This window comes from Dermacentor andersoni, chromosome 7 (assembly GCF_023375885.2).
Source record: "Dermacentor andersoni chromosome 7, qqDerAnde1_hic_scaffold, whole genome shotgun sequence".
Lineage (NCBI taxonomy): Eukaryota > Metazoa > Arthropoda > Arachnida > Ixodida > Ixodidae > Dermacentor > Dermacentor andersoni.
The window spans coordinates 100,626,781-100,770,959 of NC_092820.1; the positions used below are offsets into that span (position 1 = coordinate 100,626,781).

Consider the following 144,179-nt stretch of genomic DNA (forward strand, 5'->3'; position numbering starts at 1 on the left):
ACGGGCGAGCGCACAGAACCATAACAAAGCCGCCATTGTGGCCTGAAAGGCGTGGCCGCTACAGCAAAGAAATAAAAAACAGCAAGAAAAAGGAGAACCTACTACGTCATTTCCTCCACACTTTTCTCCTAGCGCGCGAAGGGGGTAGGGCCTTTCCTCAGTTTCCTTCCTCCGTGCTTACAGCGGAGGAAGGAAACCCACAAAATTACGCGAAAACGGGAATGAAAACGCACAAAATTACGCGCTTTTAATTTTATTTTTCTGGTTACAGCCCTGTTTAGGTAACAGGGAAAGTTTGACGTACGAACTATTTGCAGCCTCGCGGATGAGCAGTGGCTGGTGGTTATGAGGGCGGGGGCGGGGCTTCACTGCAGACTTGAGGTGTATCCGACTATAGACCGTTTCATCGGGCGAGGAGGATAGGGCGCGCCGAGAGCCTTTCCTCCTCTCTGGCTTGGGCGATCCGGCGCGGCGCTGCTTGAAAGTATTGCTGTCGCGTGCTGCGGAATGATTTCGAGATGTTTTAGATCTTACTTTGTGAAATTTACGCCATGTTAGTTCATATAACGTCGTCAGGGAAGCCTTTCGGTGCATCGTAACTACAGTATAGGCAGAAATATGTCTTGGGGGCGCAAAAATGTGACCCGCATAAGCATAAGGTGTACGCGCATTATCAGTCGCGGTGCGTGTATGTGTTGTTTACTATATTGCTTATATCGATTTTAATTCAACAAAGACAACCGGCGTCTCTGTATTACCAGCATTAAATAGTAAATCAGCTCACTGTCTGATCGATTGGCGTAAGGAGTAAAACATAAGAGCGCATGCTCGTGCGCGGCCAACCTAAGGCAACCACGAAACATCTGAGCGGCAGGCGCTATCAAATATTTGTGATACACTGGCACCGTTCTCACGCATTTCAAGTCTAGCATGCTTGAAATTACCATATGTCTACGCTAGTCTACGCTAGCGCTGCTCAACACAGTGATCACTGCGGTTGGTGAGCCAGCACGATACATATATAAGCTGTGTGCTTCGGCATTGCCTTTTTGGCCTGTATACAGCCATAATATATGAGAGAGTTCGCATAAAAAGAATGCGATGGCCATTTTTGAGCGCAAAATTTCCGTAATACGTGTCAGTGCGTCGTAGAGAACTGAATGAACACAACGGGAAAAAAATTCGGTTATCATCCTCCTTCTCTAAAAAGCAAGAGAAAACGGGCTAACGCTGCACAACGTTTATAAATATATAACCGCTGATGCCGTATGCTTGGACCATGCGCTATATAGAACAAAGATATCTGTAATCCAGCACCTATTACTGCTTAAGATCGACGCTCGCGCAGTTCGTATACGGTCGCTTTGCTGGACAAGCTTAATTCAGACTGTAAGGTATGCTGCTATTACTAGCCAAAACTATTTTATTCATGGGCGGAAACCTCATCCATCCAACCAAGTAGTCACGCAATGTAACCTGCAGCGAACAGTTTGAACGCTTGTCAAAGTATAACAGCACAGCTCCTATCGTAGCAGAACGGTACCCACGCTGTTACGATCATCGCGTATGTTTCATGGCTCCTAAACCACAGCTTAGAAATAGAGGATAATACTGCAATAAGGTCACATTAGTGATTGGAACATTCAGAAATACACAGTTGATCTCCGAGGCTGATTGTAGGCTCAAATATGCGCGCACACCATCGCGCTGCGTGTTCCGTTCACCTCAACGCCAGCAGAAATTCCGGCCATGACGCCTTAAACCACTTCAGCACGTCTCACAGAACCGTTTACCACGTAGAAGACGGACGTCATACTAAACAGACCGCACGACCGCGAAAACAAACGCCAGAACCTACCGCCGAGCGTATACCTGCCATGCAAAAGACCGCTTTCACCCAAGCCAGTATGGCGCTGCTCATAGGCGGCGCCACTGCGTTCACAATATGGCGGCGCCTACGAAAAAACGGTCTATAGTTCGCAAAGTACGGGGTGCAATGTGAATAGAATGTTCTCTCTCTCCGTGTTGTTGTTCCCTCTCTGTCTGGACAAGCAACCATATCGCAGTGAGCCAGAAGCATGACCTACAAGATGACAAAATGCCAGAATCTCGGAGGCAATCTTACACCTCTTTCTCACCCGTTTTAGCGCCTTGGGCACGCCAGGGCGACAACTAGGAGACATTCCTACATTTACTTTACTTTCGGTGCTAAGAAATAGTATAGTAGTCCTAAGAATTAGTTTTTTATGCGAAGCATATTACTAGAGCTTAACCCAGATCCTCAGGCGCAGCAATACCACGTGACACCATGACGTCACGACAGAGGAGAAACGGGGCTCCAACTGGCGCCGTCGCTCGCGGCGTCGCCTTCAAGGCTGACCACGTGACACCGTGACGTCACGACAGAGGAGAAACGGGGCTCCAACTCGCGCCGTCGCTCGCGGCGTCGCGGCGGTATGTGAGCAGCTGCGCTTGTTTCTAGGTGGCTTTGGCTCAACTCTTGCAAGATGGGCTGGGTGGGAATCGAACCAGGGTCTCCACGAGTACGATGCTTCAAAGCGGTACAAAAGCGCCTCTAGTGAATGCGGTGTTGCCTTAGAAACGAGCTGTTTCTAAGGCTCAGGCGTGCGTCGCTTGCTCAGGCGCACATTTCGTTGCCGCGCCGAACGCTGCGTTGTTCGACGCTCACCGCGTCCAATGCGGGGCGCGTAGTCGCTGCGCCGTAGCCTATTGTCGTACACCCCTTGGCGGGTCGACGGGAACGCTGTCGCGTTCCACTCTTGAAGGCGAACGCATGAGTTGTTTCTTCGTCTAGCCGAACCAAATATAGCCAAGCAACAGCAGTTCACCAGGCTAAACAGTGGTTCAACAACTAAAATAAAGGCTAGTATGCTTCGCATCCTGTGGGCTTAACCTTAGCTAAGCCACAGCCATTTTTTATATAGTAGTTTTCTTCACTTAAGTCGTAACTGGGACCCGCCGTGGTTGCTCAGTGGCTATGGTGTTGGACTGCTGAGCACGAGGTCGCGGGATCAAATCCCGGCCACGGCGGCTGCATTTCGATGGGGGTGAAATGCGAAATCACCCGTGTACTTAGATTTAGGTGCACGTTAAAGAACCCCAGGTGGTCGAAATTTCCGGAGTCCTCCACTATGGCGTGCCTCATATTCAGAAAGTGGTTTTGGCACGTAAAACCCCATAATTTAATTTCTTTAAGTCGTAACTGGGGCATATAAGCAAGTTCATCAGCAGCAGCAGCAGCAGCCTGTTTTAAGTCCACTGCAGGACGAAGGCCTCTCCCTGCGATCTCCAATTAACCTTGTGCTGCGCCAACCGATTCCAACTAGCACCCGCGAATTTCCTCATTTCATCGCTCCACCTAGTCTTCTGTCGTGCTCGATTGCGTTTCCCTTTCTTGGTACCCATTCTGTAACCCTAATCGTCCAACGCAACGTTCTTAGGCATACTTCAGTCTCACAGCTCCCTACGCGAGCCCACTGGCCGACGTGGCCGCAGCGGCTGTCACTGGAACTACCGGCACTGCAGTCGCGTCTTTCGTCACGCGCCGCGCGTCGTCTGCTGCTGCCGCGATGCGTCGTTTGCCCCACCTAACCTATACCGCTTGCTCGTTAGTGAACGTGGTTTAGCTGCCCGCTCAAATTTTTATGCCTAGGTAAATGCAAAAAACTATATATTTCCCTGTGCGGACCTCGAAATGCACGTGTGGCTGGCGTATCGAGGCTGTAGCTGTACGGCGCAAATGAGCGGCCGGGTGCGACGATTCGGCTTTCCAACCAACTTGTCCTAGTCAGAAGCATCACACTGCTCAGTGCTTTTTTCTCGCAGCGTATTCATACCGTGTGTAATGAAGACGAGTGTCTGTATATAATCCGCGGCGGTAATAAAAACGTACCGCACGCAGCTGGGGATTGTAGGGTGCACCAAATGCTACTTCACTGCTGGTAAGCTAACTCTCGTTATTTTAGTGCATAAACGTTCTTTGGCGAGTGCTCTTGCAAAATCTGTCACAGGAAAAGTGTAATGCCTTGTGTCGGCACAAAAATACGTAATTTTCGAAGTTAAGACGTACATATTTCATCGTTAAAGCAGTGCAAATGTAGATGATTGGTATCTGTATAAGCTATAAACGATAAACAAATGAAATTCCTATCTGGAAACTGAATGTTCTCGGTGAATTTCTCCACACGCTATCTTTTCCGTGTCTAATAAACATAATTTGTGCATGCCTTTTTACATCTCCTTCACGCATATAATGATATGTACGTTCAGTGTGATCGGCAGGAAGTGGCAAGAACCGATTCGACAAATGAACATTCATAAGTCAAAGATTATTTTCTTTTATTTCTTTTATTTACTTGAGCAACCCTTTTTCAAAGTAATCTTGCATTTTGTATTGGTGGGTCACGTGCACGTCCTCTGCAAACGGTCGTTTTATATCGTTCTTTTTTTTTTGTCAAGAGAATACGCATGATCACATAAAACTTTATTAGTCGATGTCAATGATTACAAACCTTCACGTCCAAATGCACGGCCAGATGGTTTCTCCAGCCTCACTGGGGTGTTCCAGAATAAATCGCCGAAAGCAGGATTCACTATAGTGTGAAGAATTAATGTTTCATTCTGTACGCGTTCAATAACGGTGAATATGTCAGGATTGTCTTGAACGACCTCGTATCACTGAGAATAAAGATACTTGTAGGGGTGCAGAATCACGTACATTTGAAGCTACATGCATTTTCCTTCATCATATTGCCCATACTTATGTTTCTGTAATCGCTTAAGGGTTGTGCTCGGAGGCTTGTTCGAACAAAGTTGCCTCTACAGCAAGACAATGTTCAGAAGCTTCTGCAAGTACTGCACTACACTGTTTGTGCTGTACATATGATCTTGTATGTCGCTGTTCTACTTTGGCTTGATGTTATGCACACCCAGCTGGCGTGCTTAACTGTCAAGCCGTCTGCTTCTGAGGATGATTTCAATTATGCTTTTGAAGGTAGTATAGCCACTCGAAATAGCATTTTGTGGATTTTGTTGTAGCTTTTCATGCAGTAAATTAGGTGCGATACTCTTCTCGGACAACACTTTCCATAACTCAAAAAGATTCCAAATACGAGTATGCTTCATGTAAAACGATTCACATATCGCTGCTGCATGGCGTTATCTTCAATAAATTAAAGCTTTCAGAGTAAAGAAGGCAAAATCACGGTCGTGAGCTTGTTGATCACAGTCAATAGCGCATATTTCTAAGGCAAGCACTACAACATCCAAGTACAATTGTTTTGCCACCTGCATGAAGTGCATCCCTGCAAGCTTCCACCGAAGTGCTTGCCAACACTCGAGCTACTTCTGTTGGTGATTTTTGCTTTTGCCTCACATTTATTGGCTTCTAGATGTGTTCGCGAAGACCGGGAATAATTAAGTCGTGGAATCGCGCCGTGAACAAGCCTCCATGTTTCCAACGTTGGAGTCAATTATATATTTGTTCTCAACAATTAAAATTATGATCGCCGTCCAAAACATGACATTTACACTCGTCGGACTTATCTGTGGGGCATTCTTTCTTTCGGCGCAGCATGTGTTTCCATATAAAAAACTCTCTGCCGTGGTACGTAGCGGTACGATAAAAATAGTGACCACCAGCATCACGTTGCATCTGGCCGCTGGAGCAGCCGTGGGAAAAGCAGAACTGCATAGGAAACTTCTTCCTATGGTGAGACGCCGAAACGCTTCAGCGCAAAATTTTTCACCGGAAGAAACTGCCGGCACATCACACGTCGCGAACAACATGACCACAGTAGCGACAGACAAAGCAGCACCACCGAAATGAAAACGGTAATAAAAGCAGAAGCGAAACCAGAAAAAGTAGAAGTGGCGAAAGACGCGATCGCAGCGCCACTAGTTCGTGTGACCACCACTTCGGTCACCTACCGAGCGGAGTTCTTTATTCTATGGCGGAGCTGTGAAAATGAAGTATGTCTAAGAAAGGTGTGTCGACAATGGGTCGAACGCTTACCTAACCGGCGCATTACATGACCTGCCCAGCTCCATTTTTTTTCTCTTGATGTCAATTGTAAAATCCTTTATACCCGTTTGCTCTCCGATCCAAACCGCTCTCTTTCTGGGCCAGTAATATTTGTCTCAGCCAACTGACGCTTCCACCGGGAGGAGGGTGCAACCTGTCACAGATCATGATCTTTCATCAGAGTGAACGTGAACATAAAAGACAAAGCGTGCACGGAGTATCAAAAACAGATCTCACAGGCTATGATTTTGCTTCTTTCATGCGGCGGAAGCTGTGGGGATACCATAAAAATGTTATAGTCAGTACGTTTTGGGCGCATCCTTTGTAAGGTAAAAAAAAAAAAGAAAAAAAGTAGAACAAGCTCATAAAGATTTTTATGGGCGTATCAAATAGGTGGTATCAGCAGTCTCTAAATAAATGACCCGGCTACAATACCCTTTGTTAAGAAATACTGGTCTCAGAGGTTATGCTTTTGCTGACTGCATGCAGCAGTAGCGCTTGCAAAGATTCAGATAAACGCCATGGACGTCATGTTTTGAACACCACCTATAAAAATTCAATAAACATTCAAAAGTAAACTTAATGTCCAAGCAAATCCAATACATCACGGTCATAAAAATATTATGGTTTTCAAATTTTGTTTGAGCATGCATAACAATTGAGTTCCAATTTTGTTACTCAAAGGTAGTCATATTACGGCGCCCTCTGGACCGTCTGCAGTTTTCTGTGATCGATGCAAAAAGCCAGGCTTCGAACTGCACAAGAACCCAAGCAAGCGGCCAAGCCAATGGCCAAGCGGTGTATTTAAACGAACATAACGACCCACTCGCGCAGGCTCGCGCTAGAACACGGGCTGCACGAGCGCATTTTGTCTTGTGGTAACATCCCAGCGCCCAAAGCCGCCGGCGAAATGAGCGAGCCTCTGCGAACAGCAGCCTCGGACATCCGGAGCTTCACCTCGCATCACAAGACCATGTCGACGACAGGTGAGCGCCTGCGCTATCCCAGACGTTGACTCTGCATTTGCGAGTTAATTTAAGCGCAGAATGCGCTGTGGGGAGAAGTACAGCGTGCTGCACTCCCACAACAGTGTTAATGACCGCTCCAAAGTTGCGTCACGCCAGCCTAATTAAAGTGTTGTCGTTCTACGAAATGTGCCAGTTCGGCCTTAATATGTGCGAAGTCTGTAGTCTTTTGGTGCGTGCACGCCTGATTTCGAGCGGAATTCAAGCGCTTGCACTAAACCCACTTCTGCGTGCTCTCATAAAAAAAAATGTTTGACGCGACAGTGTGTTGTGCCTGTTGCGCTTGAACGTTAAATGTTTCATGAACGGAATTAGTAGCGCGGTAGCATGGAATCAGTAACAATCACATGACTTCTGCACACATTAAATGCCGCGACTAAGGGTAAGCGACTACCCATCTGGGGCGTGTAATACGTATGAAGGCGGAGCAGCCTGTAGTTTCAACCGCTCTCTCGACCGTGGCAAACAACTGTGTTCTACTTAGAACGACATAAAATTTGAGAAGGCAAATTTCGCGTGATGTACGACAACCGCTGTCGCATCGCTGGAGTTTCGTCTCTCGAGATTCGTTGCGACGTTTGTGTGCCATGAGCTTCATCGAGCCAGCGATAAAGTAGCTCACCCAAGCATCCGTGCGTGCCCAAAACCCCACGGCCTGTTTGCCTTCTTTTGTTCTCCTTTTGCGTGTTGTATACCTTTTTGTTCTATTGTACGCCCGGTGGAGTGCGTCCCCTAACTTCTGGGTGCGCTATTTCTAAAACTGCCCAGTGTTCCATTGGCGGAGTGAGATATACATTGAATTGTTGCCGCTTGAGTGTGAGCAAGAGCTCTTTGAAGTTGAGTACAGTGGCAGCGGTACAGCTTGGACAGCATTGTTTTCCTGTCCTGGCTGTATTTGTCTTGTTCTTAAGGTCTGCGGTTTCTTTCAAGTGTCACTTGCAAGTGCAGTGCCTACAAATGCTGCACACCTTTTGAGACGCCATGCTGACTACAGGCTGTTTAACACCTTCTGTGTGCTGCCATCTACAAAATCATGACTAAGCACCGGTGTAAGATTAGGCTCGTCTGTGGCATCGCTGCAAAATGCAAAGTACTGCTAAAAAGCTGAGCTCCTCACTGGGCCTGCAGCGGCCTCAGCTGAGGCCTGCAGCAAGAAATTTATTAAAAAACGCTCCTCTGTTCAATGGCTCTTGAGTAGACCCAGGGGGCACCCTGGTTAACAAGTGTTGGCTCTGGAATCGCTTGGTAGTAGTGCTGTCATTTAAATTCCGTAGTCCAGCAAAGCAATGCTTGCGAATAAAGCATCTTTACTCCATTTTGCATGTAGCAGGCGATGCTATGGATGCTATAGGGTCAGTTTTTAGATTGCTCGCTTTTGTGACTAAAAATATTTTCTACATGTGCAGACGTAGGCAAATTCACTCGGCTTTAGTTTTTCTTGCTCACCCTCGGGATGCTATTCATGTCCTCACCACAAAAAATTTGGGCACCCTTCCTGCCTTCGCGTTGAAAAGGCTACCATCCTTCTCTTACCTTAGGTTTGCTACAGTTTCAAATTAACCGCTTGCCCGTACCGTGAGCTGGAATTACAAATATGATTGCATGCCGTGATGTTCCAATTATCAAAACATGCCGCATTGCTTTGCTTATAGAATGGCATTGACTAAACCTAAAGATTAAGCTATCCACATTGCTTGTTAAGCTGACCACCGCAGCTGCCGACTTTTTTCGTCTTGTTACTAGCAGAAAATGCATTTTTTGTCATGGGAGTCGGAGTAAAACAAGACGCAGCCTGATATTTCTGAAATGGATATGGCGAGTTGCCTATTTTAATTCTTGACTGCATGCATGCGCCTTCCATGAAGTCCTTGTGGCACCTTTGGATAGTCGTGTTTCATCACCAGGTGCACTGGCGAACAAATGTGTAGCAAAGCAAGGATTGCGCAGAGATTCCTAGTAGTGTGGATATATTCTGCAAGGACACTCTTGAAAACGTAGTGCATCTAAACACACTTGTCGCCTGTGATGCGACCATGCTGTTCAGCATTGATAAGAATATGCTAACTACGGGGGACGTCCCGAAGGTATGTTTTGTGATTTTTTTTTTTTTGAAAGAAAAGATGGTGCACTAGGTGAAGCAATCGCCATAAGAATCCACACTTGTTGCTGGTTCGACAGAAGCGTCAGCGGTGGAAGAATGACTCATGTACAGAGAGCCAAAAAAGGAGTAGTAGCAGACCAGTGTGCCTGCGGTTATTCCAGTACAAATCGTGATGGCAGACATGTACTGACAACGTGGTCACCAATGGAAGTGCGTGTGGTTATCCGGCATGGTGTTCCCTGCATTGAAAGCCGCGCTCTCGGGACGTCGCTTCCAAAGCAATGCTGAGGTGGAGCAGGTTGTGCGACAGTTCCTTGCATCGCTGGGCACAGTTCTACCACAGTGGTCTTTTCAGACTGATTGCATGCTACGACAAATGTCTCGGTGTTAGTGGCGACTATGTGCAAAAATAGTGCAAGGTGTATAGTTCATGATGCCATGGTGTATTTTTTTTTTGGCAATAAAGCTTATGTGGAAAATAAATGACGACACTTCTTTTAATAACATCCCTCATACTAGATATATACAGTAGTACTTGCTGTCTAAGGTGTGATAGATTATTAAAGCACTGTTTTCTCTGACACGACTGACGGAAGAGGAATAGTGTCGAGGCTTCAATGCCAAGTGCAGTCAATGCCAGAAAAGCCTCAAACCAAGTATTTTTCCTTCTCTAACCAGAACAAGAAAAGGTGAATTCCAAGGTTTTTATTTCGGATAGGATAAAAGAGTGCCAAACTCTGGTAATCGGTAAAAAAAAACATATGTCGGAGTGACTCTAAAGCCGCTGCCACTGTTCCCACTTTCATTTCTGCTTGCAGCTATCGATCACCAGCTAACATCAACATCCATTTATGACTGAGGTCAGTTACAAGTGGGCTTTGACGTGCATCTGAGCTCGAGAGGCTTCTTGCCAGTGCAGTTCAAAACTTCAGACCCCTCACGTGTGCAATGTAAACGACTTCTCTGCAGTTCAGCAACATGAATTGCTTCTTCCTCATTTAGCCTCACATCGTCATCCTCCCTCACCCTCCCCAATTTTCCGAAGCTAATTCTTGAGTCTCCAATCAAGCGTGGAGACTCCCTCATGAGCCTGTGAATTATAAAATTGATTATAGAATGGCTGCTTCCCCATAGGCCTACATGCTAGTGATTGACCAGTCTAATAGCACTCCCTGCCGTTGTCTAATTGCAGAGGTCGACACGGTGCATCCACTTACGAAGTCTCTGCTGAGCCAAGGAAGGCGTCACGTGCTGTCTGACCTAGTGAACAGTTGCTCCGGTGGCGTGAGTATTGTTCTTGCACGCAGCAATGAAACTATTATAGGCACTTGCTTGTGCAGTTACGGCACTCCAGTCTCGCCTGCAGTCGTATCCGTGATGCAGCTTTCGGCCGAATTTTTGCAGAAAACTGACGTGATGGAATGTGCAACAAGATTGCAGTGCAAAGTGATAGGTTGCGCATGAAATTGATAATATATAATCTTTATCTCCTAAACCAGTGGTTACGTGTAAATTCACTTGTCACCACTCGCCGAGCTCATGCACTGTGTAGCTGTATCTCATTGTGCACCTTGCTTCCTATTGACTTTTTTATCACTGAACAGTCTTTTTTTTTTGTGTGTGTTGAGGTTTCTGCACCTGTAAATGCAATATTCTTTTTTTTTGTTGCAAGCGCAGTAGATGCCCTCTAAGGTGAACATTAGGGGCCTTGGAAATCTGTTTTGTCAGGTCATCTTAATAGCCATCTGCATTGTTTACAAGTGGGCAACAAATATTTGTGAGCACAAATGCATGTCCTTTATTTATTCATACAGTTCTAAAGAGTTGGAAGATAGTGTGACTTATAAATTTAGACTTTCACTTATTTCACTCTCCCAATGAAGTTTTATCATGTAGTACATCATAGCATTACACTGCATGTATATTGGATTTTTTTTACAACTGCTGGGCATCTAACTTTGGCAATATTCACTTTCACTTAGCCATAAATCACCATCATCATCATCAATTTGCACTTGTATTTTTGTATGAAGCAGTTTTGAGCATTGTCCGTATGTGAAGTTTGAGACAAGCATGTAGGATTTTTTATGACCACTGACAGCGATTCTAGTGAATACACTAGCACAGTTTGGGGCCATTCCATGCTCATGGCTGTACGGTCGACACCCTTTTTGCAGGCTCCCAGCGAAAAGACGAGCAGTGTGGACCAAAAGGCATTGGCAGCAGACTGCTCCAGCGGTGAGCTCATTGTCTGAGCATTTGTGAATCATGTTTAATACTGTAACAAGAGACTCTTAATCTGTTTAGACTGATAAGGTACCTTTCTTTTTCGATACTCTATTTTGACTAATCTTGCTTGTTGGCGACTATACTTTGTTTCTTAAATAACAAACAATGTTAAAGGGCCCCTCACCAGATGTGGTAATCTAGAGTTGACAAGTGCAGTGCATACAATGCATCCCAGTGATCGGGCCTGCTATGTATTGCTTCCCTATACGCCACGGTTAGAGCTTAAATTTTAAACCAAATGCTGTTTGCTCTTTCCTCGGGAGTGTCGCGCTGCTAGCCCGAGAGTCGACGTATATCGCACCAGTGTGCAGTGCTGTGAACGTCGCTCATGATGACAAGTGACTTCAAAAATTATTCAAGGCAACATCACTTATTTGTTTAATCTGTTGCCTCAATAGACAAATTGAAGTAACGAAACCTGCAAACCGAATGTCTGTTTTCGTTTTACTTCGTACCATAGCAGAGATGTACTTCCATTTCGTCTGTGCTCAGTGGCTATGGTGTTAGGCTGCTGAGCACGAGGTCGCGGGATCGAATCCCGGCCACGGCGGCCGCATTTCGATGGGGGCGAAATGCGAAAACACCCGTGTACTTAGATTTAGGTGCACGTTAAAGAACCCCAGGTGGTCGAAATTTCCGGAGTCCTCCACTACGGCGTGCCTCAATCGGAAAGTGGTTTTGGCACGTAAAACCCCATAATTTAATTTTTTTTTTTTTTTTCCATTTCGTCTGCTTCGTGTCACGTTACGCTATCGCACGCGCAGAGAATGAAACCATTTTCTACCATATTCCAACATCGCGGTTATGCTCCTTCATCCTCTGATGCCTGCCTCATTGCTCATGATTGTGGCACTGATCAGGTGTTAGGTAGAGCGCGCAAAATCGTCCGCTGCACGAAACGAGACAAACGCAACAGCTTGCGTGCTAGACCATTGTCGGAAGTGCGCCACTCGCCAAAAACACGTGCGAGAGAGAGAAGAAATGACGGTGGTGCTCGTGACATATTCGTCACGCAGTCTTCCGACTCCATATGGGAGAACTCGGGGAAGGAATTTCGCTTGCGGAGGCTAGATGGGGAAAATGAAGACAGTGCCTATGTTGGCAGTGATGCTCGCCTTTTGAAATTTTGATCTCTGCCTTTAATTCAAAAATTCTTTCTGTAGAACACTCTTTGAAGGTAGGTAAGAACATCCAGCGTATAACCAAAATTCGAAATCCCATTAAGAAAGCTAAAGAGCCTTCTCTCACTACTCATATTTACGACCGAAAAATTCCATGTCGTATATGAAAGAAGATATCTCTGTCATGTAATTCACTGTTTGTCACCACGTAGCCAGTTCTCTTTGTCCTCTATAGCTTTTCACCGAGCCAAAACAATACTGTTTGTCGTAACCGCAGCGGCTATTGACGCGGTAATGGATGGCGACCTTACGACCCTCTAGGCATGTGTGCAATGCATGCATTGAGACAAAACGAAACTCGTGTTTGTTGCAAACGCCTTGCATGAAACCGTGCTGGCTATCGACATGATCATTTCACGGTCACTACACACTTACGAAGGCACATGGCCAGTGCAGTGTTATAGGCTTGAAGTGTTCTAGCGTGGCCATTTACGATCCAACAGTTGGCACCACACTTGATTCTCGCAGCACTGCAGCCTGATGCCCTGCCCATATTATTTACACTATGCGCTTTGTGATTCTAAGGCAGCCCTTCACAGCATCAAGTCTGCATTACATCACAGAACTTACGAGCAGATGATATTTGACATCGGGGAAGTGCACCACCACGCTCTGGAAAAAGGGCACAACATATTTCAATGGATTCCTGCTCACTGTGGCATCGTCGGCAACAACCTAGCTGACAAGGCTGGCCGGTCTGCTCAGGAAGATACAGACGTGTCCAACACCTTTGGCGAGGTTGGACGCTGCCAGGAAACTTCGCCTACTTGCACGTAAAAAGTCTCAAGCTCCCTGGACTTCAAGTGCCTTCACTTGCCGATTACATAAACTGGACCCCACGCTGTGGCTACAGCTGCCATCTAGCCTTCCCCGCGGTGGAACAACCTTGCTGTGCTGCTTGTGGCTGGGAATGGCTTTCACGAACGCATACTCATATCGTTTGGGAATGGCCGAAAGCCTGATGTGTGACTCCTGTGGGTGCGAGGAAACCATCGAGCACCTATTGTGTACCTGCCCTCGCTACGATGTACAACACGTCTCTCTGCGGGCAACCTTACACCGACTGGGCTCGAGCCCGTTCACAGAGTCAAAGATACTCGGACCGTGGCCGCACCCGTCACTGGCACAAAAAGCGATTCGTGCACTAGTGCAATACTTAAGTGCACCTGCTTGAGAGACTGTTTGTAGTGTCCCTGGGTACAGTGTCCCTCCCACACGCACTCAGTACTTACTCTCTCCATTTTTTTCCTCTTTCTGTTCCCCTTCCCCCATCCCCAGTGTAGGGTAGCCAACCGGGTGCCCTTCTGGTTAACATCCCTGCATTTCCTGTCCTTGCTTTCTCTATGCGCTACCCAGTGACCCGAGTTGGCGGAAACAGTGAGACAATGCGACAAGTTTTCAAAGAATACCGATTGCATTAAAGCGATGCAAACGCGTTGACTGCACCTATCGGGCAACAATTTATGAAATCTGTGTTGAATTTTGTTGTCTTTCTGCAGATGGGACCAAGCTACGTCCTGTAGAAGTTCGCAGCGCCACTGCACGGACATGCCTGAACATCCCAAGTCCCGAGCCGGTTGTGCCCATTCCAGCGGACATTTCTCAGGTGAGGCACCTTGGGGTGTCGTCACCATAGGTCTGTTCAATTTGCCTGTGCCGCGAACTGGTTCTGGCTATGCTGGACTTCAGCATTTGTTTTAGCGGTGCAAGCGTGACACCCTCTGCATGGTGTCGTTCATTCCAAAAACTGCAGGTAAAATTCGAGCCCAGTTCGTGACCTTTCTGTGCAATTGTAAGTGCCAGCGTTGTGCAGCAACGAAGCAGCATACGATTTCTCAGACACCATGACGGCACACACTACAAGAAGTGACTGAGCTGCTAAATGGTACGCTGACAGAGAGAGAGAGAGAGAGAAAGCACTTTATTTGCACCCGTCGGAGCGAATGGGTGATTGGGATGAGACTCGGCTCCCCCTTTCACCGTCTACCTCCCCCTAGACATCAGCCAGAATCGGTTGGCTTCCGGCGGTGGCCTGTGCTTGAAATTCTGCAGTTAATTGGCAGTGACTGCACCCACGTCGACGAGAGAACCCGATATTTGTACTTTGCCCTTGGAACGTATCCTGAGATAAGTGGAAAGAGTGCGTGAACTCGAATTTGGAGCAGTTTCTTACCACCTCTTCACAATATCGAGGTACTGTCCAGTATTCTGCTGCAACTAGACCATTGGTGGTACTGCTCATTTTCGCTGTGGGAGTGCTAACCAAAGCTGCATGGCAGCCGCAAATTTGGTAAAAGTGGGCATTTGCAATACAATCTTGGCACACGCTGGTCAGTGGCAGCAACGAAAGGTGGTACTGTGCAGTGAAGTCGTGAAAAAAAGTGCAGATGAATCATACCAAATACTTGCTGCTTGGCGTGCAGGTCCTTTCTTTTTTTTTTGAGTGCTGGACTAGTCTTTTCTTAATCCTTCCAATAACCCTTCAACTGCCAATCATGAGCTAACTCATCATGACAAAGGTTGCACTACCTTGCAATTCTTGCAACCTAAATAGGTCTTTCCATTTTTTTCAATGAGAGCAGTAAAAGCACTACAGTTGAACTCTCTTACAGTACCAATTTTAACGATGTATTGGATGCATATGACAATGAGCATGCCTGACACTAAGAACTTGTGTGTCTGTGTACTCTATGGCGAACTACAATGCTTCCTTGCTGCATTATTGGCTGTAACAATTTAATCTGGCCAATGGGTGTCTGCACTAAAAAGGAATGCAAACGTCATGGGGCAAAAAACAAAACTCCAACCGTTGTCCTCGTTTTTTTGTCGCGCACCCCACCTGGCACACTCATCGCAACGCCTACGCATTGCCAGCCTCGCGTACCTCTCTCCAGTCTCCCTTCCACCTCTCCAACATTGGTGCAGTCGACTGGTGTATTGGGGGGGTGGAAGGGAGACTGTAGAGGGGCATGCAATCCTGCAATGCCTCTTCTGGGATGTCTTCTTTGGTTGTCTCGGAATAGAGCACATGTACGGCTCGCACAATCACTTGCTGACTGGTGAGCCTCCTATTCGGGGCAGATCTGGTAACAGGCTGACTGTCCTCCCTTTTCTGTTGGAGTGTAGGGAAGCTGAGAGAAAAAAAGCATTCTTTTTTTAGCATACTGACACCATATCCCAATACGCCGGGCAATGTTTCTTAGAGAACAGTTGTTCTGAACAATATCCAGATTTTCTAAATGATATCCATACGCTACACATTATCGGCACAAGAGACTCGTAAAACAGCTTCTCATCGGACTGCTGCTGGGACAGTTGCATATAGTATGGCATGTTCCTCCAGCCCCTTGCATTCAGGGGCTCTGGTGAGGTAGTAGAACCACTAATCTTTCTTTTTATCCCTCCTAATCTCAGCATCACATGGTAGCATACCTTTAATGTTGGTAGCACATCTCATTAGTCATTGTCATCCTTTTGCTACATGTATATGTATTTTGTGCACTTCAGTGACTCATTTTTAGTAGTGGTGTGCGAATATTCGAAACTTCAAATATTCAAATTGAAATACACTTTCACTATTGGAAAAATTCGAACCCCAAAAATTGCTGTTCTTGGTTCTTTAAGTCAGCTTCGCTGCAATTCATTGCTGTAGTACGGCGAAGCGCGCAGAATGTATTGCAGTGAAGCATATCAGAAGCAAGGGGCACTATCACAGTGCCCTGCTGGTGCTTACGGCTACCTGACACTATCGGCTGAAGTACCCACACTATGCTGCCACATAATGCACCTGGACAACGTCAGCCGCCAAGTGGAAAGCTCTGTCTGTTCCTAGTGTGGATAAATCTTTAAAAAATACAGTTCGCAAACTACAAATTTCAAGACCAAGGAACCCAGATATGTCTTCAACAAAGAAAGATTTTGAAGAGGTTCCTTCTATGTTAGCACTGTGGAACGACTTTGATAAGCTCATAAACCAGCAGCTATTTTCACTGCCAGACACAGGTTGGAAGACATGTGCATGATGAAATTTTAAGCCAAAAAGAGGATCCATGTGAGTGGTGGTATGAGCATGGTGCCCACTGTTGGCTCGAATTGCGAAGAGATACCTGCTGCTACCAGAAACTATTGTGTCCAGTGAGCCACTCTTTTTGGCATCTAAAGGAATTAACATGCAGGAAGGTGTCTCCGTTCCCTGAACATGTCGAGCAGCCATCCTTCACAACATTATATAACTACTGTTATGATACTGTCAAGCAAAAGTGTTTCACTAGGGAATTTTGTTAACCAGAAAGCAGAATTTTTCTGTTTGTTATTTGCTGTGCAATAAGCTTTTTTTCTTTCTTGTACATCCGGTCTATGAAAAAAATTGCATTTTTGCAAAACCAATAGTATCTTTATTCAAGAAAATATTCGATTCTATTTCCACTTGGTTTTGATTATTCAAATTCGCTTCGAAATTGAAAAATTTGATACTGGCACACCCCTAACTTTTAGCCCTTTCTATAGCCAGGTTACATCTATGTACCATTTCCAATTCATTTTTATATTGACAACTCATCACCATTCACTTGGCACTATTTGGTAACATCTGGCCCTTGTGCTGATAAATTCCATAACTGTCATCATTTTTGTACTTCCACGAAAAAATTTTGGCCAGTAGCCGTGATGCTTCATGCACTAGCATAACAGGCATGGGTGGTGGTGGAGTTTCAAAACATTGCAAAAAAAAAAAAGCAAGGCAATGAGCTGAGTGCAATCCTATTCATTTAGCAGCATGTGCTCTGCTCGCGGAATGTAATCATGATATAAGTGTGAGGAATATAAGCATAAAAAATAAGCGTGATTACTTGAAAGCGTAAAGCTCATGTCTCTATGCATCTGATCGCTCAAGGTTATTTAAGCATAGAAGCCAAAATTAGGCCTTTGTTACATGGCCTTGAGAAGACTGTATGTGCTAAATAGAAGCTTTTATTACGGTATACATAGTGCAGAAATGTCGGTGTGGATGTTTCCAACAGCCCTGTTTACTGACTGGGCAGACTTTGGACCCATTATGTTGCAGTAACCATTGCAGCCTTGCAATTTTTTTTTACGCCGTGCAATTTGCCAGCATTCATATTTCGGCACACAGAGCAGGTGAAATCATATTTTTAATAGGAAGCTGCATATGTGATAAGTGTATAATGCAAGCAGATCTTGAAGTTTGGTCTTCACAATTAGTTATACTACTGTTTTCTGCCGTGTTATTCACACATTGCAAAAACTGAACTTTAGTGCACTATAATGACACTGGCCTTATTTTCCAATCTATAAGTCCCACCTTTGTATAAGTTGCACACTCCTCAAAATGGCAGTTTTTCCGAAAAATAATGCAAGTCGAACCGGTGTATAAGACTCGCCTGTTCATTTGGTGAGCAATTAAAAAAAAAATGGTGAAGTTTCACTTCGTGAACGCAGGTCACGCGCAATCGTATTGGTGCCATTCCTATAGAATTATGATAGCAATAATATGGACACCCCAGGCGCATTTCTACCGTTGTGGTAGCTGCAATGTTTCATATAAAGTCCAAGGGCGATTGCATTGTCCCTGAATCATTGGGGACAATTACATTGTCAGCGGAATCGAGCACAAGGGAGGAAGGCAGTACGGGAGGGCTGTAGGGGGAGGGAGGGGTGGCAGCTTGTACTCTGGCAGTAACTGCATAGTTTGCGCAGCGGCGCCCTCCGTTTCTTTAAAGTGATCTGCAGATGGGACGGCTACGGAGCCGGTCGACTTGTGGTCGGCCTGCCGCCGCTTGCGTTGCTGCTGTGTCCTTCTCGCACAATGCTCGGCAACTCTATCGCGAGAAGAACCCGGTACCTCCATAGCACGCACACAACCCGTAGTAACTGCCAGAGGAGGTCAACCAAGCACGCTTTGCGTGGCCATAGCATGCAATCTGATTTTGACGGTTGTTTATTCCGAAAAAAAAAAAATAAATAAGAAGAAATAACATACACTGGAAAATATGCTATATTACTCACTTTTTAAAACACCTGGAATATTATTCTTAACCTTTTGGAGCTATTGACCCATGCATTAAAATAAATTTGTATTTTGCCATTTTCTACAATAGAAGCCTGAAGCAGTAGTAGGGGATATTTTATTTTAATTGCCTCCTGAAAAAAAAAAGAAACTGACATGCACAAGAAACAAAATATGTGAAATCAGCATGAGTAATTCAACAAGTCTGCATAATTTCATCAAGATCGGCTGAAAAACATGTAGGTTTCAGAACAAGGCTGCGCCCTTAAATCTCCTATTCCAGTTTTGGCATTTAGAGACAAGTTTGATATCAAGTTACTGCCTTGTGTTTCCTAACCTTACTTGCCAAGTGTCATCCTTTACGTGCAAGAGATGGGGGCGAAATGCGAAAACACCCGTGTACTTGGATTTAGGTGCACATTAAAGAACCCCAGGTGGTCAAAATTTCCGTAGTCCCCCACTACGGCGTGCCTCATAATCAGAAAGTGGTTTTGGCACGTAAAACCCCATAATTTAATTGTTTTTTTTTTACGTGCAAGAGACATGTAGAGTATATACAAGTTTGAGGAGGCATGTTGGCAACCTGGAGTTATTTGTTTCGAATGCCTTAATTGAATAGTGGCTCATTTAAAGATTGTCTCCTTCAGTGCACAGTTGACAGTTGGCCTTACTTGAGGGTGGGGCGAGTATACAGGGGTTACCCTAAAGAGAAGCCAGGAAGTTGCCACACATACTACAGTCAACTTCCGTTATCACCATGACGAGACCGATGAAATTGATAGAATTATTCGGTGGGTCAAATTGAACAACACTCCGCAAGAAATTTAGAGGACGCTTAAGCTTCGCCTTTAAGAGCGGAAAGCGATAACATTAAAAGATCCCCGACCGCTTCTGCAGTGCATGTAACTGCAGCGCATGTAACTAATTTACTGGGAAATGTTGGCAGTAAACGCACGAAGACAAGCTTTCTGGTAGAAACACGGCCTCTTGCACGAGCCGTGATGCAGCCGAGGCGAGCGCCATCTGGAGGTGTTGCAAGGAACCAGGCGCGCTGCTCCGCTGCAAATGGCGGACGCTGGGCCGGTCTATGTGGTAGAAACACTGGAAAAGGGGTGTGTTTGATTTTTCGCTTAACAGAATTATGTTTTCTTGCATATTCAAATTACAATCACACGCTATCATCTTTGTAGGTTGTGTGTAAGTCGTACTTTACGATTTTTCTACGTATTTTAGCTTGGGAATTGCATTAGTTCAGTAACTTCCATGCGCCACATGGAGTGCCTGGATATGCGTGGTTCGAAATTTTTTCTTGCCGAAAGCTTTTTGCCGAAACGACGCTGGACGCCGACGAGATTTTCTGCGACATGAGGCCCTTAATGCTATCGCGTCAATGCTTAAACACACCGCAGGTTCATGGCAGTATTTGCCAGAGTTTAACATGCCCCCATTCAAATGTGTACCCACTTTCTATCTGTACAAAATAGGAAACTAACGTCGTAGAAAATGGCATTAGGGCTCCTAAACAGAGTAGAAATCTAACGCGCACCCGATTTTTTTTTTAGCGCGAGAAAGTGGCAATGGTCTAAATGTTTACAAAGACGGCGCCGAATAAAACAACACACGAAGAAGGGGGACACGAGACGGCATGTAGGCCTACATGTAGACAGCATGGAGACATGCAGACATGGAGACAGCATGTCGACAGCCTACATGCTGTCTCGTGTCCCCCTTCTTCGTGTGTTGTTTTATTCGGGGCCGTCTTTGTAATCATGCTTAACCAACTAGCCCACCAACACATGCTTGGTCTAAATGTGTTGCACGATAGCGGTCACTTTCCTAAAGTCAGCTTCGCCGCAGTACATCGAAGTTGTACGGTAAAGCACACAAACTTCGCGAAGGTGGTTTTGATTTCAGAGTCGATTGCACCGCTCCGGCAATTCTCAGCCCATCTCTTTTCTTGAAAAAAAAAATCAAATGTGCACATTAGCTAAATGCCATGATCATTGTGAGATACTTATCATTTGAAAATCTAATCAACCGGGTTTGAATTACCAGAAGTCTACTGTATTCATATAAAGTTGGTTGGTTATGGCAAATGCTCTTTTCCTGACAGTGTTTTCTGCTGTTTGCAGAGTCCCGAAGAGAAGGCTGGTAACCTCTCCATGGAAGTGATGCACACCAAGCTCGACTGCTCGGGTGAGCCGCAACCTTGTGAATTCTGCATTGGAGCCTCGCCTCTGTTTCAGTTTATTACGTAAAAGCAAGAAGTTAATTGAACGCAGCTTTTCTCACTTGTCCTGGCAGTGACAATGTCCAGTTCACACCTCGACTCGTCGCACGGTCTTGGTGGCTGTGCCATTCTGTCGATCAGCACGAGTCTCTGCTGAATTTTTGGCCATGGGTCTGAATCCCATTGGGGGTGGAATGCTCAAGTACAAAGTTTTGCGTGCCCGTTACAGAACTTGTCGTGGAGTCTTGCTGGCGTTGCACTAACGCCAGCGCATGGTCGCGGCGCCGATTCCCAGTTGCTGGGGCCGCATTTCAATGGGTGCAAGGTTCAAAAACGCTTGTGTACTTAAATTTAGTTGCATGTCAAAGCTTGCATGTCAAAGCTTTATTGACGAGTGTTGCCTACAGGCAACATACCAGAAAATGTTTTTCTTGCTGTGTTTTGGTGTCAAGTCTGATGCTTCTGGCTAAACGTTTTCAGATGGCACTGTACGACAGGCAGCTGGAGTCATTTGCTGGTTTAGAACAGGAGCAAAGGACTAGGGAGACGTTGAGCATGCAACTCACTTTCTTTTCAAAGCACGGTCAAAGGAGACACCGATGCAATGTACTGGCTGCAGTGGTGGTCGCGCATGTGAAGTAATCTAAATGGAAATGAGCTGTCTGTACTCATTTCAAATGAACCGATAGGTGGCTTGGTGTGAGGCCCACTTCCAGTTTCCTGCCTGTTGTTTCCCCTCTATATATATAATATATTTGTTTTCTTTTAGTTGATTTTGCTTATTCTCAATAGGTTTGGCACATTTGAGATGGAAAAAACTCTTGTTTTTGGGGTATGTATGTCTGCCATCATTAAAAGGTGAAAGAAACCCACGTAGTAGACGTTAATCCAGAGTCCCTCACTACGGTGTGCCTTATAATCAGATTGTGGTTTTGGCATGTAGAACTCCAGAATTAAGTTTCTCTTTTGCATTTTGTTCCATGAGCACTGTGCGTGCATGGATGGAAATTATGGTGATGGATTGCTTGATCGCACTTTCCTAGTTTTCCTGTTCAAAGCCTACAAATGTATATGTATTGCACATTGGTGGCTCATGTTGTAATGCTAACATTGCTTTCTTTTGCAGCAAAGCTGTTAGTGCAACTAGGAAAGCTTGAAAGTGTTGAGTGCATGTTGCCCTGTGTCCTGGCAGAAGCGAATTCTGTGCAGAGTTGAAATTTGAAGGAAACAGAGGGCGTGCTCTAGGCGATGTGTGGGCACAGTTTAAAACTTGTGGGTTACTTAGGGGCTGTGGGCATAATGTTTAGATAGTTGCTTTCTCACTTTTTTCTAGCAATATACAAAGCACATTGAATGCCTTTCTGGTGTTCCGAAAGAACCAACTGTGGGATAGTTAAATTTACAAGATCTGGCTTTTGTTTGAGGAAAGTCTTAAGGGCGTGGTTTTATTACAGACTTTCGGGGAAAAAATCGGTCATACAAGTAGAATTCACTTTGAAAGGAACAGCATCTCTTGAAATTGGGTGCAGTCCTGAAGGCCACAGAAGTCTGTGTTTTTCTGCCATTCGTCAAGCACCTCTACATTGCTTTGTCTTTGTGCAAATACTAGCATGATGTCATTCTGCTGCCAAAGTTGCATTCATAGGTTTGGTTCTTGGCCTCAGCGGCAGTGCTGTAGTTGAAGCACAACGCAGGGAGGCCTGTGTTCTTGCTTTTCAGTGCATGTCAAGCAACTCCTTACTTTGCAAGAAATATTTAATTGCGGGGACTTACTGTCCTGAAACTTCAGTGAGCTTACAAGGGAGTCTGGATTAAGTTCTACCATTTGGGGTTGCTTAATGTGCATCCAATGCACAGTACACGAGTGTTCCCGCTTTCTGCCCCTACGGGAATGCTACTCCTCCAGCCGGGATCGAATCCGCAACCTTTTGTTCAGCAGTGCTACCTGATAGCCATTTAGTTGCCATGACGGGCCTCCACTTTAATAGAGCTTTCACTAAGCATTTAAGCGTAGAGAGAACTGATGGCACAAAAATTAAGACGTGGCAGTACTGACAACCAGTCCTAAATGCATATCGACAGTGCCATCTATGTACGGGGTGATCATTTCGAAGTTTTCTGGAATTAAAAAAAAAAATGATTCTCCAGTTGGAGATGATTCTTGTCCTTGAGCTGGATTATTCAGAGGCAAACATTACTTTCACAAATCGAAAAACATATTCAACTAATATGAGAAAAATACCTTATTTGAGAATAATACCTTATTTACTTTATGGCACATATTGATTATTACGAATCGTGGTCGGCAAGCTTGCAAGGAGCATCCACTTGGAATGAATTTCCATTGTGACACCAGTTTGGAGATACATGCCATCACTCTCCATAAAAATGCACTGTTGTTCCACTTACATTTCTTTTTAACAAAACTCTTTTATGCATTGAAGCACAATGTAACTCACTGATACGTTCCAGTTACATACGTTTTCCTGGCGCCAACATTCGCAATTGAGAACACAAAAATGACCCAAGAGAGCTCGGCTCATTTTTTACCGGTTCATACGTTCGCAGAAAACACGATTCTTTGGCACCAATGTTCAGTACGTCACCAAACTTCAGTTGTGTGAATTTTTCCAGCTGCTGCGTCCCATGTAAACAAGAAAATGCGCGAGGCACGTGCAATCGACAACAGTATATAGCTGCCCGCCATGGCGCCTTCACCGCAACACTCGCCTGCCTGTCTCCCGTGAAAATGCCATTGCACACTCTGTTTTTAATTTTGGTACTTGCAAATCTTCTCTGGGGTTGTCGTACACTGCATTCACAGCTACCGCCACCAAACTTGTTGGCGATAAGCATCTTCACCCATCTGTTTTACAGCGCGTGGGGCGTAATGCGATTGGTAGCGTACTGGACGCTTTCAGTAGGCAATAATCCAAACGTGCCGCCATTCCCTGCTGCAGGCGGCGTGATGTGGGTATCGCATTTCGTTTCGGTGGCATTTGGCGTCGCCCACCAGCTCGGGTCTTGGGCTGCCAGAGCACTACCAACTCGAAGCATGTCTGCCACTAAGATCTGCCCGACGCTTCGCATCACGTAAATGTCAATGATAGCTGAGTCTGTTAAATTTGTTTAGTTACTTTGAATGGTACATTTTCCCTGTTAGTATGTTTTTCTCTCGCAGTTTTTTTCCAAAACGTATGAAGGAGGTTATACTGCTTTTGTCCGACACTTTGAGATGTGTCTCGAAACTAGTGGCATCCTGGAGATTCCCTTGACGTGGTAAACTTACCTGCTACCATCTGTAAGTTGGCAAATGTTTCATAATTAATTAGGAAGGTCATTAGTGAATTGTAATTAGTTGAATGCGTGTTTCAATTTATCATTCTAGAAATGTACGCCTCTTCGAATAATCAAGCTTGGGGACAAGAATTGCACTATCTGCCGGAGGCGATCTTTAAAAATTGCAGAAGACTTAAAATATGATCACCCCGCATAGCAGCAATGCACATTAGAAAAAAAAAATCGACAATGTAATTTCCATAGAGTAACCTGTCGGATATGTGGCAGTGAATATCACTGTGGTGGAGCAGTACAGAAGGCACACACTTGCTTGTGAAGCTTTCACATTATCCGTCATGGTGACTCAGTAGCAAATTCTGGTGGCAGGTGGACTGGTGTACCGTGCATTGGGCGCACGTTACAGAACCCCAGGTGGCCAAATTTGATCCAGAGCCCTCCACTATTGCTTCCCTCGTAGCCTTCTGTGCAGTTTCAGGACAATATGCCCCGCAATCTAATTTAAACTTTCACGTCCACTAAAAGTGGATTCATAACAGGTGCCACTGTTCTCTGCAACCTCTCAATGTTATTCACTTATCGGACAACTCTTCACAGCGGCATCTTTCACAATGTTCTGCAGTTCCCTGGTCTTTCAGATCCTGTGTTAAGGTCCTAATTTGCTTCAGAACCTAATATCTGCTTTCCACTAAAGAGGTAACGGAGCAGCAAAGACGAACAGTATATGGATTGCTTAATTTCTAAGCATTTAAGTTTGTTTTTCCTTTTTTTTTTCAATGCAAGTCTGCTATGCATTTTACCTGATCAATAGACAGCATCTCTGCACATTCATGCAGGTTCCGACACGTCAACCGTGTCGCTTCTTTACAACCTATTGGATTCATACTTGCCCCAAGTCTTGTCAAAACTGTGCACAGGCAAACCTCGATATAATGAAGCCGGTAAAATCTGCATTTTTGCTTCATTATATCGACATTCCGTTATATTGAAATTCGATCTTTTACGCAAATAACCAGTCTCGCCGGCGGATTTTTCTTGCTAAGAAGGTGCCGCGAATTTCTCCCAATTACCGAGCAGCTCGAAAAAGCAAATTTCTGTGAATAAGACAAACTAATTTGGTTCAATTTGAAGGTCAGCAACGTAAGATATGTCTTCGTGCAGTGTCCACAATGTCTTCACATCGGCATCGCGCATAGAGAAGCGAGCCACGCTTTCGCATCCACTCCTCCCCCACAGGTAATAGTGGTGCTTGCAGTGGAAAGACGTTATCGTGAAGAGCACCGGCAGCAGGGAGCAAAATCTTCATATGCCTCTTGCTTCAACATGTCTCCAAAGCTTGAGCTTACGCAACCTCCAGCACTAAACGTGCAGGAAGACAGCACGCGTGGTGCCTTGTGATGTTGACACACACACACACACACACACACACACACACTCTTGGCATGCATGGCAGGTTGCCTCTAAAACAGGGCACGCAATGGCATATGTGTCAACCACACTGACAGCCATGCACAGGTAAAGCCATTCTTTTAAGAGACATGTACCAACCTGCCTCCGACTTTTATTCCCCCTCTCCTTTATCCTTGCTTGTGCAAGAAGGGCGGCGCTTGTCAAGCTAACTTCCTTCTCGGCTCTTCTCGCGCGCTTACAGTTGCCAGCCGATTTTCCGGACCTCTCAGGGACCGAAAGATAGTCCATAAAATCGAACAGTCCAAAAAACTTGTTTACCCCCTTCCGAAAAACAAGTTAAAACAAGTGAAATTTATTAGGCTTAGAGTGGCTTAAAAATATCTCTACTAATTCTCTGCCACGTACTATGCTTGAAGGCGATCAGTTGCTTGGATTTGTGCAAGAGTGATGTCATCTTCGTATACAGTTGAGAATAGCGTCGCCGCATTGGCGATCTCAGTTGGCAGAGATTGCCATGAAAATCGAGGAAATGATCCACGTTACTTCACACCACTTGGCTCTTGGGCAAGCACAGGGGGTGGCGCCGAGCACACAAATGCAAAGCCGTGCAAACATGCACAAAGATGCGACGTCATCTCCGAGACACACCTGCTCTGTGGACATAGTGTAGCAACTGAAACATAAAAAAAAGAAGAAAAAACTGATCCCGCATTAAGTGATTATGACAACAGTGCTGACCGAAAAAAGAAGTGCAAAAGAAAAAGTGCCCTCCTCTGGAGCATTCTATCAGCTAAGGAAGAGCAACCATGGCCTCAGAGAGCAGAGGCGGCCGCACATGCTCTATTGAGTGCACGCCTTGCAATCTCTGAGGCTGTAGAGCGGGCCACTGGAAGCCAAGCCAGCGGAAAATCCACCGTGGTGGCCTCCGAATCGGGTTGCGTCGCTCGGAAGGAGCAATTTGGTCCGGAAAATCTAACTCTTGGGCCTAAATTCGTCCCAAGAAAGATTGGTCTCGAAAAGGCATTAGCTCTGTGGGAACGCTGACCGTGCATTTATGAAGTCCGGAATATCCATAAAGCCTGAATTTTTGGCGTCCGAAAAATCTGTCTGCAACTGTAAAGCGTACGTCGCACAAGGTACGATAGGATTTTATCACACTTGCACTTTATACAGAACGTGATGTTGCTTTGCTTTGGCGGTTGTTCTTGGTGATGCGCAATTTGAGAGGTGTGTTTGGAAGCAGCTGCATGCAGTTCTACCATTTGACCATCTGTGCCTGTGGAAGTTTGCATTTGTCTTGGTATTCTTTCGCTGCCGCAGCGAAATTTTGTTATATTGAAATTGGGTATAAACGCACTTCATTCAGTTGACTTTCAAGATTTATGGTGTCTATGGACAAGTTCTAAAAACTTCAATGATTCGTTATATTGAAGTTCATTATATCAAGGTATAAGCATCCCATGATTGCTTATATACACACGTGATATGGAAGCCTTGGATAATTTCCACAAATCTCTTAAAATTTATTTAAATAAGAAGACCCACTTCAGAAAGTTTCACACGCACTCTTGCATCTGTTGTCGTTTATACCTTGATACATCCTCGCGAGCTAATGCACGTGGCATTAATTTTTGCCATGTAGCACCGTTGGAACCTAATACCATTTGATGCATGAAGTGTCATTACCTGTGGCAAGAGTGTTAGTACTGTTCTGTCTTTGCAAAGTCCTGTTGCAGCAATGTCCCGACTCTTTCCTGCAGATGAGCTGTATGTGCTATCGGACGAATCGTCTCTGGCTGTGACAGATGATGCTCAGGAGGACAGCTTGCTGTCATCCCTCGCTGCGCCTGGCATGGATCATCTCGTCGAAGGTGCGACTTTACATTCTTGGCCTCGGCTCGGTTTTGTGCTTGGTTTCGCATCATTCATTGACCTGACATTATGCTCCTGTTGCCAAGCACAGTTAGTCAAAAGAGTAGCTTCCTGTACAAAGCGACCTGTGTTCTTGTATGAGGGTTATAGTAACTTTTGTTCCGTTCAAATTGAGATTTTTTTTTTGTTCAATGCTTAAGACATAGTTGCTGTGGACTCTCGACAAGGTGCATGTCATGCTTGCCTACCTTGCGCACGGCCAAGACTGGCATGGAGACAGACAGCTCATTGCAGAGATGTGCATACAACTTTTGTGTAGTCTGTCTGTTGGCAAACATGTGCGTGCAGAGCAAGCATTCCAGTGCAAGGATGGGTGGGCATGTAGACTTCAGAAGGAATTGAGCTCGGCCTAGTTGGTATTTAGGGCGTGACATCTTATCGCACAGAAATACGGAGACAGTGAAAGGGACACAAATGGCACGGGTGTTAACTTCCAACCAGTTTATTCGGGGCAAGTACACAGGTGTATACAGTCAAACGCTTTTGTAGTGAAGTTCTTGGGGCCCACGAAACGATTCGTTACACAGGTCACTTTGCTGTAAAGGTTGAACACCGCGCAGCTGACAATACAACAGAGACAATTATTCCTTCGTTATACAGGTCATTTCGTTATAGAGGTGTTCGTTGTAGAGGTGCTCAACTGTATACTACAGTCAACTCCCATTAATTCAACCCTTTAGGAACCGCAAATTTGGGTGGAATTATCCGTAAGATCAAATGAAGGGGGGGGACAGGAATTGGATAGCAAAAATCTCTTAAAAGATCCGGTTATGGAAGCCACGCGTTTCATGTACCTGCAGCACCTAATGTTTGCTGTATCAAAATGGTTTGGCTGAAAACTTTCTAAAAGTGCCTAAAAAATATAATTTATCAGTTCGCAGGACAAAAAAAAAAAAAAATTATTTATGTCGCTTGGAGCAAAAAAAAATTCGATGTTCAAAAGGTGGAACGTCGCTGCGAACTGTTATGAACAATCGGCAACGTGTCAACTAAGCGTTACCGATCCTTCGGAACATTGCGTGGCAGCAGCACGTGGTACAGCATTCTCGCCGATTCAGGCTGCGTGAATAACAACAGCAATGTTTGAGTGGCCATTGCTTCCATAATGGAAGGGCATACTAGACAATCGTTCCAAACCATTGAAATAGGCATAATGCACATCATACGCCACGGACACTTGTGGAAGAATGAGTGCCGCCACCCTGCATCCAATGTTACAGTGGCGCATGCACCATTGGATGTCCCGTGCCGTGCTGTTTACGCTGTAGGCCTGCTTTCTCCCTCTGCCTTGAGTGCAACTGACCTTCGTTGTGGCTTCCGAAATCTGCGTGTGGCGGTCGCTCGCTCGTCGCGAAGGCCCTGTCGTCGTTGCGGTTGGACTGGAGCAGGGTGCATGCTGCAATGTGCCTAAATTGGTGGTGCTTCCATGGTTTATTACTCCATGTGAACCCTCTTCTTACCGTGATTAGGTTCGAAGCTTTCGTTGTAACAGTACAGCAATTTAAAAAATGTTCCTCGTATCTGGAACTAGATTTATTGGGCAGTGTTGGAAGATAGTAAATGTACTGAATTGTAGTTATTAGTCCATCGACAGTTGAATCTGGGATCATTACTAGTGGGTTCGACTGTAGTATATATTAACGCGGTCCCACTGTATTTGACCTGCCGTGGTATCGTAGTGGCTATGGGTCTGGACTGCTGAGCTCAAGGTCGCAGGTTTGGTCCCGGCTGCAGCAGCTGCATTTCTATGCGGGCGCAATACAAAAGCGCCTATTTACTTAAATTTAGGGGCATGCTAAAGAACCTCGGGTGGATAAAATTAATCCATTGTCCTCCAATATGGTGTGCCTCATAACCATATTGTGCTTTTTGTTACATAAAATACCAGAATTTAAGTTTTTGGATCGTAATGTTCGTAACAGCACAACACAAGATGCAGACAAAAAGGAAGATAAAAAAACAATGTGGCGCAGGCTCTGAACTGATATTTTATTGAAGAGATGTCTAACAAATATAAAGGTACCAGTTTAAAAACCATGACATGCGTGGGACATGGATACATCAAGGCAATTGTGATGAACTGATGCATTGTCAAAAGTGACAAAGGTAACCCAGTTCTTTGTCATGAGCAGCAATTGACTGTTCGCTGATACATGCCTTGTCCCTAATCTTTACATTGTAAGCCTCGGCGATTTCTCTTGTCAATTGGCTTGCATGCTTATAAATGACCTTAACGTTTTTTTTAAAATAGGGGCTGCAACTGCACGACTTGCATTGATCTGGGAGACGAAGTGGTGCAACCAGTTCAAGAGATAGCTCATGCTCCCTAAGTTGAACATTCGCACAGTGCTTCGTTTGTCCCACATACTCTCTACCACAAGATAATGGAATGGCATACACAACCTACTTAACATAGGTGATGTGCCCGTTCATGAGGTTAACGGTGCACTTTCTCTTCGCTTGCTTATCCTTCAGCATGTTGGCAACTGTCGGGCATATGCGACCTATGTTTCACAGAAAAACAAACATTGATGCCCTCTGAGGGGTGTCAAGGAGAACTTCACTCAATTTGTTAGACTAATTAATTACGTCCAGTTTTGCTATGACGACGTTTCACTGGTTTTCTTTTTATCTCATAGCCCTAATGTACAAGTTCATGCTCTTACGACGGCTTATTGCTAAACTAACATGTCGTTATATGTGATATCGTAAACTGCATAGCACACACTAACTCGCACGTACAAATTTGCGTCTTTCTGCATGTGCTGCTGATGTAGGTGCGCCACGGTAAATGTTACCTAAAATGTGCACTACGAGGTTTCTATTTTCCTTTTAATGCAGTGTAAAGTAATTCTGGCTCTAGCATCACCAATGATCACGTGATAGAGCACAGGCAATACCAAGCTGGCAACATCCTTGTTGGCAGTACTGCAGAGTGCCAGCAGCAGAGTAGTATCCTTGTCCAGCCTCCAACCAAGCCATTCTAATGCGAGCAAGGCAAGCCTTTACGCATTAGGCTTAACAGTTGACCAATCTGCCACACAGACCGTTAAGGGAGCTACCTTCCGGCATGTCACTTGCAGACCAGACGTCGGACATACTTGCACATCAGTTTTGTCCATTGCCATTAGAGTTGCTAGCAAATATATTTACTGCGCACTCAAGCTTTGCAGCCACTTGCATAGCCAGCTTGTAGACTTTCAAGAGAGGGGTGCTCATTCTTACAATTCAGCCGCCTGCCGCTGTTGATTTTACTGGCAATGGCAACATGCCATTAATAGGAAGAGAACGTCAGTCATCATGTTTAACATTCTGCAATTGATTGCCATTTGTGAAGACTGCCTTCTCATGTTATGTGCAAGAGTAACTGGCCAGCTATTCAAATTGGTGGTGTTTAGCTGAGGCAGCCAAGCAAGCTAACGAGGAAGGTGCCTGGATGTGAAGAAAATTGCGTGCCGGGGATAGTGCGAAGGAGCGCATTCAGCTTGTGGCAAAGTATTGCCACCTGGAGGAATGTATAGGTAACATTGAGCGAAGTGGAGACTGAGAAATGAAGCCAAGCGTCACGGAGGAGGAAGGCAGGCGGATGCGTGCTGGGTTGACCTCCTCTGGCAGTTGCTACTGATTTTCTTTGCAATGCATACGGGGTGGGTTTGTCTCGTAACGTCTTCCTGGGGTGCTGTACACTGTGTGTGTGAGTGAAAGCATGTGAGGGTGAGCCAACAATGGTGGCTTAATCTCGCATGTGCAAGGGGAGGGAGCGCACCGTATTCAGTCGCTCGCATTGCACCAGGGGAAGTGATAGAGTGGGGCTGTTGTACTGCAGTCGCGCGAGCTTTATCGTGGAAGCGATCTGGTGTGGGGGCGCAGTCTAGGTGGGCTGATGGCTCGTAGCTTTGTGTGAGCTGTGTTCTCGTCGCTGAGTTCGCATTGAAGCGAGCGACAGCATGAACATCACTTCGCTGACTGCTGCTGCCGCCGCGATTCCTCACGCCAACGTTTTGACAGAGAGCTCATCGAGTGCAGATACTTTCTAGTTACCTGTGCATGCTGACACCATGCCAGGTAATTTAAATAGTAAGCAAATTTTTCAACCGGGGGCATTCTACTCTGCCTGTTGCGACCTACGGCTGCTGCGTGTGGCACGACCGTGCAAGCCTAGTCTTGAATACGATCTATAATGCGGACGGTGTAGGCGTCAAGGTGCACCGAGGGCCAATAGCATCGTGTGCACTATAGCACCCATATGCTTGCGCGTCACCCGCGTTCATGAAGTGAAACGTCGCTCACTTTTTTTCTTGATACAACACGGCTTTGTTTACATGTACGGCTGAATTGCGTACCTTAATGTACCTAATAAGTTGTTCCTTATTCTTACCCACCACAGTGGCTTAGCGTCTGTGGTGTTGCATTGTGAAGCACGAGGTTACGCTATGAAATCCTGGCTGCAGCGGCCACATTTCGATGGGGGCGAAATGCAAGAGTGCTCGTGTCCCTTGCATTGGGGGCGTGTTAAAAATCCTCTTGGTGGTCAAAATTAGTCCAAAGTCCCCCACTACGGCGTGCCTCATAATGAAATTCTGGTTTTGGCATGTAAAACCCCAGAATTCAGTTCAATTCCTTGCTCTTTCCAGATGTACTACTTATAGGCGAGCCTGGCAGTCGCTGAAAATGCGGTGCTCACTGAATTGAGTGTAGGAAATGTTTTACTTAACTTGAATGTTTGTTCAAGTTTGTGGTTGGCATCGATATCCTCGGTGCCAAGGGTGAAACGAGAAGCATATTTGTTCTAAATATTTTCAAGTCCCTTCGCTTGTCTTAGCTCAATAAAAGGATGGGTGAGCATGCCAGAGTTGATACAATTTTGAAAATGTCTGTTGGCGCTCCCTTTAACCAGTGTCCTCGATTGCTGTGTTCTTCCCTCAGGACTTCCAGACTACTTGCAGCTTGAGCCTGTGAAGCTCTTCTGTGAAACACCCGAGTGCCTCGAACCAGTTCCAGACATGCCGGTCCCAGAGGTGGAACTCGGTGTGGTAAGTGGAGCTGTCATAGCAAGCGACGCAGGCTCTGTTCTGATGAATATGTTGTATCTACAATGTGCAAATGTCTTGCAGCCTCGTACAACTGTCTCTAGTCGGTGGCACACTTATTGGACAAGCCTCCAACCTCCAAACCAGCAAGGTTGGAAGCACGTTCACGCATAAATGCACAACCAAAAGTAGGCATGTATGCCACTTATAAGCTGTGCATGACAGCCATGTAAAGTACAGAAAGAATATGTCAACAAAAGAGTTCCGAGACTCGCTGGTATAGTTCGGGTGACATTTCACCGAGGGGAAAGTAATTACAACAAGAATGGGCGCATGAGCTCGCCATATTGGCACGGCTTTGGGTTACTTTGAAGGCGAGAAAAAGTAACAAATGCACTAAACAATTAAGAGAATTTGGCTGTGCTTTGGGCGACCTTGTGCCAGAGAAAATACAACAAAAACATAGGGCTTCGGTGTTAGTTCTATACTGCTGTATTCAACGCAAGTGAACGGACCAAGCAACACCAATAGGCTCTATGGGGACTCATTATTGTGCATGAACCTAAGAAAGATGGAAGGATAGTGCTGGCTTTGTGATAGTTGAAACCACTTATATTGGTTTCAACAATATATTGGTTATAACAAGAAGCTGCAGCACCGTCCACTTAGTACGTTTTATATGGTGAAATAACCCGCTTACAATGAAACCTCGTCAGTACAAACACCACATTAACAAGCTCGTCAAACCCGTGATATTCCTATAGGGCCAACGGGCCTTATTTCGCAGGCGATGCTAGCGCTGCCTGGATTTTAATGGTTGTTGCAGTGATATAAGAAAAATGTTCACCTACTAACATTAGCTGATGTTTTGAATATTAACCACTTCTAATCTAAATTTAAAGACAGGTGACGTCTAAATAACTTCTAGTTGCTTAGAAAGTTGTGTATCGAAAGCAGTGATGCTTGTGAGGAGGGCTGCGTAGCAGACTGACACCGGCGGCGTCTGCCTCTGCTATTGCTGTTCTGCTGCCCTTTCACATTGGCCAGATATATCCCAAGTTTATCTCGTTCACATACAGTAGAACCCGGTTAAGTTGCACTCGCAAAAACCACTATTAGTTCAACATAGGGCATAATTCGATAAAGCACATACCATTTATAAAAGCGCTTTATTGATTGTGCACGGCTGCCTTGACGTCCTGTACACGGCCGTGCGCACACGTCGGACACCTTGGGCATCGGGTCGTTTGTCCGCTTTAGCCCTAATCTCCCCGTATTCTTCAAGATTGGCTGAGAGTGCTCCTCGGAATCTTGTACACTGCGGTGACATCAGACTTCTCACCACATTCAACTCTATTTAGGATTTGGAGCTTCACAGCAAAAAGCAAATTTTGCCGCTGTGTGCTGCGGGAGAAGGCCCACAAGGCGCAAACACAACGAACGAGAAAAGCAGCGAGACAACTCGCACTTGCACAGCTTGCACAACGAAAGCACAAGAGCCTCGCTGAGCAAGCACTGCGGGCCAGCCAGGATAATTTTTTTGCAGGGGGGTGTTGATGGCTTGCCTGACACGACGCAGCATGCGGCGCAGTCACCGTAGGCAGAGCGGGTGGATGGAGTCGCACCGCTGGGCTAAACCACTTTCGGGATATGTCGACGGGTTTCTCTGCTGCTGCGAGGAAAAGGGAACTTCTTGAGGCACTGTTGCTCCACTTGCTGTTCGATATTTCTAGGGTCGCTGCTATTTTTGTTCCATGTAAGTGTAATTTTTGGAATATATATATGTTACTCATTGTAAGTATGCTGTGTTCAGAAATTGTTTAATATACAGGACAATTCGATGTAAACTGGTTCGGTGTAGTCTGTTTCGACTGTGATATACATATATTTTATTTTACACTCAGAATTTACTTGTATATTTACCTTTGAAAGTTGGCAATGCTGCATAGGCCGAGCAAAAGCGCATTGCTAATCACGCCAACTTTCTGCAAAAAAACAACTTTAATATAACAGCATCAATGTTTACATAAAATAAAAGGCACTTGAATAGCGTTTCAGAAGGTATACTGGTGCATAAGTGTTCATGTGCAAAAAGATACTACACACAGTCTTGCCACACATTTTTAGTGAATGCAAGCTGTCTACCGCTGAATTAAATGCATCCAACCACGTAAAGCCATCGCAGGTGGGCATGTTGCCAAAGTTCACACACTTTCAGAGCTGAAAATGTCTCACCACTTCATTCACAGTATTTAACTAACTACAGCTCGACTTAAGCATAAACACGTAGCTTTCAAAAAATGTGAATTCTGTCCCGACTGTTCGTCTTCTGGTCCAGACTGCCTACTCTTGCCATCACCCATTTCAGAAGTTCTCACAATATAAAACTTTTTTGTGTTCAAGCTGCATTTGCTTCAAAGGGTTTAAAATTTAAAACAAATGTTCTTGTGTGCATATTGGTCTGAAGCATTACAAATGAAGTTGACAATATATAAAGCCTTAGCTGGCACTTCGATTACCATTGCTGGTGATACACTGTCGTCGTTTCGATAGTGGCGACACCCCAAGGCTTGGATGCGAAACGTGCTGCAGGTTGCCCTTCATTATGTGCAGTAAATACAGGGTGTCTACCAACCGGGAAAACCGGGAATTCTCAGGGATTTTGAGTAGTCTGGAAAAACTCGGGGAAAACTCAGTGAATTTGTGCCTCTATCAGGGAAAATTAACTGTAAGTTTATTGAAAGGGTTGAAAGTCACGGTAACACTGGCTCGAGTAACAGACAGGAATCGTAATGAATAGTCTTTGACGCCCTGTTGTCGGCTGGAGGAGCTGCCACTGTACAGTCAACGACCGACTTTCCAGATTCCCGATAATTTGGACGGCTTCGCGGCACCACCACGTACCCCATAGAGTCAATATATCGGATCGTCTGAAATTTCGGACGCAAGAACTCTTCGCCGTCCGATTTTCCAGACGTTTTGTCGAGACCACAGGTCCAAAACGGCATTATTCAAAGCCACGACTACTGCCGTTTTGATTACCTCGCCGCCTCGAACCGCCGCTCTCGCACGATGATCCGCTGGCAGCCGTAGCCCCCACTGCGGCAACGCTAGGCCTAGCTGCTTCGACGTTCGCTATGAAGCTTCTTGCCGTTGAGTGCAGCGTTTTTTATTGAAAGAATTTGCTGCTGTCAGCAGTGGTCCGGACTCCGCCTTTGTGGTCCTCGCAATTGGTTTAGAAGCTTGGAAAGCACGGTGCGTTGCATAATGCCGGTTACCGAAAGCCAGCTTCGCCTCTGTACAGAAAATTACTTGGTGGAGCATATGCAAAAGTATTGCAGTGAAGCATAACAAGCGTGGGAAGGGGCTGTTGCCACGGGACACAGTATGCATTCCTTAATTATACACGCGTGCACCCGGTATTTCCTGTCACAGTACAAGCACCAATATGCCTAATACGTGTACTAACATGCCTGCAGAGCGTTTTCGAATGTGCCTGTCGCGGATTGAGCCCTTAAGGGCAGTAAATGACATGCATTTATTTTTCCAACCGGCCGATTTTCGTACGTTCTCGCGGCCCCTAGGGCGTTCGAAAAATCGGACGTGGACTTTGAAACTGACCGAGAAGATGCTTCAAATGGTCCGTGTGGCGAATGAGTGGCGGAAGGCGGACAAGAACAGAAAGGACCTACGCATTGGGGAATGAACGGGAAAGGAAGCGTGCTGCCGCCATTTTGAGCTCGGAAAACAGTGTTGGCCACCAGCTGAGATGCGGGTGTCCCTCATCCAAGCCAAAATAAACTCTTTAAAGCAGTGAAACACAACACTGAGGCTTCGTTCGCGGGCTGAGAGTATGTCAGGACAGTTTAGGCTGACTTACGAGCAATTGTGACAATGTTCGTGCCTCATACCACTGAGCTTGCTATCACTTGATAGAAATAGCTCATATTTGACAATATTTGCTTCTGTATGCATCTCCTTTTTATTTGTACTTGAGAATGTCCGACTCGATTTGCGATTTTTTTCTAAGGCTTTTTATTTGCTGTACATTTTACTAACCCCTCCCTTCTATTCTTTTTTTGAATAGCATAAACACTACTCCTTAATATTCAAATTTCATTAAGTTGTATTTTTTTATTTTTTTTTTTCATATGCTTACTAGAGAGTGACAGCATCGAGCGATATGGTTTCAGTCCGTCTTGATATAAAACATAGTTCTGCATCACTCAGGGAATTTTGCAAGGGAACTCGGGGAAAACCTGGAAAACTCGGGGAATTTGGAAATGTCAACTTGGTAGACACCCTGAAATAGCTCGTGCCCGTATTTGTTTGCGTGTCCTTGCATTGAAATCATTCCTGGCTGCGTGGTTTCTCAGCCTCGTTTGTCTCACTGCCGAAACGGAAGATGGCTGCTGCTGACCATCGGCAATACCCGACGTTGCCAGTGAAAATTGTGCGACATGCTGAAGAAGTACGGACTGTTGCAACTGACAGCACTGACAGTCATCCGTTTGGCAGTGAAGTTCAACAAAGAAAGCTTTTTGGTAGACAACGGGTGCAAACACGTTTGACAAGGGGCCTGTGAAGACGTGGAAGAGGCCCTCTTCGAATTGTTTCTTGGTGCCTAAACTTTGGTCCGCAGTTAATAAGGATGCTTCAGGACTACAGGGACTTCAGTTTCTACATGCGGATGTCACATTGGAAACATTGGAACTTATCACCAATGAGGCAGTTGTCGCAAATGTGCTGCATCGGATAGCGACGGCAGCAGTGATGCGGTAGGGTTGTCCTCGTAGGAAGCCCTGCAGATGATTCAGTGCCTCCGGAGCTTCGTCCTCGCGAGGGACCTTCCGCTGGACTACGTGGGGCACCTGGATGCTTTGGAGAAGGATGTCGGCAAGCTTCGCGCAGAGCATGCCAGGCTGAGGGACATGGGGTTTTCCCATGCAAGCCAGTGACAAGTCTGTGGCGAGATTCTTGGGGTGATAATGCCTTAGTGTTTCTTCTGGATTTCTCACGCTGACGTGCTGCAGTGGCAACCTTCTTGCATTGTTTAAAAGGCCCCTTTTGGGGCCACCAAAGCAATGCCTCAGCTGAGTTCGCATGTCTCTTTCCGCCCTTGACCCTGCTTTGCCGTTACAGCAGTGCCATTCTTGATTGCCGACAGCCACAGCTTGTTGCATGTGATCAGAGCGCACAGCAAGTAGAGTAAACGCAATCAGCGGCCGGATGGAGGAAGATGGTGAGGAGGGGCAGTGGCCTCCCTGCCTTCATAGTTTTCTCACAGCAGCTCTGCCATCCCCCATTTTATTGTTTTTTCATGCAACCAGCTTATAACAATTGGATATTGTTACAAGTGGGTTTGACTGCACGTGCATGTCTTTTTTTTTGTATAGTCACCGGTATAAAGTTCATAAACCTTGGAATCCTAGAAGTCTCATATTTCTGCAGCCTGGTGTTTAGATTTGCTACCTCTGTTACTATCGGGAACAACACAGCTAGTACATTGTACACTTTTCCTAGCTGCAGTCTCAAGCTGCTCAGAAATTCAGGTTCTCATTGGAAAACACACCTCATCAACTTCGGTGCATACTATACATGCAGCGACCTATTCCACACATGTGTTGTTTCACATGCCTGGTGGACCTTGCTATTTGCTTCACTTTGCTATTTGCATGTCAAGCTGGGTCATTCCACATGAAACATCCCAGACCCTAAAAGCAATCGCAACCGATTCTCTCGGGGGAGAAAAAATGAATGTGCATAACCAATCTCGCCGGTAGGCACCGCTGAACTCTCTTCACTGCAAAACTATTTGGGCCACAATCGAATTCTGCCCTGCTTATGAACTCTGTATGCGTAAAATATAGGCACATGCTTACTTATGTGTGATGAATATCAGTGAAATATGTTTATTCTGTTTCAATATTAATGGCCTCCGCAACTACGTTTTACAATATGTTTGTGCAATGAAAGTAAACCACGACTGTTTCAAAGTCGTCAGGACTGGATAGCCATCAGCAAGATATTGTGAATATAGCTGATTCACTGTTCTGCAACTACTACAGATCAGAAGACTACGTGTTATGGTAGAACCTGAATTGTCTCCTATGCTATGGTTGGCATGGAGTGTTGACAAGTTTAAAGAACTTTAGACGTTGCACGCTATCGTCTGCTGCTAGTGTGTGTGGTCCTGGTCAAGCACCGTTAACGTTCTGGTAGGAAACAGCAGAAAAAAAATTACTGTGATTCGGCCTTCGTTTAGGACGCAATGAGTTTAAGTTAGCCACTATCTGCCCCTACGAAAAGCTTGCAACTATGCTGTATTTGCTTACCTGACCACCCTGAGCCTCCAAAATTGGAAGTGAACTGCTGAACATATGCCGTTTACGATGTATTTATACTAATTTCAAGTGGAACAGCACACAATGGCTTGACAAATAGCCAGTGTATATGCGTGTCAGGAAAATAGCTGGCGGCACATACGTTTTCTGCAGTGAAGACAGTTCGGGGTTAAATTAACATTTCTAGATCTCAAGCTGAAAGGTTGACGCACATAATGAGCTATCTTCAATATTTTTGTCTGTGGGGCCTTCACACTTAATTTAGGTCTGAACATTGTCTGGAAGTCTTTTTGGTAACTTTGGAAGTAATTTCCTGGAAACTGTGCAGCCTTCCTTTTTTTCATTTTGTGCTATTTTTAGTTAGACAAGTTTTTTTTCTTTCGTGAGTAACTGATGGCAACTGAATGGAAGAAATTGCTTTAGCTGGTTCTGGGGCCTAATGATTGTTCACAATCACCTGTTTTCCAGGACGGGCCTTCTGACCCGGATGAAGAGTCCGAAATCGAAGCCATGCACCTGTATGACGACGAAGGTGAGGGCATTGCCCATATCTTTGTTTTATAGTTTGCATGCAGGAATGCCCAACTTCACTGGAATGCTGTGTCGGCCATAGGCAAGAACTGTAAGGTTGTGGTGGAGATAACACTTTAAATAGAATACCCTCTGGCAGGTAACATTTTTTTCAGGCACTAACTCTTACTTGGGAAGGTTGGAACTTGCCATGGCAGCAGTATGTAGATAAATGTAATAAAAAGGAAAAACAGGTGTCTGTTTTGTATCATCTGTCAGTCTTTCATTGCGCTTAAGTTTGGTGCATTTTTCAAATGCTACGACATATAGGTAATGTCGTGGTAGCTGGGTGGTGTTACGACCTGCTGTGGCATGCGCCAGCTCGTCATTTCACATAAGTATACTTGAGGGAACTTCGCAATTAGTACAGTGCTTCAATCAGCCTGAGAATGATTGGCTGTACATGAATCTGTTGAAGCTTTACCCTTTCTACGAAGCCATTGTTGCAAGTTTCTTTTTGCGACAATTGTTAGCCTTATTTAGCCTCTACAGTCGTATCCAGCTATATCGAACTCGAAAAAAGAAACTATCAGTTCGATATAGAGCATAATTCGATATAAACCTGTTAAAGAATTGGATGTCATAGAAGCACATACCATTTATAAAATCACTTTACTGATGAAACAGCTTAGTTTCGCATGAAATAGTCCTGTATTTTCTTCTGCTTGGGCAGTTTCGCTGTCTGCGACGCATGCACTTCTCCACATTGTCTCAGGAGTCGGAGCAGCTGAGGCCGCAACCTTCCAAATTCGCGCAGAAGTGCCGGACTAGTGTGAGTACACCAATCGCCTCAGAGGGCGTGAGCTAAGGACCGTTGTTGCTTTCCTCGTTGTGCCCACTTTCACTTGTGCTCGGTACAACGTCAGCAATGTAGTCTTCGTTTTCGGGCTCTCCCGTGGTCGCGACACCATCATTTGCACTGACGAACACGTCCACCATTGTTTCGTCGATAGCTTCCAGAAATTCTCACGGCTCGGTCCAAACTTCGGCAACACTGGCAGCGGCTTCGTCGCACTCATCAAAATTTAGTCAGCACCGAGCATGTGGAAGCCGGCACGTCGGAAGCAATTTCGGATGAACCCCTTGTACACGACCGCGCGCATGCGTTGGGCACCATGGGCACTGGGTCACGGTTTGTCTGCTTTAGCTCTAATCTCCCATTTATTCTTTAAGATCGTGCTGAGAGTGCTCCTCAGAAGCTTGCACGCTGCGGAGCATCCGCCTTCTCACCGCGTTCGACCCGATTTATGATTTCGAGCTTCACGGCGAAAGGCGAATTCTGCCGCTTCATCACGGCAACAGTGCGGTAGAAGGCCAACAAGGCGCAAACACAATGAACCCGAAAAACAGCGAGACAACTTGCACTTGTGCCATCTTGCACAACGAGGGCACAAGAGCCTCTGATTGGCTGTCTGAGCAAGTGCTGCGGGCGGCCAGGATCATTTTCTGAAGGGCGGTGTCGTCGGCTCGCTCGACGCAGCGCGGTCACGGTAGGGACAGCGGTCTGATGGAGCTGCGCCGCCGGGTTTCCCTGCCACCGCGAGGGAAAGCCAACTTTTGGGGGTACTTTTCCGCTGTTTGACGTTCGATATATCGAGAGTTGCTGCTATTTTTGTTCGATGTAAGCGTAACTTTTGCTATAGTATATACTTATTGTAACTATACAGTGTCCAGAAATTGTTCGATATAAAAAATTTGATGTAAACAGGTTCGATATAGTCGTGTTCAATTGTATTTTCTGTTATTGTGCTTTTCTTGGAGCATAAAAATGTTAGTTGCCCTCGGTGACTGTTGCTTGTCAGAAATCTGGATCTGGTGACATGCGTACTGTAAAATGTAAACTTATTGATGCAGTCGATTTCTTCTGCCCTTAATGTGATTTGAACTGGCTTAGCCAAAGGATGTTGCAGTTACGTTGTGTAATGTACAAATTCGTATTGGGTACGCTGCTTCAATTTATATATGAAGAGAAAAAATTAAGGAGGCAGAAATGTCTTTACTGCCGTTCCTTTTGTGCATGTGGATAACGCACATTAGTAACTTCAGCATTTGGTTTACTGTGCTAGTTTCCACACAAATATATTGTCACACTGCAATGGCAGAGCTGAAGGAAGAGAAAGTAGACGAGCGTGCAAGGAGCTGCCCACTGCCTGTTGGCTTTGAGTGGTCGTCCTGTCCCTTGTGCTATGCCAAACATCCATCATCTTGTAAACAAACCCACACCATCTGTTACTATATGACCAAGAGAATGAGGACCAGCAACTGTGCAAGCTGTTTGTCCTTGTTCCTTTTATTTTTTATGGAAACGAACTCTGTAAACCGAAGGCCATACTGACTACATCCAGTTGAAGCCTTGTGTGAGTAACTACAGCAAGGCCACATGTGTTGGGGTGCGACACATGCATTTCGGCCACCGTAAAATTGCTAGAAAGGGGGAAATTTTCTCTTGCCCTGGGACTGCCACGAAATCTTGGCATGGATGTGGACAGCAGTCGGGCTTTCATATCGCTTGGCGTAGTGGTAAACCACAGCTGTTTCATTGCATTATTGTTTCCTCTATGTTGTGTGGTCAGCCTCTGGTCAAATTTCATTGCTCGGATTTTGTTGTTTACTTGAATATCGATTGATTGTAACCTGTGTAGCTAGAGTATAAACTATAACCTGTGCAGGTAACTGTCAGCTAGTAAAATACAACCAGATGAAGCCATGGGAAATTTCGAGCACCGACCATTCGTTGAAAACAAAAAGAAAAAAGGCGTTTCGGCTCCACCACGAGCTCTATAGACTCTCGGATTAGGAGGCGCACGCTACCAATAAACAGTGCAAGCCATGCCCTAGTCTCGGAGGCCATGCCCGCTCTGGCTGATAAAACTCTCCAGGGGACGGCATTTTTTCTTTCTTCGGTCAGCCCTATCGTCATAATCACTTAATGCAGAACGTTTTTTTCCCCTGTCAAGGTGTCTGTTGCTATATTGCACGTGGTTTCCGCAGAGCAGCAGGCGTGTCTCGGATATCGCACCTCTGTGTGTGTTTGTGCGGTTTCTCATTTGTGTGATTGGCGCCACTTTTTGTGCATTCGGGAGAGCCAAGTGCTGCGAAGAAACGTGGCTCGTTTCTTTGATCGCCATGACGATCTCCGCCAACGGAGATCGCCAATGCGCTAATGCTTTTGTGGACTGTATACGGAGACGACACTCTTGTGCAAATCCAAGTAAATCTGATCGCCTCCAAACATAGTATGAGGCAAGGCATTATTAGGTTCTTTAACTGCTGTAAGCCTAATAAATTTTATTTTTCTGGGTGAGGGTTTTTTTAAACCTATCCATTCTTCATTCCCCCCACCCCGAGGTCCAAAAAATTGGTTGGCAGCTGTAGGGGGCCAAAATAAGAGACACATTTTGGTACGAACACAATAAAGTGCAGAAGTCTGCAAACAGCCTAAGAAAGCAACCTATGATAAGGTAATGAAATGCAGGATATTGTGCGAGAAAGTTAAATGCTGTTCCATGCACCAACTTTAAACTAGTGTTGTAGTGGCTATTTTTAGTTCTAGCAGTGCTGAATTAGTGAGACAATCGATGCTGCTTGTTGCTGCTTCTTTTTCCCCATCTGGCAGGCACTAATAACCATCCTTATCCTTTACTATTTGGCCACAAGCAAATGGTCTCAAATTTCTCATAACATATTTTAGTAGAATATGAGTTAAATAACAAGGAATATTTGAACCTTCCAGATATTTCCATACTGTATTTTTTTTATTGTATTACATTAGCACCTTAAAAGACTGTTACGCTAGTTGATGTTGCCTCTAATTTGTTTAGTGCACTTGGCACTAAAGAGACACGTATAAAAATGGAAGGCCAGATGCAAGCGCTTGTTTCCCCCTACAGCATGACGAGTTGCGAATATCCGAACTGCTGTGAGTCGGTCGTACGTGTTGTGTGCTGCGCAGTGTCTGATGCCTCACCGCAGTGTCTGATGCCTTCTCCGCAGTGGGCTTCTACGAGCTGCCAGATGAGTTCAAGCTGGAAGACAAGGACTTTGAGGTGCTGAGGGATGTGTGTGGAGTCAGGTTGCATCAGAAGCGCAGCGGGCCGGTCATCCCATCAACGCCCCCGCCGCTTGAGCACTCGCCCACTCTGGATGTGGGCTACTTCGAAGGTGAGCACTGCTCTTGCGGGCTGGCACAGAGACCACCAGCATGCAGTCAACGACTGATTATTGGGGACTCGCCCGATAATTTGGATGGCTTCGTGGCGGCATCGCCACGTATCATGGTTTCACATATCACTCGGATCATGGTTTCTGCTCGTAAAACCCCCGAATTTAATTTTTGTCCGGGCATAATATACAGTGAAACCTCGTTAATACCTAGTTTGTGGGGACGTGGCAAAATATGTACTAACCGGTTACATGTCTCAACCGAAAATGACGAAACCTTTTAAAAGTGAAGAAAAAGTAATGGTTGGAAATGTTCAGTTGCGTGTGCAGCGGAGCCCCTCAGGCTTGACGCGGCCCAAGTGAGTGCTTTGTTTTCGACCTTAAAGAAGGCCATTGCGGACGCACTGCCACATCTGATGCAGTAGCGGAATGTCACCACTGCGAGCGCTCCCCGACGTCTGCTCTTTAAGGAGATCACGCACGCAGCGCCCGAACGCTGAAATTTGCAGAACGGTGCCGCCTTGGCTGAGGCTGCCTCCGTGGGTATACAAGGTTCGCCCGGGTCTACAGGGTCGATCGAAATGATAATGCCTCGCCGGACAGAGGGCACGGCAACGTAAGAACCACGTATTTTGTAAAGTGCGAAGGTTGGGCCGATTAGTCGGCAATAGGCGCGCATATCATGTTGGATACGCAGCGACCAACATAGACGCTTCAACAGTCGTCGATCTAACCTGCACGCATAACCTCGGGACCGATCACGTGCGCCATCCGTATAAACATACTAGCGACAAGCATTCCGCGACCACATTGGCGGCGATATTTCATCACGGCGGCACTGTCCAACATTTATCGACACCTTTATCTATAACGAGTACAATGAAACCTCGTTAAACTGTAATTGGCCATAACTCTGAAAACGTATGTACTAAACGGTAGTACTGCTAAACAGAATTAGCACGAGATGGCCCTTTACGTGTCAAAAACAAAACTCTGAGAGAGTGCGTTGAAAGGGCAAAAACATGCAGTATTTATTCCCTTCGCGCAACAGAAGTGTTTTGTTTGATGCCGTGGTGGCCTAGCAGCGACGACAGCGGCCTCAAACTTACTGAAGCTGCGGGTCAGCTTTTCAGCCAAGTCCCACTTCTCGGCAAACACTCACATGGCAGATTCCTTGTTGGCGTGGCATATTCTCCGTGCACAGGCGCAGTAGTGCTGCAGAAGTCGCATTGCGCCTTTTTCATTGCGGGTTGCTGTTCTCATCGCTACGAATGCATTAATGAGGCTGACATAACGCGCAGCTTCTGCCACTGTCGGCCCTCAATTGCCCGTACTGTCCCTTTCCTTGTCATTCTCATCACTGTCATTAGGCGACACTTCGGCAACAACAGAGGCGACGATTTCAAAAAGTTGAACTTTGAGCCGACATCTCTTCGTGGTCACAGCATCGCTGCCAAGCAACTTCTTCGCATTCCAAATGCCACACACTGCAGTCAATGGTAGACTCCAGCTGTCGCATGCCAGCGCAGACTTCTTCGTGCCACGTTCGATAGCACGAACAATTTCCAATTTTTCTTCTATGCTGAGTGTTTTTCATCTGAGCTTCGGCATGACTCGAGTCCTAGCTTGCACGACGCTCTCTGGCACGGTGCCGAAATGTTGATGTGGCTTCACGGGCAAACGCACAGGGCGCTTGGAGGCCGTTCTGATCTCTGAGGCTTGTTATGCTGCTGGGTCGCCCAATGCGGACGACGCACCGCCGTGATTGCGAGACCAAAAGTGGAAACACTACGTGTTAACCGATACGTATGCAATAAGCTGGTAAGGTTTATCCAGATACAAAACGCATTATGTTCAATGGCAGCTGAGTCGGGGATTTTACTTTACTACTCTTAAAGCAAAACTACTATTTAAGCGGGTTCGGTTTCACAAGGTTTTACTGTATTGTTAAATGTTGACTCTGCCTGTACCATTAGGCCTAATCGGCGCTAGTTCATCAGGCATCGATGACTGAAGTTAGTTTGGTGCCGAATCAATACAGATCTATTCTCGACAGGCACCCAACACTCGCAAAGCCACGAAACCGTGAGATGACAACAAAATTGTTCGCAGCCACCATCGTTCTGGCACACAAAACAGCGGTCTCTCATTGCTGACTGTGTTCGTGGACACTCATAGGCCTATTTTTGTAGCTTCGAGTAATTCGCCACAAAACTAGCTTTAGATATACGTGGCGGGCATGATAATGTCATGACCTGGTTGCGTGCATTAGTGGGGACGGCGGGTGAACACGAGGGGATGAGGCGGGGGGGGGGGGGGGGGGGGGGGGTTAAAGTCATGGAAACTTGCCCTGATCCCTGCAGATTTGAGAATTTTTGACAGCTTGCAAATCGTGGCAAACCTGACAATGAAACCGAGTGGACAGCGTCTGCTCTTTATTGTTGGTGCCGGCAACGAAAGTCACCTGATGTGCGGTCCTTTCACCTGTTGTGCAGATTGTTCATACGATACTTTAACTGCCCGAAAGTTGGTATAGCCTTTCTGTATCCTGGAGAAAACAAAACAACACTTTTTTACACAATAAGATTGCCGTAAAATGCAGGTCCACTATTAAACCGAGAACCTTAATGGTATTCAGTACAACAGAGCATCACTAATTCATTAGTTTCATTGGAGAAAAGAGAAGCACTTGATCCTGTTCTGGAGGAATTCTGTTGATAGGAAAAAAAATATTTTCTAGACCTTCATGTACTAGAACTGAGCTGTAATCAGTGCTGGCATACTAATTTACTGCTCCCTTTAATAAGAGTAGACCGTACTGAATGTCTTGATTTCTACGTAACTATGTTATGATAGCTTGCTAGATTCTTGTTACGCAATGCTAGGAGACTTCCTAGCATGCACAGCACCATATTTTTGTCGCCAAAATTTGTAATCATTAAGTTTTGTTAAGTTTTCGGATATTTGATTTTATATTTGGTATTTTTTTTCTTGACTCGAATCTGTCTACTAGTATACGGTATTGGCACAACCTTCTAATCAATGTTTCTGGCAAGTGCCAAGAACTGACACTCGGGTACATCTCTCATTCTTATGTAATTTACTACTCCAAGCAGTGCAATTCATTTTTGCTTCTTAATTGAAATAAAAACAACATGCACCTTTTAGACTGTTTGCTAAGAATTTGACATTTCTTTTACAAAACTGTTACGTTGCTGATCATAGTTCTATGCTGCCTCGCTTCACGCTGTTGTGGCTCTACAGGGATGTGCGTATTTGACTTAAAATGTTCGATAAAAAGATTTTGTGCTTACCGCTGCGCCGTTTTTGTTCAAATTTTGCATAAAGATGGCATTTTGGAATCTACGTCCTTCAGGCTTACGCTTGGCACTTGCCTTGTGTTTAAAGAAAGAATGCAATGTTGCCTTCGTTTATGAGGATGCAAGTTGCTGCTGCGACGAGGCAAGCATAAACTTGTGCCACCTGCAGCTGCAAAAAGTTGTTGAGGCAAGTTTACCGCACGTTCCATAGGAGCAGGCAGGACATGGCAACCCTCCTCGAGTGCTTTCTGAAGCTGCCAGTAGGTGGCGGCACACATGCGCTGTCGCTGCAGCAGCTTGCATCCTGATAAATGAAGTCAACTTTGCATTATTTTTCTTAAGCACCAGGTAATGAACTGTGCCAAGCCTTGCACTGAACTACATAAACGCCAAAATGCAAATTTTACGTGAAAATTCAATAAGAATTTTAAGCGAAATATGCACGTTCCTGTAAAATTTCAATTTTATTAGGCCAGCAGTGTGTGTATTAAAGAACGACAATTTACCCTTACTCTGGAAGATTATTGTTTTCTATATTCGAGACGAGCCAGCATATGCTGACGGCAGAAGCCCACATATGGAGGGAGATGTTTCTTGTTGAAGATGCAGTAGTACTGCCATCTGTGCTGTACAACTGTGCTGCAAGTTCAAGGTAGGAAGGCTATAAAAGGTGTCGCTAGCTGCTTGCAGTGCATTGGAAACTAGAGAGAGGCTGGCAAAGCTGGCATGGGATTAATTAAAGCACTGCCATGCTTCCTGCTGTCTTATCTTGCCTCGCGAATTTGCAATCCGTTGTGGCCAGTAACCAGTGCCAGTATACGAATGTCGGTAAAATTTGTTTCCTTCACTCTAAGGACTGTTTATGCGCTTGGGGACATGTCTTTGTCCTGCAACAATAATAGTTATCACAAGTGCCTTTCCGTTCTTTAATTCTGCACGCCTGGTACTTGCAGATCAAATAGGCATGCGCATTATCATGATGACATAACATTCTTGACAGGGGAAAGTATCGGGTGCAGTGAAAGGAAACACAAGCAAGATCAGTTATTGTTGTGGGGCAAAGGCATTCCTTAAGAGGTGTAAACTGTACTTAATGTTGTCAAGTGCGTTGCCTCGCAAATGTTTACATGCCAGATGATGCATCCCACACCTATCCTTAACCGTTTGAGGGTTACTGACGTAAATATACGGCGCCGTGAACGAAGTCCGAAATGGTCGATGCCGTATATTTACGGCACCTTCTGTACGTTTAAAAAGCACGCCAATTTTCCAACTTCTTCTTTTCTGTCATGTGCTGCCACTATGTGGGAATACAGGGAATTTTTTTTGCACGCCTTCCTTTCTCTGTTTTCGTTGCATGGTTTGTTTTGGCGTTAGTTCGCTCACACGCGTCTATATAGTACTGCTCGCGCATTGGCGCACGCGCGGTTGGACGGCGGTTTCGGCTTCTTGCACTTGCAAAACTGATGGCTATCTCGTCACTGATTGCTCAAAGGGCGACCGCTAGTTTCTCGCTCATTTAGTGCTCCCGGGGGCGTGCATGGCGCGGAAAAGTAGGACTGAATTCCGCTCGTCAATGTTGAGCACAACCCTGCAACACCTGCTGCTAATGAAGGGCCGTTAGTCTGGACCAGGTTTTGAGCAAAGCTTTGAAGTGAGCAAAGCCTGCTTCTGCAAGGTCCCTTCAAAAGGGCTCATTGAACACTGCCTGAACGAACCCCCCCCCCCGTTGGCGCGAATAAAGTCTCCCGATTTTTTATCTTCCCAGATTGGCAGGTATGCCCTTCACATTGCCATCAATTCAATGTGGCACATTCCTTTGCCATTTAGCACTACATTGCCATAGTCGCATTGGCTAAAAGTGTCAATAAATTTGCCTTAGTGACTGGGGATACTACGAGTGCTGCAAGCAAAGAGTACCACAGACATGCTTTGATGCCACTCTCCAACCATCACTAAAGCAAATTCTCAACAGAAAACAAGGCACAGCTGTTTAAACAGGTTGCATGTTCTTTATTAGTAGGGGTGTGCAAACATTGAAATTTTCAATTTTGAAGCGACCTCAAATTATGAAAACCAAGTGTGAATTTAGTCAAATATTTTATTAATTTAGGATATTAATACCATTGGTCTTGCAAAATAAGTGTTTTTCTCCAACCAGAGGTACGAAAAAACAAAGCTAATACATTGCACAGCAAATAACAAACGGGACAATAAGGCTTTGTGGTCAACAAAATTCTGGGGTACGTTACTTTTGCTTGACAGTATTGTAACTGCGGTTATTTAATGTTGTGAAGGAAGGATAGCTGCTCAACACATTCACGACCACCCTCCCGTATATCCCAATTCCCAACACTCAATAAAGAGCTGCTCACTGGACACACTAGTGTTTGATATCAGTATCTCTTGAGCTGATAGCTTCAGCACCAGCAGGGTCTTAACTTGATGTGCTTCGCTGCAAGGCAAATATGTCTCACTGTAGTACATTTTGTATGCTTCGCCTCAATACACTGCAGTACTGCAACGAAGCTGACAAAAACGACCAACAGCAATTTTTGTAGGTTCTTTCGAATAGCATATTCAAAGTTTCAGATATTTGCACACTGCTGCTTATTAGCCCTCTATGCTCCAGCTTTTGTGTTGCATTCGTATGTTAGTAATAAAGTGCAGTGAGTTATAGTGAATGGTAGCTTCGCTTATGTTTAGTGTCGTGTGTAACGTGACAGACACACTGGGAACTAGCTCTACTACCTTGATCTGCACGCTAACGCTAACTCTTTCTGGATTTCTACAACAGTCATTTGCATAGCAATTTTTCCTTGCACGAACTGGTGCGCCATATCGTCGTTACACTTCATGACGGTCGAAGTGGACACTGGAATCGGCTTGTCAACTTTTGGCAGTAGTGCAGCCTGCAGCAAGCTTCATTTGAGCTATGATGCAAAAAAAGTTGCTGTATATCTGCCATATGATTGGCCCACAGTTTTAATTATCTCACTTATGAAGCCAATGACCTGTGTATTCTGTATGTTAACTTTAGCTCATAGAACTCCCATGCATTGCACTTACGCTCATTCCTTGCGATTTTCACAGAAGACTTTGTGGACCTGGAGACCATTGAAAAGCCTATACAAGACCAGCTTCAGTATGTGCCACTGGACTGACCGAGGGCTGCTGTAGAGCTTGCAACCATGACTTGCAGTCCATTTGCAGTTTTTAAGACCTTTAAGTGCAAGGAGGAAGGGACAGCACATAATGTGAACTCCATAGATTTTGTGGCTGCTTAAAACGACTGAGCTCGGCTATGTGCTGGGCCTGCCTTCTCTTGTCTTGACAAAGTGCCTGCCAGCAAGTTTCTGGCACTGCGTTCAGGCTGTCGGGATGCACCGCTATAGCCTGTAAATAAAGTGCTCTTTTAAACACCTAAGCAATGTGTATTTAAACAATAGTTGCTAGTGGAGATGATGTCCTCCAACTCATTGCCCCCCTTTCTCCAGACTCTAGAACTCCATTGCTCTCCATGAAGGTAAAAAGAAACCTAGTGTTCCCAGTTTACATGTTTTGAAACAGAATATTCCTGCAGTTGCCCATTCTTTATGCATTGTGTCTATGTACTGAAAAATGTCCCCTGCTTGCATTCGTGGTGAATCGTGCAGTGCTGCAAATGCTAAGCAATGCTTGGGCCTTTTAACTCTATAGTGGAGGAAAAGATGGTTTGCTGTTGCTAGGGCATGCTGTGGGCCTGAGCTGTGCTGCCATTTCGTCCACTTCGATTTATTTTATGAGTAATGTAATTGGGCAGAATGATTTCTATTCAATTAAAGAAACTTCCTTGGCATTGGTGTCATTTCAACTTTCTATCTCGTACACTTATTTGCAAGAGGTGCAAGCCCGAGCCCTCCTTTATGCCTTTTTAGGCAGAGATGAATACCGATGAGGAGGTTGTTGGGGCAGAGGAAGAATGGGAAGCCTTCAGACAACTGAACAGAAGTCATAGGCGGCGTGGATAGCTGATTTTACTAGAATAGTCCGGTCAGCCAGCTGTCTTGATTTTTCATGCAAGCAATGCCTACCTGCGAGTAATTCTGCTGTCTGCCAAAGAGGTTATAAAAGTTCCGAAAAACTTCAAAATAATCAGCCCATATATGGTGCTGAATGCGACAGCGTGCCTGTTTCCACAGTTCTTCATAGTAGCTAGCGCTTTACGACCCATATTATGTGACATTACGCCTTCAGGATGAGCCCGGGTCCTTACAGAACAGCATGTAGCATTTTTTTCACCAGGGATGGCTGTCTGATTACTGTCGTCGGTCATCGCCTTGCATCTGTCGTCGCACATACACAAATGTTAGCCTCACACAAACACCTGGTTCTGGTAACACTTTCGCAAACCCCATAATGCTGCATAGCCAGCTACCTGTTAAATTGTTGGTGTTTAGTCCTTTTCAAAATGCTTCGCCTAACATTGACTTCCACATGCACGAGATTCTTTTTTTCTGGCATAGTAGTTTACAAATTGCATTTGTGTTTGATGGTTCAGCCGAGTTAAATAGCTGAATACAGCAAAGCAGTAGAATAGATAGCTGAGAAAGAAGTGGGCCACCACATTCGACAATGTCAAAGAAGTTTGTTTCATGCTCTTTCATGTAGTATTCCAATCTCTACCATGACAGTTCCATTTGAAGCGCCGGGGAAAGCAGGCGCTTGATGTGCAGCTTCATGCATGTGCATGCCACTTTGTGCATGTCCTGCATCAGACTACAGCCTGGAGTTGTAAACATCTGGCACTTTGAAGGACAGGGAATGGAGATAGATGACACACATAATATATATGTAATGCTATGCAAGTCAAAAATGATGGTGGCTGTGATGATGGCTGTAGAGTGGCGTACGTTGCTTGCTCTGGAACCCCATGTGCAACGGTGTTTGCAGCCAGGTACCCGGTTGGTAACAAACCTGAAACACTTCTTGGAAGGATTGTTGGTGAATGAAAAGTCTGCACAGTGCCGCTGAGCCCACGACACCCCAGTGCGCATGTTCAGGGATGTCTTCACTGCATCAAACTTAGGGGACAACCAAGATTGAAAATATCACATTTTCTTGCAACTTTTTCTTTTTGGATTTTTATTGCAGTAGTGTTACTTTGCCATACTATCTTAATGTGTAAAAAGAAATTCAGCAATGTGTTTAGCATTGCTTCAATACAGTGACAACGCATTGTCAGCATTGAAGCGAATTGCAAGACGTGTGCTCCAGCGGGACTCCTCTTTCGTCCTTCTCTAATGACACTCTGTGCCATCTGGCACTGCTGCTGCCAAGTCTGCATGTGGCCTCTGAAATGCATGGCACGCCGGTGCATGCAAACGCTGAGAAACTCTTCAAGCCTGTTTTACGTGATGCTATTTTCATCGCAACGGAAGTGCAATTTCACTCGCATGCAACGAAAATGGCAGTCGAAGGTGCAAACTGTATACCGTAAAGAATTTTAAGATTCGGAGGTTTACGTGCCAAAACCACTATATATATGGCATGCCGTAGCGGTGGACTTGGGATGAATTCTGACTACAGAGGTTATTTAACGTGCCCCCAACGCATGGTATATGGGTGTTTTCTATTTCGCCCCTGTCATAATACGGCCGTTCTGGCCGGGATTTGAATGCACGTCCTTGGGCATAGCAGTGCAATGTGAAAGCCACTACGCCACCATGGCCCGTTATCGTAATGAATTTTCGGCAGTGTCATCAGTGTCATATAGGAATAAGCAGGAGTGTGAATTTTTTTTTACAAGCATTAATGCACAATAAGAGTCACTTAAACTGCTTTATCATTTTTATGATGTATCATTTATTTACTGCACAGAAACCTATACACCTTCAGTATGTTGCAGACTTTGTATTCTTACTGCACCTGCATTAACCCTCACTTTAAAATGCAATTGCATATTGCACTTTCATTAGTGCATTGAATTTCTCTTGTTTATGCTGCCAGTAAGACGGCCGTAAATATTCAAAGAAACTGTTTCACTGTAAACATCCCTGCCTTTCCTTGCTTCTCTTTCTCTACCTCTTGTATAGATACAACAATGTAGAAAGCAGGCAAACACCTTACTTTTATCAACAGTACATAATGCATTAAACAAAAGCTTATAAAATTGCTCGGTGAAGTCTGGCAGTTGCATCAATTCCTACGAGTTATTGCATTCTTTCAAGCGCGGATGGTTCTTGCAGGTCCACAACTAATCAGACGTATCACTAGCCATAAGCCATGCCCCACAAGAGAAGCAAACTTGATCATGAGTTTGTAATTGCATGTATTGCTACATAAACTCTTACAACCATACCTTATTATTGCCTCTATAAATAAAGTATCATTTAAAGTATTGTGCAACTTGCAAGATATACAGTCAACATGCCACTTGTGTAACTGATTCTTATTTTTTTAGATTGTGAGATGCAGCTGCTTACCAATTTATTCCATGGTGTGATTTAATTTCCTGTGTGTGTGTAGACTCCCCAAAATTCTACTCGGCCTAGCTCACTCAGACTCGGCGAAAATTCTAATTAGCCGAGCTCGTTGCCGACTCATATTCACTAAAATTCAACTCGGCCAGGCTTACTCGAACTCAACTTCGCAGGTTGGTCCAAGTCTTAGTGGGCTGACTCTTGAGTGAGTTCACCGACCTATGTATACATTACATAACATTAAAGCTGTGATTTGGGCAGTGCATAAGCAAACATTGCACAGGAGTCCGTGCTGCATCAGATGAAAATAAGGAAAATTTTCCACTTTGAACTTAGTTTTATAGATTTTAATTGACAGTTGCATGAAAGCTTTGCCTCATGTTGATTCCAACAAGCGTAATGGACCTGCATCATATTTTGGCCGATACTGTTGGCTATCATGGTCATTACTGGGTGGCTACATTTTGTACATTTAACACAAAGTTGAGTAAATGAATCTGGTACAATACATGAAAAAAAAGCTTGCATCACTGCAAGTAGGACAATCGGATCATGATACAAACATATGCGTATAACAAGGTGTACACAAATGGTAAATGCATGTAATGACGGAATCGCACTTCAGCCGAGTTGGCTGCCGATTCTTTTGCAAAGAAAGCACAGGCCGACACTGCATCGACACCATGCGAGGCCATGCCACTTGCTGGGTCCACTAGCTATAGGAGAAATGTACATGGAACCCAGTAGTTATCTGGATTTAGTAGCTGCGGAGGCTGTTGCATTCCGCAGCTGGCAACTCAAGTGTGTTCAATCTGTACTTGAAGGGCCCCTCACCAGGCCCCATAGCTAATTTCGGTTATACACTGGAAGTTGTTACGTGCCCTCTAGGAAGCGTTCTACCGAAAATATTTTTCAAATTGACTCAATATTAGCCGATATAGTAATATTTCAGTGCCACGGGGCATGGTGCACCCCCGCTGATGGCATTGCACGGGAACTGTTGCGATTGTCTCATTTCACGCAGCGCACAATTTTGCGCGCTATGCACGAGGGCACCTGACTAGCACTATAAGTCAGTGCAACATGAATACTGAGGCAGACACAAGCGGATCACAGATCATGATCACGCACAGGAACACGGTAGAAAATGACATAGTTTCGGCGTCTGCGTGTGCGACTGCATGACGTGGGAACAAGCAGACCAAATGGAAGTACATCCTTCTTGCTGCGGTGTGAATTGAAACAAATACATGCACACATTTTGTTTGTGTGTTTTATTATTTCTCTAAACATTAATTCGTCTATTTAACCAACAGATTATACAAATAGCAGATGTCGCCTTGAATAATTCTCGAAGTCACGTGTCACTATGGCTGACGTCGCAGCACAAACACATGTGCGTTGAGGCACTAGCGTGTACTGACCCTTTTCGCTGTGATCTCATGGGCACTGCCATGTTTGATCACACGGTGACGAGTCCATTGCTTGCCTTAAACTGCCTCCGTGTTTACAATGGGTGTGTATGTTGCCGATGCGGCTTAGCAAACCTCTGTTTCAGGAGATTCATAGACTGCAAAAAATTTTGAAATTGGCTCAATAACAGCAGATATAGAAATATTTCAGTGCCATGAGGCATGGTGCACCCCTGCTGACGGCACGGAAGTTTGGCCACGGCTTCAGAGAACACGCAAAAGTGCTTTTGGAGCTGATTATGCTACGTGAAAAAGGCGCACATATGGTGCTTGTTCTAAAAGCAGAGCTAAATATGTATTCCAAGCTATACAAACTTTCCACTCATGAATCGGATCAGGATTAGTGTGTTTTGCTCTCTGTTCTTTAGTTGGCAAATATTTTGAAGCAGCGGCTTGTCATATTTCTGGCTCAGTAAATTTCCTCGGTGTGGTCGCTATCTCATTATTTCTGCCTTATGGCTCACGGGTGTGCTCAGTTCCAATAGATTTGTTCCTGCTACGCACAAGGCTTGGAACATAGCTGTTTTGTGCATTGCAATACCTTGTAGCAACAATGTGTTATCGCTAGCAACTCTCTTACTATTGTGGACGTCGTGAAACATTCAGCTTCGACCGTTCATATGCTCTCGGTGTAGTCTGTCATTGTGCATATAGACTTTTTTGTGAAAGCATTTAGGTGCCGCCATCTTTGGTGGTTAACACTGCTGTTTTCTGTACTTAATGATTAAGTGTACATTACTAGTCAATCCGCAAGCATGAAAATAGTTGTATAAGTCCTTCAGCATTTCATGACCATGTTACGTCACTTTACATCTGATAAAACAAATTGTTTGTGTAACAGCCCAAGATGGCGGCGCCCATGAATCCCATATAAATCGTCTATATGGTACACATATATATTCAAGTGTGCACCCATTCACTCATTGGCATATTGGTGATAGAGTGGGCGTAAGTTTTTGTGCCAGTTCGGATATGTGTGTGTTGATACTGAGCGTGAAACATACGATGACAGGACATGGCACTATTCCATTTGTCATAGTTTAAAGGGACACTAAAGCGAAACAATAAATCAGTTTAGAATAATGAAGGATTGTTTGAGAACCCTGCAGGCAGTCATTTAAAAAAAGATAGTTCGATTACTAGATGAAAAAATGAAGGTTCAAGTATCAGTATTTCCGGGTGTCTACCAACCGGGAAAACCGGGAAAAACGGGAATTCTCAGGGATTTTGAGTAGTCTGGAAAAGCTCAGGGAAAGCTCAGGGAATTCGTGCTTCTATCAGGGAAAATTGGCTGTAAATCTATTGAAAGGGAACCCAAAGTCACGGTAACGCTGGCCCGAGTAACAGAGAGGAATCGTAACGAATGGTCTTTGACGCCGCCTCATCGGCTGGAGGAGTTGTCAGAGTACAGTCAACGAGCGATTTTCCGGACGCTAGATAATTCGGACGGCTTCGCGGCACCAGTACGTACCCCATAGGTTGTATAAGAACGCTGAAATTTCGGACGCAAGAACCATTCGCCGTCAAATTTTCCGGACTTTTTGCCGTGACCGCAGGTCCGAAACGGCATTAATAAAAGCCACAACCGCCGCCATTTTGATAACCTCGCCGCCTCGAACCGGCACACTTGCACGCAGATCCGCTGGCAGCCGTAGCAACCACCACAGCAATGCTAGGCCTAGCTTAAGCTTCTTGCCGTTCTGTACCGTGTTTTTCATTGAAAGAATTCGCCGCTATCAGCAATGGCACCGACACCGCCTTTGTGGTCATCGCGACTGGCTTTGAAGTTCGGAAAGCACGACGCGTTGCATAATGCCGGTTCCCAAAACTCAGCTTCACCGCATTACAGAACTGTTACGCTATGAGGCATAACAAGTGTGTGAAGGGGCAGCTGGCACGGGACACAGTATGACATATATTCCTTAATTATACACGCGTACACCCGCCATCTTCTGTCACAGTACGAGCACCTATATGCCTAATTAGTGTACTGGCAGGCCTTCAGAACTTTTTCGGGCGTGCCTGTGGCGATTTGAACACTTAAGGGCTGTGAAAGACATGCATTCATTTTTTTTTTACGTTTTGTCGGCCCCTAGGGAGTCCGAAAAATCGGACGCTGACTGCACAATTGGCCAAGAGGATGCTTAAAAAAGTCCGTGTGGCGAATGCGCAGCCTAAGGAAAACAAGAAGACAAAGGACCTAGGCATTGAGAAATGAATGGGGAAGAAAGCACGCTGCCGTCTTTTTTTTTTTTTTTTTTTGAGGGAGCTTGCACTCTAAAAGCAAAGTGTTGGCGGACACGGAGATGCAGGTGTCCGTCACCTAAGTAAAAAAAAAAAAACTCTTTAAAGTAGTGAAACGCAACACTGAGGCCTTGTGCGTGGGCTGAGTATGTCAGGACAGTTGAGGTTGACTTACCAGCTGTTGCGAGAGAATCTAACTTGTGATAAAGTTCGGGCTGCATGCCAGTTAGCTTGCTATCAATCGATAGAAATAGCTCATATTCGAAAATATTCTGTATGCATCTCTTTTTTTATTCGCATTTGAGAATGTTCGACTCAATTTGCAATGGGTTTTACTATTTCCCTTCGAAGATATTTTATTCGCTGTGCATTTTACTAACCCCTCCCTTCTGTTTTCTTTTTGAATAAAATGATCACTACCCCTTACTATTCAAACTGGATTAAGTTTTTTTTTTTTTTTAACATGCTTACTAGAGAGTGACACCATTGGGCGACATGATGTACGGAGCCCGTCTTGACATAAAACAAACTTCTGTGTCACTCAGGAATTATTGCAAAGGGACTCAGGGAAAACCTGGAAAACTCAGGGAATCTGGAAATGTCAACTTGGTAGACACCCTGGTATTTGAATTTCGCGCCGAAACCCCAGCGCCGGTACGTCAGCGTGACGTCAGCGATTCCAAAGTATGTTTTCGCATTTCGGCCGCGTCGGCTGAGCAAAGGTTGCCGAAACTTGCCATGTTTAATATATGGTTCCTTTAGAACACAATGTAGTCAATCTGTACCGCTATATATTATTAGTAGGCCCTAGAAGCTGCCATCAAAATCCAAGACGTCACAGCCCCCAAGTGCGGGTACGTAAGTAGGCGTCGCCACCCGTATTTCGTTCTTGCGCTTTTTCTGGCTTAGCAAACGTCTTATCGTTGTAAGAGTGGTGTTTTTTGGTGTTGGTAGAAAGGTAATTTACTGACGCAGAAGAAATCATTTTTTACTTTAGTGTCCCTTTAACGAGTTGTACTCACTCTTACCAATGTTCCGGGGCTGAAGCAATTTCTTTGAAGGTTAGCGATACAACGCTGGCGGATTGGCAAATTTCTGAATCCTCAAGGAAAGCCGTACATCTCGAAGTGCCACTAACACGTACGGACAGTTGCAGCATTGGTCAGTTCAGTTTCTTAACATACCAATCGCTACTTTTGCAACCAACTACTGCAAACGTCTTCAATCCACATTAAAGGGCAAATTACATTTGGTTTGAAATTACCGTTCTTTCCGCAGCGCGTAGCGATGTAATACTTAGCAGACACGATCGTTAGCATGCATTGTATGCACAGCGATTGTCAGTTCAAAATGGCCAGACCTGGTGAGGGGTCCTTTAAGCACACATTTATTGTAATGGACACCCCAGGCGCCTTTCTGCCGCCGGCGTCGCCGCGATGTTCTGTATAAAGCCTAAGGGTGATAACACCATCGCCAAGCGCCCTGTACCAACGCCTCCTAGATAACACAAGGCCGGTGCACTCCGATTTGTGACATCATGCTACTTGGACCGAAATTTCCATTGCCAAGCCCAGCGTGACGAAGACGATGACGCCAAAACCACCGCGGCTCGATCGGGAGCCTCCCCATTAGATACTATGGCAGTCGGGCAAGGTAGCATCACGTCACGCATCGAAGTGCACCGGCCTTGTGTTATCTAGGAGGCGTTGCCTGTACGCTGTATGTGCGAGTGAAAGCGTGCGAGGGGAGCCGACGATCGCAGCTCAATCTCACCCACTCGAAAAGGAAAGCGGCGAAAAAGCGCGCCGTCTTCCGTCGAGCGCGAGGCCCCTAACGTTGCGAGGCACCGTGGGAGGGGAGGGAGGGGGGCGGCGTTCTAGTCCGGCTGCAACTCTTATGTGGCGGCTGGGCGCGGTCGCGCGGCCTATCTTGAGAGCGATCTGTGTTGGGGGCACAGTCTAGGTGCGTCGACGCCTCGTAGCTTTGTGCGTGCTGTGTTCTGGGCGCTCGGTTTACGTTGAAGCGATATACATCACGAAGGTCGCTTCGCTCGCTGCTGCTGTCGCGGTTCCTAACGCTAGCGTTTTGACAGAGTGTCCGCGGTCATCGAGCGTGATGTCTTCGTGTGTGCTGTGCCACTGACACCATGCTTGTCAATTTAGTTAGCAAGCAAATGTTAGAAGTTGATACGGCCGATAGGAGTACTAGCCTTACTTCGCATGGCTGTGTGCTAATTTGCTATCGCAATCGATGCTTCGCCTTTCTGGCGAAACTCCAACTTTCTTATTGCGATAGTTATATGGACAATCGAGGTGCATTTCTGCCGTCGGCGTCGTGGTGAGGTTCCGTATGATCCAAAAACGATTTTATCGCCCTTGGACTGTATACGGAACCTCACCGCGCGCCGTATGCTGCATGTACCAGTGAAAGAATACGTGGGTGAGCCGGCGATCGCGGCTAAATCTCGCGCACGCAACAGAAGAAAATGGGGAGCAAGCGCACCGTCTCACTAGGGTAATCTCAGGTCATTTGGGTATTCACTGCCGAGATTGTTCCTGCAAGCCCATGTTTGAAAGCACTTCGATTCTGTATAAGGCTCATAGCAGGATGACGAGGGAAATTGTAGAGGCCTACGAGATTGCAATATTAGAGCAAAAGTGCGTAAGCAAGCCTTCGGTGTCACTATCGGAAAAGGAGATACGATTCCTCGGTTTATCTTTGTGACCATTGCAGTACATGTTTTCCCTTACCTTGCACACGTGTTCGGTTCATCCAAATGCACCACTCAATCCTTTTTTGCTGTTACGTTTGTTTCCGCTCGCACGGTATATATTTATCGACGCGTGCGAAAATAAAATCTACAGTTGAAAGTGAAGCGCTGTGTCTGTGTATCTGTTTCTTTCTACGTCCTCGTCCAGTCGCGCTTATACACTCTACCATGGATTCTAACCAACTAGCCCGCCAAGGTGTTTTAACTCTATGTGACCATAGAGCACAGCCAGCGTGATTGCAATCTGTTAGGGTACCACGTGCCTCGAAGTACGTACCGTAGCGCAGCAAGTTGGCCTGGAACTGGAGTCGACGATGGAGACAGCGAATGCCTCTTGTTGCACATATGCCGCGGCATTCACATAGCTTGCCTCAATGTGGTTGTTGCGGACATGCTCGAGTAGAGCTGCACCCCTGGCCCGAGGTCTGCCGACGTTGTTTGCGGGGTGCGTATTGCGGGGAATGGGCGCGATGTGCAGTTGAGGCATGATGTCGCAGGGAATCCGCACGGCGTCGGGGCACTGGTCAACAGGGTTGAGGCTCATCTCGTCGAGTATCTTGCGGCCAGCCGGGGTGCCGAATAGCCTGAACCTAAGCGCTCTTGCGCCTCGATTATGCGCCTCGAGCGTGTTGTGGACTCCGAGATTGAGCACGTTTTCGGTGTGGGTGCTTACAGGTACGCCGAAGGCAAGCTCAAATACCTTTCTGATGAGGGACTTGAGCTTGTTCCTCTGTGAAATATGCCAATTATGCATGGCCGTCGAGTATGAAAGATGGCAGAGCACAAAAGCATGTATAATGCGGATGAGATTGTCTTCCTTGATTACCCGGTGCCTGTTGGCGATCCTGCGTATGAGGCCGAGAGCACTCTCCGTCTTGGCGGTGATCTTTCTGAGTGCGGTTCCATTGGCACTGTTAGACTCGATATGCATCCCCAATATTCGGAGCGAGTCCACTCTGGGCACCGGCGACCCGTCACCAGTGAAAAGCCGTATTTCGCTTTCGGACGCCGGTTTCCAGCCACGATGGCCGCCTCTGGGTCTTGTTTTGTAGAGAAGTAGTTCAGACTTGGATGGAGAACATCTGAGCCCAGTGGGGCGGAGGAAGCGCTCGGTCGGATAGATGCGCTCTGCATGGCGGCCTCAACTTGGCCGTCGCTCTCGCCGACGCACCAGACGGTGATGTCATCTGCGTAGATGGTATATGGTTGATTCATTGTATCTTCGCGAGCTCTTTGGAAAGCCCGATCAATGCTATGTTGAATAATGTTGGCGAGATGACTGAGCCCTGAGGCGTGACGCGTGAACCGAGGGGGATCTCTTGCGAAAGGTATCCTTCGATCTTGAGCTTGGCAGTTCTCTGGCTAAGGAAGGATCGGACGAAGTCGTAGGCCTTCTTCCCGAGCCCGAGACCGGCAATACACTGGAGAATGAATTCGTGTGAGATATTGTCGAAGGCGTTGTGCAGGTCTGGTCCAAGGATGCCTCTGGTATCTCCCGTGATCCGGTCGATGATCTGATGCTTTATCAGCTTCTTGGCAACCCGTGTCGAGAGGCCGGCTCTGAAACCAATCATATTATGGGTGTACATCTCATTGGTCTCGGCGTGCTCCTTGAGCCGGTTGAGCAGGGCATGCTTTGCGACGTTACCGACAAAGGACGTGAGAAATTGCTCTTAGATTTTCGATTCTTGGTGCTTTACCGGGTTTGGGGATGAACGCCGCGCAGGCCGTCTTCCATTGTGCGGGGACGTGTCGACTGCGCCAGACTTCATTAATCCTTCCAGTGAGGAAGTATCCACTCATCATCGAGATTCTTGAGCATCCGGTTAGTGACGCCATCTGGGCCAGGGGCGGATTTCACGTTGAGGGAGAACAAGGCATCTCGGATCTCGCCCGCAGTAAAGTCCTGGCCCAACTCCGGCACCGCACACCCCGCGTAGTCTGGGAACTGGGTAGGGGCAGAGCTATCCGCGACGGGCAGGTATTTGTCTATGATCATGTCGACAATCAACTCGTCCGGGGTAGAGTCCGTAGCGAGGTGGATGGCTCGCGCGAAGGATTGTCTCTGGCTGGATCTGGCGCTGCCCTCATCGAGGTGTTTGCGCAGACCCCAGCTCTTGCCTGATGTGAGCTGACCCTCAGCGGATTCGCAGAGCTCCTCCCATTGTTATTTACACAGGTTCTTGCAGTGCTGTTCGACCTCCCTGTTAACCTCGGAGACCTTCTTGCGGAGCCTCCTGTTATGCTTCTGCCCCTTCCATGTCGTGAGGAGGGCTTGCTTGGCTTCCGACAGGTGCGCCAACTTGCTATCCATTTTGTCAACGTCGAGGTCAGTGACGACCTCCTTGGGTATCGCCGCGGTGTCATCTCTGATCCCTTTGCACCGCCCTTCAAAACCTGTCTTGGCCGTCGGTGCGCGCTCGGCTCGGATCTTGCGGAAAACGTCCCAGTCGATAAACTTGAACTTCCTCGTCCTATAGCGGGAAATCGCGAGGGCGACTTGGATGACGTATTGGCCCCCTTAGAGGTTTAGAGCAGTGTTGACCCACTTCACCTCCCCTACCTTCTTGACAAAAGAGAGGTCTCCGGTAGTGTCCCGGCATGTGGAGTTGCTTTTCCTAGAGGGGAAATCTTTATCGGTGATAAGGGTCAAGTCCGCTTCCATCGCAGTCCTCCACAGCTCGCGTCCCTTGGGCGTGTCAGCGTTTACTCCCACACCCTATGTGGGGCGTTTAAATCCCCGACGACGACAAGGGGATGCCCACTGGCCAGGCTGACGGCCCTCTTAAGCAGAGAGTTCGCCCTCGCCCTGCGATAGTTGGGGCTGCAGTATACGTTGGGGATAAAGAGGTTGTTTCTTTTGAGGCCCTTCCTGGGTGGGTTCATAAGGATTTCGGTCATGACGTACTCGATGCCATCGCCAACTGCGCCGAGGTCGCGAGAGAAGCAATTGTACCTTTTGTTGACGAGGACAGCAACTCTCCTACCTCCTGAATGTGATCATACTACCAGATAGCCTGCGAGTTTTATACTTGTACTAGTAGCACCTTCCTGAATAGCGATGATTTGGGGCTTAGCTGCGAAGGTTCTTAAATATTGCTACAGAAGGGGCTTCTTGTTGGCAAGCCCTCGCAGTTCCATTGCCAGAGACTAAAGTTCTCGTCCGCACTATCCATGTCTAGGCTGTGAGGAGAGTTGAGCGGCCTTGAGAATCGCGCCCTCAGTCGGTGGTGGTAGTACATGAAGCCGGGCTGGTTTCTCTCCTGGCATCGACCTCCTCCAATTTGCTTATGCGTTCACTGAGTGGAACTTAGGTATACGCTACAGCTTCCTTTCTTTTTTTTTTATTGCGATAATGACTTTCCCTTAAGGCATAATTCTTGGTGCGTATATGTGTGCTGTGAGGCCTGTGTTGTGTATGAATTGAAGCAGTGTTTTGTGGAATCTGTTGTCATGTATCCAGCGGCCATAGCTGGTTGTCACATTGTAGCGGAGGCCGGCTTGCAATAGGGGACGCGAGCGTTCCGATTTTAAACCAGTACATGTCCATATTAGGTGGTATGCATCTGCTTCCATCACAGGAACGGAGCAGTACGGACAAGTATCACCCAGTGGTAAATGCGACCAGTTCCACCTTGAGATAACAGCCGGTGTAAGGGCCACTCCGGCCCGAAGCCTCCTGAGCTCAACTTCCTCCGCCCTAGTAAGGTGAAGGGGGAGGGAGCAGACACAAGGTGGGATAAGAGCGCGTGCGTCCTGCCGAAGAAAATTTTTACGGGCTCGGAGCGAGTTAAGGGGTTGTGGTGGGAGGGGAATAGGCGGAAGATCAGGATTAGGAGGGCAGTGTGCCTGCTGGTCAGCAGCAATGTTGTGAGGGTTCGCTGAATGGCCTTGAATCCAGTGTACCTTGACGCAAGTAGCTGTTTTACTATTCATTGTGTGTATTGTCTCGCAGATTTCCATCGCCTAATCAACCTTCTTGAGTTCCTGAATAGCCGCTAAAGAATCAGTGAAGATATCTAGTTATTTGATGGTAGGCAGCTTAGATGTCGCATCTTGCATAACGTCGTGGATGGCTTGAAGTTCTATTACTAGAGCGCTGGCTTCCGTAGATAAATAGCGCTGGTGGCCGCTAATGAAATTATGCGTAGTACTCAGGAATGATGTCCTTCCGCCGTCTGAGAGAATGGCAGCATCCGTATAGACTTTGCAGGTGTTAGCGCATGATGCATCGATGATATTGTGTTCGTCAATAATACATGTTGTTTCGCTGCGTCGTAACTTCGTTGGCTTATTGGTTGTGATGCTGGTGAATTCCCAGGGAGGCATTGGATAGGGCTGATTGTCAATCCTAGAGCCGCGTTGAAAATGACCATCGGAATAAGTTGCTTTTTTATTTCACGTGCTTTTTCACGTTGCAAAATTAGCTCTGCAATTGTGTTGAGCTGGGCATGTTCCTGTAAGGTTGGTATCGGAGTGATACGGGGCAGTGCTCTGATTGTGCGCATAGCATCGCGATTAATCGTCTCCAACTGTACCAGCTGTGCCAAAGTCAGCCGTTGTAATTATGCCTGATATAAAATTCGTGGCTGCAAGACTGCATGCACCAACCGTCGAGCTACGTCAGTACGAGCTCCAGCTGCTTTTGCTGCAATGCGACGAATAAGGTGAAGTGTTTTTGTCGAACTCTGTCTGGTTTTACGGAGCCAGTGTGCACCACTGCCGGAGTGGTGAATATCGAGACCCAGTATGCGGACCTTAGAAGCCTCAGGGATTGTCACTGCGCCGAGTCTAAATGTAAAGGGGTGCTGCGTGATTCTTGTGCGTCCTTTCTTGTTGGCCACCACCACATAGCTTGATTTTTGGGCGGAAATGTCCAACCCTGCTTTCCGAGCGTAGTTGTTCAGAACGTCAAGGGCGTCTTGAAGCTGTTGAGTTTGTCTAGATATATCTTCATGCACGGACCACAAAGTGACGTCATCCACATAGATTAAGAGCCTCACGTCTGGAATCCGATGTAGTTGCCAGGCTAGAGGTATTAGAGCAACGTCAACTTCTTGCTTCTAAGGACGGTGGGTGTGTGGTAGCGGGACTCAGGAAGTGGTGGAAACTTCCAGCAATGCGCAACCGTAAGACAGCAGAGGGCAGAACCCATAATACAGACCGATACCCCAGTGCTCCCGTGGCAACAATTGGGCGCAGACATCTTCCATTTTGAAAGTCAGGACTTCCTATTAGTAGGTGACTACTATTCAAGGTTTCCGGAAGTACTGACTCTGCACATAACGTCAAGCAAATGAGTTATTACTGCGTTAAAGAAAATTACGGCCCGATTTGACGTGCCAGAAATTCTTCGGAGTGACAACGCACCAAAGTTTTCATCGAAAGAGTTTACGAACTTTGCGTTGACGTACGGCTTTACTCACTGCACGAGTAGTCCCGCTTTTCCACAGTCAAATGCGGAACTAGAACGTGCAGTGCGAACGGTGAAGGAACTGTCGAGGAAGAACATCGACCGTCACATGGCTTTGCTAGTGTACAGGGACACTCCTGGCTCAACAGACTTCAGTCCTACTTAGCTTTTTATGGGTCGGCGCTTGCGCACCCGTTTGCCAAAACTTCGTGACCATCTAACTCTGAAACAGCCTGAACATGGGACCTTCAGAGAGCATGACAAAGCTGCTAGGCGCAGGCAGACCACGGACTACAACCGTCACCATGGTGAAGCGTCACAATGGCGGTGTCTGCCCGACGCGGACTTGCTCAACCACTACCGGATCTACAACCTGGTTAGAGAGTCTAGGTGACAGATGTCAGGTGTGCTGCTCGGGTGCTTAATCGTGGCCAGCGTCCGAGGTGCTACGTTGTGGAAACGCCGAATGGTGTGATTCAGCACAACCGTCGTCTGCTTCTTCCCTTTGCTGGTCATCGCGGGTCACATGGTTCTAGGGCGCCGTCACCGTTGCCAGAGACAGCGGAGAGAACTGACAGTGCGGGAGAACTCTTGGGTGCTGAGCCTCGTGGTGTTGTCTCTCCGGAAGCTCCCCTGAAAAGTGTGCCTTCCTTACCAGACGCAGACTGCCCAGGGACAGTGCACACGGGGACTTTAAGTTTCTGTTCTCAGTACACTCGATCAGGTCGACGCATTTTTGCGTCAAGAAGAGTGTACCTGTAATTAGTTTGTAATTAGTCCACCTTTGTGACAAGGGGGGGATGTAGTGTAGAGGGCGCTTCTAACCCTACTAACATCACTAACGGCTGACGCTAATGATCATTTGTCCATTCTGTTGTTCGGTTGGCCGGCATAAAGTAAGCGGCAATAAAGCGACAGACATTCCCGTCTGCGAGTAAGTGACATGCGCTGCTGCTTCGTCCACTACACTAACTCTGTGGTTAGCAGACGTGCGGGACCTGTTCGCTGATACACCGGAACGGAACACAAGCAAGGAAAGTAGACAGCACGGGCGCTGGTTCTTCACATTCTTCACTCTACGTCACTTCCGACGGCCGATAACGGCGACATTTTAATTTTCAGTTTCGGTATGAAAAGCTTAGATTTTTGCGAGCTCTTTGTGACGGATTAACCAGTATTTCAAGCGTAAGATATTGCACAGAGGCTACTGCATGTCTAAATTATCTGAAACTGCTTTTACGCGGTCGAAAATTTCGTTCTAGTTGGTCTTTAAGATAATGTGCTGAAGCAAGCAGAAGCATATGCACGCCAACGAGATTGGCCAATAGTTCCGATAGTTTCTACTTTACGCTTGCCACTATGAACTCTAGCGCTATTTTTGTTATTAACCCTTGATGGGGGACACTGCGTTGGCCTCGCGAAAGAGGGCGAAAGAATCGGCTTTTCTAAAATCACATTTTAAGATTCTATAGCATTTTTCTATCTGATTTCGAAATATCACTGAAAACCACGTAGAAGGCCTGTAAAAATTTGTTGTGTCAGCCAAGGTGGCGAAAGATTTCAAGGAAATCACGAAATAACAGCGTTTTTCAAGTCATATTATCTTTGGAACAGCGCAACCGAGCGCCGCCATTTTTGTCTCGTCGGAAAGCGCATTTCTCCATCTTCACATCTGCCGCTTCAGCTGTCTCCTCCATACAGAAACACATGCACAAAGAACATATAATTGAAGCTCGTTCCGGAGTCTCCGATTGGCCGCACCCGCCACGGGACTGCAGCGTGGTTTGCCATTGGTCCGGCGCTCGCTCCGTAGTGGCGTCGTCTGCTCGCCTCTTAGTGGGCTGTGCACCTCACCAAGTGTGGACAGCCTCCGTTATCACGACGAGTGTCAAAACAGTCGCTAAGTGGAAATCGCTGTAGTGTGGCCAGTCCCTGCGTTTGTGGACATCTGAGACCCGCGGCCATATGCATACCGTGCATCGGCAACGCGGACTTCACGACCAAGCTTCGCGCATGGAATCCTCGGACATGCCACTGAAGTTTTCAGCACTCAGTTTCTCGAAATTCGCAACCAAGCACATCGCGCACGCAATCCTCTCACCTGCGGCTAAGCGTTTCGCGCATAGACGTATCCGACTCGTCGATCAACGACATCGCGCACGGGCTTCTTGGACCTTCGCCTAAACATTGCCTAAGCGTCGACGGCGCGCGGGGACGATGTTATCGCCCTTGAACTTTATACACAACATTGAGGCGACGACGGCGCTGAAATGCGCCTGGAGTGTCCATATAATTGCTTGCTGTCGCAATTATATAGGGATGGCGCCCATGGGAAAGGCGTGTCACGTGCATTCACGGAGTGAAACATCTCCGTAAGTTTTTAATGCGTGAATAAATGTGATACACCTTACTTTGGTATAGTTACCTAGAAGAAAGAAGCCATTACTCAATCATGCATGTCTTGCGTGCGCAGGTGCTGCCGTTGTCGCGCCGCGCATGAGGCAATCGAAGCTAAATTTAGCCTCGCACATGGCGTTCAAAGAGGCGTAGCTCGGCAGTACGTTTGGCAATCCGAGGAGGAGTGTTCGAGTATGAATGAGCGTACTGTGCCATGGTAGGTATAATTAATGGAACTACATTATCTGCAGAACGCACAAGACATTTCACGTGTACGCCACAGCGGCTGCGTACCTGATACAGCATATCAGATTTTCCTGCAGGAGTTGGGCACCCTTGCAACTCGGGAGTTGATTAATGTGAGGAGCCAGAGAATGCCAGAGAGGAATCAAGCGAACCACTGAAACGCATGTAGCTGAAGCTGAATCGCGTAATTATAGCAACGAAAGTGCGGTGGGAGTAGGAAACTTGCAAAGGTTCTCGGGAGATGAAGCCCATATGTAGGAGAATTTGGAAGTTTTACGCTGCTTGTTTAAAAACTGGTCTGCATTCTTGCCAAACCTTGTGCAAGTTGATCGTCTGGAATATCAGTAAGCATGTGCACGGTAAAAAAATGAAGAAAATTGAAATGTGTATCATCATTATTACTTTTTTTACACACTTACGCAGTCTTTATAGCTTGTGTTGACGACTATATACCTTTACTTAGTCTAATTTATTCATGGCCAAATTTCGCATGCACAGGCACAGGGATGTGTAAAGAGCAATTATCTAGGCTTTACTGCAATTTTCAGCTATTGTGGTCATTGCCATTTTTAAAAGCAATCATTATTGTTATTGACAGCTATACTCGCAATTAAAGAAAGTTCCTTTACACAATAAAGCTAAGAGAAATGTTTTTTTGACCTTGCTTGGAAGCATGTTTATATAAGGAGCAATATAGATGCTATTTTATAACACTTTCCTGGCCCTGGTATACAATAATTCGCAGCCTTCATTTTTGTTTTTAAAGGTCGAAGTTATTTTACAGTGTTTTTCAGGTAAATTGTATTTCGTGCAGTATTGGGCCATGCCAAATCACCAACTTGCCATCATGTAAGCGTCAATGGCGTTCAATCTTATTCTAAATTCTCATTAATCAGATTTGCGCTGGTATTTGCCTAGCAAGAGACATCGGGAACTTCTTAATCCATGCGGCTAGTTCTGGCACTTGGCTAGGAATTGTGCTGAAATGTCTCGCAACCGGACACAGCTGTTGAAGACGTTGTTTTTATTTGCAGCTTTGAAGAAACCACATCTTATTGTGTTGTCATTCATCTGCTCACTACACTAGCAATATTAATCTATTATGATTTCACACCGAAGTTTACACCGACGCCGATGGTACGACAGCAAGAACCCCGAACGTTTCCCTGCTTACCCGGCAGCCTTCTTTGGGCTTCAGAGGGCAAGTTTTACAATAATGTAAGCGAATGCCTCACGTTACTTTGTCTGTTGAGGTAGTGTGATTAAATACGCCATAAATACGCAAGTGTGAATAAATACGCAAGTAGTGTGATTAAATACGCCATAATATTACTTTGGGTGCTTAGTAAATTCCTGCCTTGCAGGTTTGGATGAAAGTTCTCCTTATTAACAGACCACCATGCCTTCTACAGGCTCTCGTCACCGAAGCATTTCACTAGTCGCATTGGCCACCGGGTTTTGTCACTGTAAGCGTATGTTTTTGTTTCGAGAGACACCCTGAAAATGCAGGCGTACCTATTCACCTTCACCTAGTCACCTTCACGTCACCTATTCCACACTCCCGAATTCAGAGGTCTGTAATTCCCCAACTTTCTTTGCGCAACGTTGGTACCATTAATTGATAGAATAATTTTAATGCGAAAGTATTATATGCCATACTGCCCGAGAATCCTGCGTTGTTAGTCGGCGGCGTGAACGAATGATAGTTCCAAAAATGGCCGACGGCAAAGAGTAAAAGCACGTAAAAAGACAGTGACATTGGCGTCCAATTTCTCAGGCAAGTTCTCTTAAACAAAGTAAACCAATGTTTTCGAAAAGAACACTATGTAAATTTCACTTTGCAGGTGGAAATCGAACCCGGACCCCCGGGGTGGAGACGAGCGCGCTTCCCCGAAGCTACGGTGGCTTCAGGCTTCTCGTTGACTAAATATTTGCCTAGTGCGCACGTCATTGCGCACGTCACGTGATAGCCACCTGGCTGACTAAACGTGTGGCTACTGCCTGTGTCGTTGGGCACGTGGCGGCGCAGCCAATGGGTAGGAGGTGGCGCCATGTCATGAGTGCATGAAATGAGTGTATATCAAAAGACGCATTAATGTCGAAATGGATGCCTCTGAGTGGTTCCTGGAATTATGAACTCCTCGCAGGCAAGCAAGAGCGTTGAAACGATTGGCGCATTTTTATTTGGCCTTACCGAGGCGCACTTAGAACGCAGGCGAAAGCTTGCATAGACAAGGAACGGGCTGAAAAAAAAGAACACTTCAACAAAAAGAATTTAATGCTTCCACATCCCCACACATAAAAAGTCATAAGTGTCCCTGCCGAATTCTTTACGTTCCATCACTCACAACTGCAATCTTATATGCCCTGATCAGTAGTTTTGGCAGTTTGAGCAGCGCGGCACCATCTCCCATTGCTCAGGTATGAGAACAAAAGAGGGTTAAGTTAGTAAGAACGAGTGCTATTGCTATCCGCCATGACGTGATACGTTGTCGGGGATGCACAGGCTAGCAACTTACCCTCCGTAGTGGCGTAGTCGTTTTCACGTTGCGCGGCTAAGCCCGGAAACGGGACCGAATCCTGGTGGTGGCGGCGGCCGCATTTGGATGGGGACGACATGCAAAAAGAAAACGCTAGTGTACCGTGCATTGGGTGCAGGTGAAAGAATCTCAGGTGCTCAAAATTAAAGCGGAGTGCCCCACTGCGGCGTGGCTCATAATCATATCGTTGTTTTGGTACGTTAAAGCCCAGAATTTATTTTTTGCAACGTAGGCTTCTGCTAATCACAGTAACCGGGACTGCGTATTCCGACTATGTGTCAAATTGGTATAGGGTCATTTATTAGTGCCATATATTAATGTGATAAACGAGAAGACATGGGGTTAAGCGAGGGGCCCAATTTTTATTTGTCATATCTTAAGAAGCCAACAAACACTTACACCAAGGATAAGATGGGGAAATTACTTGTGCTTAATGAATTATATAAAGAAACGATAAATTAGTGGAAATGAAAGCGGTTGAAAAAACAACTTGCCGCAGGTGAAGAATGGTCCCGAAACCTTCGTGAGTGGTGGCGCTGGCTAACACTCCCATGGTTCTACTAGGAAACATAAATACCCAGGAAAGTGAACAGGCAAATGGCGCCGCAGTAGCTCAATTGGTAGGGCATCGCACGTGAAATGCGAAGGTTGTGGGATCGTTCCCCACCTCCAGCAATTAAATTTTTCATCCACTTTCATTTCCATTTATTTGTTGTGTCTTTATTTAGTTTATTAAGCGCAAGTAATTTTCCCTATATTGTCCTTGATGTCAGTGTTTGTTGGCTTCTTATGATATATATTCCTGTGATAGGTTGTGACTTTGTGACCAAATAGCCACTACAATTAGTACATAATGATTCATGGAGTTGTTTATTTTATGTTTATGGCACATTTAGTTATTGCTAATAAGGCGTTATTGCTGAGTACCTATTATTTTAACTTTAGTAGCTTCGATAAAATTCAATATTTGTTAAAAAACATGCATAGTTATTTTGGACACAACAACGGATAGGGCGGGAACTCGTTCCAACGCCCGCTCGTGGAACAGTTGCCGTGTCGAAACCGTGCCTTTTGTTTTAAGGGGAAAATATACATGTAAAAAAAAAACATGCTGCAACCGACAGCTGTTAGTGTGGGGCGGCGAATAAGGCCAAAAGGCTTGCTCCGTTATTTGGCGTAGCAGGCGCTCAACGTGCAGCTCACCTAGCTATAAAACTAAGCAGCACATAAGTAAAAAAAACAGGAAAAGCAACAATACTCTCACATGACATGCAGAGTGGCCACGAGGACAGGAAAAGCAGGTGAATGACCAAGGCTGCTGCCATACAGTCCGCGATAACGTTGTCATAACAACCTGGAAACTAGTTCTGACTCTTCCCATTGCCACGAATACAATCCTGGTGTAAAGGAGCTACAGTTACAAGATTGTTCAGTAGCTTTGATGCGTGCGTTGTTGACGTGGGCAGGCCGTAAGATCCCCTGCCGCGGCTGAATATGGTTTAACATTTCTTGTAAGCATGAGAAATGAGTATTTAGCGGGATAAAACCAAGGGAAACACATTGAAGAGTTGCTGCGTACTCCAGTTCCTTTCTACAAAGAATACGCGCCTCGCACAATAGACCACTGCAGCAACAAGTGTGATATTGCAGCTAATGACAATGCTCTAAAGAATGACAGGCATGAAAAATTACTAAAGCATGCCGTGCCCTAAGCTGAATGGGACGCTCCAAGAACAAGTTGAGTTCGAGCGCCATACATAAACAGAGGTTTCTGACGATGTTGACAGCAGAGTACTGCGAAATACCATCGTAAATATTATAAAGGTCCAATAAACCGCAATGTGAGTCATGTGTAACAACTTTGGTTGTAGCACTGGGTGGTTCTTCGGACGACTTGTTGTCACTGCTATTTGAGCAGATATGTGACTTTGAAGAGCTCCCCAACAATCTGGAAACTAGCCTCTTTTTTTGCACACTGACACCGAGGTTCAGATTTTGTAGCCGTTTAGAATTATTTTCTTGACTAGCTCTAACATATGCGTGTATGTATAACTTGATATGTTGTGGTGGTGTTGTAGTTACCTGCACTCGAATAGCCGAAGAAAATTACTGGGCACGTTGAAATTTGTTAAAGTATGAATAAATTACAAGGGGTAGATTCATCCGTTTTGGGCTCTTTCAATTGTGTTCACTTAATCTAACTATTGAGAGACCAGTTCGCAGAAAAACGAAAACTTAAATTAACAGCACCAATCCTTGCACTCCCATTTTTAAAGCTCAGAATAAGGATGCGATAAATTTTGCTGGGAAAACATTATTTACGATATCGGGCACTTAATGCAACTATACGTTAACGGCAATATTAGGTCGAAGAAGAGACGTTTCCAATCTGAATATTTACTGATACTGTTTGTACTTTGTTTATGCTGCAGCTTAGCCCTTTCAAACGCCACTTGATCCCGTTGATTGAAAACTTGTTTTCACGACATCTCTTGCATCTTCAGAATGGTGGAAAATGTACAGCTGCAGAAAAAATTAAGAATTTTAAATTGTTTAGCGAGGTTTGTCAAGTTTATCAAATTTCGACTCGATGCGATAACTCACTACAGGAACATCAAATATGAGAACATATACTATCTTGTGTTTTTAAGAGCTTGAAAAGCACTTCCAGCCACTGGAAAATTATGCCTGGTGCATGACATTGTGAAAAACAATGAAATCAGTAACCGCTACAAACAACATACTGACCCAGTGTAATAACACCCAGCCGTACACCTACCCACTCATTTTGCTAAAACATTCTGCACATTATTCAGAATTGCAGCACAGTTCCAATAATAAGTGTTTCAAGATCTGTTAAAACATTTTAAATACCATTACTTTTATCAGTGCTTTTGCTATTGATGCACTCTGCTGCTGTGTGCAATTGGGTAGACAGCGTCTCAAAAGGTTTAAGATTACTTAAATGAAACTAGCGGCTTTTACTTGCCAAAACCGCGATTTTATTGCAAGACGCATCACATTTGGGGACTCCTAATTTTTTCGACCACCTTGGGTTCTTTGGCGTTCGGGTAATTCTAAATAAACGCGCGTTCTTGCATTTCAAATTTGTCGAAAAGCGGCCGCCGCATGCTGAATCAAAGCCGAGAATTTGATCTTGTCGGCAATGCAACGTCATATTCAATAGGCTACCGCGGCATGCGTGCTACTGTTTGTGGCATTACACGTTTTGAAGGGACATCAGGACTACTTCCATGCACCTGCACGGTGCAACCACGGTGGTTCTGAAAAATACCCAGTCTTGTAGCGCTGCCTACTGAGGCGCAGAAAGTATTGATAAAAATAGCGGGGTAGTTGCTGCAGTCCCAGGTACTATGGCTCAGCCGCTATAATGTTTTGGTGCTAAGCACGTGGTTGAAGGTGCGATTCCTCATCGCGATGGCTGTATGCGCTGCCCAAAGGGACCATTAACAGCCCAGAAGGTGGCATGAGATACTGGGGGAAATACAAACACCACAATTTTTAGCCATGAAAACGAACGTGACCTTACCTGTATAAGTGGGAATGGCACAATTTTATATTTGTAAAGTCACGAAAAACGCCACGTCGCGACGCTTTGCGGTAAAACATTCTCACCACGTTACCGAAGGCTATTTTAGGCGAGTCAGCCGACACTAAGCGCACAATAAGTATTGCATAAAATCACATTCTTTACATTTTAAAGGCGTTTGCGCTATATTCCACACCGTATTGGGGCCCCAGCAAAGGTGGCGTTTGCAGTATGGTGTTGCCTACGCGGCAACCAGTGGAACAGCAGAACCATGGACTACCTCAATGAATGGTGCTGCCTATTACGTTGTTTCTCAAGCTAGTTCCTGCACTTTAAAAACCGCTGCACCTTTTGGGGTGTATATTTGCCACACAACAATAACCTTCATTTGTCTTGTCCGCATTTCCTTTCTTTAACCCTGCGAGCCCGGTACTTCGAAGTCAGGAACGGCATGCACGTTATTAGCCTGGCAGAGCATTCCCGAGAAAAATTATCGAGCGCAGCGTTTTCAAGAAAGGAAACGCAAGTAAGGCAGATGACGATTATTGTTGTGTGGCAGATGTACACCCCAAAGGGCGCAACTGTTTTTAGAGTGTATGGATATAACTTCTGATTGTGCATTTCAGCTAAAACCCTTCACTCCAGCTTCTTTCAGGTTTTCAGAAGACCACATGCATCCAAACAGCAACACGCTGAACTGCGCATCACGTATAAAAGTACAGTTCAGTGTAATGAATGTCGTATATCGTGTTCGAAAACTTGGCATTGCTAGGCTCAAAAGAACTTGGCCCTACATGTATAGGACCAGATGAGTTGACAGGAAACCACTAAATCACGTAGCTTGTATTGCAGAAATAATTCAACAATACACGACGCACAAACTGCAGGAACATAACCTTAGGAACACCTTATAAGATTTTCTCATTGCTACGGTCGCACTTCTCTGCTTACCATAGCCGGCGTACCATCGCTATGGCGCTCACCTCCCTGTTTCCAATTTAGCCATTCATAAACACGAACGCGACTTTAGATAAAAGAACTTCTTTTTTTTAAAAATTGCTGCTACTTGAAACATATCGGAATTGATTATAAACGAAACTTTATTCACTTGCATACCATACTGACGTGTATAACTGAACGCTCTTTCCTCTATGCACGCGCTGACGAATTTTTTTTCACTTGAATACTTACACAACATTTTACTAATTCTGTTGCCGACTTCGTCACTTCTATGTAGCGGACTTCTGCACTCGTTGCCACTTGTTCTGCTTGCATATTTGATCACATTCTTTGGGGCACATACCACATAGCGGTCACTGGCAAAAAAAAAAAAAAAAAAAAAAAAAAACTCGGCAGAACTGATCTCGCAAAGACTGTCGCCGTTAAAGCGGATAGCAATCGAGCAATGTAGCGACAAACCATACTTCTGAAATACCCTTTATTTAGCACGGGCTGTGGTAATTCTTAGACTCTCCTTGGTTCTCCTTTATTGTACATACTCCGATATCGTCCAACTTTGCTGTCGCTCATGGTCGCTCATGGGTGACCTTGGGAAGTCATGGCGACGACTGTATGAGACGCTATCGCACTGGCGATGCAATGAGGAAAAATGAATGATATCAATGGATCGACAAAGGGGTATGGCAACGACGGCCTGAGGACAATGACATGCCGATTCCTAAGTTCTGACTATGGTATAATAAAGATAGCTTCATGCCAACGGCATGAGATCAATGCGATGACAACGACGCTGTGAGACGGCTGTAAGACGACAACAGGATGAAGATGCGAGAATGACGATGATCGCACGACCGAGACGGCATCGAGATGACGATGTGACAACGGATGCATGACATCAACGGCACACTGATGGTTGAATGACGACAGCATAACTAACAATAGAATGACAAACAAGAAATGACGTCGATATATCGACGAAGGTGATGTTACGACGAAGGCATCACGACGTAGGGATGATGGTACTGACTTGGTGATCAGGCACGTACCTAGGATTTTTTTTTCGAGGGGGGCCCACCGCAAGTTAACTTTTCTATTAAAATGAGGGGGGGGGAGGGCACCTTCACTAGTACAAACGTGAGTAATGCCTACCGTTTGCCATAAAGACCCGTAAACCCGTGAAAAAGAAATGGGATAAGGTGTATGAAACAGGTACGCCTGTGGGATGCACCTCTACGTTACTTGACGAACAAGGAACCACATCAAATGAACTCGTGCAGGAAAGAAGCGCAGGAAGAACACTGCCAAGAAGAACTAAAGAAGCGAGTCTAAAATAAAGATTTCTAGTAGCGTTTCTTGAATTTCGTCTGGAAGCATTACGCAGAAATATATATTTCTGGTGCAATCGGACTTCTTTTAAATCCCTCGTTTACTGCTCTAGCAAGTTCCAAAACCGACTCATATTGTTATTGGGGAAGGCGCCTTACGGTGCGTGGCCGCTGATCGCGTACGACCACGTAGAGCATTGGACGCTACGGTTCTAGACGAATTCAGCGCACCGCAGCAGACTAGAAAAAGACCCACATAAGCACAGCAGACAAGTGGCTACGTCAGGCGGCTCGACTGACAACTGTAAAAGCATCATTCAAAACACACGGAATCATTCTAAACTTCCAGCGGCGTTTTCTCTACTTCCTTTTTGAATAAAAAACATGTTGACTCATGAATATTTTCACAAACAACGGTTAAATTCGGTAATTCTTGCTTTTCCTTCGTGTTTAACTGTTACCTCGGCTCTCTGTCTTAGTAGATGGCGTAATTTCTGAATGCCTTGGGACTCTTGTTTCGAGTTGTGAATTTGTGCGAAATGTGCTGTACAATTAGGGAAAAACCAGACGACGTAACGGGTGATATTCATATTGCTTAGGAGTTTAATGGTTATTGCGAGGTTTGACGACACAACATTGTTTTGTCATGATCTTATTTTCCACCTTTCTAACCCGTATCATGTGTATACGTTTCCGAGGATCTACCAGCGTCACGGCGAGCCGTCCCTCGAAGAAGTAATGAGGCAAAAGGAAAAGTTAAACGAAGCTGGCGTTTTCTCCCGCCGCAACTCGTTCCAAGAGCATGCAGACCAGTTTACTACGAACTGAACCTCTTTCCAGGTCCCTGGAGGAGTCTTAACAAAGAACGTAGAACTAATGAAGGAACAGCGAGGCGCGTGACCGTTGCAATAGATGGCGACAACTGGATGCATCTCGAGTTAATCGCGCGTGTACCGATCGATAGAAAACTGGCCTTCACACCCCAGGAGATGCCGATAACTACCGCCATCCAAAAGGAGTGAAAGAGGCAGCAAAATGTTGACCGCCGAATAGCTGTCAAGTCTCAAGCTTGATTTGGCGGCGCTTTAGGAATGTGTGTGAGGAGTGGTGGTGAGGTTGGGAGGGGGGGAGGTATGCCACTGAATTTCGCCCCCCACCTCCGGGCCCCCTCTTCGGTAGGTGCCTGGTTCGGACGATGGTGAAGTGACAGCTTGACGACGATGGAACGTCCACAACGATTTCATGACGAATGCATGACGAGACTCCATGACGGAGTTGCAGTGGCAACAATGGCAAGACAACGACACGAGGGCAATGGGAAGACTGCGAGTGTAAGGCGAGAATAGCGTGACGATGGCTACATCACGAAACCTGTATGACGATGATCGCTTCATGAATAAAGCAGCACAGAGTCGAATGGCGTAGCTGGAGGGAAGATTACGGCTCGACTCCGGCACCATGACGTCGACGGTATGACAATGAGGCCTGATACCGAGTGACGATGACGACACGACATGGGCGCCGTAATCATGATCGAATGATGTGTTAATCGTATTGATGCCTGGCTAGGCCAAGCGAGGGAACTCTAGGGAATAGCGCAAATGTTTGCTGATATATGGTGACAAGAAATATTACAAATGAATGGCGCAACTCCACCATGCACTTGCCTACTTTAAGTTGGTTTTAAGGACGACGTATTTTGAGAATACTTATGCGAAGTAATGTTGCAGTAAAATTTTGATTTTGGGCTATTCACAAGGCGCCACGCGACTGAGACGGAGATAAACACAAACCACATCGCAAGCTTAGTGCTTCTTTATCTTATCGTCCCATTGCTCTGGCCAGTTGTCTAGGAAAGGTGATGGAGAGGATGGTGCTGACGCGTCTAGAGTGGTATCTAGAACACTACAGGTTATACCCTGACGCTATGGCAGGCTTTCGACGCGGACGCTCTTCTGTAGACAACGTCATCGACCTTGTCTCGTCTGTTCAGCACGAAAAAAGCCCAAGGAGGCTGTCAGCGGCAATGATCCTGAATGTTAAAGGCGCTTATGATAACGTAACCCATCGAGCCATCCTGGACGCTTTGGGCAATGTCGGCCTAGGCGGCCTTGTTTTTTGGTGGATATTAAGCTTCTTGAAGGACAGGTCATTCTTTGTGCAAACAGAGGATGGTGCGTCATCACAACACAACACCTACCGTGGCGTACGACAAGGCGGAGTCCTGAGCCCCACTCTATTTAACCTCGTGCTCATAGAACTGGTTCACATCCTTCCGCAATCCGTCCATGTGTCGATCTATGCAGACGATATATGCATTTGGTCATCAGGAGTGACGCGTCCCCAGGTGCGCGCCTACTTCAAAAAGCGGCCACACTAACATCAGGTTATCTTCGAGCGCGAGGCCTGGAGGTGTCCTCCGAGAAGTGCTCTATGGTCGCTTTCACGCGCAAAGCAATGAAACCGTACGTTGTCAGAATTAATGGACATCCGATTGCCTACGAGAAGACGCACCGCTTCCTAGGAGTGATAATAGATCGAGTCCTCTCCTGGAGTCCACATATCTCGTACCTAAAAAGGAAATTGCTCATGATAACCCACGTGCTCAGATTTCTTGCGGGAAAGTCGTGGGGTGCGTCTGTGAGTGCGATGCTCCAACTCTATAACGCACTGTTCCTCGGATCTCCTGCGCTACAGCTTACCTGTACTGGGTGGGACCGGTAAGACCAACCTCCGTGCCCTCCAGTCTGTACAAGCTCAAGCTTTACGAATTTGCCTTGGATTTCCCAGATGTGCATTTACGGCAGCAACAATAGCCATCGCGCATGACCACCCTATCGATACGTATCTTGGAGTCGACGCTTTAAGAATGCATATCAGGCACTTTGCGCGACTTCCATCGCATCATCTCGCCTCCCTTCCTGCCGCTCGACCTCGTTCAACGTTTAGCAGGATTATTGCCGCTAACCACGGAACTTTACCATCAAACTTCACGCCTGCTGCACGACCATCTCTACCGCTGTGGTGCCTCCATCCACTCCAGGCTCTTCTTGTTATTCCCTGGTATCAAAAAGAAAACGGAGATGTCATCTTTCGCCCTCAAACAAACCGTGCTTTCATTCCTACATGACAAACACAAAGAACGCATCCACGTTTACACGGATGTTTCTGTCTCCTCTAATAGTTCGGCTGGAGCAGTGGTAATTCCCGCAGAGTCTGTCACCCTCAAGTTCAAGACGTCTCACATTACATCATCGGCGGCTGCAGAACTCGCAGCTATCCGTGCTGCTCTAGAGTTTATTTGTCACAAATCGTCACAGTCATGGTCCCTCTTATGTGACTCGAAGGCAGCTCTCCAGTGTCTGATGTCTCCTTTCAACCACGGACCAAGTATGCAACTAGTGGCAGACATCCGACTACTCCACCATCACGCAATAAACAAGGGACACAACATCATCTACCAGTGGATACCGGGTCACTGTGGAATTTCGGGCAATCACAATGCGGATGATGCCGCCCGATCGGCCCACGATGGTGCCCACGTTATACCAATACCACTGTCACGAACAGACGCAGCCACAAGTCTTCGCTCCCTCGCCCGCGAGCTTACGCAGAATCTGTGGAACACGAATGAGTTCACGAACGCACGTCTCCACAGATTGGATCCACGTCTGCAACTGTGGCTCGGCGTGGCATTCACGAACTCCTATTCATTCCGCATTGGAATGGCCGACAGCCCTACTTGTGACACCTGCGGCTGCGAGGAGACGATTGAGCACCTCCGTTGTGACTGTCCCAGCTATAAAGTGCTCGTGACCGCGCTCGAAAAACTGGACAATCACCCCTTTACAGAGGAAAAAGCTCTAGGACACTGGTCCAGACGGGCTTCGGCACTCAAGGCCTTAAGGGCTCTGCTGAAGTTTTTAAGGACATGCGAATTGTGCGATTGCCTTTGAGTGTTGTATCGCGTACTATCGCGTTACGGCGTGAATTTTCCGATTTCTCTTCTTTTTTCTCTTCTTCTTCTTCTTTCTCCTTTTGTTCCCTTAACCCCTTTCCCCAGCACAGGGTAGCCAGCCGGTACTTACACTGGCTAACCTCCCTGACTTTCCTCCTCTATGTATCTCTCTCTGGCTGTACGTTTTGAGCAGTCATTCGTATATGTAAATCCCCAGCGCGATATCCACAAAGTTTTTATGCTGTGGCCCCCGGCACAGCATTGCTACGCCAGATATGTAAATGCGTTTAGCCAAGCCTACCAAGAAAATTTGTATGTCGTGAATACATTCTTAAAATGGCTGCTGCATAGCTTGACGAAGGCATAATAAACACTTTGTTCTCTTTGCTACATCAGGAAAAAGCACCGTCCTTTCCAAATAAAGCAATTTCACTGAATGAATAATCTATCTATCTATCTATCTATCTATCTATCTATCTATCTATCTATCTATCTATCTATCTATCTATCTATCTATCTATCTATCTATCTATCTATCTATCTATCTATCTATCTATCTATCTATCTATCTATCTATCTATCTATCTATCTATCTATCTATCTATGTCTGTCTGTCTGTCTGTCTGTCTGTCTGTCTGTCTGTCTGTCTGTCTGTCTGTCTGTCTGTCTGTCTGTCTGTCTGTCTGTCTGTCTGTCTGTCTGTCTGTCCGTCCGTCCGTCTGTCCGTCTGTCCGTCTGTCCGTCCGTCTGTCCGTCCGTCCGTCCGTCCGTCCGTCCGTCCGTCCGTCCGTCCGTCCGTCTGTCTGTCTGTCTGTCTGTCTGTCTGTCTGTCTGTCTGTCTGTCTGTCTGTCTGTCTGTCTGTCTGTCTGTCTGTCTGTCTGTCTGTCTGTCTGTCGTAAGGGCATATAGATATCTATAGTCATGCCTATGACATGCTCTGCCGTTGTGACAAAATAACCACTATAATTTTTACATAATAACTTATGTAGTTGTTTATTTTCTATTTATGGCACATTTAGTCATATACAATGAAATCCCGTTAGAGCGAACCTCACATTAACGTTTTTTTTCATATTAAGGAACGTTTCGAAACTCCTCCACCAAGTGTGCATTGGTTATATGTAAAAATTTTCACTACAAAGAATTTAAGAATACCAAAATTTTTCAGAATAATGCACCGAAATTCATCGTCATCGTATCTTAATAACACTTCACAATAACGAATTTCGACCGTAAAAATCAGCTCGCAAGCGCACAAACGACGACAAATGTGCCACTACCATCATCGTCAGTGCGCCTGCCTATATTTCTCTATGCTCCTGCCCTTCTTTGAACGCGCGTTTTCCCTATCGGCATCGCCTGCACTTGGAATCGCGCCTCGCCGGCCCTCGACGTCTTTGTTCCGTCAACCGGGTACCTCGGCACGTTTGTCGGAGGGCTGTTTTGCTCGCTTTAAACGTTAGACGTTCGTTTCTACGTTCGCGACGAGCTCTGGAAGCAGCACGAAAAAAAATAAGCGGAGGTGATACTCTTTGCAAGAAAAGGTGGATATTCGTTCTCAAGTGGACGTTGGAAAAAACCAAACCGACATTGCGAAAGTGTGGGGGATTGCACCATTTCTCCAAATAAACGTGCATTCATTTCAGCATGCTCAGTGCTTCTTTTCGTGCTTTTAGGCATGAACGTGTGTGCGGATGTGTTCCCAGCAAAGGTAGGCGACTGCTTTCGTCGCACTTACGATTTTCCATGAGAATAAATTTTTTTCGTTATTACGATTTTTCAAAGTAACGAACGATCTTAAGGGGTTCCTTGAAATTCGTTGTATTTGACGACCTGTTGAGATTTGACTGTATAGAGCACCTAATAATGTCTTATTGATGAGTACTTATTACCTCTACTTCAGTAGCTTCGATGAAATTCAATATTTCTCAAAAAAACGTGCATAAAATATTTGGATACAGAAACGGAAAGGGCGGGAACTCGTACGAACGCCCGCTCGTGGAACAGTTGCTGTGTCGAAACCGTGGCTTTTGCCTTGAGGGGAAAAATATACATGTAAAAAACATGCTGCAACCGACAGCTGTTAGCGTGGGGCGGCGTCTATGGCAAAAGCCTTGCTTCGCTGTCTAGCGTGGCAGGCGCTCGACGTGCAGCTCACTTTGCTGTAAAACTGAGCAGCACATAAGTAAAAAACAGGCGAAGCATGACATGCAGAGCCGCATCAAGGACAGGATCAGCATGTGAATGACGAAGGCTGCTGCCATGCAGTCCGCGCTAACGTTGTCATAACAACCTGGAAACTAGTGCTAACTATTCTCATTTCAACGAATACGATCCTGGCATGAAGGAGCTACAGTTACAGGTTTGTTCAGTAGCTTTTATGGGTGCGTTGTTGACGTGGGCAGGCCGTAAGATCCCCTGCCGCGGCCTAATATTGTTTGAAATTCCTTGTAACTATGAGAAATGGATATTTAGGGTGAGAAAATCAGGGGAAACACATTGAAGTGTTTCTGGACACTCAAGTTCCTTTCTACACAAACTATGCGCCTCGAAAAATGGACCATTGCAGCAACAAGTGTGATATTGCAGCTACTGACAATGCTCTGAAGAATGACAGGCATGAAAAATTACTAAGGAATACCGTGCCCTAAGCTGAATTGGACACTCCAAGAATAAGTTGAGTTCGAGCACCATATATATAAACAGAGATTTCGGACGATGTTGACAGCAGAGTACTGCGAAATACGGTCTTAAATATTAGAAAAGTGCAATGAATCTCAATGTTAGTCACGCGTAAAAGCTTTGGCTGTAGCACTGGATGGTTCTTCGGACGACATGTTTTATTGCTATTTTCGCAGATATGTCGCTTTGAAGAGCTCCGAAACAATCTGGAAACTAGCCTCCTTTTTTCACACTGACACCGAGGTTCAGCTTGTGTAGCGGTTTATAATTATTTTCTTGACTAGCTCTAAAATATGCGTGTATGTATAACTTGATATGTTATGGTGGTGTTGTAGTTATCTGCACTCCAATAGCTGAAAAAAATTACTGAGCACGTGGAAATTTGTTAAAATATCAATTTATTCCAAAAGGTAGATTCAACCGTTTTGGGCTCTCTCAATTGTGTTCTGTTAATGTAACCGTTAAGAGACCAATTCGCAGAAAAACGAAGACTTAACACCCCCATTCCTTGCTCTCCTAATGTCAAAACCCAGAGTAAGGATGCGATAAGTTTTGCTGGGGAAATATTATTTACGATCTCTAGAATTTAACGCAGCTATACGTTAACGGCAATATTAGGGCGAAGAAAAGAAGTTTCCAATCTAAATATTTATTGTTACTGTTTGTACTTTGTTTAGCTGCAGCTTAAAGTTATTTAGATCAAGCTATGGTCTTTGACTTGTCAAAACCGCGATTTTATTGCAAGGCACCTCGCATTTGGGGACTCCTTATTATTTCGACCACCTTGGTTTGTTTCACGTGCGGGTAATTCTAATTAAACGCGCGTTTTTGCATTGAAAACTTGTCGAAAAGCGGCCGCCGCATGCTGAATCAAACCCAGGAATTTGATCTTCTTAGCAGTGCAATGCCATATCCACTAGGCTACCGCATCATGCGTGCTACAGTCTGTGGCACTACGCGTTTTGAAGGGACATCAGGACTACTTCCATGCACCTGCACGGCGCAATCATGGAGATTCTGAAAAGTACCCAGTTTGGTAACGCGGCCTAGTGAGGCGCAGCGAGGTAGTTGCTGCAGTCCCAGGCACTGTGGTTCAGCCGCTATAACGTTTTGCTGCTAAGCACGTGGTTGAAGGTGTGATTCCCTTCCAAAGGGGCTATATGCTTTCCCCAAAGGGACCGTTCACGGCCCAGAACCTGTAATAGGATTTTTGGGGAAATATTAACACCATGATTTATAGCCATGAAACCCAACGTGATCTTAGCTGTATAAGTGGGAATTATGCAATATTATATTTGGGCAGGAGGTCACGAAAAACGGCACGTCACGACGCTTCGAGGTAAAGAATTATTACCAGATGAGCGAAGGTTTTTGCAGCCGAGCAGGCCTGTAATAAGCGCACCATAAGTATTGTATAAAATCACATTCTTTACATTTTAAAGGTATATTCACTTTATTCCACGCCGCATTGGAGCCTAAATAAAGCTCACGTTCACAATATCGGGTCGTCTACGCTGTAATGAGTGCAACAGCAGAACCATGGCGTCCCTGAATGCACGGGGATGCCTATTACGTTGCTTGTCTAGCTAGTTCCTAAGGATATAACTTCTGATTGTGCATTCGAGCAAAAATTCTTGACTCCAGATTGATAAGGTCTTCAGAAGATGCGGTGCCCCAAATGGATACACGTTGAATGGCGTATCACGCAATGAAGTTCACTCTAATGAATGTCGTAACGCGTTGGAAAACTTGGCTTTGCTAGGCTCAAAAGTACTTGGCCACACATGTATTGGACCAAATCAGTTGGACGGGAAACCATTAAATCACGTAGCTTGTATTGGAGAAATAATTCATCAATGCAGGAAGCAGAAACCGCAGGAACATAACCTTAGGAACAGCTTATAAGATTTTGTCATTGCTACGGTCGCCATTGCTGCCGCTCCTTGTTCCGGTGAAGCGCACCAGGGGGCGGCAGAAAGTTAGGTGGATGGATGAGATAAAGATGTTTGCAGGGACAACATGGCCACAATTAGCACATGAGCGGGGTAGTTGGAGAAGTATGGGAGAGGGCTTTGCCCTGCAGTAGGTGTAGTCAGGCTGATGATGATGATGATGATGGTGTCGATCGCACTTCTCTGCTGATCATAGCCGGCGTACCATCGATGTAGCGCTCATCTCTCTGTTTCCAATTTAGCTATTCATAAACACGATAATGACATTACAGAAAAATAACCTCTTGTTAAAACATCGCTGGTACTTCGCAAATGCGGGAATTGGTTATAAACGAAGCTTTATGCACTTGCAGCTATATTGATGTGTATAACTGAACACGCCTTGCTCCATGCATGCACTGGTCGATTTTTGCTCGCTCGAATACTCACTCAACATTTGATTGCTTCTTCCGCCGACTTCACCACTTTTTCGTAGCCAACTTCTTCACTCCTTACCTCTTGCTGTGCTTGTGCATGTAATGACATTGCTTGGGTCTCATACTTTCCCGAGTCGCTGGCAAAAAAAATCGGCAGAACTCATTGTGCGATGACTGTCGACGCCAATGCAAATAACAATCGAACAATGCAGTGTCAGATCATACTTCTGAAATCCGGTTTATTTAACATGGGTAGTTGTAATTCTGAGACTCTCCTTTACTCAGCTTTATGGTACATACTCCGATATCGTGCAACTTTGATGTGTAGCAGACGCTTGTCAAGGTCTCCCATGAGCGTCCTTGACGATGACGGTATGGCGCCGATGCACTGGCGATGTAATGAGAAAAAAATGAATGATTTGAATAGATCGACAAAGGAGTATAGCGACGACGGCGTGAGGACAAGGGCCTGTCGATTCTTAAATTATGGCGATGGTATGATGAAGACAACTTGATGCCGACGGCATGCGCATAATTAGATAGCGACGATGGTGTCACGACGGATGTATGACGACAACAGGATGAGGATGAGAGAATGACGACAATCGCACGAGCGAGACGGCATTGAGAGGGTGGTATGACAATGGATGCTTGATATCATATGGTTGATGACAACGCCGTGAAGACGATGACATGATGATGACGGTGTACTCTTGATTCAATGACGACAGTATGATTACGATAGGATGAAAAACAAGAAATGATGTCGATGAATTGACGAAGGTTGTGTGACGACGACGGCATGACGACGTTGGGTTGACAATACTGACATGGTGACGATGGTGAAACGACAGCTTGACGAGGATGGCATCACCACAACGATATCATAACGAATGCACGACGATACTGCTTGACGATTATGCAGTGGCTACAATGGCAAGACAAAGGCATGAGGGCAGTGGGAATGTGACAAGTGTAAGTTGAGAACTGCGTGACAATGACTACATCACAAAACCTCTATGACGACGATCGCTTGAAGACAAAAGCATGACGGAGTCGGCTGGCGTAGCTGGAGGGACAATGATTGCACGACCACGACAGAATCACGACGATGGTATGAGAATGGAGGCCTCATACCGAGTGACGATGAGGGCATGAAATGTGCACCATAATCATGATTGAATGACCACAGTTTGATTGTAATACAATGACGAAAAAAAGATCTCGATTGAACGACGAAGGCAATACGACGACGATGGGATGACGATGCTGGCGTGATGCGGCGGTATGACGAGAGTAAGATGAGAAAGGTTGATTGGTGACACGATGCAGTGACCACGATGGCACGACTACCCGAACACATTACTGACCCAAACTATTTCTGACTGCAGCAGATGGCGTGATGACGACAGCAACACGAGTTTCAGCTCACGAAACCGGAATGACGACGATTGAACGGCCACTATGGCAACACCATACCGGTGGGACTGCGAATGCATGATGAATGTATGGCGGCAATGGAGTGGCAACCAGGGTATGGCGAGTGTCGGATGCTGCTCACCTTCAACGAAATAACAACGCACTATCAACTGTCGAGTAGGACCTTCCCGCTCCCCCACGCTAAACTCACTAGATCACAGTCATTGACATTCAGAATGCTTCAGACAGGGTCGTTCCCATCGAGAGGCAGCCTGAGCCTTTATTCACCAGAGGTAGTGCTACAATGTCCGGATTGTGGCGAATTGTACTGCTCACTAGCGCATACGCTCTGGCAATGCTCCGCGTTAAGCAGCACCATGTTCAGGAAAGAAGAGGACTAGGTGGACGCCCGGCGAAGCGACGACCACCAGACCCAGCTCCGGGCCCTCTAGATGGCTCACGACAGGGCGGAGGCTCACGGGCTTCCCGTCCCAACGTGGATGCGGCCCGCGACCCCTGCCACCCACTAAACCAAGAGTGGGTGGGGAGGGGTTCCTCAGGACTCAATAAAGCTATTTCCTCCTTCTTCTCCTCGGATGACGAATCAGCATTGACGGCGATGCAAGGGTCACGACGGCATCCCGACCATGAACCCGTACCTTTATGCCCAAGGTATTAGACAACTTGGGCAACACTGTTTGTGTAGGCGACGTGGCGACGGCTTCATGACGAGAGTAAGCTCACCAAGCAGCTCTTTGGTACGGATTTAAGCAGCTCGTCTGCCCACAATGTTTCCTAAAGCTACCACAATAGCCGCGCTATGCGCCGCGACTACATATCACTGGAGGCGAAACGCGTAGATCAGTGGCCTACTCCTTCAGCTGCGGTCCGCACCTTGCATGAAAAAGCTATTATTGATGATCATGGTAAAATCACAGCGCGACGACATCGGTATGACGATGACTGTACAACGACAATGGCAAGACGACGATTGTACGGCGAGAATCAGATGACGAAATTAGAATCATGACGAAGGAATGACCACGACGGCACCGCAACAATGTGACAACGAATACTTGTCGATGACTGTATGACGACAACTGTAGGACGAAGCTTGCATGCCAATTAGTGTGAGAACAATGGGATGAACACAAGTGTATTACGACAATGGCATGACACTGATTTATCACGACGCATTTACGATGAGGACGGCGTGATGACGACAGCATAGCAGAAGTTGGCTGACGAAGCTGGAATGACGACAGTGGAAGGATCACGAGGACGTCACGAACCCTAGCGCGTGTCTACCGGTCCGAGCTGGTAAAAATCTTGGGCCGCTGGGTTGGTGAAAGAGGCTAGGTATATGGATATATAGGCTGATGTATAGATCAGTAGATAGATGCGCTCAAGGCATCTAAAGGAGACAAATGTTCCTAATCGCATTAATATACAATATAGACAGACAGATAGATAGATATCTAGATACATAGCCACAAAACGCCTGAAGTAGGCAAAAATGCTGATCACATTTATACAGAATTCACATTTATTCACGCATTGGAAAGCTTACATGCTTCAGTTATTTTGCAGCTAACGAAGGTCTAACAGTCTAATTTTGCAAACGTGGTCACTCCCTATTTGTAGTGGGGCCGTTTGCTTCGAAGAGGGCGCTTTCGCACTACGGTGAAGCCAACACCCCATTTAATGGTGCCCAAGAGCGCCAGGCGCTGCTCAAGCCAGCTGCGCTCGTGGACAATCTCTTGCGCTTGCTCTTCCTATGGAGACAAGCACGCTTCGCCGTATACACAGGGCTGCGTAACCATCTGTCTTGCTGTTTGAGTTCTTCACGCAATTTATGGACCTGTAGCGCGCTACTATGTGCCACAATGGTCCGGTCACAAAAGACGAAGAGGACACACCCAGCAGGCTGACGGTGCGCGAGCAGTGGAATCGGCGGAATCACGCTTCAGCCTGATTGAGCGGGCTCGGCATAATACATAGTTTGTGGGCACCAGGCACCAGCGTACGTCTGGTTTTTCTTCCCCACAAACCCTATGTCTCCAAGGCAAGCGTGTCATGGCAGAGGAAGCCAGAAACTTCCGTAAAAAAAAGTTGCACAATTCGGGGCCTTATATCTCCTGATGAGCACTGCTTTGAATTTTGTGCATTTTGCCTACTATGACATAGTAGGTTTTCTCAAAAGGGACCACTCCTGCTCGCATTGTCAAACGTACTGCCGAACCACGCTTCTCGTAACACCACGTGCGTGGCTAGATTTGCCTCCAATAGTGTGATGCGATGTGCGACAATGGTGTCATCTGCGCTCGTGACACATGCACGAGAAAGAAAATGGTTCCTTTCCTCCACACAACGCTACCAAACCAACGTACGTGGGTAGAAAGGTTCCAACGAAATAGGTGCTTATATTGTTAAATGTCTTCGTTGCATACGGGTTTAGCAAGCAGCCCCCTTTGCTGATCAAAATGAAAGACGTCTCATCTAAAAAAAAAAAAAAAACATTTAACGTCCATTTGGAAAAATGTTTGTTTTAGGTTAGCAGATTGATAAATATTTGCACCGATTTGTTAACTAAATGTAAAATTTGTGGTGTCGTTATGAAAAAATAAGAGTCATCTAGTACGAACAACTTGCTTTATTTTCATACCTGATTGGACTAAACCAGTAACACAGTCATACTGTAGAAATGAGGAGGGTAGTGGGCTCACTCACTTTGGAAGCAGCGTGTGCCGAAAGAACCAATTTCCGAGACACGCCGACACGACGTTGGCGGATACAAAAAAAAAAAAAAAAGCTTGTTGGTGAGCTAGTTGGCTCAGGAGTTAAAACAAAGGTTACGACGTTAAACAGACGAGGACGAAGTGAGACACAAACGACACATACGAGCTCTGAATTCCAATTCTTTATTTACCAGAACCCACGGAATTTCATGCAAGAAACCTAAGTGAAAAGTAATCACAGTACAGATAAGTAGGGACGATAGGGCAAAACGACCTTTCTAAGGAAAGCAAAAAACCGCATTGAAAGGGAAATAATCGAGACTTCCTTCTTAAGCAGAGGAGAAAACAAGTGCGTTAGCACGCCGGTCACTAGCTTTAAGTGACAAAGAAATGTCGTTCATAAATGATAGCATGCAATCGCCGCTAAGATTAGAACGTGCAGCTGCCTCATTTGGTTGGATGCTCAGTTTACCCCTGTAAAGCACGCGTGCTCATGTATACCTGCAATGGTAATTGATTACAGATCACTGGCCTGCGAGCAGTATTAGCGCCTATCACTCCAGCTTATGTCTAACTGCGATAACTTTTCACTTAGGTTTCGTGTATAAGATTGCGTGGGTTCTGGTGAATAAACAGTTGGAAGTCGGGGACGGTATGTTACGTTTGTGTCTCGCTTCGTCCTCTTCTGCTTAAGGCCGTAACCTTTGTTTTTAAGTTTTCGGATAAGTGAGAACTAATAACGGATAGCGTCAAAATGAGGTTTTGCTTAACAGTTTTGGTTCAGAATCTTCAGAATCAGGAACTCGTATATGGTTTCACGCAGAATGGCTATAACAGGTTAAAAGAGTAATTTCAATGGCATTATCTCACTCAACGCCAGGATCTACACCAGGCTCACCGCAAAGGAGAGGGATGGTGATTCTATTGACCTCAATGGTGGCAACTGTTCTCTGGGTCGTTATTACCTTTCTGAGAGAATGGCTTTTGCGATGGCGCTGTCCTCCTGGAACCAGGATGCCGCCTACTCCTCCCGCGAGCAGCATCAGAGGACACGTCGAAGTCCTCCGCCATGACTTCTACCGAAAAAAAGCCCTCGAGTGGGCCAAGGTGTACGGACCGGTGATCAGGTACGTAGGCTGATAACTGCCTGACGTGTTCACTGACGCACGTTTCAAACACCGGGTGAAGCGTTTCTGATATCAGAAGGCAGGACACAATAGTTCATACGTAGACTGAATCTGCTTCTTACGTGTTTGGATGGATATATTTAAAAGCGAAATATGAAAATTGTAGAACCTACAAAGCCGAGAGAGCGTGTAAAATGGTCGTGTCACCTTGTTCTATGAGAATTATTTCTGCGTGTCTGTTTGCTTATCTTAAGATATGGCGGCTCACTGTTCTGAAGTGATTGCACGAGTAGAATGTGTGGCAGACCTTCTATAGGATGGTACAATATATTTCTGAGACGTAGGCAAAAATTGTGACGCGCGTGCGCACGAGCTTAAGATAGGATATGGCTCTTTTCAGTGTCGAAGAATGATGGAGGTCACTGAACCCTTTCTGATACGAATTTTGATACTGAGGTCAGGAAAGCATGTCATATGCATGTCAATTTCAAGCAAATAAGCCGTAAATATTTACAATATAGTTTTTTCCATATGCATTGGAGTCTTTTTATACTAAGTCAAGAGACCCCAAAAAGAATGCTGGCCGGAAGATTGAAATTGGAGATACGATTGTGTGACCAATGGCCCAAAATAATTCTAAGTGTTGAAATTTGACGCTCATTTCATGCTTATTACGCTCATTTGTGATGTTAATTATGGCCCGTGTTTTCTTTTATGTCCAGCGTATGAACATGCTTCTTTATCCCTCAGGTAAATGCTTGGTTTAAAGAAACACATTTTTCAAGCTTACTGTGTCAATGAAGCCACGTCATCGAATCAAATTTCGATAATACGGCTAAAATACTTGACTTATCACAGTGTCGTATTGTAGTGACGCAGGAAAATGAAACACCGTCAGAACCGTGACTTTGACATCTAACTTTATTGGGCAAAATGCACCCAGGCCACAACGATAGCTGCTACGACAGTCGCCACACATTGAATCTGCGTGCATTGTTGAAGCCTTTACTGCGTCATTGAACCGATCTAACTGAGCGCGCGAAAGAGCGATTGCCAAAGCACACTGCTGGAAGAGGCTATGTCAAGTGAGCACAATCTAGCAAAGTGCTTATATTCCAGCAATTAACCCATGTCTCATAAGCGCCTGTTCTATCGCAACAATATACTTAGATAATAGATGACAGTTGGAGAGTGTTACCGCGTATTTTGTTCGTACTGGTCCGAAATTTTCTTGTTCCACCCGTGTATTGCTATCATTTGCACAAAAGTGAACTCGCTTTCACACTTTGCCCTGGGCTATGTAACATCCTCACAAGCGATCCTTTATGGCTGTAGTGTGTTCATATTAATAATAAGAAGAATATTATTATTAGTTACAATAACATTATAAAATAGTGAACCAATTATTATTTTAACGTCCCCAGGAAGAGCACTCAAGTCTCAGTGCTGCTGCACAGCGGAAAAGAAGACCTAAAGTATAGAAATGTAAAATAAGTTCAACCAAATGTAACAGAATAAAAGCAATGAAATGGAAATAAAAGAAAAATATAACTGGCAATACAGCTGCATATTGAGCAACATTACAGCAAAACACAATTCAGAGACAGTGCATATACATGGAAGGAGAGAGAAAGAGAAAACAGCAGAGGATGTGCAGCGAGAATGAAGACACATGACAAAATGCGAGGCTCGGAACAGAAGGAACACCACGCGTTTCGAAATATATTATTATGCAGAAAATTACCGTTGTATAGACTTAGCAGTCTTTACGGCGGAACGTGTTTAGTGTCTGCATCCCGTGGTAGTCGTCTTTGGAACACGCAGTTAGACAAGCCACCACATTACAACCTGTACAAATTTAACGAAAAAAGTTGTATGAAAAGCAGACGTTGATGCGACTACGTCCGCACATAAGTAACGGAAATGCAGGATAATTGTTCGAGCTTGAAAGTTGTCGCGCAAGTTCACAAAACGATGTTGATATATACTGTTACACTATCTTTGTAGGTCCTTAATTACTATGCGCTTTGAATAGCTTATGTTATTCCACACCACTGAGGCATATTCAAGTAATCATCCGCCGTGGTTTCTCAGTGGCTATGGTGTTGGCCTGCTGAGCACGAGGTCGCGGGATCGAATCTCGGCCACGGCGGCCACATTTCGATGGTGGCAAAATGCGAAAACACCCGTGTACTTAGATTTAGGTGCACGTTAATAAACCCCACGTGATCAAAATTTCCGGAGTCCTCCTCTACGGCGTGCCTCATAATCAGAAAGTGGTTTTGGCACGTAAAACCCCATAATTTAATTTCTAATATTCGAGTAATCGGAGTAAAAATGTTAGCGAAAATAAAATTTTAAATAATGATAGTACGAATGGACTTCTGCTTAATGTATGCCAACAACCCTTCAGGAGGGAAATTGTTTCAGCCGAAATAGATTATAGCTGCTGTAACGACCATACGGCTGCATTAGCAGAAGTTGTAGTGTCGTGTTCCGCTGAAAGTGTACTTGCAGTTTTATGCACTGGACGCGTCAGTTGAATGAGGCACGCTACCCTGAATGAGGCCTAGGCTACTGGCGTCAGTATGGATTTCTGTATCGGCGTACTCGTCGAAGTGCGCAAGTACCGGCGGCGACTGCATGCGTCGTTTGAGTTCTTCAAATGCGTCGGCCTGCGGCGTTTCCCACTTGAACTCAACATCACATTTAGTTAGACGTGTCAACGGCTCGGCGATGCGTGAAAAGTCCTTGACAAAGCGCCTGTAGTAGGCACACATGCCAAGGAATCTACGCACTGCCTTCTTGTCGGTGGGCTGCGGGAACTTTGCGATGGCAGCTGTTTTCTGGGGGTCGGGGCGTACTCCGGATTTACTGATGACGTGGCCTAGGAACAGAAGCTCGTCGTAAGCGAAGCGGCATTTTTCTGGCTTCAGAGTGAGCCCTGATGACTTGATGGCCTCTAGTACTGTGGCAAGCCGCCTAAGGTGATCGTCGAAATTTCCGGCGAATACAACGACGTCATCCAAGTAAACGAGACAGGTCTGCCATTTCAATCCCGCTAAAACCGTGTCCATCACGCGCTGGAACGTTGCAGGCGCCGAGCACAGTCCAAATGGCATAACCTTGAACTCGTAGAGGCCGTCTGGGGTGATGAAGGCGGTCTTTTCGCGATCTCTTTCGTCGACTTCTATTTGCCAATAGCCAGACTTGAGGTCCATCGAGGAGAAGTACTTAGCGTTGCAGAGCCGATCCAATGCGTCGTCTATCCGTGGAAGGGGGTATACGTCCTTCTTCGTGATCTTGTTCAGACGACGATAATCGACGCAGAAACGTAGGGTTCCGTCCTTTTTCTTCACCAGGACAACAGGGGATGCCCATGGGCTTTTCGACGGCTGGATGATGTCGTCGCGCAGCATTTCGTCGACCACCACCGCCGCCGCCATGCGTGGTGTGAAGGAGGAACTTTTCGCCGGGATGGTAAGAAGCCCACCGAAGACCGTCGAAGAGTTTCTTCGTGAGGCGACGAACATCGAGAAGACACTCGAAATGCGGAACCGGCAATTCAACCGCCGTACAAGCTCTACCCCCTACGCAGGAATTCAATCACTGGCCACGGACGATCTGCGCGAGACCATCAGGGCCATTGTGCGCGAAGAACTGCGCAAGGTCATGCCTTCGTCGCAGCCTCAAGTGGCTTCGATCGCCGACATCGTAAAAGAAGAGGTGCACCGATCGCTTGGAGTTCCTGAGGTGCAACCAGAACCACCGCAGCCTCAGCCGCAAGCGATGAGCTACGCCGCCGTCGCCCGCCGTCAAGGTCCCTTTCCACTACCGCGCCAGGGCCCCGTAACGCCGCAATTCCGTCGACCACCACCGCCGCCGCCAGCACGCCCACCCGTTACCCAGCACTTCCACCAGATGTCACGTGGTGGTGACGTTGAAGAAAGAACACAGTAGCAATACTGTGAACAAGAAAACTAACTTTTATTGGGCGAACCTGTGCCCACAAAACAGGCTACACTTATAGCGCAACGATAGCGGTGAACACGCTCGGCGATCGTCGAAAATCTGCTCAGCGGGTCAAGCGCGTCGGCTTTTATAGAGCAGTCGTCGAATGTTCCAGACTAATCGTTTGGACCCGCGTGCTTTCCACAAAGTTCTACACCATTCGCGCTACGCGATGAAATCAGATAACACAAGGTTCGGCGACAACAGACAGCCGGGTAGAAGCATCGATAACATTCCAGAAACGTCGGATACATGCAGGCGCGTCCCGCGCTGTGCGATTGCATTTGTTAAGCGGCGAAACGTGGTCGCCCGATAAAGATAAGTACACGTATCAATACCCCCCCCTTAAAAAGCATCGACCCGATGCTGCAAACAAACGAAGGTAATAAACAAAAGTACTCGTAGCAAAGAAAAGAACAAAATGACGAAGTTCGTCAGCGTCCGTAAAAGGGTTTAAGGCGCACCACGTGGACCACTTCAGATCGTGCGCGGCGCCGCTGTGAATGCGAAATGCCGTCTGGCACGACCTCATAGTCCAGAGCGCCAATACGTCGGATGACCTTGTAGGGTCCGAAATAGCGTCGGAGTAGTTTCTCACTGAGTCCTCGTCGGCGTATCGGGGTCCAAACCCAAACACGGTCGCCGGGCTGGTACTCAACAAAGCGTCGTCGGAGGTTGTAGTGTCGGCTGTCGGTCCTCTGTTGGTTCTTGATCCGTAGGCGGGCGAGCTGTCGGGCTTCTTCGGCTCGCTGGAGATAGCTAGCGACGTCAACATTCTCTTCGTCAGTGACGTGGGGCAGCATGGCGTCGAGCGTCGTCGTCGGGTTCCTGCCGTAAACCAGCTTAAACGGCGTGATCTGTGTTGTTTCTTGCACCGCCGTGTTGTAAGCGAATGTTACGTACGGCAGGACGGCATCCCAGGTCTTGTGTTCGACGTCGACGTACATCGCTAGCATGTCGGCGAGGGTCTTATTCAGCCGCTCCGTAAGACCATTCGTCTGCGGGTGGTAGGCCGTGGTTCTCCTGTGCCTTGTCTGACTGTATTTCAGAATGGCTTGGGTGAGCTCCGCTGTAAAGGCCGTTCCTCTGTCGGTGATGAGGACTTCTGGGGCGCCATGTCGAAGCAGGATGTTTTCGACAAAGAATTTCGCCACTTCGGCTGCGCTACCTTTCGGCAGTGCTTTAGTTTCAGCGAAGCGGGTGAGGTAGTCTGTCGCCACGACGATCCACTTATTTCCGGTTGTTGACGTCGGAAAGGGTCCCAGCAAGTCCATCCCGATCTGCTGGAATGGTCGGCAAGGAGGCTCGATTGGCTGTAGTAATCCGGCTGGCCTTGTCGGCGGTGTCTTGCGTCGCTGACAGTCTCGGCATGTTCTGACATAACGGGCGACGTCGGCGGTCAGGCGCGGCCAATAATACTTTTCTTGTATCCTCGATAGTGTCCGGGAAAAACCGAGGTGTCCAGCGGTCGGATCGTCATGTAGGGCGTGCAATACTTCTGGACGAAGTCCTGACGGGACAACAAGAAGGTAGTTGGCGCGGACTGGTGAAAAGTTCTTCTTCACGAGGAGATTGTTTTGAAGCGTGAAGGAAGATAATCCGCGCTTAAATGCCCTGGGGACAACGTCGGTGTGTCCTTCCAAATATTCCACCAGGCCTTTTAGCTCCGGGTCTGCCCGTTGCTGTTCAGCGAAGTCTTCCGCGCTTATCATGCCAAGGAAGGCGTCATCTTCGTCATCTTGCGGCGGCGGGTCAATGGGGGCGCGTGATAGGCAATCGGCATCGGAGTGTTTTCGTCCTGACTTGTAGGTTACAGTGATGTCGTATTCTTGTAGTCTGAGGCTCCACCGTGCCAGTCGTCCTGAAGGATCCTTTATACTCGCTAGCCAACACAACGCGTGATGGTCACTGACGACTTTGAATGGCCTGCCATAAAGATAAGGGCGAAATTTAGCTGTAGCCCAAACGATGGCGAGGCATTCCTTTTCGGTTGTAGAATAGTTGCCTTCCGCTTTTGACAGCGACCGGCTAGCGTAAGCTATCACCTGTTCGACTCCGTTTCTCCTCTGGACTAGAACGGCACCGAGGCCTAGGCTACTGGCGTCAGTATGGATTTCTGTATCGGCGTACTCGTCGAAGTGCGCAAGTACCGGCGGCGACTGCATGCGTCGTTTGAGTTCTTCAAATGCGTCGGCCTGCGGCGTTTCCCACTTGAACTCAACATCACATTTAGTTAGACGTGTCAACGGCTCGGCGATGCGTGAAAAGTCCTTGACAAAGCGCCTGTAGTAGGCACACATGCCAAGGAATCTACGCACTGCCTTCTTGTCGGTGGGCTGCGGGAACTTTGCGATGGCAGCTGTTTTCTGGGGGTCGGGGCGTACTCCGGATTTACTGATGACGTGGCCTAGGAACAGAAGCTCGTCGTAAGCGAAGCGGCATTTTTCTGGCTTCAGAGTGAGCCCTGATGACTTGATGGCCTCTAGTACTGTGGCAAGCCGCCTAAGGTGATCGTCGAAATTTCCGGCGAATACAACGACGTCATCCAAGTAAACGAGACAGGTCTGCCATTTCAATCCCGCTAAAACCGTGTCCATCACGCGCTGGAACGTTGCAGGCGCCGAGCACAGTCCAAATGGCATAACCTTGAACTCGTAGAGGCCGTCTGGGGTGATGAAGGCGGTCTTTTCGCGATCTCTTTCGTCGACTTCTATTTGCCAATAGCCAGACTTGAGGTCCATCGAGGAGAAGTACTTAGCGTTGCAGAGCCGATCCAATGCGTCGTCTATCCGTGGAAGGGGGTATACGTCCTTCTTCGTGATCTTGTTCAGACGACGATAATCGACGCAGAAACGTAGGGTTCCGTCCTTTTTCTTCACCAGGACAACAGGGGATGCCCATGGGCTTTTCGACGGCTGGATGATGTCGTCGCGCAGCATTTCGTCGACCACCACCGCCGCCGCCATGCGTGGTGTGAAGGAGGAACTTTTCGCCGGGATGGTAAGAAGCCCACCGAAGACCGTCGAAGAGTTTCTTCGTGAGGCGACGAACATCGAGAAGACACTCGAAATGCGGAACCGGCAATTCAACCGCCGTACAAGCTCTACCCCCTACGCAGGAATTCAATCACTGGCCACGGACGATCTGCGCGAGACCATCAGGGCCATTGTGCGCGAAGAACTGCGCAAGGTCATGCCTTCGTCGCAGCCTCAAGTGGCTTCGATCGCCGACATCGTAAAAGAAGAGGTGCACCGATCGCTTGGAGTTCCTGAGGTGCAACCAGAACCACCGCAGCCTCAGCCGCAAGCGATGAGCTACGCCGCCGTCGCCCGCCGTCAAGGTCCCTTTCCACTACCGCGCCAGGGCCCCGTAACGCCGCAATTCCGTCGACCACCACCGCCGCCGCCAGCACGCCCACCCGTTACCCAGCACTTCCACCAGATGTCACGTGGTGGTGACGTTGAAGAAAGAACACAGTAGCAATACTGTGAACAAGAAAACTAACTTTTATTGGGCGAACCTGTGCCCACAAAACAGGCTACACTTATAGCGCAACGATAGCGGTGAACACGCTCGGCGATCGTCGAAAATCTGCTCAGCGGGTCAAGCGCGTCGGCTTTTATAGAGCAGTCGTCGAATGTTCCAGACTAATCGTTTGGACCCGCGTGCTTTCCACAAAGTTCTACACCATTCGCGCTACGCGATGAAATCAGATAACACAAGGTTCGGCGACAACAGACAGCCGGGTAGAAGCATCGATAACATTCCAGAAACGTCGGATACATGCAGGCGCGTCCCGCGCTGTGCGATTGCATTTGTTAAGCGGCGAAACGTGGTCGCCCGATAAAGATAAGTACACGTATCAATATACTGTCTGCTGAGGCGTACTTCACAGTCTAATTAAGCAGTCGTATTGCACAGTCAAAATTATATACTGCACAGCCGAATGAGACCCACCTGCACATGATGAAGCATAACCTTCAATGAATTCCTAGGCGTCCACATAACCTCGTCAATTTTCTGGGCGTTGCACATCGATAAGGTAATTAACAAGACTAACTGCATACTGAGTTATCTTTCCCGAAATTTTTCTTCTGCTCGTAGATAATTAAAATTAATCCTATACAAAACGCTCATTAGGAGTAAAATGGATTACGCCTCATCCATCTCGGGCCCGCACCTCGAAACCCTTATTCAATAACTTGAACTAATCCAAACAATGCCGCGCGTTTCAGTCATAGCAATTACAACCACACATCAAGCGTAACTGCCATGAAAAACGCTTTGCTACTTGCTGCTCTCTCAGCTCGGCGTAAGTGCTTTCACCTTGCTTTACTTCATAAACTGTATTTCCACAATTCCTGCCTGCGAGATAATCTTATATAATCTCCTACCTACATTTCCTCTCGCATTGATCATAACCATAACTCTGGAATCATTCAGTGCCGCACCAGAATCTGTAACGAATCATTTATTCCTAGGACCTCTCAAGAACGGAACCCCCTTCCCGGCGCAGTTGTCACAATGAAGGACAACTCAAAGTTTCGTTCGGCCATATCAGACATCATCACTCCCGGATACAAATAACTAATCAATTTTGCTTTAAAAACTAAAAAAAAAATTGCTGCTTTGTTATTTACTTGTGTATGTTTTAGCCACTCCCCTCTGTAATACTTCGGTCTTGAAGGTACAATAAAATAAATAAAAATAAATAAATATTACCTCAAAGCTTTTTCGCAACTCACAGGGTAACATCACGAATAATATTCTGCTGACTTCCCTTTTGCACGGCCACCGTTTCACGGTTCGTGCGCATCTACAACTTCTTCCGTGTGATAAACGTTGTTCACAATTGAGTTTTTGGGATGTTCACTTGTAGAGCGCCGTGACAGCTAACCGATGCGAGCGCAAATGTTTCTAACTTGATATATCCAGTATTGTTAAAAAAATCGTGTTGAAATGCATGTACTGAAATCCGAGAATTTAGCATGAAGAATTTCTCAGGTTTTTTATCGCGCCTTAGGAGAAATATTATATTTGTTGATATTCTTCGGCAGAAGTGCTAAGTTCAGTAACATGTGCTGCATTTTTTTCCAGGCTCAAGGTAAATTTTATGAACGTTGTGATCCTCAACGACTTCGACAGCATCAAGAAATTCTGCAACACAAAGGAACTGCTATGGCGTTCATCCACTTTAGTTGGTTATGAGGACCGCCACAAAGGTAATTTTATCTATCCTGCAGCGAAATGACGTGTTTGAAGAAGTATATTGATAGGTGAGCCAACCGCACTAAGGAAACCTTCCTTTGAAGGTCTCTACTGTTGGTATTAGGCGGATGAAGGGGGGCTTGAGTAAGAACGTGTTTAATAAATGATCTCTAACTATGATTCTTCTTGCCAACATGAGGTAAGATATAGACACTTTCGCAATAAAGGGAATCTGCTGCTCTTCAATAAGCCAACTTTACCGCGGGAAAAGGAAAACTCGCGTTCACACAGGCATCAGACATGGGGACAGTGTATTACCAAAGGTGTTTATTTTGTGATTATACAATGACACTCGACAATAAATGGGCTGTCATTGGCTTTTCCAGAAGCTGTGTCCCCCCATGGCAGCGTTCTTTGCTCCGTTTTACCGGGACATATATTAGAGAATGTATTCAGCTTCAATAGCATCTAGTTACTTGCTAATTCTGCCTCACACGTGATTCTGCAAGCCTCGTGGTTATCCAGAGTGGTACGGCGACTTCTCCGGAACTGGAGCGATCGTTGGTTCGATCTCAACAGGGCTGTAAACCTTTTTCATGACTTCCAAGCTGTTTTTAGAGTTTTGCGGCCTTTCTGTAATTTCAGATGCGTATATTGCCTGTTAGTATCACGTACTTTAACGTTGTTCCTCCCATGCCAGTCCAGCTCCGAGGAACGCGAGGCTAGTCCCCCTTCATTGAAGAGTGTTGCATGCAAGCAACACACCACAAAAGAATGTTTTTCTCGCTGATGTTCGCTATGGGAACACACTGTTTCTGGCTGTCTTCGGCCAACACTGAACGGCTGGTAGCTTGTATTGATTGTATTAAATTGAATGCTTGGTAACAGGAACACATCACGAGGAGAAAGAAGTTTGGCACGTGACTCGCATTCTTTTGAAACCATTGTCAGAGGAGACAAATTTAAAATTAAATTATGGGGCTTTACGCCGTAGTGGAGGACTCCGGAAATTTCGACCACCTGGGGTTCTGTAACGTGCACCTAAATCTAAGCACACGGGCGCTTTCGCATTTCGCCCCCATCGAAATGCGGCCGCCGTGGCTGGGATTCGATCCCGCGACCTCGTGCTCGGCAGCCCAACACCATCGCAACTGAGCAGGTCAGAGGTGACAGACAGATGCAAGACCACCGGCTGCAGTGGGGTTACAAACGTGATGCAAATAAAATGCGCGCCAATGAGTAACATATTATGAGAGCAATGTGTACAAACTTCAAACGGCCATAGGTGCCTTGCAGTGAAGCACAGGTCCAGTTTCCCGCCTGGTGGTCCGCTCTATTACTGAAAAAGATTACGCAGGCATATTGTTCCTTTACTTCGATTACGCTTATTCGTTATGAGTTTTGCACACTTAGGTAGCAAATTATCATATTTTTGACACGCCGTGGTTGCTTAGTGGCTATGGCGTTGGGTTGCTAAGCATGAGTTCGTGAGATCGAAATACGAAAACATGCGTTTACTGAGATTTAGGTGCACGGTAAAGAACCTCAGGTGGTCCAGGTTTCCGGAGCCCCCCACTACGGCGTGCTTCATAATCATAAAGTGTTTTTTCTCACTAAAAACCCCATAATTTAGAATTGTTCTGCTATATATATATGCCGTCCTTTAAGGGCTAAGACATCTTTGAAGGAAGGTTTGGTTTGCGGTGCATCCGTGACACGTGTAAAATCGAATCTTCTATCTATGAAATAAGCTGGAGTATGGCGCTGTCAGAGCAGCCGTCACTTAATGTGTGCGGCATATAGTTCACTGAAGTTGCTTTTTCAGGAGTGGGTTCCCTCAATGGGGAAGCTTGGTCAGCAAACAGGAAATTCTGTTTGAGTACGTTGCGGGACGTGGGTTTTGCAAAGACTGCTATGGAGGACCGCATGATGGTAAGCTACGTGTTCTCTCAGATTAAGTTCACATGGGAGCATATGTCATTAGGGTTCCTTCTTTGGCTGGGTGCTTTAGCCACTCACTGTAGCCAATCAGTGTGGCTTCGAAGTTGACAGTCGTCTAACCACAGAGGTATTAACCATTGTCCTTTATCTCTCCAAAATGCGCCTCTTTATCCCGCGAAATGGGATCTGAATTGGAATTTATTCTTCAGGAACAATATATGCAAGAAATGAGTTGTCATAAAACGCTACTGAGATTAAAATCTATAACTTACATCGAAACGAAGAATCACCCATTAAATCCGATGAAGTCATTGACTGGCAATACACGCCCGGTTTCCTAACGTTAATAATGAACATCAGACAAAACAATTTTTTGAGCAGTGGTGATGAATTACCGTTCCCCAATACCACACCGACACTCTTGCGTTGTGAAAATGCTTAGTCAGCCGGAAATGAAGCACTAGTGAAAGACGGGCACGTCACGCCGCAGTGATGTTCCCGCACATACTCACCTAGTTAATTTCCTATTAATAAAGGTCGACTAAATAACATTATAAAGTGCGGAAGGCTGTGCTTACAAAGCTATCGCTGCCTCAAAACGGCCTGCATATGAAAAAAATAATTTTACAATGCCTCACCAGCGCTGGGGTTGCTGCGAAAAAATTAAAAGTGGAAACTTTGAAGCGTGAAGCTATATTTTTAGTAATAATGTACAAAATTAATGAAAATAGAGTTTGAAAAAATAGAATTTTTGTTGAAACTAACTTTATGGTTTCCTTTACTGTCATTTCGCACATGGCGTTCGAGTAGCTCAGTCGTTCGGCCTTTTGCAGTTCAGCGTTCTCTTTCCCTTTTCTTTTGCTTTGTTCCGCATGGCTACGCCTCCACTTACGTTCTCAATGCTCCGTGGATGACAGGAAGAGTTCGGCCGCGTAGCTGACAGCATTGGCGAGACTGGCGGAAGGCCGCTTAACGTGAACGACTACGTCATGCCGTGCGCCTTCAACAACATCGTGTCGTTCTTCTACGGCCGCCAGTTGACGCACGACCATCCCACTCGCCGCGAGCTCTACCGTGTGATGAAGCGAGTGAGCCTGGTGATGCACTCGGGGCCCGCTCATCAATTCCTGCCATGGAAGCTGCGCAAGCTGCTCTCGCACCTTCCTTTCACCAGAAACCATCGCGTCGCGGAATCCATGGCGCAGCTACGGGCCATTTCAGAGTACGTGCACTTTACGTTTCCTATAACCCTTTGTCGCGTACAAATGAACTCTACCAGTGCTATCTATTCGTACTGGCCCGGTAAGAAAGAACCTTTTTAGATTTCGTAGATTGTCTAATAAGAGGGTTGTATTTCAGGCACACCAATGTTTATTAGAAGAAAAGTGTGATTCATAGGTGTGCTAGTTCCATGATGACATTCGCGCACAACAGGAAACGTCATTTTTTTCCTCAGTAGTTTTGGTGTTGTTCAAAAATCTTAGTTGAATCAGATGGAAGGTGTGCGTTGCTAACGGATGTTGGATGCAAACTAACAGGCTTAGTTTGGTGCTGTTTTCTCTGTTTCAGACTTTACTATTTGCTCGTGTAGTCAGTACAAGTCAGCCGTCAGGTAAATTTGGAAGCAGCAAGAAAATGAGGGTTAGGTATATAACAGGAATAAGGTAATGCACGCGTTTCTTTAGCCTTGACTTTTTGCTCCCGTAACGCGTTTCTCATACAAGTGTTCAGTGCAAAAGTACACCTATCTGACACTTAATGATCTGAAGAAGCTTGATTTATTACGGAAGCCGGAGGTATACCAGAATGTTTCATTCACCGGACATTCAGCAGTGCTGACCAGAAAAACGTCAGCTTGAAGCTTGGCTTGTTTTGTGCTAGCGATGAATAAATGGGGGGCGGCGACGTGATGGGACACACGAAATGGCCGCTCGGAGTGAAACCCATTGCGACAAGTCCAAAGAAGGCACGTAAGAAGACCTTGGTGACAGGGCAGCTATTTGTCCCGTTGCACTGCGAGTTCAGATTGCGGCTCACTGGTACATATGGTTAATATAGTCTAAAATGAACAGACGAGGAAAATTTCGGCTGGCATTTTTGCAGCCTTCTTTGATGGTTAACAGGAATGCTAGGAGTAATCTAATAGCAATAGTTCCACGCACCATGGGCCCAACATGCGATGTCTCCGAGCTTCGCTTTCTTCAGACGACCCTTTCGCGGGGCAGTGTCGCTAGCACACTTGCATTGAGCTTTTTTTTTTCAGTAAGGATCGGTGTCGATTTTTTTTTTAGTAGAATTAGTTACAATTGTAACGCGCATGCAAATTCGAACGCACCTTTTATTTAAAATAGGTGCGCGTTATAATCGTGCAAATACAGTAGTAATATTTACAAGCATAGATAGTGTGTGCTGCCGCACAGAACAGTACAGCTTCTGTTTTTGACGTAATGTAAATAAAATAATTTTCCTGCAATCATCCTTCAATGTAGGCAGTAGTTCAATGCAAAGTAATGGTAAGGAAAGAAGTTGGAAAAGCGCCCGGCACTGTCTACCACATAAACGTTGATGGTTCCTTTCAGTTACAAATTTATTATTGTTACCATACATATTAAATAAATGTAGTCCTAAGAAGCGTACCCGTGCACCCCCCCCCCCCCCCCAGAAGAAGAGCAGCTGCAGAAGCAACAACAATAAAAATCTTACTAAAGAACATCATTCATCCCCTAAACAAACACTCTTTTTTCCAGGTAAAGACTAAATAAAGCCAAAGGTTTACCGCGAACATTGTAGAATGCGACTTTTTGAGCGAGTGTACATTGATCTACTGAATCGGAAGCGATTGAACAATATCAACAGTGCCCTAATGTAAGCATGTTTTGTCAATGTTATGTAATATGTTCTCTTTTAAACCTAGTGATACTGTTTTAGTGCGGTACTGGGGAGAAATTTTAAGAAAAAAAATAACGTTCTCACGAATGCGCAGGTTCTTCTGTAACGAGAGGGTAAGTATTCAATATTGGAATAGCAGACACCTGTCATAGAAGTAGTAATGAATTTGAGCCTGGCTAAAGAGTTCTCTTTACGTGCTCCTCTGTTAAGGAAGCAAGTCGGAGAATTCCAGGCGGTGAAGGATGGAGACGAATGCAAAGACTTCATTCACAGATATATCAAGAAGATCGAAGAAGGCACAGGGGAAGCAAATTCCTTCTTTACTGGTAAGTGATACATTCAATGAAGATATTGCCTTGCTTAGTAACTCAGGAGACCAATTGCAATGCATGTTCATTGATCTGGAGAGGCAAAGCAGAAGAGTGGGTCTAAAAATTAATCTGCAGAAAACTAAAGTAATGTTTAACAGTCTCGGAAGAGAACAGCAGTTTACGATAGGTAGCGAGGCACTGGAAGGGGTAAGGGAATACATCTACTTAGGGCAGGTAGTGACGGCGGATCCGGATCATGAGACTGAAATAATCAGAAGAATAAGAATGGCCTGGGGCGCGTTTGGCAAGCATTCTGAGATCATGAACAGCAGGTTGCCAGTATCCCTCAAGAGAAAAGTGTATAACAGCTGCGTCTTACCAGTACTCACGCACGGGGCAGAAACCTGGAGGCTTACGAAAAGGGTCCTACTTAAATTGGGGATGACGCAATGAGCTATGCAAAGAAGAATGAAGGGTGGGGATAAGGGATAAGAAAAGAGCAGATTGGGTGAGTGAACAAACGCGAGTTAATGACATCTTAGTTGAAAGCAAGAAAAATAAATGGGCATGGGCAGGACATGTAATGAGGAGGGAAGATAACCGATGGTCATTAAACGTTACAGACTGGATTCCAAGGGAAGGGAAACGTAGCAGGGGGCGGCAGAAAGTTAGGGTGGGCGGATGAGATTAAGAACTTTGCACGGACGACATGGCCAGAATTTGTACATGACCGGAGTAGTTGGAGAAGTATGGGTGGGGCCTTTGCCCTGCAGTGGGCGTAACCAGCCTGATGATGATGATAATGATGATATAATTCATACAGGATGCATTCACATCGTTAAAATATAACACCTAAAGAATCGGCTCCACTCGGTAGCAGAGCTGCAGATTATGATGGATGGGTACAAGCTGCTTTAGCAGCGGGTGGTTGTCGTCGACAAATTATTTTCTGCACGTGAAATGTCCAATAGCCTCACACTTAATTTCTGTTTTGGCAAGCATGAAGTGCAGGATAGAAAACCCCTAATTGCTATTGTAGAAAGAGCAGGGCACCGCAATAAGTAACGTACTGATAAATAAGCACAGCGGCGCACTATTGCGCCTAAATGTTTTGATGTCGCTTGATCCATGTACACTCAAAACATAATGCAACGATATGATGAGCAAGCCAACGTACAAGTGATTGCCGTATAAAACTACCCCCTTTGCAAGCCAGAACTTGCTTCTATGGGGGCATATCATGGAAAGCATGTCTTTAGGGCTGCATAACAATGTTGGAGTGGGGCTATCAACGCTCTCGCGTAATGATTAGTCTGCAAGTGAACAATTTACGTACAATTTACGGAGCGTGAAAGGGTACGTTTGAAGGCGCCTGAACTAGATGGCGCCACCATATTAAGGATGCTTTGGATCACGCTGATTGCGAATCTCGGCTGAACCGTAATTCATCTTCAGTGCATGCGTGCCCGTTCAGTATTGAAACATGACAGCGCCCTTGCGGATACTGATTTCAACGCATAAGTTCTATGAGTACTCATGGCTATAGACGTCAGACTCTGGAGTTTTGCAAGACGAGTAGCGCCACCTGCCGGTGCTTAGATGCAGTAATTGAGTTGTATGAACCCCGACTCCTTTGCTAATGGCGTTTTCCACTGGTCGATGAATACTTTGTTTAGCGCAAAACGACAGAGACAAGAAAGACGACAGTACAAGGCGCTTTGACAAGCGCCTTGTCCTGTCGTCTTTCTTGTCTCTGTCGTTTTGCGCTAAACAAAGTATTCATGGATTCGCACCAACTAGCCCGCCAACGCATTGTGCTGAACTATCCACTGGTCGATCTGGAGCGACCGCCTAAATCCTCAAGCGAGAGCTCGGGTTGCACAAATCTGAATCGGCCAGCGGAGCGCAAAAACGCTCCGCGGGGGATCACACAGGAAGTCTGCGTACGCGTGACACAAACCGGTTCCGGAAACCATGCCCCACTTCCGCTCTGTACGTTTCCGCGGCAACCAAACTCGCCTTCCTCCGTGCGTAATTTGACCGCGGCAGTCGCACAGTCCGCCATTTCCATGTCGCGCCCGCAAGGAGTGTGCATGGACAACGTGCATAGAAGGCTTCGTACAGCACCTGCTTTCGTCCGAGCTCTCATCGCTAAACGCGAGCTCTGCAGTAGCACCGAACGCAGCCATTTTGCGAAGCAGCACAATGTTGTGCGTACCAACCGGGTACCAATTTCGCTTGAAGACGGAAGTGACGCGGTCTATTTCTGCCCGAATCCGCGCCTCGGCGGCTGAGCAAGTGAGAGCGATCCGGCGCGGAGCGAGTTGATCCCAAACGAACAGTGGAACGCGCGAACCCGCTCCAGATCGACAAGTGAAACTCGGATTCGTCGCCGCGGAGCAAGAAATCCTGTTCCGAATTGACCAGCGAAAAACGCCATAAGTTGCCTATGCAGCTTGTGACTGCGAAACAATGATTTAACTAGATTTTGGTCCATATTGCGAGTTTTCTGCGCGTTTAACGCCCAGACAGGGAGCTATGAATTTCTCCGCTAGTCGGACGCGCCGCAGAACTGCCATAAAGCGCTTGCTGGCTCACTCGTCAGACTGATCGAGGCAACGGCGGCAACCCCCATAGCTCCGGGTGCTACGAAGAAATGCTGCAATCGACGCTACTGTTGTGTTGTACATTTGCAATGAACGGGAAGGACTGAATAACAACGTTCCGTTTTACCGATTTTCATCGCGATCGTATGAAGAGGAAAGGCGAGAGCGCTGGATACGGGCCGTTCAACGTGTTGGGTAATCCAATTACTTACATTACCCACAACACAGCGGCTCGCTTGAGAAAGTGCGACTATGTTGTTCTGCGGCAAGTGTGCTGCGTAGCCGTGATGGAGGACCGTGGATACCAAGCGAAAACTCAAGAATCTGCAGCCGCCACTTCGTTGGCAACAGGAAAAACAACGTTGTGAACCATCCTGCATATGTGCCATCGATATTTCCACCTGTTATCAGACATCCGCCTCCGCTTGACTCAACAAGTGGAAGGGAGAGATTTGGCTGGTCAGTTTAACCAAACATTTTGGTTCGTTTATGAATTCAAAATCCTGTTCTAGAGCATCGTTGTATCGTGAGCACATTTCTAGTTTCGGTATTTTGTATGTCCTGCGCTGACACCACAAGCACGTTTCGCAATGTGCTGAGCCTGGTCGACTGCGTCTTTCAAATGTGAGCAATAAAGTTGTGTAGGAGCCCTGGATGAGTAATTGCGAAGTAACGCACGTGTGTAAAAAAGAAATGTGTTTATTTGCATTTATTTCTGCGCGTGTGTTGCTTGAAGCGTCTGCGAAAAGTTCAAAGGTACTGAGCGATGCTGTAGCTCCTGCGAGAAAGAAAGACGCGGGGCGCAGGCACTGTAGGAAGCTTACTTTCGTGATGTTCGCACGGTGTTTGCTGCCTTGGAAAACGTTTTCTGTTTGCTGCCCTGAAAAAAGGCTATGGAAGGATTTACTGTCTGTAAATAATTGCGAGCAAAAATATTACGATAAAATGCATAAATATATAGCGGATACTTAAGTATTCTGTTCAGGACATTTTCAATATGAACCAAGTTGAAAAATCTCAGTGGCTATGGCGTTGGGCTGCTGAGCACGAGGGCGCGGGATCGAATCCTGGCCACGGCGGCCGTATTTCGATGGAGGCGAAATGCGAAAACACCCGTGTACTTAGATTAGGTGCACGTTAAAGAACCCAGGTCGTCAACATTTCCGCAGTCCTCCGCTACGGCGTGCCTCTTAATCAGAAAGTGGTTTTGGCACGTAAAACCCCATAATTAAAATTTTTAATTTGAAACGCTTAGATTTTTATGCTGATATGCCTATAAACGAACCTGGTGCTCTCTGTACTTGCGAGTTGCAGCACGCCGAAATAACACCTAAGCTTCCTCCCTTTCCGAAGCGTGGATGGGCGGAAGAAGTTTTCCAGGTCCTTGATTTTTAGGAAACCGTGCCTCAACACAACCGAAAGAGGAGGGTCCATTGTGGCCTATGCACCTTCGCTTGCGGACAACTCTTTTGCACTACTCAGTTCGTGCCAAGGCTGTGATGGGTGCGCTGGTGACGGGTTTTTCCGCAGCGCCGCCTGGACAAAGCCGGAGGTCTATGAGTACTATGGGTGGTTTGTTTATATTAACTCTGTGTCAATGGCACTGAGCAAACGGCCATGGTCCTATTAGCGTTACGCTGCCGTGACTTTTCGATGCACGTAATGGCGCCTTCTGACAAAGCGGACTGCTGCTGAGTTAGCGGAGCGTAGAGCTTCTCGTACGGCTGCAGCTAGGAAACGTCAGGGCTCAACCAACCACCGTGCAGGGCGCAGCTGCACCTCGCCGTGCACGCCGGGTGGACAATGCGGTTCGTTTTTGAGAAAATGACCCTCAAAAGACTTCACCGCAAACAATCTCACCTACGTGCTCCCGAAAATGAGGCCCCACAGCTTCGCCGCCAAGAACCAGCACTACGCGAACCTGCGTCCGATATGTGTATGCGCATTACACCACTTAAGTCCATGATCACTACTTGCAGTAGGCATCCTCAAACAGCTTAAGACGAGCTGCGAGGAGGCAGATCCTTAAGTTTACGCTGTGACTGGACTACGCCTTTCACGCAGGCCTGGCATTTTTGTTTGTGCGCACTTCTGCTGTGCGCCTCATCGCGTCGCCGGCACTTTATGTTCACAAGCTTAGTTTGGCCAAGAAGAAAAAGAAAGAAAGAAAAAACGGACTTCACTTAGACTCAGGGTCAGAAAGTTCCAGTCGCCCGCGCCCACTCGGACTCGGACCCGCCCGAATCCTACACATACGGGAAAATCCAAATTCACGGGTAGATCTGAGTCTGAGTGAGTCGATTCATGAGTTTGACAACCTATGATAGCACGTAAGAATAACAGTTTCCTTTGAAAATAGCAGTCTTGAAACTTGGTGTGTCAAAAGTGGCATTTAAGGCCCTCTTCGACTGAAAGCTGACGTATTCCTCAGGATGCTGAGTCCCTTTGACATTATAGCATGAACGATGTTCTGAACAGCAAGCTAACATGACTGTACACTACTGCAGGCACAACAGCATTCTTTCTTTTTTCTTTCACACTTATAGCGGGGGTTTACAGCAAAGACACAATTCCTGTCGAAGAACGCGGATTGCTCTCGTTCTATTGCTCCATATTGAATCTGTATTTTTTAAAGAATACGGATTGCCATTCACCTGAATTTTGTGCAGACTGCTACCTCGTTGGCAACGTAAACTCCTTCCTCATGGCTGGTACCTTCAGCCCAACCAATACGATGACGTGGCAGATGCTGAATTTTGCGAGAAACGCCGACACGGTCCAAGCGCGGGTGCAACGTGAAATTGATGACGTGGTCGGCCACGATCGGCAGCCAACGTGGGAGGACCGGAAGCAGATGCCGTATACGTTGGCCTGTGTCTGGGAAGCGGGCCGATGGAAGACCGCTAGCCCTCTTGGCCTTCCGAGAGAGTAAGCATGTGCAGTTCACCCGTACGTCTGAATGTGACTTTCTTTTGGCATGAAGCAGCATCAGTAAGCAAAATTGTAAAGCACAACATACAGAATCTGCAGAAGGCTCTACGACCGTTTTACGCTGTGCTTCCCCCCTGGAAAGAAAGTCTTAAATAATCTCTACGAAGTATAAAAAATTCAACATTGTTTCGTGGGCATTGTGGAAGTTAAAAGGAAGTAAATATTAGAAAATAAAATAAATATTAACGCTAATCATTGGCCGACGCCACGAGCAAATTTTGTGTCGTAACCATATCTGCTGTACTTGCGCGGTAAACAGATTTTCCGATGTTGCGAAAAGCTGACCATATCGTTAACAGAATCAATGCTTAGTATCGGCGTATTCCCGTAACACCACTGTACCTTGTAGCATTAGGACAACTCCTAACGTCATCATTGCTAAAGATACCCAGAGAAAAGCTCACGAGTGGAGGTTGGGTTTAAATAAGCACCCCACCATTACGAATTGGATGTTCTGTCGCTGCTACACTACCACATTACATTTGTGGGGGACAGAATGTTATCGGCTTACTCTTAGAGTTCTCAAAATAATTTCAGTGGGTTACAATTGAAGAACGTTTGTTGCAATACACGTAGTGAACACTCTAAGAAAAATTTACACCCTTTGGGGCTTATCTTGTTCCACAGCAATAATCTCATCTGTCTTGCGCGCGTTTCCTTTCTTTAACGCTGCGAGCTCGGTACATCCCAGTCACGAACGGCATGCGCGTTATCAGTGTGACGCAGCATTCCCGTCAGGAAAGTAGCGAGCGCCAAGTTTTCAAGAAAGGAAACGCAAGCTAGGCAGATGACGATTATCGTTGTGGGACAAATATACACGCCAAAGGGCGCAATCGTTTTAAGAGTGAAGGTAGCTGGTCAGCGAAGCTGCGGTATCATGTCACCCGATACACCAATGTAACGTAGCCTTGAACTGGGTCCTGCCGAGTCTGAGCACGATGTCGCTGTGCATATTCACATTGCTGTTCATTTTGTCGCTCATCGTATTCGCCCTGCTAATCAGTCGTCTTAAATGCGCGTGGCTTGCTTCGGGCAGGAACCACCGAGTCCGGCCTGACCTGAGCACGGCGCCTTGCTGTACATCGGCATTGCGGTTCCAGTCGGCGGCCATCGTGTAGGCGGGGGTCTAACTATGGGAGTTCTAACTATGCGTGGCCTTTCTATAGCGCTTTCGCAACAGAAATCAAATCGGTTGCTCGGCGTAGTTTTCTTTTACATACGAAAGTGTAGTGACGTCACTTCTTGTTTCGTATACTACATTTGCCCTTCGCCTGCAGCTTTAGTAAACGTAATTTCTACTCGGATACGCTTGCGGCGAACCCTATGCCCGCATAGCCGGCACTTCCGCTCCCTGTAATCGCGGAGGCGAGCGCCATACGGTGGTCCTGGAAGGAATCCAGCGACTACAAATACAGTTTTGGATATGAGGCGAAGAAATACCGGGATGCTAGTAATAGCAGTTTTGCTGTGACGCACCTGCAATTGTTTATATCCTGGCGGAACGTGTCTCCTAAATATACAAAAGGGCCAATCGAGTAAACAACACTTCGCGTCATTGTTTTCTCTCATCTCGCAAAAGTTATCTGTAACCTTGAAGGGCCCAACAAAAGCATATTACTGAGTTATATTACAGGCAGCATCAACAAATATGATACCAATTTGTGATGGCGAAGGAATCCTACAAAGTATTGTGAATTGAAAAGACGTACTACGCCATGAAGCGGAAACTGGAGAGATTTCTAGCCTATTCCACAGCTTCTAGGATTTCGGACACTGAGGTGTAGCTTGCTTGAATGACCGAATGCGAGTTCTTCCATACCTGAGGTACGCACGCCTTGTGCCATCGTTTAAGCAGAAGTCTTCGCACAGAAATCCGCGGCTGTCAGAATCCAACCGGTTTCTTTCGCCGTTTAAGTGCACATCTACGGGGGGAGTTTCAGCCTCATGCAACCGACGGACAGGTGCGATACAAATTGCATCACGTCAAGAATCAGTTTGCTCACTTGCAGAATAAAAAATAGACAAGTCTGTGAGCTGCGTACAATGGTGTTTAAATGAAGACCAATTTTGAGCACCGCTCATGCAAATATTCTTTCCCTGGTACAACTGGGGTTCCTACACCGTACATTTTCTTATCACGATATCAACGTTGGGAATCCTGTAGGAGAATTCCCGCCGTTGTCGCCGGTGTCGCCGTGAGGTTCCATATGAACTCTGTGTGGGATGTGATCATATCGAGCCGCGCACGACGTGCGAGGTATACCTTGCGTGCAGGAGCCTCGAAAGACGTTGGTTTGATGGGCGCCGTCTCCTACTCGCCCTGTTGAGGGTGGAAGGGCAGGCGGCTCCTCGATTCAGGCCTGAATGCGCATGGCGCGGCTGAAGGTATGCGCTACTCCGCCCATTAGCTTAGAACTAATATTCGGCGGGTGCAAAAGCTAGCAGAGCCGATAGGTCACGTAATCGCAAGTTTCGGAGACGCATTGGAGCTTGAGGTAGCACGAAGAGTTCGCTCCCCTCTTCCTTTGTTTCAAATATCACCTACAGCGCGTACATCGACAGGGACCAACAGAACGACGAAGACAAGCGCTGACTTCCAGCAGATTTTTATTTTGAGTAACACGCATATATACTGAGACACCAAGACAAAAGGGCCCTCCACAAAGCATACAACCGACATGAGTATGCATTCAAAATTCAAAGAAACCATGAGCGCCGCCTTACGGTGAATGAGAGCGCATGTGCGACTTCAAAAAAAAAAAAAAAAAAAGAAAGAAAGAAAACCAGTTCTTTATCTGTTAATTCAATTGACGGCCTACTTACCCAGTCACCTTCAGCAATCGCTGCTGCTTCAATGATAAGTCTAGCGCATTTATTAGGATGCGTAGCTAAGATAGTGGTTTCTTCAAAAAGCGGGATATAGCCGCAAATTGTGCCCAATAGACACCCAGAAACCCTTCCCGTCCTTTGCGCCCTTTATTGCTATGTTTTTGCAACCTAACCTTGAGACATCTACCTGTCTGCCCTATATAAGACCGACCGCATTTCAGGGGTATCTTGTACACAAAACTTTTCGAACAAACTGTATACTTTTTCTATGATTAATCCTGTCAGAACTAATCCTGTTGCTAAGTAACGTAGGACTTGCAGTCCTATGTTCGATTCATCCTACTTGCCTCAGCTTGCAGAACGCAAGCGACAGCTTGCGTTCGATTACCGAGGCAAAGACAGAGCGCTATCTGTCGCTTGCGTTCTTTCTTTGCCTCGGTAATTGCTATCAAGAAAGTAATGCTTAAAAACGGAGTAAATTCAGCAGAAAAAATAATAGTCAACCCAATCTTGTGAAGGTGGTTGGTCAGCAAAGCTGTAGAAATGTTGCGCCTAATGTAGGGCATTTTTTCAACCACCGATCCCTTGATGTGCGCCCATCACGCACATGGCTCTTCAAAATAATATATGACACAAACTGAAGTTTCAATGTATTTTAAAAAAAAAACTTCGTTTTCCTTATTACTTTGAAATGACTGCTGTAACTTCATTGTGGTCGCCATGATACACATTGATGCTTTCAATTCTTGTTTGGGAAATTGTTTTTGGTCAAAGTTAAATTGATTCATGACCTGCGTACGGTAGATGGTAGATGTAACCAAGGCCAAACTCTTCCAAGAAGTGGGTGAACCACTGCTTTGTTTCCGGTTTTGACATGTCTACTTAACGACTCCGACAACGACCACCGGTGAGAGATTGGCGACAACATACGTTGAGCAACGCAGAAGTGCGAGCGACTCGTCATTAATCATGTGGTTTGATGGTTTTTTATTTGTGCGTTTCATAATCCTACAAGCCATTCATGTACATTGGAGAAGGCGCAAGCAAGGAGATGAAGAGATGAAGACGAGGATCGAGGAAGCGCTCATGTGGTTGTTCCGCCATCTCAGCATCTCCGTGTATATATTGCATATATTTTGCCTTTTCTGCATAGTCTTTTTTCCGTCATACTTCTGGTATAGGGGCAGGGCACCAACTCGATACAACAAAGCTCCGCAGTGGCCGACATTTCGCTCTTCCCACAATGACACAAGAGACGGTTCCCGCCGTAACAGTGACAACGTCAACGGTTGTCGTTACCCAGCAAAGAGACAAAGGCACGTTTTCTGGGACTGATGATGTCGACATTGAAGAGTCGTTGGTGATCCACAAGCGCGCAAATAAGAACAACCGATAGGATGATACAGTCATGTTGGCCAACATCCTATTTTATTTTCAAGGGAAAGCGAGGGTGTGGTTCCAAAATCACGAAGAGGAAATTGGAAAGCAAGATACCTGCAAGAAAAAAGGTGCATGCTCTGTTTGGCAAGTCTCTTGTCGAAAGACCGCGGCGAAGAAGGAGCTAGCATTATGTGCCGAAACATCGACGGAATCCTACCTGTCTCACATGCAGGATGTGATGGCCATTTGCCGAAGAGCGGATGACGGTATGGCTAAGTCTGAGAAAGTGGGAAACCCCCTAAAATAGATAGCAGATGACGCGTTCAATCTGTTCATCTGCAAGGACATGGTGGATGCAATTAGTGATGAGTGCAAGCGTGTTAAAAATGCCAAAAGGGGACGTATCACCCACCAGTTCACTCGACTTCCTCACACGGCAGCAACATCATCGTGCGATGACGCACCTGCGTCATAGGTGCTGCTAACCGTGGAACACGTGACGATCATACCGCGTGAACTTGAGGCTACGTCTGCTGCTTCCCCATGCCCCCGTGCCTGTGAGTCCAGTTCTACCGCGATACCACTTGTCCAAGCCATCGTTCGTCAGGAGCTATCTAATGCTGGCCTGGACTGTGCATGCGCCGTCGCTTTGTCCCACCAACTGACAGTTTCCTAGGTTACTATGCCCAAGGCCAGAGGCTACGTCGCCGTCATCAGGCCGAGTAGAGGACTCCTGACGACCGGGCCATTTGATTTAATTGCCGTTGGACTGGTCACGTCGCCCGCTATTGCGTTAACCGGTGGTCTTGGCCCCATGAGTTTTATGCTCCTAGCCGTCACCCTGAGACCAATTCTGGCCGCTTCAAGCCTTACTGCGAGTCCCCTCACGCCAAAGGTGATGACGCTCCGACCATGTCGTACCATCGTTGACCATCTCCGCATGGTAACCAGTCCCATTCGCGTTGTCTCGTCGCCCATCATCTCGCTCCCAACAATTCCGCCACCCTCCATCTCCAGTTGGACACCCACATCCGGAAAACTAGATGTTGTAGCTCCCGGAGTTGAAGTTACATTGACGTTGAAGTTACAATCTCTTGACGTCAAGTTTGCGTAACCGCTGACGCAAGCATCGGACGGTCACCCTCAGGGTTGTCTGAACAGACGAATCAAATGCTCTCCTCGTTCACAGGAGGTCACTTCTGTTTGCTTGAAAAACGAATAGCATTGTCTAAACTAAGCGGCCTGTCTTATCTAATTGGCTAAGAAGAGGCGAGGAGCACGCTCAAGTGGAGACGTTTTCGATGGGACCGAGCCGGCCCACTGAAAATCGATAACAGGATGAAGAGGGTGAGAGAGTGGTCCCGGCGTCTGCGCTTGGTCTGCTCACCCTTACATTGCTTGCGGTGGATGGTCGAAAATCGCAGCGGCACGCAACGGAAGCTTAATAACTACGCTAAAACAGATCCTCAGCAAAGAATAGTCGGCAGAACGAGGTCTTAAACGTGCCGAAAGTGCTCGAAAACGTTACATGGCCACTCAGAAAGCTTTATTATACGCAAATAAACCCATGCTCTCCGGCAGGTGCGAGTAGCCAGTGCCTGAGCAATCGGCGGCAGCCATCTTTTATTCCTTTCAGAACGGGGAGCTTGCGGCTATTCAGTAGAAAATTCAGTTTTTTTTTCGGCATACTAATGCATCTTTAACGCATACACGTCCCTATGACGCGGTGACTTTTTGCAGTTTAGTGACGGCGCGTGACAGGCAAGTGAAGTGCGTGTAACCCGAAAACTTTTGACCTGTAGCCGAGGGTTAATGGCTAAAAGGCGTCGAATCAGAAGTAACTATTTTTCTCTTGTTCTGTAAAGTCATGTATAATCAGTGTGTACCCGTCATGTCAGATGGGGAGCTATCGCAGTTTTTTGTGACGACGCGTGAGAGACAGGTAAAGTAGGGGTGGTCCAAAAAATATTTTGACCAATCGTGGTGGGTTGATCGCAGAATTGGAATAGAAAAGTTTGGAATAGTCTTACGTTATAGCGGCCCAGGTATTAGTAAAATAACTGAATTTCTGGAAACAAAATGCGTCAGAAAATTCGTAAAGTATAACTCGCACACAACCTCTAAACATGAAAGCATCGGAATGTAATCTGAATGTACGAGGAAGCATAATTATGTTACGCGGAAACTCAAACACAAACCCCTTTTCGAACTGCCGTTTGAGGTTTATCTTAGCAGAAGCGGCGCGCCCAAGAAAGCTCGGTTGCGTGCATAGCGTTTGACGCCAGGAATACATTACGGTTACATAAGCTGCATTTGCCGGGAAGCATGAGAAGCAGTGAGGCACCTTTGAATTCTATCGCGTGGCAGTCTTAAAGGCGCAACCTAAACGTCCTCTATATATCAATCAATGTCTTTTTACTTATACTTGCCTGCACTTTTTTCGTTTTTAATGTACACGCGTGCGCCATTAATCATACCTTAGGGTTGATCCTAGGCGCGATAAATAAATGAATGATTGATTTATTCGTTTCCGCGCATATCTTGCTGGCTTGTGAAATCAGATAAATGCTAAATGTACCGGCGGTTAATAAAAATTTGTGCATTGGAACGCCAAATAATTTTACGTGAACGTGAATCTTTATTCACATAGTAAGTGCACGCTAAAGTATGTTCCCCATCACTGAGCAATTATCTGGCTTAGTTGCAGAAAATTAGTGATCGTGAGCATGTAGCCGGACATCACTACTCTCTCGCTTCTAGTGAGATGGATATGAGCTGGGATTCATAGGCATATGCTGGAAGTGAAGTAACTACTAGCCCTTGAATAAAAACTGATCCTTGTGATCTCTCTGCACTGTAAATAAAAAGGCCATTGAACAGGGCGCTACACGGAGGCATAGTTTCCTTCGTTTTGACTGTGCGTCGTTTAGAAGCATGAGCTCAGTATCATAGGCAATGGTTTAATAAGCAGTACTTACACGACAAATAATGTAATAACCTTGTAAATCTTGACGGTACAAAGAGTGAGTGCTGAGGGACCAGGCGCCTGGAGGAGAAATAGGGCAGCAGCGGTTTGTTTTATTTGTTGCTCTTTGTTTCTGTAATTCTTTTTGCCAGGGTTGTAAAATAGAAAAAAATAGATTTCACATACTGGATTTTATTGAGTGTGTTCCTGATAACGTAAGAGATCATTCTCACAATAAATCATGAAATACGCTGCCGTAAACTATAGGAGCAGGCTTTACGAGGTTGGTTATACCAGTTACTTACTGAATATTACTTTTTATCACTGCATCACAGTACGTAATACGTGACCACAATTGAAGCCAAATAAAAGCTATTGAACAGGACCTAAATGTAGAGAGCATGCTAGCCTCCATACCTTCAGCCTTTATATAGACGACCTCGGCGCCTTAAAAAGGGCACTGGCACTCTGTCAATATGAACACGGCAATGTGCTAAATGTTTACATCACAGAAAGCAACAAAGATTACGTAAGCTCTAGGACCGCCATAAATAAGACTGTTGCATGGTTACAGAAAATTTAAGTTTTTGTGGTTTCGCAGTAAGCTAAATTTGCACGGCGTAGAATGCCACAGGAATGAAGCATATTTAGACGAACCAGGGTTGGGAATACATACCCTCGCACCTCGGCACGTACACGCCACTGCAAATGGAATGCGTAAGTAATGAAACACTGTACATTAGGCTCTTTGAAAAAACTACTCCCGATGCTTCACTCGATGGCGGGTCAGCGAACAAGTTGTCTGTCTTCAACTGACTAGCAGACAGTCATGTATAAATGGAGGAAAAAATATTGAAATTATTTGAAACAAGTTATCGCATATGTGCGCGTAACGTCAACCGGGGGTGAGCTACGTGGCTAATAATAAAAAAATGCGATGTGAAAATGCTTGTTGCCCCTTCTTTCAGGTGCGCAGAGGATGTCGTGGTTGGTGATTTCTTCCTACCGAAGGGCACTGTTGTTCTTCCGAATATTTGGGCGGTTCACAACGACCCTACTCTCTGGAAAGAACCTACAAAATTTGACCCGGGACGCTACCTGAACGAAGATGGGACATTGCTTTCGCATAAGCCCGAACATTTGATACCCTTTTGCATCGGTAGGTGATGTTCTATTACAAAACATGCAAAAGCAGGAACGCTAAATCGCAGCGTGACGAGGACAAGAGAGATTGTAAAGATCAGGTGTTGCTAAATGTCACATGTAAGGCAAATTTTTCATTGCACAGTGACTGCGAAAACGCCTAAACAAAGCGCTTTTGGCGTTGAATTCCATGGTAAGCACATAAATACCTAGGAACACACTGGGGCACTAAATAAATTGTCCAACTAAGCTCAATTGATAAAATAGAATTGAGCCATGCAGGAAACGTTTCTCTTTCTGTGATCGGTGTCTCATAAGAGAATGAAGTGAGTTGGCAAAAATTGCAGAGTTGCATTTTCCAATTTAACCCTTTTAACGTCAGGAGATATTGAAAACGTACGCTCGCGGTTACCCGATTGTTCATTGATAAACGAAGAGCCATTTGCTCCCCATACGAGCAAACAATCACGCCTAACTTGTTGTCGAAAACGCTCAACGTGGCATAAGGCACACGTGAAGACATGCACAGATAACAACTATTTCTGCATTCGGCAAAGTAGAGCTTTGCAGCGTAGCTCGTGACTACAAGTAAGGGATTTGCTGGCGACACCCAAAGCTGTTCCTCAGGCTTGAAAGTTTAGTTCAGGAAAACACAGAAAGCGATGCATATGTTGTAACTTCGGATAATAATAATAATATTTGGGGTTTTACGTGCCAAAACCACTTTCTGATTATGAGGCACGCCGTAGTGGAGGACGCCGGAAATTTTGACCACCTGGGGTTCTTTAACGTGCACCTAAATCTAAGCACACGGGTGTTTTCGCATTTCGCCCCCATCGAAATGCGGCCGCCGTGGCCGGGATTCGATCCCGCGACCTCGTGCTCAGCAGCCCAACACCATAGCCACTGAGCAACCACGGCGGGTGTAACTTCGGAAGAAAGACCTGTAGTAATATTGCATAAATACAATGTCATTACATTGCAGACAAAAAACGAAGACAAAAGATATGTGTATGAAACATGATCTATAGTAGCGCACAATAAATAAAAAAGAAACAATGCGCGTCAGAAACAATACTAAAAAGTTGTATTTTGGTCATCGTCATGCACGAAGGTCATGCACTGCGGCAGCTTTCAAGCTGCCGCAGTATATGACCTCTTTTTCAACACGAACGTATGTGACTGGTGGTCGTGCAGCCTCACTCCATCATAGATGGGGCCGACAGTTCAGGGTAGCCACACACAAACCGGGATCGATGCGGGTGTCTATACGTAATATATGTTTCCTAGGGTGCGGAAGGAACTTGCACGTCGAAAGTCGAACCTGAAACATTGTGCTAAACAAACGGGGATAAAGAAAGATACACAATTACGAGCGCTTTCGTTGTCCCCGTTGGTTTAGCGCAACCTTTCACCATGAATCAATTCAAACTAGGCCGGCTCAGAGTGGTAAGTAGAACATGTGACTACCAGCTCTTTCGACTATGGAAGATGAAAGTCCCAGTATTCAGGCACATCGTTTCGCTGTTGCTGCTGCCCACGTATGAGGACAAACTCTATAGGACCTTACATCTTGCTATGGTATTTTTTCAGCAGTCCAGGTGTGATTGAGACATTCCGCAAGAAAAAGAAACATCCGGCGCATTGTCGTGGTTAAAATTACGCTGAGCTTGTTCGAGTTAGCGATGTAGCAGCAGAAGCGTATGACAGGAAAACAGGTTCGTCGCCTGTAGCTGCTAGATAATAGCTCGAAAAGAACAAAAGCGATGATGTTTAGCGAAGCACTGAACGGTGCTGGTTGGTAGACATTCGTGATTGTATTGAGCTTACTATTGTAGTGACGGAACAACTTGAAGAATGCACATAAAAGAACAAGAAATGGACGTGCGTATCGCAATACGTTCACTTAGGCTGCGCACGCCCATTTCTTGTTCTTTCGTATTCGTTCTTTAAGTTCTGCCGTCAGTATAATGCTAAGCGCAATGCAATCATGAAAAAGCGATGATGCTTGTGGCGGGAAAAACGTCCATGAAAAGTGTATACACAGTTAAGTAGTAAACGCATCGGAGTATACTTAGGGCTTCTGTAATGCTTGTGTCACAGTAGCACACAACTATGTGATGTCTCTGCCAGTGAGTGATCAGGCAAGGGCTCTAACGGGAAACGGTGTTTATTGCCCGAAGCTTACGGGCTCATGGTTACATAAGGAATCAGCGGTTAGGGCACATAGCACGACATTATAAGCACTGTGCGCACATGCGCAATAACAGCAGTCTGCTTATAACGTTCACGTTCCTGCTTGTGACTTATGTGCTGGTCGACGATTTCGAATTGGATAGCGTCGATCCTCGTCGCCCCGTGAAGTTTCAGCCTGCGACGTCGGTGGTCAAGGATAAACACTAGCTGGAGGTACTGAAAGTGCTGGTCCCGATCCGGGGTCGCTGTGGGGCTCCACGGAGAACCCTTCGTCTTGAACGACGTTTTCCGCAGTCACTGTCGTGCTTTGATGTAACTGGTTCTTGTGACGCCGCCACTCCAAGCATCCTGAAGGGGTTGATACACGAACCTTGAAATACAATGGTCCAGTCTGAGCTGTCACAACTGCTGGCATGCATTTTGGCTGTCCCCTGTAATCGCGTGCGATAACATGATCATCAAGAGTCACTTCGCGCACTCGAGATGGTCGGTTCACCCTCTGTTTGAACTGTTCGTAAGCCAACCTCTTAGCACGTCAAAGCGCCTACGCAAACGTCGACCCAGCAATAAGTTGGCCGGCGCCTCGTGCGTTGTAGCGTGAGGAGTGTTCCGATAGGCGAGCAGAAACTTGAAACCCTGACACCTCGCTCTGACATACGTTTCAAGAGAGCCTCTAGGTTTATTAAATGTTCTTCAGCGGTTTTTCCCGTGACTAAAATGTCATCGAGATAACATCGAGCATCGATCGTGTCCATTACTTTCTGAAAAATACCTGGCGCTGACGCAATTCCAATAGGTAGCCTGTTATCAGTAAACAGACCTTTCTGCGTGTTTAACGTCAAGTACTTCTTCGACTCTTCGGCCATGAATACTTGCTGGTATGCCCTGTTCAGACCGCAGGCAGCCGGTAGTGCGTGATGTCAAGTGAGGGGTTTATCGTCGTCTTATAATCCCCACATAAGCGTGTGCTGCCATCTTTCTTTATCACGGGCACTGCGGGCGTGGCATACTCCGCTGCATTCACTGGCGTGAGAATTCCTAGTTCAAACAATTTTGCTATCTCGGCTTCGACAGCTGACTGCAATAGGTCATGGTTGCATCAGGAATCAGCGGTTAGCGCACATTGCACAGCATTATAAGCACTTGTGCGCACATGCGCATTAACAGCAGTCTGCTTATCAGGCGCGCTATCGCCGACGTAGCAACTATACTGCGAGATTGAAAAAAAAATGTGGATACAATCAGTGTCACGCACCCAGTAGCCTAAGCTGTTGACTCAGTAATGCAGCAGCCAGCAGATAATATTCTATATGAGTTGGTGCTCATTGGCGCACACCCAATGCCATATGACCAGTGGCCCAAGTAGTGTTTACAGCCAGCAGTGCAGTACACCGAAAGGCAAGAAGTAAACAAAGATTCACTTGGAGAAAAAAAAAGTGAATATACAACGCACTATTGGAATCTAAATGATGCGAAGCTTGTTACCGTTATCGGGTTAGATGCCTTACCGGGTCACACGAGCACCGCCTCCTTGTCAGTTGTTGTCAGCTGACGGTGTTACGAGGACGATGGAAAAGTATTGCGCCCGTAGAGGAAAGAATCTCGCTTAGAGGCCTATGGCACAGATAAGTACGGTAGATATATAGATATATTTAAGGCTTCAGTGCCGCTTGTCTGACGGAGACACGTACCATTTGCGGTTCTTTAAATCTTCACGTACCTATGAATAAACCCTGCTACTACTGCCTATTCTGGAGTATTGTCATTAATAAGCCCATTTTCACTGACTCATACGTAGTTTCACATAACTAGCGACCCATGATGTCTATTCGTTCGGGCGCACAGCAGAAACCCAAAATTTCGCAAGTCGAGACATCAACCAGCCAGCGCGTAGCACATAAACGACAGAAGCTGTGAAGTGGAGCAAAAAGGCAAAGAAACGGCTACTTCCGAATACTTATTTCAAGACAACTTTCGCGAAATCTATGTTGAAAGAAGATATAGACAATTCAATACCCTTAGCGAAGGACTAGCGCTACTTGAGAACTAATTCCCTCCTCTCCTGTTCATCCCCAGCCAAGTCTTGTCATCCCTGTCAATAAATGTACTTTCTATAAATGGCTGGTGTTTCTGCAACTCCGCCAGCTGCCTCACGCGACCTGATTTCCTATCCCCATCGTGGAAACCTGTTCTGACTAGTTTTCTAAGGTCATTGTCATAACTGTATATGGGCCTTGTATTTGGGGTTGCGTATGGGCTTTGTATATGTGTTGCGGATCATCGATCATATATTTTCAACACTCTCTATGAGACAACCCCCATAAACTCGTTAGTAGTAGCGTATAAATATTTCTTCTTTTTACAGGCCCCCGAGCTTGCCCAGGAGGCACGTTCGCCACAATGGAGATATTTCTCCTGGTCACGTTTCTGCTTCAGAAATATCGCGTCGTTCCTGAGAAGCCAATTGACTGTGACTTGGACTCCCAAGAGATCGACCTCTCGCACGTCAGTCACATCAAACTGCGCTTTTTACGAAGAAACACGTCGAATTCCTAAAGGAGTGGTGCCATGCATGTATACATTTTTGCCATAGTCGCTAAGTGCACATTTCGGAAAGTAGACAATTAATTTCGACACCTCTCAGAAGTATCTTCCTGCCTGGGCTCACAGTACAAGGGTTGCGCTTCCTAGTAGTCGTTTGTTTGCTGGTCCAACTTCAAGGGAATTCCACTGCCATGACTGAAGGTCCCTAACCAAGGGTGCTATTGCGTAAAGCTATTCCAAACTATTGTATTCAATTTCTGCAATCAGTCCTCCATGATTCGTCAATAAATTTCCCGGCCGCCCCTACTTCGCCTGTCTCTCGCGCATCGTCACGAAAATCGCGAAAATGTTACATCTGATATGATGTGTGCATGATTACTGCACTGATTATGCATGATGAGACCGAACGAAAGAAAAATTATTTCTGATTCGACGCCTTTTTCGCCATTGTACTCTGTCATTCATCAAACGTTTTCGAGCTGCACCCACTTCGACAGTCTGTCACGCGACGTCAGAAAACCGCGAAAACTCACCTCGTCAATGAGACCTGTAAGCGTTAAGGACGCATTTATATGCCGAACAAAACTGATCTTTTTTTTACTGAATAGCCGGAGACTGCCCCTTTCCGAAAGAAATAGAAGATGGCTGCCCGAAGATTGCTTTGGCACAGGCTACTCGCAGCGGCCAGGGAGCATAGATTTTCTTGCATATAATGAACACTTTCCCGTTGCAGTATAACGTTATAGAGACCTGTAGACACGTATACGACATCGCTTTGCGAACTCTTCTTTTTTAGCGATCCGTTCTGGCAGCATTTCTACTTTCCATTGCACGCCACCGCGATTTTTTATCAGGCACCCTAAGCTAAGTAAAGAATAAGCGGGCAAATCGCAGACGCCGGCACCGCCCTACTCATCCGGTTGTCTACTTTCACTGTGCTGGCTCGGCTCTATCGAACCCCTCTCCACTTTAGCGGGATCCTCGCCTCTTTTCAGCCAATTGTATAAGAAAATCTGCTCAATGTAGGCAATGCCATTCGCTTCGAAAGAAAAAAAAAAGTGCCCTTCCACTCTGTGAAGAAGGATCACCAGCGAAGCAGTGTATGTGGGCCCCTGAATGGCGAACTGCACTTCCGCCGTGGCTCGGCCCGGCATTGCAGTACCTTCGGGATCGGTGCACGTATGGCGAATGCTTAACGCCTGCTTCACCTTCGCCGCGTGTCGGCCCTGCATTGCACACCTTCGGGATCGGCCCAAGTATTGGGAGTGCTTCACGCCTGCTTTACCTCCGCCGCGGGTCGGGACGGTATTCCACTATCTTCGGGATCAGCCTACGTATGGCGAGTGCTTAACGGCTGCGTCAGCTCCACCGCGGGTCGGCCCGGCATTGCATTATCTGTGGGATCGGCCCACATATGGGGAGTGCCTAACGCCGCTTCACCTCTGCCGCTTGTGGGCACGGTATTGCACCATCTCCAGGATCGGCCCACGTATCGGCAGTTTTTTTTTGCTTACCAGCCAACAACGACACGAAAATTTCCTTGGACGGTTAAGGTACACAGCTTCGCTGTAAAAAGTGACCTACTCTAAATGAGAAGCGCGTATGATTGGCTTTTCAAACAATGCTGCGAGTTACCGCCCGATGCTTGCGTCGGCGGTTACGTAAGTTTGACGTCAGGGAATAAAAACAGATTCGAATAGCTTTACGTTTACGGCCCCAACACACGAAGTATAAAGCACATCTGGAGGGCTATGAATTACGTTGACCCTCGAGCGTGCAACGTTTGGCGTTGCAGTGGTCTACATACTACCATACTTGCACACTGGCCTCGTTGATATAGTAGCCACCGCGGCCGTCAGTCATAGCCGCGGCGTGTGCTCAGTTTTCGAACGTGGCGACCATAGTGCCCTAGCACTCTCGACATAATTATGAAATAACTAAATGGACTGATAAGTAGTAGCTTCTAATAGCCACCTGGAATCTTCTGTCTGCACGTTCACTTAAATTTGTCCAGAAAGCTTGGAGGTTCCAGGAAAAAGAAAAGGACAGAGATGTAACATACCTGGTTCGATATTTAAATTTGAAACAAAATTTATAAATTGCAGGGAAGTTATAATGTCACGCTTTGCTCAGTGCCTCACAGCTTCTGAATCTTTTGGGATACGAAACAGTGTACACAAATTCAATACTTAAATAATTGCATGTGCCGTAAGCAATGGAAATATTCATTCATGAATCGCACTTATTCACAATTGAAGAGCAATGGTGACATTTTTGTTTAATGGCTTAATGTATAATTTATCAACAATGGATAAACAGTAGAAATAGCAGCCTGGAGCGGGCATTGCGACATGTTACTTTTGCAATATTTCGGTTGTTTGGCTAACGCATCGCTTTTTGACCATTCATGGTGTCCTTACTGTGGTCTCGTCGCCGCCAAAAGTTTCTCCGGTGGCAGATCTTTTTGTCACACTACTTTTCATAATTGAATAAACAATTTCCACAAAACATACTTGGACTGCACCAATGCTGAGCGTCGCTGAAATACTGCATGAGAATTCCAGAGGTCGCGTAGGCAATTTCCAACAGACTACACATATGAAATCTACAAAAAAAGAACTACAAGAGCAGCTGGCAAATCTACATATAATATTGCACTTAGACGTCGTGAGAGCTAAAGTTGACCTGCATATCTGCTGTGAAATAGGAGCTAAGCTGCCTCAGGTGGAAAGAGGATATGCTAAGCAACTGCCAGAAATGTGAAGCATGCTGCAAATGCACTCACAAAAATAGGGGCATAGTAATTTAATTGTTGTTACATCCTTAACCGATAAAGCTACGTTCATGTGTCAACAGGTGTGAAGACACGTGGAATCGCCTTTATTTTGGGCAGTATATGCAGGGCTGAGATTGCAGATTTGAATATACTAGACTTTATTACCGAAAGGTGATACTTGTTTAGTAAATTCTGAAACACGGAACTTTTCTGTGTGCGTTCTTGGTGTATATAGCCAAGTGTAAGCCAATGTGAAAAAAAAAATGCCCACGGGTTTCAGCGGTCTTGTTTTAATTTGTGGTTTCCTGTGCCCACATTTGAGTCAATATTTCAAGCACGCATTTAGGAGGTCCTCGACCAGCTCTTTAAGGAAATAGCAAAAGCACGCATGTACACTGCACGAGTTGCCCGTTAAAGACTCCCAGGGGGTCGAAATTGTCTATCTCTGGTTCGTATGCATGAAAGCAATTACAGAGAACAAGAAGAGGGATAGCCGCAACTGCCACCCGGAGGTACACAGCGCCGGCAGACTCAAGAAGAGAAAAGGTAGAAAAGGAAGAGTGAACGACCAGCAGGAGATATATTAAAAGGGAGTGAAACTAAAAAAAAGGAGGAGAATGAGAGTGAACAACAACACCTAAATAAAACGTGCATTTGCATAACAGAGTTATCCGGCGGCATTCAATATCCACCAAATGGTGCACAATTTACTACAAAATTGGGGCAAAATAAGATGCTTTTATCAGGAGACTAGAATGCTCGCCTTGAAATTCTCGGAAAGCTTCTGTGTGCTGGATCACGTTTTGCTGCACGACCAGTGAGAAATATGTCGTTCATTGTAGCACACGCTAAACAAAGTGACCGGAAGTTTCCGTAAAGGGCATAACGTTGCTTACTCTATGAAAGGCAGCCAAAAAACTTCGGCAGGGGCTGCACTCTCGTAACGCAAGAAGGCGAACACGTGCTTCGCATTTGGTAATACACGAAGTTATCCAATCAGGGTTAGACTTCTTTGTACTGGTAATGCATTTAGTTATACAATCTGGGCTAGACTTCTTGCAGTACAAAACGAGCCGCAATGGGAAGCATGCACGGGGCACTAAGGCGCAGCGGCGCGCGCTTCATCCGCAGCGACGTACTTGCGTAGCTGTTCTCGCGAGCCGCGAGATCTTGCGGGATCACCGCCGCCGCCGTCACCGCTCCGACTGTGACACGAATGCGCAGAGTGCACGCGCCCGGCACTTCTGCGCAACAACACCTGTCGAGAAAACACTGACTAAACTTTAAATTCGGCACACAAGACTGCTTGCTTGCGATAATGCGAAAGCGGTACACGGTTTGTAGATCTCGGAAAGTCACCAACGCGCTCTTTTTATTCACTAGTGACGTGGCGCCACCTACTCCACACCATCACGTGCACCGCCCAATGATGCACGAACTAGTCAGTGAGATGGCTGCGACGTGCCGTGCGGAAACAGGCACGTGCTTAGCATGCCTTTTGTAAGCCAGAACCGTGCAGCAGCTGTGGCTTCAGGATGAGCGGGCACGTCTCGCACCCTGCAGGTCCAGGTTCGATTTCACACCTACACCAAAAGGCAAAATATTTAATTTTCAGTGCCACTAACTTACTTTGTGTACAGGAACCTCCCGTAGAAATGTGACGTCAATAGAAGCGTTTCATTGACGTGTTTTCACTCTTTTCGGCACCGGCCATTTTCGCCTCGCGGCACAGTTTCACCAAGGGCTCCGAAACATAGACACCCAAGTCTTTCGCCTTAGTATAAACGGCTCAGTATTTATGTTGCCCCCCAGGAACCCCAAGATGCACTTAGCGCCCGCCCCTGTCAGTGAATCCATTTAGCCACTATAATGCACCCTGCAAGAAGCTTCAGCAACAAAGCTCTAAGGCAGGGAAGTAAACCACGCTGAAGACCATGTGGAGGAAATGACCTTGCAACTGAAACTTCTATATCGGGATGCTGTCTGCTGTGCCCTTTTACTTTGTGGCTTTGTAATCACCTGGTTTCGGCACATAAAATGCGAGGATTTGTATGTTCACTCTTTTACCGGCAACAAATTCTCACCTTGGGCCATTGCATGATATCTTTGTAAGCTCCAAGGGTTTCTTAAATTTGCAATATAAGCTATTAGCACTTGTCAACATTATTTCAACCCAAGAAACTGTAATTAGCTATACGACTATGTAACAGGCAAACAGCAGCAGAAAACCCCTGCTCCTAAGCAAGAGGATAAGCGACAGAGTAACCAAAACCATCAATTTATACTTCACTTTCGCAGAGTAGGAAAAAAACGCAATATTGCCGGACGGCTTCACAAATATTTCTAGCTGAAGTTGTTCTGACATGAATGACATGACCAAGGTGGTTCGGCTAAACAGTTATTATGACTCTTAATATAGCATAGTAAAAGATGACAATAGAATAGGCGAGCTGTTGGTGCAAAGTACCAATCGACAACTCCATATTTTATTGTTTTTCCTGGTTCTTGTTTGACATCAAAGGGAATTGCATACTTCACGTTCCTAGCACTTCAGCTTACGAACATGAGTTCCTATCTATCGAAGCTTTCTAAGAAAACAAATCTAGTGAACTGTAACATACCGAAAAATGTATCTAAAAGTCAGAGACAGAATTTTGGGACACCCAAAGTATAACGGACGACATCTTGCTGCTACGCCTTCTTAGATGGCGAAGACGCGGCGCCTAGCTTGTCTCCTAGGTTACGCTTTAGATCAATGGGAACTCGCTGTAGCGAGTGCTGAATCTTTGGATACCTAGGACAAAACATATTTTAAGCTCACCTAAACAAATAATACAGCTGTAGGGTGCGAGATCAGCATTTCGGCAGTGTTTTGCACAAGAAAATCAACTGAACTCACATGATGGACATAATGCGTAATGAGAAATCAAACACCGGTGGTGAAATATCCGGTGTAGTGCCGCCAAAGTTACCAGGTACAGTAAGAGTGGCGGTGCTACAAGGCAGCCATTATATAATGTCACAGAGATGGCAACAAGCCTGTAAAAATATTTTATGGCAGATAATTCCTGCCGCAAATGCATTTACAGTAGAGAATTATCTGCACATCACAATAGCCACAACAGAATGAAATTAGATTGCTATTGGGGGCGAGGCCACCACTGCAGATACGGGCGCGGCAATAATTTTGACGTGCAAAGATTGATCACGTGATCCTTCCTCGCTCCGACGAAGGTAAGCGCACGGTTGGAACGCGTTTTTTAACCGCCATTTCCTATAGCGCTTTCCCCCTTGGAACAGCTTCGTTTTGCGCGCACTTCACGAGCGCGGACACCCAAATAATACAAAAGCTAGGAACTGAGTGCGGTTAAAGTGATCGGTGGCATATGATAGGAGCAGGGCGTGAGCTTTCACTTTTACCCCAGAGATGAGAAACTGCGCGACGCATGGCTGATAAAGCTTCGAATGGATAAGGAACCGAGCTCATTCTCAAGTGTTTGCAGCAAGCACTTCCGCCAAGACGGCTATGTACGAACTAGGAGCGCGAATGTTCGGCGAGTAGCAGACGACGTGAGACGGTCGCTCACGCACAGTGTTCAGCGATAGATGCGCAATACTTGTACCGCGTGGCGGCCAGTGCTTTTTAAGCCGCTGGAAAGCGGTGGGTGATCGCCGAAAGGCCGAATACAGTCAAAATGCCTCACAAGGGACTCTCACTTTCATGTGGCCCAGAAGTGCACCAGCTCGGTATCCCCAGGGCCTACCGGTGGCGTGAATGCCGACAGCCACGTGTCGTGTCTCAATAGCTGAGCACGGTTCATTGGCCGCATACCGCCAGCATAACATTTGTTCCTTTCGCGGCAGAGTGGGAAAAGCACTGCCCTGCGCCCGGAGCCATGCCACCGAGGAATATGCCGGCGAGCCCTAATTTGATCGTATGCCTACTCAGCGTTGCCGAATCAGGAGGCAACGTAGTGGCAGCATCGCGAGCGAGCACAATACAGAGACACCTGCCCTTGGTGCGGGGCCACACCCACACTATATCATGTCACATGGGAATGTAAACACAATCAATCATTCCACCAACACAATAACCCGAGTGCGGAGCAATGGGAGAGTCGGCTTACCAGCTGCGAGCTCACGGCCCAAAGGGCCTTAGTGCAGCACGCTAGTGAGGTAGCTAGGCTCAGTGGAGCCCTGGAATAGGGGCCCACTCTTGCCGGAAGAGGCTCCAAGTCGCCGGCGCCCAAGAAGACGAGGGAGACCTCGAGACGCTAAATCCTTGAAAGAACCAAATAAAGTCTCTCTCTCTCTTGGATGTCAATGGGGCACACGATAACGTATCTCACGAGGCTATCCTCGATGCTTTTGAGGTGGTTGGCCTAGGTGGTCGAGTTCTTCAGTGGAGTTCTCATTACCTTTTTATGAGACCATTCTTTGTGTGTACCGGCGACGGTCAAACCGCATGACACTATACCTACTGAGGTGTTCCTCTTGGCGGTGTACTAAGCCTAACCACATTCAACCTCACACTTATTAGTCTCATGGAACATTTGCAAGCAGCGATCAAGATATCAATGTACGCAGATGACATGCATATGGACTTCAGGTGTGACACGTCCTCAGATACGTGCAAGACTTCAAAAATCTGCGACTCTGACAGATATATATACCTCCGCAACAAAGGTCTCGAAATCTCGTCAGACAAATGTGCACTGATGGTATTCACTCGCAAACCAATGACACCCTACGCCATCTCAATAACTGGCCAGATAATTTCTTATGAGAATACTCACAGATTTCTTGGCATAATCATTGATAGAGATCTCTCATGGAACCCACACGTGACCTATTTGAAACAGCGTCTGACAGTAATCTCCCTGCTTTTCGAGTTTCTGGGCGGAAAGACTTGGGGCAACAGAAGTGGAGTGGACAAGCGGCTGTAGCCTTAACAGATGTTTATAGTGCTGTGTGGTGATGGGATACGGTGACAGTATTTGACTGTGATTGTAAGTCTATGCTCCTTTCTTTCTTTATCTCTTATTTGCTATTACTTTACCTCCCCTCCCCTCTCTCCCCAGCGTAGGGTAGCAAACCGGATCTACCCGTCTGGTGAACCTCCTTGCCTTTCCCCTTCCTTTTGTTTCTTTCTCGGTCGGTGTCATTTGAATGTAATTAGCTTCTTCGCTGACTGTAGCATTTGGAAGTCTAAAAGCACATGCAGGCCAAATTTAGTGCAACTACAGCAATTGTGAGTGGTACGAACGTTGTTGGTATAACAGCATGTACGGACATGTTTAATTGCTGTCGCGGTGTTTATCGCTTCCCGTGGATTTTCAGATGTCACACAAAACAAAAGGCAAGCGATGTTCTCTCTCCATCAGGCTCGCCTTCCGGCGAGCCTGATGTCCATACGCCTTCCGTTACATGACCTATATTATATGCCATGACTGTGTAAACTAATATTAGCAGTCATCACATTATACGTCAAGATATTACCACATTATACTGCTGAGACAGAAGCCAGTGGCAAGCCCGATTGAGTCGGTAGGTTGGTTGCGTTTGATGTTGTAGGCTAACTGAAAATTCCCAAGAAGCAAAAATTACACTGACTACTACATGTCTCTAAATGCAGCATGTCGGCAACACGCGTGCACCGCTAACGATGGCTGTAGTTGAACAACGTTACGTAGACACTGGCATTTAACAATAGTGTGCTGCACAGCAAAGAGGCGTACATCTAAAACACACTTCACATAAAGTACTTTTTCTTTGTAAACGTATATATTATAAGACTAGTAAAACTTGTACAGCAACATGTTGAGAAATAACATGCTTTTGTCGCGACTTCAGTCAGCAGAAAACTTAAAACAATGACTAAAATTTCATGAAAGCAACACATTCTCTTGTTTGGCCTCAAAGATTTCGAGAAAGTAGTGCCCAGCATTTGCTGCAAGAGGATACTTTGGCTCTGGAGCTTATATTTAAATACACTGGAAAGAAGAGATAGATTTCGGCAAGCATTTCAAGTCACAAGTATTGTCAAATTGAGAATCGGCCGCTCAGCAGCAACACTCTAGTCCTTATTTACGTTGATGTACTTGAAATTCTCAAAAGTGAGTGAAACACAGTGAATCAAAATAAATGCACGTACAACTTCGGGAAGTTTCCACATAGCTTGTGCAATCCACCTAGAGCACTGATACGCAAATAACTAGTAATTACACCAAACTGCATGCACAACATATGCCATAGCTTAACTACAAATCATTTTAAATGGTTCGGAAGGTTTTAAGTATGTTGAAGCAGTATTGATGGAAGGGAACATTCGTAATAACATCAAATTATTATTTTTATAGGTTGTTTGATACTTCACAAACGATTTCAGAATGCAAAATGTAGCATAAAGCGCGAAGTTGGTATTCTGAGACGCTGGATCGAAGTTTCAGTTGTGGATAGCTTAGCAAAGTAATTACAGGTTAGATAATTGCTTTTCTACGAATGTATTCTTCATTGTCAGAAATAAAGGTGACCAAGTTAATCTTCTTCGCGTGGAATGATGTATAGGCTATCTGGGCCAGAAGAAGGTTCGTGTTATTCTCAAAGACCAGAAAAAGTAAGGCGCAGCACTCACGTGCACTTCTTGTGAACTAAAATTTGGCTTGTATAGCTAAAAAGCTTCTTTATAAAGACACATGCTCGTATTTTAGTAAATGTATGCACCAATGCAAAATATTCTGTGGCACGGTAGGAAAGAACTATGTTTAATAAAAAAGCCCACATGTTACAGCTTCAGATTCTGTACAGCTTGCCTGCTTGTGCCTCGTAAAATATAAAAGCTGGAATATTATTTCATTCCACACTCAGTACGAGCTCAATAAAAAGTATGACGCCTGATTTTCACTTCTGACTGCTAGAAGCTCGGAATGAATGATAACCGAAAAGTGCAGCCATTGACTAAAGAAAGCACTGCAATAAAAAGACTTGCAGCCTATTATCGAACGCGTGATGTATTGCAAGCGCGTCGTCCGACTTCGAAAGGATGTCACTAATGTACCATGAGGCCGGACTAAAATGCGAGAATCCATTGATGATGAGTAACATGCGTGACGTGTTGCTTGGTACACTGCATACTACACTGACTACAACTACATATGTAGTATAGATTTTGGATCACTAAAGCTCCGATGTGAAGTAGACAGAGTCATAAACTCATATGAGTAGTCTAGTTCACGGGTCATTCCTGACCAATATTTCAATATCAAGAAACGAAATCTCAAGTAACTATTTTGCGACCAATATTCGGTATCCGCCGGCGTCACCCAGAAGAACAGCGTGACGCTCGCAAGACGTCATAGAATAAGGCGGCCAGTTTTCTCATGCCAGGTCACCGAGCCGATACCCGATTCGTCTAGCAAAGCATAAAAGCCGGCGGACGTTAGTCGATGCTGAATAGCCATCATAAACTTGTTCGTTGGAGTTTGTAACAACAATGCATTTATTTTTGTTCCAAATAAAAAAAATCCCGACAGCTACCATGTTGGAATTATCATGATGTACGCTTGGAGGCCTCTATGGTTCCGGAATAAAACACGAAAAGAAAACCCAGGCGGACCATGCATCTTTCATCCCCCCCATCCCCCTCCCATGTGTAGGGTAGCAAACCGGTTAGGCAAAACTGGTTAACCTCCCTGCCTTCCTTCTCCACTTTTTCCTTCCTTCCTTCCTTCCTTCATACGAACGAACAAATGAGCAGTGGCGCCACTAGATAGCATCAAGGGTGCCCATATCACCTTTTCTGTAACGTCCGTATAATATTCCAGCCTCCCAATACACACAGTCCGGATTCGCTAGTTCGAACTATGTACTCACACGAACAATGACACTCGGATAAGTTCCTTGCGCAACCAGCAGAAGTCCTTTGAAAGCTTGTCTTTTAAATTTCGGCAAGCATAACTCGTGGCATGATGGACATCAAACAAAGAGCCTTATCGCAACACCTGAAGGAGTTCTAAACAGAGAACCACCGCACCAGTACAATTAAAAAAGAACGTGTAACATCAGCACCCAGGCCATGGCACCGCACAACTTGCTCTCGCGATGCAGCAGACGAATGGTTGGTTACCGTTATTTGAAAATGAGCGCCTTTCAGACTAACGTATTCGCTAGAGCTCTTTGCAAGCTTCACTGTCACAGGCCAGCGTTCAATACGCTGGCTTATCACGCTGGCAACAATAATATGGAGGAGAAACATTTGCTCCTCGGATTCGTTTCTGCCATTTAATAGGCAGATTTAGTATAGTTTAAAGCAGTGAACGTAAGCAGATAGCACTTATGTTCGCGTTGAGTGCTCCACATTGCACAGGCGTTGTACGTAAACGGCGCTAGACTTTTCATGTACGTACGCTATTTTCGGGATTTACCGTCGAGCGCTAACGCACGCAAGGGCAGCCTTTACGTACAGCAACATGGCGGCGCCAGTTGAAGAGAGAGCTGCCCACTTCGGATCTACCGAGATGTCGGCCTGCACTGTTCGAGCTCATTCCCCCCCCCCCCCTCCCCCCAATCTTCGTACTCACTGAACACGCATTTGTTCATTAGTCGTCTGCAAGACGTCTTGAAAATCATTTTAAATGTTTACAAGACACCTTCAAGACATCTTGGCAAGATATTTATGAATTCTCAAATAAATCCTAACAAAAGTTTCTCGGATGCCTTAAAACGTCTTGAAGCCGTCATGAAGACCCTCTAATGCATCGCCAAGTAAGGGATATGAGAGGTCTTGCAAGATATCGTGCAGCCGTTTTAGAAAACGCCGTAAGTTGTTTTGGAAGACAGCTACTAGATGTTTTAAAAATGACCGTGAGAAATTTTGCGAGACGTTCTGTAGCAGCCTTAAAGACATATTTTCATCAAAATAAAGAGATTTTTAAAAAGCAAGATACACCTTCTAGTCAATATTTACGTAACGGGGCCCGATAATTTGTGGAGTTGCAGGCGCTTTAGAGTCCCGAGATTACATATTCATAAGCCATTCAAAGATTTCTAAAAAGTGACGACATGTCTAGAAAGGACTGTATAACATTCATTGCAAGCGTCAGCCCCTTAAGACTGTGTCGAAAAGCATCCCTTGTTCGTCGGGCGTGGGAGTACTTGCCAAAATGACAGCAAGGTCTACCAAACATGTCAATTTACAGTGGCAACACTATTTTCAGGGGAAAAACTAGAACAAATATGCCATTTTAAATTGTATCTAAATTCTAAAATTCAGTCATATCATTGAACTCCTGATGATCTGTCTTCTTTCATATAAACTGAACAACGAAATGTTGCTTCGCTTCAGTGACTTGGCTGGAAACAGCATACACTGCGCATATGAGATGGTAATTTTACTTGTCAACACTGTTCGAGATTTCGAGATGGAATATCAAGAACTCCTGCAACATTAGCACTGAAGTTTTTCTTGTATGCATGTTTTGTACAAACGCGAATTGAGTAATACAAAACACCTTTCCGGTATAGCAGTAATTATAAAGGAAGAGAGTGTTCCCTGTTAACTGCTAAATGGACAAGTAAGTATATGGGAATGTTCCCAGTTCTCGTAATATTGAGAATAGTTTGGCTGTACCGACAGCACCAATGTCAATGGCCCATTTCTTACAACCCGCAATAGCATCACTGAAATATGGGCAAGGACGCAAAAGTGATAATACGTATTCAAGCAACGCTTAACATAAAACATGATTATTCACACAAATTAAGCGATAAAGGCGCGAAAGCTTTCAAATAATTTTTAATTAACGAAATCAATGACACCCACTACATAGGCAAAATATTTCTAATGCAACTTTATAGAGTTTCATTCTGAGTCTTTCCGTTCTCACACGTTGGACACATAAAAATTCAGGGGGGGGGGGGGTGGCTTAGACAGTTCCACGTCATATTGTACCCACAGCCAATTCAGCTTGTTCCTAAAGAAGCTTGACCTCTGTTTTGGCACCTGTAATTTGAAGATAAAACGAAAGATATTAATACATGTCACAGCGACACTCCGTTATAACGATACGGGATATAGCGTATTAATGAATGTAATAAATTGAACTTCCCCTTCCAATCTCCGTAGGTATCCACGTTTTTGAAACCTTGTTTGAACGAAGTAAAATTGTATTTTCACTAGATTTGTCAAAACTTGACTTGTCTCCGAAATACAAATTTCGTTTGTCTCCGAAACAAGAAATTCCCGACCCTTGCAGGCTCAATACATTGCTTTCTGCAGGGTTGAGCAGACGTTCGGTGGCGATGCCCAAAGCGTTTCGGCATTAGATTTTAATCCGCTGTCGAACACCGATACTCTCAACGGCGCATAGCTGCGCATAGTTACCACCTTCGCAATTCCTCTCACTGCGGCAAAGCGCAGACTAATGCAGTTAGGCATGGCCTCGGAGATTGCACTGGTGCAAACTCAGAGGCTGCGCCCCCCTCTGTGTGGCACGTGAAGCCCGAACACGACAAACTTTGTTGGCGTCGCAGCGTGCAACCTATTGAACCACGTTGCCATTTCGCCGGTTTCACGATGCTAGAGACGATCCAACTTAAAGCGGAAACGAAAGATCGTCCTACGCAATTGCGTCAGATGCTAAGAAGGTCGTGTGCTGGAGACGCCGAAATTTCTTTTGCTGTTTTCTGTTCAGCGCACACATGGACATACAGAGTGTCCCGCATAACTTGAGCCAATAATTTAAAAATAAAAGGCGCGTCGGACGCGAATTGAACCGAATGCATACTGTTCCCAATAGTCTATCGTAACTCAGACAATTTTTCGTTTTCCCCATAACACAATAAATAATTTAGTTTAATTACCTAACTTTTTAATTATTGACTGAGGACCCCAAATATGATACGCAGATTTGTATAGCTCCTTCAGAAAACACCGATAGAGTTCTTTCCGATCGAGTTCTTTCCGACCGAGTTGTTTGCACCGATGCTCACATGCTTTGTCGTTGGCCCGTGTCAACCGGAAGCACTGCCTGCCTGTCTATCGTGGACGAAGTACTTTCGATCCCAGAAGGCTGTGATGTGGATTCAGATCAACGCAGGTATGCCTCTATTAACGCTATTATCCGCTACCTTTCAAAGCCATCGATTCTTCACACACTTTTTCGAGCCTTGCGCCATCATAGTTCTGACTTCGAAATTCGGTATGACGGAAATACCGGAAATACGTATTGCCGGAAATACGTCTCTGACGTTCGCAAGTGGTTGCTAGTCATACCTCGACATCTTCGTGATGAAGTATGTTCGCCCTTGAACACTGATTTGCAACGTGCACATCCGGGTGTCTTCAAGACGTATACCCGGCTTCACTCCAGGTTCTACTGGCGTGGAATGTACACTTCCCTTTACACGTACATTCCATCGAGTCCTCAGTGCCAACGCCACAAGGTTCCTGCTCAGCATGTGTGTGGTCGCATCAGCCAATCCGGTGCTTTGCTAGACCGTTTGATCGCATTGGCATTGACCTGTATTGACCCTTTCCGAGCACGACTTCCCAAATCGCTGGAACGTCGTCGCCATGGACCACTTGACGCGATACGCGGAAACGGCCGCTCCGACAGATGCCACAGCTCGCGATATAGCAGCCGTCCTCCTGAAAAAAATTTATTCTCTGTCACGACGCAGCGCGCGAATCCTTGAGCGATAGAGGACGCGTGTTCCTCTCTGAAGTCGTAAACGCTGTCTTTCCTCAATGTTGCATCGTTCATCGCACCAGAACCACCTGCCATCCTCAAACTAATGGTTTGATTGCAAGATTTAGCTACGCCCATAGCGACATGCTCTCCAAGTACGCTGCTTCTGATCACAGTGATCGGGTCCTTGTTTGTGAATCACTAATTCAAGCTATATCGCTGTACCCCAGGTGACCCCATAGTTTTCGCCATTCTTCCTCTTTTATGGCCGCGAACCTATGACTACACTCCGCACCAATGTATGCCCATCTTCGAAGGCGCCCGACGCGCCGAGGAACGCCGTGAGCTCGCTCGTTCCTTTGTAACCATCCACCGATGGCAACGAAAATCTCGACGTGACCATGGCCACCCGAAATGTCGCTTTCTTCCAGACTCCCTTGTGTTGCTTTGGGTTCCGGCTGTTCCTGTTGTTCCTGCTGGCCACTTCTCCAACCTTGTCAAATATCAAGGAGGCTATCAATGCTGTAGCGCAGATATCGCCTGTGAACAATGTATTGTTTAATGAAGCATTCCAACATTACAAAAAATCTTTATCGTCGAGTCAGTCACGCCGCCTACGGACCAATGCTGTGGTGGTCGTGAAACCGCCCACGTACAGCGCCTGAGGCTGAATTATTACGCTATGATTCTATGTTCGCCATGAGTCCCAAGGTATGCTGTAAAAGAGCTGTTAATTTAAAGAAAATTTACAGAAATTTTCTGTACCGCAAAAGAAAGTTTCTCTGAACGTTCTATGACAGATACCTGTTAAAAAAAGAAACAGGCATTTTCAGTTCTTGACCTGTAGCCTATAAATCGAGTCAAAACTAAAATGTAAACGTCTTAAATTATTGTAACTGCGTAAAATGCAAAATAAAATTGAAGAGTTTTTTTTTTCACACGCGCCGTCGTTTGCATATACCACGCAAGACGCGCTGTTTGCGGCGCTGCTTTGACGCCCCGTGCCATAATCAAAATGGCTGCTTTTCGAGTCAACGCATGTCGGTGCTGCTCTGTTTCTGTTTTCCGTGTGTTCATGACATAGGACAGGACCACAATGTAGCCCTCAAAGAAAATTCAGGCGGACAGTGACAAAATTTAGCAACTACTTTTAGTGCTTTTTGAGGTAACGTCGGATATGGGTAATAAATTTAGCTTTAGTTTTGTGTTATAGCACACGTAAGGGCTAGCCAGTCAGGGCCGGATTAAGACAAATGGGGGCGCTGGGCCAATGCGCATGCAGGCCCCCTTTCCCTATACGGACCCTCCCCCCCCCCCCCGTCGCCTGTTACGCTACTGGAAATATTCCATGTTATCCTTTAATTAAACCAAATTAAAAAGAGCGAGGTGCGATCAACGGGATTATTATTATTGTTATTATTATAAGGAAAACAACCAAACTTGCTTGAAACGCGTGCTGTTTCATCAACACATATGTTCACTTTGTGGCTAATCTGCATTCTGTTTTCAGCAAAAGCTAGGCTTTAAGGAAAAGTTTAGTGCATTCAAGACGAACAAGAACGTAGAAAAGACAACATAGATCAGATGTCGATCCTTCTGAAGCTAGGCTTTGTTTGCATCACTAAGTTTAACCCCGTGAGGAGATGCATGGCTGTATCCCAAAACAGTCTTTATTAAATATTAAAGCATCATACTGCAGTAATCGTTATACACGTTACTCTACAAATATTCAATAGATATATACGATACTTAAGGCAATACAAACACAATAAAATACACTAGAATACAGATGAAAATTACCGACTGTAATTACAAAACTATATTTGAAAATATTTTATTTAAAGGTAAGACACGCAAGGACGACACCAAGTAAACGTGGTAGTATCAAAAACTACAAAAATACAGTTCTTTATAAGTACGCTAAGTATCACAAGAAGAACAAACAAGACGCGAACAACGAATGTTTGCATATCTTGAATTACACTGCTCAGCGTTTCATTGGCAACGTGGAAGCTGGGAGGCGACACAACGAACTTATAATCCCGGGAATTCAGTCACTCCAGAAACAAGTGTCAGTGCTTCACGTTCTAAGAGCGCACTCATGTTTTGGTGTAGTGTGTATTATATCCGGGGATGTACATCGGTGAGCTGTGTTCTTGTATTAGAATGACATCTGGTTTGTCCGGCTGAGTGACAATGTGTCACTCAGCCTACTGTGTCAAGAGGCCACGCTTGTGGGCGAGACCTCTGCAGTTCCACTGCGAAACGTGCAGTGTATCACTCAGATCGTCAACTGACGTCGTTGCAGGCAGGGGATAGGGGGGCTGAGCGAGCGCTCCCACATGGTTTGCGGACGCGTGGGAGCTCCGCTTCTTCCATTCTAGTTAAGCGGAGGGAGAGGGATTAAACCTTCGCTACGAGAGATCTCAAGGTGACAGCTACTTGATCGAGTGCGCGAGCCAGTTTTGCCTCAAGCACTGTTTCGAATTTGGAAGTGAGTGAGGTTGTGGTAGCTTCAAGTTTGGCATCAAATGATCAAGTAATAGTTGCGAGGTTGCTATCGAAGCGGGTTTCCATTGTGGTGATAGCAGCTTGGATATGCGCGTCGTTAGCATCGGAATTAATGGGACGGGGGATTGGCGGTACATGCGAGGAAGGGGAAGAAGAGCCGTCGTCAGGATGGGGTTGTTTGCGAGGAGGAGGAGTGGACTCGTCCACATTTTCCGTTGCTGCTAGGAAGGCTACAGGGGCTGGGTGGATCGTAAGTGTAGGGGATGCATTCGAGGGACAAGGTACAATAGATTTTATCAGGCCCTGACGATAATCTTGTGCGTTTTGTTTGGCTAGGGTACGGAGAGAGATAGTTGGGAGAGGGTCGGTAGGGGTGTCTGGGACTTACCGCGGGGAGTTCTTGAAGGCTGGGAGCGGAGCTGGGGGGGGGGGGGGGGGGCTTTCGCGGCTGCGTTTAGGAGTGTGTCCGGTTGCTTTAGAGGGGTTACGTCCACGAGGGGGTTCCACTTATTTCTTCGTTTCGGACGGTGGGGTCGAGTCCTAAAGGGGCTGTTGAGAATGCGGAGTGGAGTTGACGTTGTCAGTGGACGGACGGTAGATCAGTCATCACGTAGGCTGAGCCGTTTGAGGTAGGCGGGTTTGCGGACGGCAAGATCAGCGTTTTGACGTAACTCGCACCCGGAGTCATCGGCAGCGTGACCTTTGCCGCAATTTGGACAGCCAGGCTTGCACTCACGCGGTGTTTGGGAATCTGGGATATCATGCCACAAATTTTGCAGCGGGGTAAATCATGGCGTGAACACCTTGTCGATGACCGTTGGTCAGGCATGTGTGACAGAACTGCGCCTTGGGGTAGTGAGGTGCGCATCGCTGCGCCCCGTTCTTGTAGTACACAGTGTAGGGACGTGGGATACGCAAAATGTAATGAGGACTGTGCTGGTCTTGCCCATCATGCGAGCAGACAAGGTGTCGCAGGTGTCAACTGAGGTGTCGATCCTTCTGAAGCTAGGCTTTGTTTGCATCACTCAGTTTAATCCCGTGAGGAGACGCATGGTTCTATCCAAAACATTTTTTATTAAAATTGAAGCATCAGACTGCAGTAAGCGTTATACACGTTACTCTATAAATATTCTATAGATATATACAATAATTAAGGCAATACAAACACCATAAAAATGCACTAGGATACACATGAACATTACCCACTGTAATTACAAAACGTTATTTGAAAATATTTTCGTTTAAGGTTAGACACACAAGGACGACATCAAATAAACGTGGTAGTATCGAAAACAACAAAAATATAGTTCTTTATAAGCACGCTAAATATCACAAGAAGAACAAACAACAGACGAACAACGATGATTTGCATATCTTGAATGACACTGCTCAGCGTTTCATTGGCAACGTCGAAGCTGGGAGGCGACACAACGAGTTTATTGGACCTGTCTACGTATAGGGCAAGCAGTCCTCTTTTAAAATGGCTTCTTTCGCGCCTTCGCTTTGGCGAAATCAGATATAGTCTGTTCGAAGGATAGATCGCGGAGGAGGCCACTTTCAATGGACATGATAGCAAGCGAGTTCACCTTATCGTCAAGGAGGCTCGAACGAAGGCAATTTTTTATCAGCGACAACTTGGAAAACGATCGTTCGGTCTCACAGTTTGCCACGGTTTGCTTAAGTACATTCGCAAAGCATAGAAAGGTTCGTAAACTCATCAATAAGCTTTTTTTCATGCAGCAACTTCCTTATTCCCCGGGGGACTCGTGTCCTGGCACACAGAGTTGTGCAGAAATTTCGCAAACTGAACGATTTCAGCGCAAAATGCTGGCTCCAAATAATTTTTGTAGGTTTTCACAAACTTCTCAGCCTGATGTGCCAGAAAGGCCTCGCCCCCAACTTCTGTCAGGAATTTAACAATCCGAACCTTTCGCAGAGTTCAGTGTAGGCAGCCTTTCGCACTCGTCGCAAAGCAGAGCCTAGATTGTCAAGTACAACATTGTAGGTCTCTACGATAAACCTTTTTCTACCTTTTAGCGCACTATCGCTTTTTCCGCCCGGGTGCTTACTCAAAACAATGCGTTCGCCCTCATCCTGACAACAGTGATTGGTGCTTAGCGTGCGTGCTCTCTCTTCGAAGGTATCAAAGAGAGGCCGCAAAGAATTAACAAAGCCTTCTAGAGAGCTCAGCAGGTCTACAGCAGTTGAAATCTGTAGGCCTGGTTTCTGAAATGCTACGCTCGTTTTGTCGAAGCGCTCCAAGATTTCACTCCAGAAAAGCGCCATGAATGCACTCTAGTTTTGTGATTTTTGTCAAGAGAGAGTGCGCTTCGTCCCTAGTGTCACCGTTTTCTACCTCGATCTTTCATATAGCTTCAAGGCAGCACACGAGTGCATTGAAAATTTTCAGAATGGCCTTACATGATTCAGCGTGTCTTGACCACGTGGTCTGAGAGAGACTTTTCAAAACAAGCTGCTGGTCAGTTCCGTCCATGCTGTGCAAAAGATACTTCCATCGCTTAGGTGAGGCAGCAAAGAACACATACAGTACCTGAATTACAGTGAAAAATTTGACTGCCTCAAGGCAACTGTCAACGCTACACGCGCCAACTATCTTCAGTGAATGACCAGCACACGGGACGTAGACTGCCAATTCGTTCAGGTGTTTGATTTGAGCTTGCAGTCCTTTGTATTTGCGTGACATATTACTCGCATTATTATAAGCTTGGCCCGTACAGTCAATTGAGATTCCATTGGTCGTCAAGAGGGACATCACGGTATCGAAAAGATAGAAGCCGGTATGCGATTCAATTGGAACAAATCCAAGCAAGCGTTCGTACACTTTCCCATTTAAATAGTATCGTAAAACAACTGACAGCTGATCAACGTGAGTAAGGTCTGGAGTCGAATCAACAATTAAAGAGAAGTAAAAATTAAAATTTAATTATGTGGTTTAACGTGCGGAAACCACTTTCTGATTATGAGGCACGCCGTAGTGGAAGACTCCGGAAATTTCGACCACCTGGGGTTCTTTAAGGTGCACCTAAATCTAAGTACACGGGCGTTTTCGCATTTCGCCCCCATTTAAAGAGAAGTATTTTGCGCGTTTCACTTCGTCAACGAGACGCTTTGCCATATGTTCGATGAATTCATCACAAATGGTTTTTGACAGATACGATGGGTGACCTTCTCCTTTGTTCCCGTAGCGTTTGATGTGCTCCTCTAGAAAGGGATCAAACTTGGCAATGGCCTCAAGCACTCCCATATAATTGCCTTTTCTCCGTGAACCAGAAATCTCCTTACTGTCCCTAAACGCTAGGTTGCGCTCAGCCAGAAGCTTAACTACAATGACTATGCGCTTCAACACCTCTGTCCAGTAAGAGGTCTCAGTGACAAGATGCTTAACCAGCTCCTTGTCAGCTGTGCTGCTTCGGTTAGAGTGGGCGAGCCATGCTGCCACGTAGTTCCGGTGCTCGACGCTATTTTCATATGCGCAAACCTTTACTTCTGATCTTTTCCATTCAAAAAAGCCGTGCATGGGGAAAGCACTGGGCTCGCATTA

The 144,179-nt window shown here is 46.0% G+C and overlaps 2 protein-coding genes across 3 annotated transcripts; both read left to right on the forward strand.

Moving 5' to 3' along the window:
- The first annotated feature begins 6,806 nt into the window (after window positions 1–6,806).
- LOC126534031 (uncharacterized) lies at window positions 6,807–50,385 on the forward strand. Of its 2 annotated transcripts, none has more exons than XM_055072589.2 (10): window positions 6,807–7,029; window positions 10,362–10,453; window positions 11,347–11,407; window positions 14,139–14,245; window positions 20,797–20,860; window positions 27,362–27,472; window positions 32,460–32,566; window positions 39,376–39,439; window positions 43,471–43,638; window positions 50,055–50,385. In XM_055072589.2, exons 1-10 carry the CDS (start codon window positions 6,954–6,956, stop codon window positions 50,120–50,122), a joined length of 918 nt encoding a protein of 305 aa, XP_054928564.1. In that variant the 5' UTR covers window positions 6,807–6,953; the 3' UTR covers window positions 50,123–50,385. The 2 variants fall into 2 exon arrangements, with proteins under 2 accessions (XP_054928564.1, XP_050037199.1); XM_050181242.3 differs by having other exon boundaries at window positions 6,810–7,029; window positions 50,052–50,385.
- A 40,131-nt stretch (window positions 50,386–90,516) lies between these two features.
- Window positions 90,517–123,822, forward strand: LOC126534752 (cytochrome P450 2U1-like). The gene is made up of 8 exons (XM_050181996.2): window positions 90,517–90,629; window positions 99,738–99,862; window positions 101,674–101,780; window positions 102,707–103,011; window positions 104,889–105,004; window positions 110,265–110,523; window positions 118,729–118,919; window positions 123,465–123,822. Exons 1-8 carry the CDS (start codon window positions 90,517–90,519, stop codon window positions 123,653–123,655), a joined length of 1,407 nt encoding a protein of 468 aa, XP_050037953.2. The 3' UTR covers window positions 123,656–123,822.
- Window positions 123,823–144,179: the final 20,357 nt, after the last annotated feature.

What these genes read in the sequence shown, in the direction of transcription:
- LOC126534031 (XM_050181242.3), top strand. Translation starts at nt 6,954, where the DNA reads ATGAGCGAGCCTCTGCGAACAGCAGCCTCGGACATCCGGAGCTTCACC. An exon ending in CATGGATCATCTCGTCGAAG is followed by an intron (nt 27,473 to 32,459) that starts GTGCGACTTTAC and finishes TTCTTCCCTCAG; the next exon opens with GACTTCCAGACTACTTGCAG. An exon ending in GGATGTGGGCTACTTCGAAG is followed by an intron (nt 43,639 to 50,051) that starts GTGAGCACTGCT and finishes CGATTTTCACAG; the next exon opens with AAGACTTTGTGGACCTGGAG.
- LOC126534752 (XM_050181996.2), top strand. Translation starts at nt 90,517, where the DNA reads ATGCCGCCTACTCCTCCCGCGAGCAGCATCAGAGGACACGTCGAAGTC. An exon ending in TTATGAGGACCGCCACAAAG is followed by an intron (nt 99,863 to 101,673) that starts GTAATTTTATCT and finishes TTGCTTTTTCAG; the next exon opens with GAGTGGGTTCCCTCAATGGG. An exon ending in CTATGGAGGACCGCATGATG is followed by an intron (nt 101,781 to 102,706) that starts GTAAGCTACGTG and finishes CGTGGATGACAG; the next exon opens with GAAGAGTTCGGCCGCGTAGC.